This window comes from Molossus molossus, unplaced genomic scaffold (assembly GCF_014108415.1).
Source record: "Molossus molossus isolate mMolMol1 unplaced genomic scaffold, mMolMol1.p scaffold_m16_p_2, whole genome shotgun sequence".
Classification (NCBI taxonomy): domain Eukaryota; kingdom Metazoa; phylum Chordata; class Mammalia; order Chiroptera; family Molossidae; genus Molossus; species Molossus molossus.
Window position 1 is genome coordinate 50,161,050 of NW_023425355.1, and position 144,179 is coordinate 50,305,228.

The 144,179-nt window shown below is 40.6% G+C and overlaps 3 protein-coding genes and 1 non-coding gene across 6 annotated transcripts in view; 2 read left to right on the forward strand and 2 right to left on the reverse strand.

Moving 5' to 3' along the window:
- Positions 1-19,770: 19,770 nt before the first annotated feature.
- Positions 19,771-19,875, reverse strand: LOC118636864. The gene has a single exon (XR_004960829.1). It is a non-coding gene; the product is annotated as a small nucleolar RNA U13 (small nucleolar RNA).
- A 2,910-nt stretch (positions 19,876-22,785) lies between these two features.
- Positions 22,786-30,314, forward strand: ZBTB33 (zinc finger and BTB domain containing 33). The gene is made up of 2 exons (XM_036270663.1): positions 22,786-23,020; positions 25,392-30,314. Exon 2 carries the CDS (start codon positions 25,394-25,396, stop codon positions 27,410-27,412), a length of 2,019 nt encoding a protein of 672 aa, XP_036126556.1. The 5' UTR covers positions 22,786-23,020; positions 25,392-25,393; the 3' UTR covers positions 27,413-30,314.
- Positions 30,315-30,847: 533 nt separating this feature from the next.
- TMEM255A (transmembrane protein 255A) lies at positions 30,848-84,515 on the reverse strand. Of its 2 annotated transcripts, XM_036270664.1 has the most exons (10): positions 84,235-84,447; positions 77,694-77,836; positions 63,919-63,981; positions 61,689-61,778; positions 56,966-57,034; positions 55,473-55,544; positions 54,970-55,064; positions 46,134-46,296; positions 40,378-40,521; positions 30,848-33,203 (listed from the first exon to the last, which is right to left on the reverse strand). In XM_036270664.1, exons 1-10 carry the CDS (start codon positions 84,290-84,292, stop codon positions 33,045-33,047), a joined length of 1,056 nt encoding a protein of 351 aa, XP_036126557.1. In that variant the 5' UTR covers positions 84,293-84,447; the 3' UTR covers positions 30,848-33,044. The 2 variants fall into 2 exon arrangements, with proteins under 2 accessions (XP_036126557.1, XP_036126558.1); XM_036270665.1 differs by lacking the exon at positions 55,473-55,544 and having other exon boundaries at positions 84,235-84,515.
- A 44,998-nt stretch (positions 84,516-129,513) lies between these two features.
- Positions 129,514-144,179, forward strand: part of ATP1B4 (ATPase Na+/K+ transporting family member beta 4) — a 19,029-nt gene continuing 4,363 nt past the window's right edge. The window contains exons 1-4 of one of the 2 annotated variants that reach the window (XM_036271420.1): positions 129,514-129,603; positions 134,355-134,616; positions 141,256-141,384; positions 141,645-141,749. In XM_036271420.1, the coding sequence (XP_036127313.1) occupies positions 129,541-129,603; positions 134,355-134,616; positions 141,256-141,384; positions 141,645-141,749 (559 nt within the window). In that variant the 5' untranslated portion in view covers positions 129,514-129,540. The remainder of the gene's footprint in view (positions 129,604-134,354; positions 134,617-141,255; positions 141,385-141,644; positions 141,750-144,179) is intronic. The other variant, XM_036271421.1, reaches the window with a different exon arrangement.

Here is a 144,179-nt window from a genome sequence, read left to right on the forward strand (position 1 = left end):
CAGAATTTTTACTGATATAACACCTAAGGCAAGAGGAACCAAGGAAAAATTAATACATGGGATTGCATCAAACTAAAAAGCTTCCGCAAAGCAAAAGAAACAACCATCAAAATGGAAAGGGAACCCACTATTGGGGAGAGCATAATTGCCAGCAATACCTCAGATAAGGGGTTAATTTCCAAAATATATGGAGTACTCATACAATTCAACAAAAGGAAGACAATAAACCCAATTAAAAAATGGGCAGAGGACCTATGTAGACACCTCTCCAAACAGGACATACAAATGGCCAAGAGACAGATGAAAAAATGCTTAATGTCACTAATCATCAGAGAGATGTAAATTAAAATGACTATGAGGTATCACCTCACACCTGCCAGAATGGCTGCCTTCAACAAATCATCAAACAACAACTGTTACCGAGGATGTGGAGAAAAGGGGACTCTAGTCCACTTCTGGTGGGAATGCAGACTCGTACAGCCACTATGGAAAACAATATGGTGTTGCCTCAAAAACTTAAAAATTGAACTGCCATTTGGCCCAGTAATCCCACTTCTAGGAATATATCCTAAGAAGCCTAAAACACCAATCAGAAAGAATATATGTACCCCCATGTTCATAGCAGCACAATTTCCAATTGCTAAGATCTGGAACAGCCCAAGTGTCCATCAGTAGATGAGGGGATAAAAAAGCTGTGGTACATATATGCAATGAAACATTATGCAGGTGTAAGAAAGAAAGATGTCATATCGTTTGCGATGACATGCAGGGACCTGGAGAGTATTATGCTAAGTGAAATAAGCCAATCAGAGAAAGACAAATACCACGTGATCTCACTTATTTGTGGAATGTAATGAACAAAAAAAAAGCTGATGAACAAAACAGACCCAGAAACATAGAAAGGAGTATGGTTCAGACTGGCAAACCTCAGAGGAGAGGGGCAGGGTGGGGGGCAGGGATGAGATAAACCAAAGAACTTATGTGTAACCAATGGACATAGACAACAATGCTTTGGGGTGGGGGCGGGATTGGGAGGAGGATGTATGTGGGCAAAAAGGAGAAACACCTAACAAAAATAAATTAATAAAACAAACAAAAAACAGACACACAGCTCAGTGGAATAGGACTTGATATTCTGATGTCAAATGGTATAGACTACAGACAGCTTGAAAGGCTGGGACAGAAATGTAGCCTGGGAGCCTGTCAAGTGCATCCTTTCTGCCACACGCATGACAGCTCCCAATTGCTCATGTGAAAGAAACAGTTTTACATTGGGAAATAACATTTATAAAAGAAAAAAAGAAGTCTGTTTCAGTTTGGTTAAAACTTTAGTTTTCAGAAACCTAGGAATTAGTAAAGACAGTTTTCTAAAAACAAAAACAAAAAACGAAGCACTAGAAGTAGTAAAAAATAAACAGAGCTCTGAAAAGGAAAGTTGCATGTGAAAAAAAAACTGAATTCTATGCGATTCAGGGTTTCTTTCCTCTGTTTTTTTTTCCCTTTAGTTCCTTTATGTTTGCCATTTTTTGTCTTAATTTTTGTGGTAACTCAAACTGAAAACAAACAAACAACAGGGGCTTAATTCCCCAAGGTTTAGCTGTTTATGCCTCTGTTTGTTTTTTAAATATTCACAAAATAAATATATTTGGTTTCATTGTTTGAATAAATTTATTTTTTACTTCTTTATACAGGGGAAAGTGTACAGCTATGCACGGTTGGAACTCAGAGGTCTCCCACTTCAAGAAGCTGACAATCTCCTCGCTCCAGCCTCCATTGAGGAGCAGCCTCCCGCAGTCTGCTCTGCAAATGAGCTCCTTGGCTTAGCGCCCTCCTCCCTGCCACCTGTGATTTCAAATCACATCGACGCTAGCAAGGGGTCACCACCGAGGTTTCCACCAGCCCACAAGCAAGAGCATGGCAGCCATCCCCTCCAGCGGCTTGCTCATGGGTTTCACTTCCAGTAACAGCTCCTGTGGAAGTGTCAAGTACTCTGGGGAAGCCATCCGTCACCACCCTGGTCTCCCCAAGGCCTCCCCAGGGTCACTGGTAGGTGAGCTTCTATTCTGGGACATCCACTCTCCAGTTCATAGCCACAGTGTTGGAGTCCCCAGAGCACTTGGAATCTTCCCAGGCCTCCAGCAGCATGATCATCTGTGACGAGGCTTGGGAAGCCACAAGGAGGTAGCCTGGTAGCCAGCCTGCCAAAGCCAACGTGGGCCCTCATCCTGAGTGTTCACCACCAGCCACCCGACTTCCAACAGTGCTAGGTTCTTTTAAGCACCTCCCCCCCCTTCTCCTCTACTCCTTTCCCACCTCCCCACCCCACCCCACCCCACTCCACCACATAGACTAGGGCAGGCTGCAGCAAGCAGAAACAGTTGGGTTCTTTTATATCAAAACAGCAAAATACCAAAAAGGAGTTGAGAGAGCTCTGCTCTTTACTAGCGAAGTCACACTGGAACCTTACTGACACCCTGAGCCCAGCAACCAACCGCGAACCCAGCAACCATGTGCTGTGCACCAAGGGGAAAATAAAGGATGGGGAGGATACAGTCTAAAAGTAAACATACAAATAACAATTATTTTAATACAGTGATACCTCGGTTCTTGAACATAATGCGTTCCAGGAGGACGGTCGAGAACCGAATTGTTCGAGAACCGAAGCAATAGGAAAGCGTGACTCCACAAAGCGTGACTCTCTCTCTGCACTCACACTGATGACGCAAGCAAGGCGCGCTGGGCCGAATGAACGCCATTCGGCTCAACTCGGCTCATCTCGGAAGTTCGAGTTCCAAATATTTGTTTGGATTCCGAGACAAAAGTTTCTCGAATCTCCTGGTCGAATACCGATTTGGTCGAAAACCGAGGCGTTCGAGAACTGTAAAGACACAGTCCTTAAGTCCTTAACATTAAGGCCCACCACTATGTGTTTCTTAGAAATCTGGGGAAACCAGTAGGGCCTCCAATGGCCTAACTGCAAATTCCCCTCCCCACTCTGCTCCTGCAGATGAGGTCCTCTAGCCAAACAAGCCTCTTTATCTCAAAGGGACCAGGTACAGTTCCAGATAATCCCTGGGTAGTGAGTCTTAGTACACTGCCAGCCTGTGGATCTCATTTGTTCAATGTCAGGTGTCCTGGGTTCAGCTCCCCATAATCCTAGGGAGGACATCCCTTCCTCACCAACAGGGTTAGTAGGAGACTACTAAAATGGTCCCTGCTGCTAATTGGTTTCATCTGTACTCTTTTTTTTTAAATTAATTAATTAATTAATTAATTATTTTTATTTGTTTTATTTTTTTGGTATGTGCCCCTAGCGGGAACTGAACGCAGGACTCTCTGGTCCGCAGGCCAATGCTCTAACCGCTGAGCCAAATCGGCCAGGGCTATTTTTTTTAAATTTATTTATTTATTTTTTTTGTTACAGATGTTTCTCCTTTTTTACCCCATTGCCAACCCCACCCCACCCCACTCCTGCTCTGTCCCCTGCTTTGTTGTCCATGTCTATTGGTTATGTATACATGCATATAAGTTCTGTGGTTTATCTCTTCCCACCCCCACCCCCTTGTCAGTCTGTGCCCTACTTCCATGTTTTTGGGTCTACCGTATTTCTCAGCCTGTTATGTTCATTATATTCCATATATAAGTGAGGTCATGTGGTATTTGTCTTTTTCTGCTTGGCTTATTTCACTTAGGATAATACTTTCCAGGTCCCTCCATGTCGTCTCAAAGGATAAGAGATCTTTCTTTCTTATAGCTGCATAGTACTCCATTGTGAATATGTACCACTGCTTTTTTATCCATTCGTCTACGGATGGACACTTGGGCTGTTTCCAGATCTTAGCTATTGTAAATAGTGCTGCTACAAACATGGGGGTACATATATTCTTCCTGATTGGTGTTTCAGGCTTCTTAGGGTATATTCCTAGAAGCGGGATCACTGGGTCAAATGGAAGTTCAATTTTTAATTTTTTGAGGTAACACGATATTGTTTTCCATGGTGGCTGCACCAGTCTGCATTCCCACCAGCAGTGTATTAGAGTCCCCTTTTCTCCACACCCTCGCCAACAGTTGTTATTTGATGATTTGTTCATGGTGGCCATTCTGACAGGTGTGAGGTGATACCTCATTGTTGTTTTAATTTGCATCTCTCTGATGATTAGTGATGTTGAGCATTTCTTCATAAATCTCTTGGCCATTTGTATCTTCTGTTTGGAGAGGTGTCTATTCAGCTCTTCTCCCAATTTTTAATTGGGTTCTTTGTCTTCCTTTTGTTGAGTTGTATGAGCACTCTCTATATATTGGAAATTAACCCCTTATCTGATATATCATTGGCAATGATGTTCTCCCATACAGTGGGTTGCCTTTCCCTTTTGATTATTGTTTCTTTTGCTGTGCAGAAGCTTTTTAGTTTGATGTGGACCCATGTGTTCATTTTCTCCTTTGTTTCTGCTGCCTTAGGTGATGTATCAGTAAAAATTCTGCTCCGTATGATGTCCGAAATTTTGTAGCCTACATTTTCTACCAGAATTTTTATGGATTCATGGGTCACATTTAAATCTTTTATCCACTTTGAGTTTATTTTTGTGTATGGTGTAAGTTGATGGTCTAGTTTCATTTTTTTGCATGTAGCTGTCCAATTTTCCCAACACCATTTATTAAAGAGGCTGTCTTTACTCCACTGTATGCTCTTGCCCCCTTTGTCAAATATTAATTGAGCATATTGCCTTGGGTCCATTTCTGGGTTCTCTCTTCTGTTCCACTGGTCCATATGCCTGTTCTTGTGCCTGTACCAGGCTGTTTTGATTACAGTGGCTTTGTAGTATAACCTGATATCTGGTATTGTGATCCCACCTACTTTGACCTTCTTTTTCAAAATTGCTGTGGCTATTCGGGGACTTTTTTGGTTCCATATGTACTTTTGAATATTTGCTCTAGTTCTGTGAAATATGTTGTTGGTATTTTGATGGGGATTACATGAAATCTATAGATTGCTTTGGGTAGTATGGACATTTTAATGATGTTAATTCTTCCAATCCATGAACAAGGTATGTGCTTCTACTTTTTTATATCTTCCTCTATTTCTTTTTTCAATGTCCTGTAGTTTTCTGCAAATAGGTCCTTTACTTCTTTGGTTAAGTTTATTCCTAGGTATCTTAAGTTTTGTGCACGATGCTAAATGGGATTGCTTTTTCAGTTTCTCTTTCTGTGAGTTCATCATTGGTGTATAAGAATGCCATTGATTTCTTGACGTTAATTTTGTATCCTGCTACTTTTCCAAATTCATTTGTTAAGTCTAGTAGATTTTTGATGGAGTCTTTAGGGTTTTCTATGTATAATATGTCATCTGCAAATAATGACAGTTTCACTTTCTCCTTTCCAATTTGGACCCCTTTTATTTTTTCCTCATGTCTGATTGCTGTGGCTAAGACTTCTAGTACTATGTTAAATAAGAGTGGTGAAAGTGGGTATCCCTGTCTTGTTCCTGTTCTTAATGGAATTGTTTTAGTTTCTGCCCATTGAGTATGATGTTGGCTGTAGGTCTTTCATATATGACCTTTATTATGTCGAGATATGATCCCTCTATTCCCACGTTGCCGAGTGTTTTTATCAGAAAAGGGTGCTGGATATTGTCGAATACTTTTTCAGCATCTATTGATATGATCATGTGGTTTTTATTCTTCATTTTGTTTATGTGGTATTTCACATTTATTGATTTGCGAATATTGTACCAGCATTGCATCCCTGGAATGAATCCCACTTGGTCATGGTGAATAATTTTTTTGGTGTATTGCAGGATCCGATTTGATAGTATTTTGTTCAGGATTTTGGCGTCTATGTTCATCAGGGATATTGGCCTGTAGTTTTCTTTCCTTGTAGTGTGTTTTTCTGGTTTTGGAATTAGAATTACGCTGGCTTCATAGAACGTGTTTGGAAGTCTTCCTTCTTCTTGAATTTTTTGAAAGAGTTTGAGGAGAATGGGTGTTAGTTCTTCTTTGAATGTTCGATAAAACTCCCCCGTGAAGCCATCTGGGCCTGTGCTTTTGTTTTCTGGGAGAGTCTTGATTACATCCTCAATTTCTTCTGTTGTTATTGGTCTGTTCAAGTTTTCTTTCTCTTCCTGATCCAGTTTTGGGAGACTATGTGTTTCTAGAAATTTGTCCATTTTGCTTAGATTGTCGAATTTGTTGCCATATAATTGTTCATAGTAGCTGTTAATGATCTTTTGTATTTCCGTGGTGTCGGTTGTGACTTCTCCTCTTTCATTTCTTATTTTGTGTATTTGGGTTCTCTCTCTTTGTTTCTTGGTAAGTCTCGCTAAGGGTCCATCAATCTTGTTTATCTTTTCGAAAAAACAGCTCTTTGTTTCATTGATCCTTGAATAGTTTTTTTTTTTTTTTGTTCTCTATATCATTTATTTCTGCTCTGATCTTTAATATTTCCTTCCTTCTACTTGCTCTAGGGTTTTCTTTTTGTTTGCTTTCTAATTCTTTAAGTTGTGAGGTTAGACAGTCAATTAGAAATTTTTCTTGTTTTTTGAGCTAGGCCTGTAGTGCTATAAACTTCCCTCTCAGAAATGCTTTCACTGCGTCTCATAGATTTTGTGTCATTTTGTGTTAATTTTCACTGGTTTCCAGGAAGTTTTTAATTTCTTCCTTGATCTCATCGGTGACCCATTCATTGTTTAATAACATGCTATTTAGCCTCCATGTGTTGAAATGTCTTTGCATGTTCTTGTTGCAATTGATTTCTAGTTTCATGCCATTGTGATCTGAGAAGGTGCTTGATATGATTTTAATCTTCTTGAACTTGTAGAGATTTAGTTTGTGTCCTATCATGTGGTCTATCTTTGAGAATGTCCCATGTGCACTTGAGAAGAATGTGTATTCTGTAGTTTTGGGGTGTAATTCTCTGTAGATGTCTATTAAATCCAGTTGGTCTAGTGCTTCATTTAGAGTCTCTGTGTCTTTGCTAATTTTTGGTCTAGAGTATCTATCTAGTGGTATCAATGGGGTGTTGAAGTCCCCTGCTATGATTGTATTGCTGTCGATTACTCCGTGGAAATCCTCCAGAATATTTTTAATATATTTTGGTGCTCCTATATTGGGTGCATATATGTTTATCAAGGTTATATCTTCCTGTTGGATAGATGCTTTCAATATTATGTAGTGGCCTTCTTTGTCTCTAGTTATGGCCTTCATTTTGAAATCTATTTTATCAGATATGAGAATTGCTACCCCAGCTTTTTTTTGCTTTCCATTTGCCTGGAAAACTTTTTTCCATCCCTTCACTTTCAACCTATATGAGTCTTTTGTTGCGAGGTGGGTCTCTTTAAACAGCATGTAGATGAGTCATCCTTTCTTATCCATTCAGCTACTCTGTGTCTTTTTACGGGAGCATTCAATCCATTTACATTTAAGGTGATTATTGATATGTACTTATTTATTGCCATTTTTGTTTAGTGTGGTTCTATTTTTCTTCCCATTTCTCCTGCTAATTACAGAAGTTCGGCCAGGGCTATTAATTTATTTTTGTTACAGATGTTTCTCCTTTTCCCCCCACTGATTCCCCCCTCCCCCTCCCACCCCTGTCCCCACCTTTGTTGTCCATGTCCATTGTTCATACATACATGCATATAAGTTATGTGTTTTAGCTCCACCCACGCCCTCTTCAGGGTATTGTCAGTCTGTACCCCACTTCCAGATCTCTGCCCATTCCCCAGACTCTTATGTTCATTATAATCCACAAATAAGTGAGATCATGTGATATTTGTCTTTCTCTGCTTGGCAAGTTTCACTTAGCATAATACTCTCCAGGTCCCTCCATGTCGTCTCAAAGGATAAGAGATCTTTCTTTCTTACAGCTGTATCGTACTCCATTGTGTATATGTACCACCAATTTTTTATCCATTCGTCTACTGATGGACATTTGGACTGTTTCCAGATCTTAGCTATTGTAAATAGTGCTGCTATGACCATGGAGGTATATATATTGTTTCTAATTGGTGTTTTAGTCTTAGGTTATATTCCTAGAAGCGGGATCACTGGGTCAAATGGCAGTTTAATTTTTAATTTTTTGAGGTAACACGATATTGTTTTCCATAGTGGCTGCACCAGTCTGCATTCCCACCAGCAGTGTACTAGAGTCCCCTTTTCTGCACACCCTCGCCAAACTTGTTGTTTGATGATTTGTTGATGGCGGCCATTCTGACAGGTGTGAGGTGATACCTCATTGTTGTTTTAATTTGCATCTCTCTGATGAATAGTGATGTTGAGCACTTCTTCATATGTCTCTTAGCCATTTGTATCTTCTGTTTGGAGATGTGTCTATTTAGTTCATTTGCCCATTTTTTAATTGGGTTCTTTGTCTTCCTTTTGTTGAGTTGTATGAGCACTCTATATATATATTGGAAATTAACCCCTTATCTGATACATCATTGTCAATTATGCTCTCCTATACAGTGGGTTGCCTTTCCCTTTTGATGATTGTATCTTTTGCTGTGCAGAAGCTTTTGAGTTTGATGTAGTCCCATGTGTTCATTTTGTCCTTTGTTTCTATTACCTTAGGTGATGTATCAATGAAAAATTTTCTGCCTATAATGTCTGAAATTTCGTTGCCTACAGTTTCTTCTGGGGTTTTTAAGAATTCATGATTCACATTTAAGTCTTTTACTATTTTGAGTATATTTTTGTGTATGGTGTAAGTTGATGGTCTAGTTTCATTTTTTTTTTTTTTTTGCATGTAGCTGTCCAATTTTCCCAACACCATTTATTAAAGAGCCTGTCTTTACTCCACCATATGCTCTTGCCACCTTTGTCAAATATTAATTCAGCATATTACTTTGGGTCCATTTCTTGGTTCTCTGTTCTGTTCCACTTGTCTATATGTCTGTTCTTGTGCCAGTACCAGGTTCTTTTGATTACAGTGGTTTTGTAGTATAACCTGAAATCTGGTAATGTGATCCCTCCTACTTTGTTCTTCTTTTTCAAGATTGCTGTAGCTATTTGAGGTCTTTTTTGGTTTCATATAAACTTTTGAAGTATTTGTTCTAGTTATGTGAAGTACGTCATTGGTATTTTGATGGGGATTACATTGAATCTATAGATTGCTTTGGGTAGCATGGTCATTTTAATGATGTTAAGTCTTCCAATCCATGAACAAGGTATGTGCTTCCACTTTTTATATCTTCCTCTATTTCTTTTTTCAATGACCTGTAGTTTTCTGCGAATAGGTTCTTTATTGTTTTTGGATAAATTTATTCCTAGGTATCTTAATTTTTTTGCTGTGATAGTAAATGAGATTTTTTTTTAGTTTCTCTTTCTGTGAGTTCATCATTGGTGTATAAGAATGCCACTGATTTTGTGAAGTTAATTTTGTATTCTGCTACTTTTCCAAATTCATTTATTAAGTCTAGTAGATTTTTGATGGAGTCTTTGGGGTTTTCTAACTATAGTATCATGTCATCTGCGAATAATGACAGTTTCACTTCCTCCTTTCCAATTTGGATCCCTTTTATTTTCTCCTCTTGTGTGATTCCTGTGGCTAAGACTTCCAGTACTATATTAAATAAGAGTGGTGAAAGTGTGCATCCTTGCCTTGTTTCTGTTCTTAAGGAAAATGCTTTTAATTTTTGCCCATTGAGTATGATGTTGGCTGTAGGTCTTTCATATATGGCCTTACGTTGAGATATGATCCCTCTATTCCCAGATTGCCGAGCGTTTTTATCAGGAAAGGGTGCTGGATATTGTCGAATGCTTTTTCAGCATCTATTGATATCATCATATGATTTTTATCTTTCATTTTGGTTATGTGGTGTATCACATTTATTGATTTGCGAATATTGTACCAGTCTTGCATCCCTGGGAGGAATTCCACTTGGTCATGGTGAATAATATTTTTGATGTATTGCTGGATTTGATTTGCTAGTATTTTGTTCAGGATTTGGGTATCTATGTTCATCAGGGATATTGGTCTGTAGTTTTCTTTTTTTGTACTGTCTTTTTCAAGTTTTGGAATTAGAATTATGCTGGCCTCCTAAAACGAGTTTGGAGTCTTCCCTCTTCTTGAATTTTTTGAAATAATTTGAGGAGAATGGGTATTAGTTCTTCTTTAAATGTTCGGTAAAATTCCCCCATGAAGCTGTCCACGCCTGGGCTTTTTTTTGCTGGGAGAGTCTTGATTACATCTTTAATTTCTTCTGTTGTTATTGGTCTGTTCAAGTTTTCTTTCTCTTCCCGGTCCAGTTTTGGGAGAGTATGTGTTTCTAGAAATTTGTCCATTTCGCTTTGATTGTCAAATTAGTTGCCATATAATTGTTCATAATATTTGTTAACAATCTTTTGTATTTCTGTAGTGTCAGTTATTGTTTCTCTTCTTTCATTTCTGATTTGGTGTATTCGGGTTTTCTCTCTTTGTTTCTTGTTGAGTCTAGCTAAGGGTCCATCAATCTTGTTTATCATTTCAACGAACCAGCTCTTTGTTTCATTGATCCTTTGAATTGTTTTTTTGTTCTCTATGTCATTTATTTCTGCTCTGATCTTTACTATTTCCTTCTTTCTACTTGCTCTGGCGGGGGGGGGGGGGGGGGTTGGTTGCTTTTTGGTTCTTTAAGTTGTGAGGTTAGATAGTCTATTAGAAATTGTTCTTGTTTCTTTCTTTCTTTCTTTCTTTCTTTCTTTCTTTCTTTCTTTCTTTCTTTCTTTCTTTCTTTCTTTCTTTCTTTCTTTCTTTCTTTCTTTCTTTCTTTCTTTCTTTCTTTCTTTCTTTCTTATTTTTTATCCTCACCCGAGGACATTTTTCCATTTTTTGTTCAGGTAGAGTGGGAGGGAGAGAGAGGAACAGAGAGAGAGAGAGAAACATCGATGCGAAAGGAACACATCGAGTGGCTGCCACCCGCACGACCGACCAGGGCCGGGGACAAACTGCAACCGAGGTACATGCCCTTAGCGGGAACCGAACCCGTGTCTCTCAGGACCGCAGGCCGACGCTCTAACCGCTGAGCCAAACCGGCCAGGGCTGTTCTTGTTTCTTGAGGTAGGCCTGTAGTGCTATGAACTTCCCTCTCAGAACTCCTTTCACTACATCCCATAGATTTTGTGTTGTTGTGTGTTCATTTTCATTGGTTTCCATGAAGTTCTTAATTTATTCCTTGATCTCCATGGTAACCCATTCATTGTTCAATAACGTGCTATTTAACCTCCATGTTTTCAAATGTCTTTCATGTTCTTGTTGCAGTTGATTTCTAGTTTTAGGCTATTGTGATCTGAAAAGATGCTTGATATGATTTCAATTTTCTTGAACTTGTAGAGACTTAGTTTGTGTCCTAATATGAGATCTATCTTTGAGAATGTCCCATGTGCAGTTGAGAAGAATGTGAATTCTGCAGTTTTGGGGTGTAATTCTTTGTAGATATTTATTAAATTCATTTGATCTAGCGCTTCATTTAGAGTCTGTGTTTCCTCTCTAATTTTTTGTCTAGAAGATCTATCCAGTGATGTCGACGGTGTGTCGAAGTCCCCTACTATGATTGTATTGCTGTCTATTTCTCCTTTGTAGTCCTCCAGAAGATTTTTAACATATGTTGATGCTTCTAAATTGGGTGCATATATGTTTACCAAGGTTATATCTTCCTGTTGGATAGATCCTTTCAATATTATGTAGTGGCCTTCTTTCTCTCTAGTTATGGTCTTCATTTTGAAATCTACTTTATCAGATATGAGTATTGCTACCCCAGCTTTTTTTTTGCTTTCAGTTTGCTTGAAAGATTTTTTTCCATTCCTTCACTTTCAACCAATGTGAGTCTTTTGTTGTGAGGTGGGTCTCTTGTAAACAACATATATGTGAGTCATGCTTTCTCATCCAGTCAGCTACTCTGTGTCTTTTTATCGGAGCATTCAAAGCATTCACATTGAAGGTGATAATTGATATGTGCTTATTTATTGCCATTTTTGTTTAGTGTGGTTATATTTTTCTTTCTTTTTTTTTCCTACAAATTACAGCAGTCCTTTTAGCATATCTTGCAGTGCTGGTTTGGTGTTAATATATTCCCTTATCCTTTTTTTGTGTGTGGAAAGCTTTTTAGTAGACCTCCTATTTTGTATGATAGCCTTGCTGGGTAGAGTAGTCTTGGATTCAAATCCTTGTTTTTCATGACCTTGATTACTTCATGCCACTCTCTTCTGGCCTGTAGTGTTTCTGTTGAGAAGTCAGTTGAGTGCCTTATGGGGTTTCCTTTGTAGGTAACCAGTTGCTTAACTCTTGCTGCCTTTATGATTCTCTCTTTGTCTTTAATTTTTGTCATTTTGATTACTGTGTGTCTTGGTGTGGGCCTGTTTGGGTTATTGTTACTTGGGCCTCTCTGTGCTTCTTGAGCTTGAATGAGTTCTTTCTTCACCAAGTTAGGAAAGTGTTCTGTCACTATTTCTTCAAATATATTCTCTAACCCCTGCCCATTTTCTTCCTCTTCAGGGACTCCTATGATGTGAATGTTATTACATTTCCAGTTGTCCCACAGTTCTCTTAAGCTATCTTCCTGTTTTTTAATCATTTTTTCATTTTGGTTTTCTGATTGGTTGATTTTTTCTACCCTGTCTGCCAATTCACTGATCCGGTCCTCAGCTTTCTCTACTCTGTTGTTTAGTCCTTCCAATGTGTTCTTAATTTCTGCTATGTCATTCTTCATTTCACCTTGGTTGGTTTTCAGTGTTTCTATATCTTTATTCATGGTGCTGATGCCCTTCCTCATGCTGTTGAGCTTCCTCAAGATGATGGCTCTGAACTCTACCTCTGATAATTTGCTAGCTGCATTTCATGGATCTCATCTTCGATAGAGTTCTCTTGTTCTTTCATTTGGGATTTGTTTTTGTTTTTGTTTTTTTGTTTGTTTGTTTCACCATTTTGGCTATCTATGTGGGTTTTTGAGCCTACCAAATTTTCCCTGTGGGTGTTGGTGTTCTGCTGTTTGTGGCTCCTTCTACTGGGTTGGAATGAGCCTCGATGGCACACGTTAAACACCATTGTCCAGTCTTACTTTCCTGGGTCAATTTTCAAGCCCAGGAAAGATTCAATTACCTCTAGCTTTTTTCTAATGACTAGTAGTCTCAGTTACTCAGTGCCTTGGAATTTGTCCCTGGTGTTCTGCATAAGAGGATTTCCAGAGGGTAGGATAGATGCTAGTTGTTAATGAGCCTCAATTTTTATTTCGTTGCCTCACCTGGGAAAGGCTGCATCTCCGAGGGATGGGGGTGGCTGCTGCTTTTCCCCATAACTTGGGGAAGGAGCACACTGGCCACAGTCCTTTGTGGCTGCAACTCAGCAACAACTCTGAGTGCCCTCCAAATCTTGGGTGTCCCCACAGAGTTTCAGCCCAGTCTGGCCTTCCTCTGCTGTAGTCCCCAAGTGAGTGGCTTTGGCTATTTTAACGCTCTGTCTTGGCTCTCTGTGACATGGAGTGGGCTTGGTCTGTATTCCCATAGGGTGTTGCTCACAGTTAAGACTGCTTCTGTCTCTGGGCTCCCATCCCGCCACCCTCTCTTGCTTCCGCAGATCCTACCAGTGTCCCTGGTTATGTAGTCCTGTTCTGCTGCTTTTCTGTTGCTTTTTTTCTGAGGATTTGTCTTTATTTTAGTTGTAATTCTCATTTTGTCCTGGGAGATCATCTGTGTGCTTTCTATTCACTCCACCACCTTTTTCACATCCTCTAAACATATCTTGTGCACCGCTTGGTCGCACAGGCCTTTCTGGTGCCCCTGCACCCTGCAGGTCCCTTGGGTAACTCGATTGCAGAGTCCCTCTGGGGACCAGGCTGTATGCAAATGTTATGGGCTGCTGGGTTGCACAGGCCTCTCTGGTGCTTCAGCTCCCTGCAGGTCCCACGGGAAACTGATGGCACAGTCCCTGCTGGGTTGTACAGGCCTCTCTGGTGCTTCAGCACCCAGCAGGTCCCGAGGGTTATTGGATGGCACAGGTCTCTTTGGTGCTGCAGCACCCCACAGGACCCGCATGTAATTGGGTGGCACAGTCCCTGCTGGGTCACAGGGGCCTCTCTGGTGCTGCAGCATGCCACACGACCCGCATGTAATTGGGTGGCACAGTCCCTACTGGGTTGCAGGGGCCTCTCTGGTGCTTCAGCACCCCACAGGACCCGTGGGTAACTGGATGGCACAATCCCTGCTGGGTCACACAGGCCTCTCTGGTGCCCCTGCACCCTGCACTTCCTGTGGACAGTCAGCTGGATTGCACCAGTCTCTCTGGGGTTCCGGCTTCCCACTGCTCTTGTGAGCTACTGGACCGCACAGGCCTCTGTGGAGCCCCAGGTCCTGCTGCTGGTGGCTGGGGAGTGCTGCTGCCCCATGGGGCTCAACTCCTACTCAGCTTTTGCTGTAGATTTTGGGGATGGGTCTCATCTGCTGGTCTGTGCTTCTGTTGCCTGGGGATGGATGTCTGCTCCCAGCCTCTGTTGCTAAGGTATATCTTGACTCTGATCAGACTGCTACTGTGGGGGATGGTGTTGGGCTCCAGGCTGTCCATGGCTTCCGCGACTGGCACCTTGGGAACTCCACTGCTGTGCACAGGTCTGTGTTGACACAGTGTGTCCACTGGTTCAATGGTGCCAGGTGTGCTGGGCCCTAGCCGCTCCCACTGCCTCCTCCCAGGGAAGACCCAGGATCTCCCAAAATGGTGGAACCTCTCTGCAGTGCAGGGGGAAGTGCCCTGAAGGGCCGCTTACCATGGTAGCTGGCTGCTCAATCCACAGCACAGGAACCTTCTGCTCAGCGTCTCTGCACTGCTCGGGTTTGGTCATCCACCTTCGCATCCACTCACACACTCTCTCACACACTCACCCTCTCTCTGGTCCTGCCTGCTGCCATCTTCTATTTCTCATCTGTACTCTTAAGAGAAATTATCTTATACATTCACAAATGCAAATTTCATCCAAGATGTTCTTACATCTTTTGGTTCAGATTCTAAAATAAGAAGCTGTTGTGCCCTTGTGGGTTTGATCCCAGAGGTAACGTAGGGCAGGTAAGGGAGGCAACAGATCAATGTTTCTCTCACATCAATGTTTCTCTCTCTCCCCCACTTTCCCTCTATAAAAAAAGATTCAATAAGCATGTCCTTGGGTGAGAATTAAAAAAAAAAAAGAAGCTGTTTTTTGATTGACAGAATGGGGGCACCTTTCTGAAACATTTAACTTGGAGAGGTAGATCTCCACTGTAACTAGGACTGTTTTTACTATTTCTGCTCCCAGGCATGAAACCCTAATAGCTAACACAAATGTGTGTTATGTTCCAGGTACTAAATCATCACAACACTAAAAAAGTCAGTATTATTTTTATCCTCTTTTTATAGGTGAAGAAATAAAGCTTGCAAAGGTTAAGGAACTTACCCAACGTTTTGACTTTGTTAAATTAACACTTGTTAAGTGGATGGTGAGTCAAAGTTCAAGAACAGACCACAAGAGTAATTGAAATAGAGTAGTTTATTACTCACAGGTCTTGGAGGAAGGAAGTACACAGTATGCCTGGAGGGTTCACATGGGGAGATCAAGACAGAGTGCAGATAGAGGACTGGACCTGGGGCACATGCCTTTATTCAGGTCTCTCTGGATGAGTGCTTTGGGGTTCCCATGCTAGGACCAGAGCAGTCAATTTAAAGTAAAAGAGTGAGGATTTGCTAAGCCCCAGGGGGTCTTATCTAAAGAGCCCATACAGCACACAGGTGATAGGAGTCAGGGGAGAGTGTTGATCACAAGTCACACTTGCTTGTGACTCTGTGTGCTGCTGTCTAGGGCAAGTGTTTGCATGAGAGGCATAGTGTCAAATTAAGGTCCCTGCAAGCCACTTGGAACAAAATGGAAGCTGAAGCAGCAATACCATGGAATAACTTAGCTAAAGTCTCCACACCCAAGGTCACACAGGTATTAAGTGGCAAAGCAGGACTTCAAACTCAGGCAGTGACTATCATTCTTCTCACTATGCTTTATTACCTTTCACTGCTGGAAGCAAAAAAACAGCCATTGAGACATGTCCCAACTGTTGTAATTTCAACCTACTACTCAATGCCTGGAATGTTTTTAAATTTATCATTTTAAAAAACACATTCAAGGCACTTAGTATGCTACCTGACACATTCAATAAACATTATTAATGAATACTTACACGGATTATAACTCTTTTCCTTCTCCTTCTTAAACTATTTTTCCACTCCAATACTCTCTTTCATTAGAGGAAAACTGATCTCACCCTCCCCTCATTCCTCAAAGTCAAGATAGAGACCTTTCTCAAGGTAGCCTCCTCTGCAGTTTAGCACATCACCTTTCCCACATTCATCTAATTATGCCTTGGAGGAAGATTTTTGTACTTTCCTATATAAACCCTTAACTTCAATCCTTCCCAACTCCCTACAAAGAATTTCCACTTACACATCCTGTTATCATTTCCAACCAATCAATGTTCACTCAAGAAGCAATGATTGAACTCTTACTAAGCAATAAATACAGCGAATTCTGTGATGAATAACTCACAGAACTCCTCCTTTCCACTAAGTGTAGTGGAAAATAAAAACTTGTTCACAAATAACACAAAGTACATGCTATCCATAGGACAGTGAACCTTGGCTATGTATCATATAAGACCAGAGGTGGAAGGGGGTGAAAGGAGACCAGGGCACTGTCTGAAGGGACCCAAGGATGAGTGAGAATTAAGGGAGGAAAAGGCCGAATAAGGGGCTCCTGTGGATAGACTGAAGAAAAAAATGAAAATAGGAGCAAGGAAGGTAGAAGGAAGCGAAATGCAAAAGGTCAAAATAAAAATTGGGGTGAAAGATGAAGGGGATTCAGAAAGCAGGTGCGCTTCTCAGATCAAAGGCGCGTCCTCACCCACCCATTCCCTATCCTTGTCCAGGAGGCTAGGCCAAGGCTTGTGGCTCCTGCAGATACTGCAATATGCAATATGTAAGCCTGGAAGGCAAAAGCAAAGGAGGCGCTGCAGCACCGAGATCTGCTCGAGAATGATACCTCGATACCTCGAGTAGAGCAGTAGGGAGGGTTTCTGGTATCTTGGTGGAGGCCACCCAGCTGATGCCCTTGACCATTCTAGTTCTCTGACCAAGAGCTGGGTGGCTTCGCAGCTGCGCTCTAGGCTCTTGGACGAACTGCGACGCTTTCCTCTGGAGCCCAAGGCCTGCCTTCCGCTCCCCTACTGGGCAGCGTGCGCCAAGCACTGGCGCCATTGTTGTTGAGAAAATAGATAACATTTTCCTGAGCCTGGGAACTCACCTGACTCCCAAAACCCGAAGCTGCTCAACCTCCCAAAGCCTAGGAAACCGTTGAAACCTTCCAGGTACCTAGGCAAAACCCCTTCCCAGGCCTACATGGCCAGCAGCCAACGTGAAAGGAGTGTGGATAATTGTGTAAATGAGCCGCTGTTGCAATCGGTACCGGGCATCCTTCTGGTGTGTGTGTGTATAAATGTATGTATAAATAATTTTGTATGTACATATATACATATAGACAAAGGGTGGGGCAAAAGTAGGTTTACAGTTGTTTGGAAAATAATACAATCATTAATAAATAATAATATAAGAATAAACTCTGTGTTTCACATACTCACAACTGTAAACCTACTTTTGTCCCACCCTGTATATAGGATTGGCTTAAATCAAATTAGGTAGTTATAGGCAGATTTTGAACTGCCTGGGAGGTGGGTGCCCCCAACCCTCCCACACATTGTTCAAGGGTCAACTGTACATATTTATTTTTGTTAATCCTTACCTGAGGATATTTTTCCATAGATTCGATTCTTTCTAGATAGAGTGGGAGGGAGGGAGGAAGGGAAGGAGAGAGAGAGAGAAAGAGACAGAAAGAAACATGTAAGTGAGAGAGACACATTGACTGGTTGCCTTCTGTAGGACCCTGACAGGGGCCAGAGATTGAACCTGCAACTCAGGTACCCAGGTACATGCCCTGGACTGGGAATTGAACCTGAGACCCCTCGTTTCCAGGGCCGACACTCTAACTGCTGAGCCAAACCGGCCAGGGCTGTACATATTTTTTAAGTCTATCTTGAATTAAAAGAAAAATCTAAATGGGATAAGAAGAAAAGACACAAAATATTCAAAGTATTTCCTAAGCAGCTGATAGTGTGTTTTAGTGTCAGATTTAGCAAAAGGAAATACAGTCAGCCCACTTACATTGGAATTTCAGGTACACGACAAATAATGGTTTTTTGTTTGTTTGTTTGTTTTTATCCTCACCCAAGGACATTGTTCCATTTTTTGTTCAGGTAGAGTGGGAGGGAGAGAGAGGAACAGAGAGAGGGGGGGGGGAGAGAGAGAGAGAGAGAGAGAGAGAGAGAGAGAAACATCGACGTTAAAGGGACACATCCAGTGGCTGCCATCCTCACGACCAACCAGGGCCCCAGGGCTGGGGACAAACTGCAACCGAGGTACATGCCCTTAGCGGGAACTGAACCTGGGTCTCTCGGGACTGCAGGCCGATGCTCCAACCGCTGAGCCAAACTGGCCAGGGCCAAATAATGTTTTAGTATAAATATGTCCCATACAATAATAATGAAGCAAGATATTTGCATGGCTTTTCCCCTTAGTTCATTCTGTTCTCTGCTTATCGTTTTTTCAGAGAGGCAGTTCCAACCACACTATCTGCAATAGCACCTCATCATTCTCTATCCCTTTACACTGTTTATTTTTCTTCAAAACACTCAATACTATCTGATGTTATATGTTTAGGTAATATGTATACAATATGTTTATTGTATGTCTCTCCCCTTAGAATCTAAGTTTCATGAAGACTGAGACTTCATTTTGATGATGACTGTATCCACAGTGCCTAGGACATTGTCTGGCACAGAGTAGGTACTAAATGATATGTATTTAATGAAAAAACGAATTGGTTTTTATTGTGTCAGTGTTTATAGTAATTTCATTATGTCACATATTCATAATTAACCTTGCTGTTTGGTATTAGTCCTCCATTTAAATAGATTGGCTCACTGCAAAATGTCCATTCTTAATTCTTTATTTTGACTCATTTCTTATTTGCTTTAATATTATCAAGTAATTTTTTTTTTACAAAAGACTCATAGGTATTATAGTCCCTCATTTTTTTTTCATATTTGAAATATGAAACCTGGTGCTTGTTTGGATAGATTGTATTATTGTTAGCAATTATCTACTCCTTCTTTCCCAGAGGGTTATATATCTCTATCCAATTGACTTTGTAAAGTTTTAAGAAGAAAAGGAGAATACACAATATCAAGTCACTTAAAGACAAAATTGTTGGTATTAAGCAGAAAAGAGGATAGTGATGAAACACACACACACATTTAGCACTTGCTGGGTTCCAGACACTCATTCATTCAACATTAAGTAATCATATCTGTCTACCATTTATTGGGTCAAGACAGGCTTCACAAATAAGTTAGTACCTGAGTTGTGTCTGTCCGGAAGACCAGGCACTTGCCAAATAACAGGAGAGGTAAAGTGTGGATACAAAAGGAATGGTTATTCCAAGCTCAGGCTTCTAGGTACAGACATGGAAGGAGTAAATAGCATATCATATTTTAGAAACTGTAAGCCATTTGACACTATATATAGTTAATTTATTTAATCCTCAAAACAACTCTCTGGGAAAGTATTATTATCCTTATTTTACAGATAAAGAATCAGGCCCAAAGTTATACAGCTATTAAGTGGCAGTACCAGAATCCCAGCCCACTAACATCTGCTCCTCAAGTCTTTTTTTTTTTCCCACTGTATCCTACTGGGTAATGTACCAGTGTCATAACAAGGTTTGAAGGAGGCACATTTCACACAAGAGTGTGAATACCCAATCATCACACTTATGAACTATGAAAGGATCATGGTTTGTGTAGCGAGCTTACTAAATCTGTGAAGCTAAGCATAACTTATAGGAAGGGCTCTTGGACTGAATCAATGTCATTTTTTTCTTCTATTGTAATAAATTAATACATATTAAGTACCCATAGGATTCTTGGCATTTTAATATAGGAGAGGACAGGTGCTGCCCTCTTGGAATTCATAATCAAGTTCAAACAAGGCAAGCAAACACTGACCCATGATTATAAAACCGAACTGATTCCACTATTAGCCAATCAAAAACCTTTCTAGAATGTGAAACAATTGGTACCTCCAAATCCATTTGACATAAGTTCTTCTCTTTAAAATCTACTGAGTTTGAAGTAGGGTTAAGCCTGCAGATAGAAAGAAAGTAAAAGGTGAAATAATTTGTTGAGAAACAGAAAATTAATAAAACTTTCCAACGATCTTGTCCCAAAGGCAAATATTAAGGCCACTTAAGTTTCTTGGTCTGCTCGGCTTTCCTACAAAAAATTCATTTCCTAACCATTGGATCCACTTTAATTATAACTAACTTTTTAATTTTGGTTTAGTTTTTGCTGAGTTAGGGGGTGACAGACATGGACAGAAGGGAAGAGAAGATTTCTTGTGCTTTGAATTAATAGATTTTCATCATAACTCAGTTGAGGTTCCACACATTTAAAACCCTTTCATGAAAGGGACAAAAAAGCAAGACAATCCTGTGGGCAGCCTTGGTGCTGTTCATGCTGGTGCAAAATAAGTTGTATTTACTGAGAAGTAACCAACAAACATTTGATATCAAGCATGGCAGCTACTGCCACTGTGATCTGTATTTCAAAGTTGTCTCATTTTAGTTTTAGCTTAGCTACTAAAAGGTAAATAGATCCTAAACTTTCAAGATGTACTTTGTCCTGATACCACATGATTTCACTTATGTGTGGTATCTAAAGAACAAAATAAATGAACAACCAAAATTGAAACAGATTTATAGGCAGAGGGTTGCTAGAGTGGAGGTGGGTTGGGGGACTGGGTGAAAGAGGTGAAGGGATTAAGAAGTACAAATTGGCAGTTACAAAATAGTTATGGGGATATAAAATACAGCATAGGGGATATAGTCAATAATATTGCCATAACTATGTATGGTCCCAGGTGGGTCCTAGAAATATCAGGGGAACATTTTGTAAAGTATATGATTGTCAACCACTATGCTGTACACTTAAAACCAATACAAAATAACATTGACTGTAAACTGTAATTGAAAAAATAAAATTTAAAGTTCTTTTAGTGAATGGGATGATAAAGTTCTTTTAAAAAGATGTACTTTGGCCTATTTTCTAAATTTTTTTTGCTACTAAATTTTGTGGGAGAATGACTCAAAAAATGGTCATTAATCTGTTAACTGTTTTAGTTAAGTACTCAGTTGCCAGGAAAATACTACCATCTGCTTTAGTTGCTTTTACAACAGCATACTCCTATTTCCCATGAAATATATTTATATTAAACAATGAAACTTTCATAGTTTTACATCCTAATTAATAAAAAAAATCAGTGATATAATAATTCCCACATAGTTTGTTTTTCCACAATATAAAATCTTGGAGAAGAAACTAAGTAATGTGTGAATTTCTTATTTCAATGTGAAAATACAAGTGTATTACACTATTTTGATATTTTACAATGTGGCTTTACATTATTGAGGAGAATGTAGAATAGATTGGGGATGGATAGATGGTGATATCTTTGATTTCATGTTGAAGAAAATTAGATATAGTTAGATCTATTTTATCCAGATGGACATTTTCAGTGATGGTTTTTGTAGGAAAGAAGCACAGGGATTCCTACTGAAAGGAAAATAGGTTCAAATTCAAGTTTTGGAAAACAAATGCAATATTATCCTATACATATTTTTAAAAAGAAAATAATACCCATGAATCCTTCCATTGTCAAAGAAAAAAGCTACTATTTTGGTTCCTTAGTTGAATATGACCATTAACCAACCTAAAGGGAAATATTTTGCTCTCCAAACACCGATTCTGTTGCTTCATTTTTTTCATGGTACTCAGTTGGAAGTGTATTACCAGAAGATTTAAAAAAAATCACAACTCATTTATTCATTCATTAAACAATTATTGAACACCTACTATGCGTCTGACACTAAAGTCCTCTGAGGAGGAAATGCTATGTAAATAAAAATAATAAATTAATAATGCAATTGTTAATATTATCCATCATTCAAGATACTGCTCAAATGTTAACATTCAGTTTGCTACTCCCTTCTTTGTGTTCTATACCTTGTCCATGTTTGGGTGTCTATCTACAGAGCTCTTTGAAAAGGTAGAGACCTTGGCTTACTCAGAACCTAGCATAAGATTTGGTACAGATCAAACAAGGTGATCAGTAAACGACAGTTGAAAGAAGGAATTAACATAGTACTGGATCATTTAACAGTCAATTAAGAAGATAGTACTTGTCCAGTCACTAGATTTCTATCTTAAAAACAGTTACTATAATGTAGTTGTTATCCCAGAACTTGAATTATCATAAACTGATTAAATCTACTTTATTTTATTTATTCAGATTGTATTTCAAGGTGGCTTATCATCTAAGGGTAATAAAGCAGTTCCAGACTTGCAAAAGAAATGAAACCCGGATAGCCTCTTAAAGTTATGCCCTAGATGCTTACACTGAATTTAGATGAAAGCGTCTAGCTTCCCGTGCATCCCTACCACTTGTGAGTGCATTACCCGATCTTTCCCTTTCCTTTTTCCCACCCTTTTGCCCTCGGGAAAGGGCCGAATATTCCAAGAGCTGCCCACTCTTCCTCCTGTCTCCTTACGGAAAGAGCCGAAGGCTCAGTGAGGTGCCGAAGCAGACCCGTCTGGAGCTGGGGCCCTTCCGGAAAGACTCGAAGTGCGCTCGGAGGTGGAAGGCGCCTTCGACTTGAGCGCTTCGCCCACGCGCTGTGCCCTCTGTCGGCGGCGTGGGGCAGTGGTTGCGGCAGTGGCGGCGGTGGCGGCGGGAGGCGGCAGCCGCGTCGACGTCGCCCAAGACTGGAGCGACGTTTAAAGAAGGAGCTGAATCGCCGCGGAGTCCGGCCTCTTGTTGTTGGAGGACTCCCACCCTTCGGCGCGGCCTGACGAAGAGAAGCGGCGGCGCGGGAAAGCAGGTACGGCCCCGGCCCCGACCCGGGAGCGGCGGGGGGCGCGCTGCTTCCTCCGTCCCTGGGCCGCGCCTGCGTCTGCCTTCTCCTCACTTGAACCAGGAAGCGGCCGAGTTGGAGGCTTCGCCCCTCCGGCCCTTTCTTTGTGTGGGCCCGGGAGTGAAGGAGGGGGCCAACCGGGAAGGCCGCGGTGGAGTCCCCTTCGCCGTCAGGGGCCCCGGGACTGCCAGTGCCCTGGGTAGGCCCGGAGCGTGGGAAGCCCTCCACAGAGACCCACTTGGCTTTTTCCTTGCCCCTCTCCCTGCCTTTTTGTGTTTCTTTTTTCTCCTCCTCTTCCCTACTTTGATTTAGAGCCATTCTCCCAGGCCCATCCTCCCCTTTCGTCCCCATCCCGGGGCATAACAATGCCGCCTGCTCGACCCCATCCCCTCCCCTCCCAGCACCCCCACCCTCCTCTTCGCCACCTTCTACTTTCCCCAGCTGGCCTTATTAACCTCCGCCCTCACCGTGCTGCTACTACCTCCATCTGTGTTTGCAAGAAGCCGCCGTTTTGCGTGAAATGGGGTTAAAAACCTCGGCTGCAGCCGGCTGGGTGCAAATGTGGAAGAGAAGGTGGAGGAATGAAGATGGGGTTCAGCTGCCGCAGGGAGCCGCGTGTTGGTTTGTTTCACTCCCTCTCGGTTGGCGTTTCTCGCTTTTCCACCATCACCTGCCCCCCCAGTCAAGGATTTCTCTCCCAGTGATTCGGAATGGCTTTTCCAGAGTCAGGTCGCAAATCTTGGGGTGGGTTCAGACCGATTTGTGCAGTATCTGGGCCCACCCTAACGGGGAGAAGAAGGAAACCTAAACAAAATGAAACCAAGTCCAGTGCCACCGGGACACGTCCATTTAACGCATTCTTCTATTGGAAAAATCCTTTTGCAAATGACAAAAATTGTGGGCTCGTATTCAGAAAACCCATATATCCATTGAAAAGTGACTTCTTTCGAAATCCCCATATTTCAGAAGCCCTGGTTGCTGGCTCGCTGTCCAAAGGTCACCCTTTCAGATGAATGCCTTTATAGTAACCTAGAATTTCTTGGTACTGTTAATAAGCAATGCCGTATTACTGATGATGATTTAAGTCCTTGATCTGTAGACTTTTCACCTACTTTTTATTTTTAAGCTATAATTTTGAAATATTGAGAAGATATTTGAGGTGCCTTGCCTTCCACGTGTATATGACTTAAGCACTGTAACAGCGGTACTGTTTTGGTAACTCTAAAGGGAAAGAATATTAGCAATAAAAGCATTTCTTTACCAAAATCACTTGTCAGCTAATTCTTTAACAACTCAGATCACTGTTACTGGAAATATCTATTGAGAAGTGCAAAAAATGTTTGGGGGTGGTACATAGCAAGGCTGTTTACTGACATCACCCCTATTTTTTTCTAGACTAATGTCTGCACTGTTCCAGTAACTTTGTTTTCATTTTTATTAACTCGTTTGATGTGAAAAAAGTTCTCATATCAATGCAAATAATTCTTTACCAACAAAATGTTTTCATGCAAATAAGCATTAAGAAATGGTGAAGTTTCCTTTTCCTTTGTATTACTTTTTATAGTAGCATCTATTGACTTCATTGAACACTCTTTAACATTCCACCTCTGGAGATTGTAAGAGTAGAGAGGTGAGGGGAAGGAGAAAGAGAATGAAGAAAGAAGAGGAAAGAATGGTGTTTAATGCTTTATCCTGATGAGGCATTGCAATTTAAATAAAAAGAAAAATAATGGGAAGTTTAGAGGTAATAATTGTCAGTGCTTATAAATGTGGATTCAGTCTTTGGCTGGAGAGAGTAGCTTTTGAATATGTTCTTAAAGATAACTTAAAATTTAGGAAGAGTATATATTTCAGACTCAGTATCCCACACACCAAACTTTTCTGACATTTAAATCATTCATTTATAGGTGAAATAACTTTGATGTGTTCATGATGAAGATTCTTCTTTAAAAATTTTTAAGACAGCTAAAAATGAACTCTTAATGCTTCTTAAGGAGAAAACTCAAAATTGGAACTAAAAATTAATTCTAATTTAAAAAAATTGCTTAGTGGTGATGCATATATTTGAGATTCAAAGGAAGAGAATACTGTTCACATCTGTAGATCACTTTAAAACTTGCTTTTGTCTTCTCAGGGGGGAAGTCATGAGATTTGACGCATTGTCCAAAATCCAACCCATATGAACAATTTATGTAAAAGCCAAAGAGTTATGCCAAACTTCAGTTAAAACTTGAACAAACTATTCAATGATGTTGTAGCTAAAATTCTGAATGGTAAAGTACTTTTGTTTTTCTTTTCTAATCTTCTTTCATCCCCGTCTCCTCCCTTCCTCTAATAGGCATGGAGAGTAGAAAACTGATTTCTGCTACAGACATTCAATACTCTGGCAGCCTGCTGAACTCCTTGAATGAGCAACGTGGCCATGGACTCTTCTGTGATGTTACTGTTATTGTGGAAGACCGAAAATTCCGGGCCCACAGGAATATTCTTTCTGCTTCTAGTACTTACTTCCATCAGCTCTTCTCAGTTGCTGGGCAAGTTGTTGAACTAAGCTTTATAAGAGCAGAAATCTTTGCAGAAATTCTCAATTATATCTATAGTTCTAAAATTGTTCGTGTTAGATCAGATTTACTTGACGAGTTAATTAAATCAGGGCAGTTGTTAGGAGTTAAATTTATAGCAGAGCTTGGCGTTCCATTGTCACAGGTTAAAAGCATCTCAGGTACAGCTCAGGATGGTAATGCAGAAACCTTACCTCCTGGTTCTAGTGACAAGAACCTTGAAATACAAAAATCAAAAGATGAAACCCAAGATAATGGGGCCACTATAATGCCTATTATAACAGAGTCTTTTTCCTTATCTGCTGAAGATTATGAGACAAAAAAGATCATTGTTACTGATTCAGATGATGATGATGACGACGTTATTTTCTGTTCTGAGATTCTGCCTGCAAAGGAGACTTTGCCAAGTACCAGTGCAGTGGCACAAGTCCAGCCTACCACAGGCTCTGTTGCTATTTCAGATGTCGCACCTTGTGCTAGCAATAACTCTCCCCCTTTAACAAATATCACACCTACTCAGAAACTTTCTACTCCTGTGAATCAGGCAACTCTGAGCCAAACACAAGGAAGTGAAAAATTGCTGGTATCTTCAGCCCCAACACATCTGACTCCTAACATTATTTTGTTAAATCAGACATCACTTGCTACGCCACCAAATGTCAGTCCTTCACTTCCAAATCATAAGTCTCCTTCAATCAATTTACTTGTGCAGAATCAGCCGACACCGAACAGTGCTGTTTTAACAGGAAACAAGGCCAATGAAGAGGAGGAGGAGGAAATTATAGATGATGATGATGACACTATTAGCTCCAGTCCAGATTCGGCTGTCAGTAATACATCTTTGGTCCCACAGGCTGATATCCCCCAAAATACCACTTTTGATGGATCACTGATACAGAAGATGCAGATCCCTACACTTCTGCAAGAGCCACTTTCCAATTCTTTAAAAATTTCAGATATAATTACTAGAAATACTAATGATCCAGGTTTAGAATCAAAACATCTAATGGAGGGTCAGAAGATCATTACTTTAGATACAGCTACTGAAATCGAAGGCTTGTCAACTGGTTGCAAGGTTTATGCAAATATCGGTGAAGATACTTATGATATAGTGATCCCTGTCAAAGACGACCCTGACGAAGGGGAGGCCAGACTTGAGAATGAGATACCAAAAACGTCTAGCAGTGAGCCGGCAAACAAACGTATGAAAGTAAAACATGATGATCACTATGAGTTAATAGTAGATGGAAGGGTCTATTATATCTGTATTGTATGCAAAAGGTCATATGTCTGTCTGACAAGCTTGCGGAGACATTTTAACATTCATTCTTGGGAAAAGAAGTATCCTTGCCGTTACTGTGAGAAGGTATTTCCTCTTGCAGAATATCGCACAAAGCATGAAATTCATCACACAGGGGAACGAAGGTATCAGTGTTTGGCCTGTGGCAAATCTTTCATCAACTATCAGTTTATGTCTTCACACATAAAGTCAGTTCATAGTCAAGATCCATCTGGAGACTCGAAGCTTTATCGTTTACATCCATGCAGATCTTTACAGATCAGACAATATGCATACCTCTCTGATAGGTCAGGCACTGTGCCTGTAATGAAGGATGATGGTATTGGGTATAAGGTTGATGCTGGGAAAGAACCTCCAGTAGGGACCACATCTACTCCTCAGAACAAGCCAATGACCTGGGAAGATATTTTTATTCAGCAGGAAAATGATTCAATTTTTAAACAGAATGTAACAGATGGTAGTACTGAGTTTGAATTTATAATACCAGAATCTTATTGAACTGCTTTGAAATTTCAAAGTTTTGGTTTGGATTAGGGGCAGGGCTTTCAGAAGACCTATAAAACAAATTAAGGAATTTGATCTGCCATGTCATCTGAAGGTAGTTTAGTTGGATTATTTGTTGATAATTTTTAGAAGCAAATTATTCCGAAAGTGTGTAGAAATTGAGGAGTCCCATCCTCCAAGTATCTGTTTATATAGTTAGCTATCAGCTCATTTAAAAGAGGCAAAAAAAAACTTGGAGAGATAGTTTCCAGAATAGAATTTGAAGCAGTCTGAATGTTTTTTGAAAATAACTGGAGTTATTAGCATACCCTAGTATATCTTAAAATTTCCCCTTCTATGTTAGCACTTTACTGCTGAATTCTCAGTTTTCTTAATATTGAGACTATAAATGTGTGTTGTGTCTTGTATATGGCATACAAAGTAAACAAGAACTTCTAAAGTTGTTCTGGAAAATTTCAAAATAAGTCTTTACGTGGTTGTGTATTCTGCTAGTCCAAATGGATAGCAACCACCTGCCTCCCCCCATGAAAATGGGCTGCAGTCAAGTCTCATCTGAAGAATTTGTTTTAGCGAATTAGAATTAAATCTTGCTTTTATTGTCATGGTGTGGAAAAGACTTTGGTGGCTGGGACTAGTGTATATGTAGCTTTGCTATGTGGTCTCTGTGGTCAAAAATACGAATCTCCATAATGCAGAAGGAGGAGATGAAAAGTTCTGTTGCATTTTTGTGTGTGGAATTTTCGCTCTTATATGATAGAGACAGTGGAAGTGAATGGAGATTGCCTTTTTGCTCATTATGGTTAAAATAGTCCCATGAAAAATTTCAAATTTCAAATCTGTAAGCCACCACAATAAATCTTTATACACGATAGATTACAGAAATGAGACTCCTACATATTTTGAGTGGGAGGCTACTGGCACATATCTTTCAATGTTCATATTACTTAGAATCTCTAATAGGAAGTTTTCATTTGAAATAGTTGAATCAGTGTTCTAGTATTTTCCTTTCAGCAGGACCTTTTAGGTTTTTACCCCTTCTAAAATAAGTTCCATTCCATCTGCAAATTGCTGCAATATAATAGCAACCAGAAACTATATATGGAATGTAATATAGGCTTATTGATCCCCATTTATCTTGAGAACAGTAAATACCACTTTTCTTCCTTTGAAAATGACACATATTTAAACACTTAGAAAATAAAGTAAAAACTTATTGAAGTGCTAGAACTAAAAGGAAGCAGGTTGGAAAATATAGCCTAGCATTTATAACAAGATTAACTTGTCGAACTTCTGTAAATGACTTTGCAAAGGAAAAAATTTAATAGATACTGAAAAAGATTGTTGTGCATAGTTATTAGTCATGTGTAACTTTGCTTAAGTATTTCTTAATTCAACATAGATATTTTCTTTCTCCTTAACCATGTATTTTAAAAAAATAGTCTATTTCTTGACTTGGAACTTAAATAAAGCTTTAATCGTAATTTCTCATATACACATCATTCTGCTGATGGTAAGCTAGATTTGAAGATAATGGTTTCAGTGTTTCTTAAGTTGTTAGCTGCGGGCATCAGTATTTGATAATACAAGGAGAAAGAAAAAGTTATCCTTTGCTTACCGAGGACTAGAATGACATGCATCTGTTTTCTGTTCTGTGAGTCTAGACCTTCAAAAACCATTTTGTAAACTAATCCTTGGAAATTTTAAAATTACCTTATATCTTAAGACTCGGTGTTCTCTGGATTCACAATATCTATTTCCTTTATGTGTGGATATTGACAGCATTACTCTTTGGCTATAGGTACATTCTGAAATATTTTCAGTGGAAATTTGAGTTTCATTAATGCTATTTCACCAGTTAGACATCATTACTTCTACAAGTGTGAATGATACTAATGTGAGCAGAGCTTCCAGACCTTTCAGACTTAAGTGCTAGGTAAATTAGTTTGTCATCATAAAACTTGGTAATTTCTACAAGGCTGTTATGCCAAACCAGGAATTCTATAATGGAAAACTATCCATTCTGAGTAATATGGATATAATTTTTTACTGCTGCTGTACTTTATGTAAAGTCTGAGTATGAGATTTAAACTGTGCCTACTGAAGGTATCTTCTGGAGTTATTGGGGAGGAGGAAAATTAAATTGTATTTTTGCCAGAAGACTCTTACTTGCATGTATGTCAGGGTCTTCAGTTTTTCTAGAAGTTTATTCAACATTTGAAATTCATGTGGAATATTCCTTTGGGGCCAACATCCTTTACTCCCAGTATTTATTGGGTTGGAAGTCTGCAGCAAGACGCTGTTTAAAACTTATTGTGGGGTTTTCTTGTTTTATACTTAGTTTTCTGGCTATTGAACTTCACTTTTTCTTTCAAGTTGGCTTCAAATGTAGTTCTATGATGAATTACCTATACATATTCTGGATAGGAACTATTTGAAATAGCATTTTATTAAAAGAGATGACAGAAAGTGAAACTGCTTAAACTAAGCAAAGATGTTAAAATGCCATAGCAATTTAAAACTAGATTTTAAAGATTCCCTTTAAAATCTATTTTAAATGATCCTTATCATTTTGGTGGCAATTATTCTCCACATGCAACTACTATGAGAAATTGCTGCATTTTTCCTATTGTACCAAAAAGATAAAACAAGTGGTAAAAATGACCCGAGGCACTTTGTATGGTCAAGGCATGCATATTCTAAAGAATTAATTGCTATTCAACAGCACTGGCTTCCTCACCTCTGTCAGTCATATAAAACATTGTTCATTTCCACCTAATGCTGTAATATTCATACTTGTACAATCTTCCCTATCATGACTTTAAGTTCTACTTTTCATTAACTGTTACCTGATATTAGTTCGTAGAGATTCATATGGCAAAAATAAAATGTTTTAATTGTGATTTTTGAGTGCATTTTTTACAAGATTATCTTTCAGAAGTTGTATAGACCTTTATATTCTGTTCTTTTTCAATTTTTGTAGCAGGAGATTGGAACTGTATTTTTGATGACAGCATGATAAAATTCTCCATTAAGTTTTATATGTTGGTTATTTGCATGCCCAATGTATACTGAACCCCAATAGTCAAAAGTGAGTCAGCTGCTGTATGTCACTTTAGAGCAGTGATTTTCAACTGTTTTCATCTCATGGCACATATAAACTAATTACTAAAATTCTGCAGCACACCGAAAAAAATATTTTTTTACTGATCTTACAAAAAATAGGTATAATTTTTATTCACTCACACTGGACAGCTCTTGTTGTGTTGGCTGTTGTCATTTTTTTAATTTGACAGTCTAAGGGAAAAGAGGTCAGTGTTCCTGACTAAATAGTCAGGTATTTCATGTTTTAAAAATTCTTGTAGCACATGGGTTGAAAATCACTGCTTTACAACGTTTATGCCACTTTTGTAGATTCCATAAAGACGGATGTAAGTGGACAAGGAGGATCGTTTTATTAATTTGAAACATCACAAAAACAGTCTGAATTTCCAACATGGCAGTGATAAAGATTTTAAGCAACATCCAGCTTATAGATTCTGGGTTAATATTTTAACATTTCATGCCCAGTTCAATACTTTAAAGCAGAATTAGGAATAAAGCAGTAAATATTACAAAATACAGTCAAGGTACATATTGGAAATACAAATTCCTTACAGCAAATGTTCTGCAAAAGAGTAAAGCTGCATATATTAATTTTTTCTAAGGTAATGTGCACTTCATATAATTCAATGTAATAAAAAAAGCTGCTCAAATTAAGTGTTACAAAATCTGTACTGTTTCAAGTTATTTTGTAAAGTAAGAAAAATATATAGAAATGAGCTATAGAATCTTAACACTAAGAAATGTGATAAATGTAGGATATACTGTGTAATGGTGCTTTTAAAAAATTAAATACTCATATACATTCACTAAAGCAAAAGGTAAAGTGTAAACAGCAAAAAATTTCATTGAGTGTTATAAGTTGATATTTGAAGTGTAAGTCAATTGGTTGTTAGTCCCCTTTTGAAATCCAACAGAATTTTAATATGCTCAGAACTATAGAAAATAGTAATTTTATATAACACAAAAACAATTATAGTTTTTCAGATTTGAAATCTGGATGAGACAACATTCATGGTGCTGAAAGTTAAACTGAATGTCTTGTAAATGTACTTGTGCCTTGATAGTTCTTGATGACTGGGTGTCTGCAAGGTAGATTGCCTGCTACCTCTAATCCATCAAGTCGGGAGTTAGCTCAATTGGCTGGAAAATTTTCCTGTGTGTATTCTGTTTGCAGAACTGTCTAATTAGGTACTCTCCTATAGCCCCTGTGTTTTTACATGATACAAGTGTAGGATTATCAATCATTCTTTAAATCAATCTTTGGGTTAACAAAAGATTGCAATGAAAGTGTTTATTTTGAAGTGAAGGCATGAGTGCCAAAGTGTTAAATTCATCAGGTTGATGGTTTAAAGCTATGTCTAATGAAAAGAACTGTACAAATACCTACCACAATATGCCAGATGGATTTTTAATCTGCAGTAACACAGGAATTTGTCAAATTGGCTACATTTGAGATTTTACAGATTTAAAGCAGCATTATAACACTTTCATAATCTTGAACACTGTCATGATTTGTCTCAACAGAAAAAGGGACCAGTAAGAGCAGTGGCATTAAAACACAAATGATTCTTTTGGGGTAGGGTGCAGGATACGTGCAGTTTGCTGGGGTTGAAGCATAATATTTGAAGATTAAGTAGTCACAAAGATTAGTAACAATTCATGTCATGACCTAAGAACCTAATCTAGTATTTTAACTGAATTTTAACCATAAGATTTATATCTGTAGCAAATACATTTTGTAATACTGAAACATGTAGTAGAACCACTGTCTCCTAAGTTATCAGATGTATAACATATCTCTTTAAAACCTTTCACATGTTGCTCTCTATGTATTTCAGTGCTTCCAGAACAATCAACCCTATTACTCACTAGTCGGGTGAATATTGCACTTTTCCCTTTGGGAGGTACCAATAACAGAAGCTGAGCTGAATAATCACGGCAGCCATTTTCACAATACTCATAGAGAGGAAAGCGATGTGGGCAGATTTTTTCAATATCCAGACACAAGCAAACAAAATCCTAGTCAGAACTCTGCAATGGAACTGTGTAGCCCCATTGTGTGGGAAATTTCCCTTAGGAACTGACATTAGTGGTAGGGAAAGATAGGGCCTATAAGCCAGGTACTTCAGCTGAGGTACTAGGGTGGCAGTCTGCCAAGGGCCTGAGGACAACACTCCATTTAAACAAAATGAAACAGATGGCAACCACGCTTCTGCTGAATACAGAGGGAGAGCCATAGGGTAATGCAGGTCCAAACATGACAAGCTTCTTGTTGGGCTGGCTCCCCAGTCTTGCTTAGAGCATGTGTACTGCTCTTCATGGAAGTCCTGGGTTCAGACTAGCCACCCCTGCTCAGCACTGATAACAAATAAGCTTCTTTCCTATCTTTCCCTAGCCTGGCAGGCCGTTGTAAAACTTGAAACTATGCGTAAGAATCACACTTTAAATTGTGTACCCTCTATACTTCAATTAAAGCAGAAATACAAAAGCCACAATAATCCCAATAGCCAGCAGGCATTCCTCTTTAGGGGCTGTAAGGTGGTGGCTTTTCAAAAGGCGGGTAGTAGGGTGGAGAGTAACGGGGTGGTGCACTGGAGGACCACATGTAGCTAGGCGAAGGAGAGGCAGACTGGGGCTCATCAGAAACTCCAGAGGGAGGGGAGGATGGAAAGACACCAGAATGCTGTATAATGAAAATAAAACAACATCAGTTTGGGTGGCGAGGTTGAAATTCCCCAAAGTCAGTTATTATTTAAAAATGAATAATAGACCAAGTTTGTTTCTGTTTGAAACAAAGACCTCCTAAAAACCTCACAAAATTAAAGAGGGACATGAAACTGGGCTGGTCTCATTTTCTCTTAGTCACTCAGGCTGTGAAGCTCATGCACAGATATCTTGGTCTTCTCCTAATCCTCCCTTTGAACCCCTTTTCCACGTTTATAACTTAAACCTGCAATACCTCTCCCTGAGCTATGGCAATAGCATCCCAACTAGTAGTTTGGGCCTTAACATTTGAGGTTAAGTCACTAATACCTGGGAAAGTCTGTGCTACAAGAATATACACAGAGCCCATCTCATAAACAAAACAGAACAAAAAACTAAGGTCAGAAAGGTTAAGTGGATTTCTTGGATCTGGAGTCTTTTTTTAAAAATTGTCACCCAAGGATGTGTTTTATTGATTTTTAGAGAAAGATAAACATCAATATGAGAGAAAAATATAAATCGCTTGCCTCCTGACCAGGGATCAAACCCACAACCCAGGTATATACCTTGACTGACTGGGAATCGAACCTGCAACCTTTTGGTGCACAGGAAGACATTCAACCAACTGAGCCACACCGGCCAGGGCTGGATCTGGAATCTTAATCTAAGTCCAACAATTTCAATTTCATCTTAACTGTGGCCCACCACCCCAAAGGGCAGGGTAGGTTGGAGAGAAGAGAAGAACAAAGGCATGGCTAATAGGGAGGAGCAATCTGTTAAGTTGCAGACACAGAGGATTCAATTTTACTTTGTGTTCAACATTGGTGGTCTTTGAGAAGGGACAGGATTTAGATTTAAGAAATACCCAGTGAATTGGCGTGTTAAGAGTCATTTGCCACTTGTCTTTCCCTGAACCCTAATGGTTTTCCTTCTCTAGGAGAGTTGGCTTGTTTTGTTCATTGCTGTATCCCTCAGAGCTCAGAAGAGAGCTTGGCAAGTAGTGGGTACTCAATAAATGTTGAATAACTATAACTCCAGGAGTATATAAGATGAACTTGGCATGCTTTTATTTTTATTTTATTTATTATCTTTTTATTTAATTAATTTATTTTTATTACAGATGTTTCTCCTTCCCCCCTCCCCCCTCCCCACCCTGTCCCTCGCTCTGTTGTCCATGTCCATTGTTTAGAACTTGGCATGTTTTTAAAAAATGATATCTATTATCAAAGAATACAATCACACCTCGTGGAGACCATTGTCTTGCTCCAATGGTGGAGCAAGGTTGAGGCCTGAAGGCTGGAGGAAGCTACAAGGGATGACAAGAGGCCAGGGGCCAGTTTTAGGCTCTCCAGAAGAGCAAACCAGCCAACAAACAGGGCTGGAGAATGGTAATTTTCTGTTGTGTCGCAACTTTAGGAGGAACTGGTATATTAGGGGAAAAAATCCACTTACACCAGAATTTCTCAAGAGTTCAAGTACTGTTTCGGGGAGGTCATACCTTTACTTTGTTCTGCTGGCCAGAGTCTGAATCGATCATGTCTGTTTTCCATGCCAGGAGCTATCTAGAGTCAGCCTTGACATGAGGTTTCTGGAGCCTGAGACCACTTGGCTGATTCTCCTCATCCCCAGTTCTGACCACTGCCCAGGTTTGTAGGCCTTACTTGAGACACTGCAATATTTGTCCCTTACCACTTAATGTTAGGACTGAGAAGAGACTAGCTGCAATCTTCCTCCCTCCCCCACCCCCACCCATTATTTCATCTTGAATGAAAGAATGACATGGTCATACAACCTGCATAGCCATTCAAGGCAAAACAATTTGAGCCAGTGGACTCAAGCCAGATTGCTTTCTAAAATTTCAGTTTTTCCTCTCCCCCCCACGAAAATATGCATTCTTAAGACAGCAGTATTGTGATTCCCTAGTTTCTACTCGGTGCCCTGGAACCCTTTCTCCTTCTCTCCCTCTCTCTTCTGCTTTCTTCAACTAAGAACACTGTCCTCTTAACCAGAGTAGAGAGCAAAACCCCACCAGGGACCAGATCTCTGTGCTGGGGGTGTGGTACTCTGCCCTTTTAAATCCAGCTCCAGGATGGGGAAAGTCAGAAGATCATTTTTATCTGTTCCCAGCCACAAAAGGGAGGGGTGAATTTCCTACAGTGGAGCTAAAAGAAGTTCTGTCCTGAGAGGCATTTAAAGGCTTCTGTGGGCAGCAGCTGCTGTAGGTGGCAGTTGTACACTTTGATAATAAAAGGGGATGGTACATTAGCCTTTAGTTTTCACTTCTTACTTTCATGTTTGAGAAGTATTAGAGGGGGAAGGGATGGGATGATTCTTACTTCCTTTGAGGATGCTGGGAGTCTTAAAGATAAAATTTAAGGGCTCCTGGCAGAGCTACAAAGCTCGTTGTCTGCAGTCCACACACCCTTGGGGTTTGACTTGTTGGGTGGGAGAGGCCCACAGTACCAGTGCATAGTTTTCTAGCAACAGGCAGGCACTTTAGGGAAGATCTTGCTTTGTTGAGCTGGCCTGGTACATTTTGGTTCCTGCCTAAGAGTCAACTTTACTAATGGGACAGGCAGCTCAGAAGAACAAAGCTTTGAATCCTTGCATACTACAAAACATAAAAACATCTAAAGAGCCTACTGCTAGGCCTAGTCAGCTTGAGCCTCCTGAGCTGTTGCTCAGAGGCTGGGGTGCCTACAGGCTGATAGTTCTATAAGAGGAGCACCACCTTTTCAGGACACACACAGCTCTGCTATTCCATCTTAGCCTCCCCCTCTCTGCAAGATGGCTGACACACACTCTACAAGACCAATCTGCATTTCTGTCACAGTGGGCTCCTCTTTTCAGGAGTACTGGGAAGTAGTGACTCAGAAAATAGCCCTAGCACTGACCAGGTGATAAGGGTTACCAGCAAGAGATGCTGTGTCCCCAGGGGAAAATCCAGGAGCTCCTGGTCTTTATATTCCCCCCTGTTTCTGCCCCAGAAAGAAAAGCCAGAGTAGATGGAGAGAAGAGTGGCTAAAAGGAAGAGGAAGGAAAAGAAGGAGGAGGTCAGAAACCAGAGAAAGGAGGAGAATAAAGGAAAATTTTGTCAGGAGAGAGGAAATGAAAGAAAAAGTTGAGGGCAGCAACAACACCTTTTAAGGCTCTCAGCAACCTATGCTATATTCTGCCTCCCCCAGGACGAAAAGCAGGCCTTTCATTAAATGGGCCCAATTTACAATGGGTCATTTTTCATGGCTAAGATGAAAACTAGTGTGTACCCTCATGTGGTTGAATAAAGAACATAAACAGAAGTACTTGCATTTTTTATAGGCTTAGACTTTTGTTTTAAGCTAAACTTGGCAATCCACCAAATGAACAGGAAAGGGATCAGTCGATAGTTAGAATAAAGTAGGGGGGCTGGCCCAGCAGCTAGACTGGGAAGTATGGCTAGAATCTTTAAGGGGTTTACATAAAGCTACACTGGGTTGACTTTCCCAGCAGAGGTAGATACTGATGCTTTTGCCCTGAGAGACTTTGGACTACTTGGCTGAAGCTGAAGGACAAATAATGGGGAAACGAATGCAAGGGGCAAGAGAAGTGAGTGTTGGGAGATGAGCAGGGAGGCAAAGGTAGTCTCAGTTTATCTCCTTCCTGCCTCGGAGGATGGGAAGTTCATTAGAAGCAAGGACACCTTGGAGCCCAATGTTTGAGAGTCCTGTTTCTCCAAGCTCAGCACTCACACAGAATCCTCAGGGCCAGCTGACCAGACCCAAGTGCTTGCTCATGTCTGACCACAAGAAATGTTTCCCAAACTTTCTAATTGGACAGCTACCAGTAAGGACATGACTTTGAGGGGTTCAAACAAAACCCAAAGATCTCTTTCCTTTTCCTTCTATCAGCTTCGGGGTAAAAAGAAAGCAGAAGTCTTCAAACTTTAAGTCATAAGAATAGTCCTATTTGGAAATGAGAAGAATGGGGAAGTCATCCAGAAGAAAGTCTAGAAAGGTCAGTTTTTCTGATATAATTTGAGAAGAGCATAGGGAGCTCTGGCTTTTTAATTTTTTTTTTTGCGGGGGTTGGGGGAACAATCTGTGTTTCTGGTGGTTTTATTATTAGAGCTGGTGTACCTTTTGCTGACTGCTTTCGTTTTAAAAAAAAAACATTTTATTTATTAATTTTTAGAGAGAGAGACATAGATTTGTTGTTCCACTTATTTATGCATTCATTGGTTGATTCTTGTATGTACACTGACCTGGGATTGAATCCACAACCTTGGCATATTGGGACAACACTCTAACCAACTGAGCTACCCAGCTAAGGCCTGATTGCTTTCTATTTATCTGAGAACATAAGCAGATGTTTCCATATTCTCTTGACTTTCTTGAGTAAAGACTGGTATTTCCTCCTATGAAACTATAAGGGAATGGAATTTAATGAACAACAACAAAAAAAGCTCAACTCAAACACTAGAACAAAACACCATTTAAGTTCTAAAGGGAAACAAATCACTTAACATACCCCTTAAATCTCCACCATACAACTATAAAGTTTCCAAAAAGGAAATACAAAAGACAGCTTGAACCTAAGGAAAGAGCTGGGAGAGGTATGTGTCCCAGTAGCCCTTGCACTATTGAGCAATTTAATAATGTAATAAGAGACCCTTTCTGAGTCATGATTAGGAAGCCCATGATTTAAACAAGTAGAAATATAAATATCCTAAAATTAACTGGGGGAAAGATCTGTGCTGTGCTCAAATTTATAGCTTTTCCAAAGAACACTCAAGGCAATCTCTCAAATCAGACCTGGATACAAATCCTTGCTCCTCCACTTACTATCTCTGTGGAGAAGTCATTTTCCCTGTGACTTAGTCATCTCATCTTAAAAATTGCAATGACAAGGGTATTTTCATCAAAGGACTAAGCGAGATTATATATGTAAAACACTTCTTAGCACAGTGTTTGGTACAGCATAACTGTTCAACAAAGAGCAGCTGTTATTAAAAAATAGAGAGGCCTCCTCAAATCCCTGGAGGCTCTGCTATGAGCCCATGGGTTAGGTGGCTAGATTTAGATCCATTTGCTAGGTTAGATACTCTGTTTCTAGGTTCCATAACACTCTTGGTAATAGTTTATTTACTTTTTTTGTCCCCGCTGCTGTCTTCTACCACCTCCTCAAATCTAGGGATTGTGTCTCATTCATAATGCAGGGCCTATGCCTCATTCAATTTCTCTATCCATAGCTCCTAGTACAGTGCCTGGCACATGGGAACACAGAGTAAACATTAACTGAACCGAAACCAATAGCCTGAGTCACCACTGGCATTGTCAATCTTGTTTTCATCCCTGGAATAGTGTTTGATTGAGGAATGATGGAGAGAGAGATGGCTCCATACCCTAAAGTGGGGCTTCCTGTCTTAGAGTTTGCAGCAGCCACCACCAGGGACTCATTATAAAGTGAACATTCTTAAAATCAATATAATCAATATGGTTTATTTTGATATAAATAATGGAGGTGGCCTCTTTGGCTGAACCCATGTGTTGCCCCTCTATCTCAGGATGACTTTTTATTATAGGGGCGCCAAGAGAATGATGACCTTCCTTGTGTCAGTTTCAACATCCTTGCATTCTCTTAAAGGATTCTTTTCGTGCCTCTGTTACTACTGAAATTATCTATGCACTTTTTGAACATATCTATGTTTTCCAGTCTACATCATCTATTCAGGTAACAAGGTCCCTGAATTGTTTACCTGTGAATACGTAGGTTTTAAAACAAGTTCTAACATTATTATGTTTTCCAAGTTTTAATGGACACCTCCTTGATGTAGTATTATATTTTATAACAGTGAACAAATCCCTGTTCACACTATATGTACAGTTGTCACTTGATATCCATGAGGGATTGGTTCCAGAACCCCTCATGAATACTAAAATCTCTGGATGCTCAAACCCTTATGTAAAATGGCATAGGACAATGCAGACAGATGGCCCTCCATATCTGCAGATTCCCAACCACAGGTGGGAAATCCTGGGATATAGAGGGCTGACTGTGTATTTATTGAAAAAAAGTCCACGCATATGTGGACCTGTGCAGTTCAAATCTGAGTTGTTCAAGGGTCAACTGTATTACTATTGCAATGTAGAGTCCTAGACTTCCCCAAACAGTATCTAAACCAAACAAAAATACGCTTTATTCAACTATACGGGGTTTTCCAGTTTCAATTATTTTGTTAATCTGAAGCTGAAATTAACTTGCCCAAGGGTTTTGCATTTCTAAACTGGCTGTTTAACTGGAAGCACCCCCAAACACTCCTGCTTTTATGTCCTCTTGGAACATTTGTGGGCTCTTAGTCAACAGAACATTCATTATGAGCTTCCCTTCCTTCTGAGGTATTGCCTTTGGTTCCCAAATTTTGAATTAAGCAGATGTCAGTGTAATTCCACTTTTATGTGGCCAAGGGTTTACCACCAATAAAAATGCCTAAATGACCATTTCATTTGTTTTCCTGAAGTGCTCTGCACACAATGAATCCCTTTTAATTAAATGCCTTTTTTTAGTTCCGTTTTTCTGTGCTTAGTCTCTGCTCAAAAGGAAATAGGGAAAGTAAAAATTTGGTAACAACTATTCCTGACCTATTTGATAACAGGACAACAAAGGGGAGGGGACTGTTATAAAAAATATTTTTTCTATGTAGTCCTAGTTAGGAAGTCTGGAGAAATAGAGGGATTATTACATATTTGATTCAAACCCTGTGTGGCTCAGAATGTCCTTGTACTAAGGAGCAGGACTAGGCCTCTCCCTGTGGCAGAGAAATAGAAAAAGCCACTGTTGGACAGGGGTCCATGGTGAGGTACTAATGAGTACCATCTTCTCCTTGGTGTAGGTCAAGACAATTTGAGATACCTTGATCCTATTTCTTTCTCTCCTCTATTTTTCCATCTCTCTGTTTCTTCTCCTCTTGTGTCTTTCTCACCTTCTCATCTATCCTATCTTTGCATGCTTACATAGTCCCTATGTTAGTCAGGGTACCCACAAACTGCTAAAAGCCACCAGGGACAGAGAGCCCAGCTATCTCATAGATATTAGGGAGGTTCCATGATCAAGGAGAGAACAAGAGAGCATGAGTGAGAGTAAGGGTAATGGAGAGTTCTTTTTTTCTCAAAACATACCTGAAAGTCATAAGCAGAATATGGTGGCAGGTGAGGAGGGCTATGGTAGTAGGTATTGTAGGATGCCACTTGAGGACGAGCATAATAAGAAACAGTCGGATGAGCATTCTCAACAGAACAGTTGAGTGCTGGGAGAGTTGGGTTCTGTAGAAAAACCACACATTAGAAACAACATTAACGTTCATTACTAGGAAAAAGGTTAAACTGTGGTACATCCATACTACAGAATACCGTGAAGCTATTGATAAACAATTTAGTGACAGAAAAAGTTGTCCAAGATATATTGTTAAAAAAAAAAAAAAAAGCAAGCTACCGGTAAAACTATGGAGACAAAGATCAGTGGTTGCCAAGGGTTGAGGTTGGGGGGAGGGATTAGTAGGTAGAGCACAGAGGATTTTTAGGGTAGTAAAAATATTCTGTATGATGTTATAATGACAGATATGTCATTATATATTTATCCAAACTCTAAAATCTACAACACCAAGAGTGAACTATATGGTAAACTATGAACTTTGGGTGATTATGATGGGTCAGTGTAGATTTATTTTTGGTGACTAATGTACCACTGTGGGGATGTTGATAAAAGAAAAGCTATGCATGTGTGGGGGTAGGGAGTATATGGGAAATCTCTGTATCTTCCTCTCAATGTTGTTGAACACATAAAAGTGATCTAAAAATAAGTCTTTAAAAAAAGAAGCTACCACATCTAAGAAATCACTACATGGAAACATGAAAATATCTGAGAGCTTCACAATGGATTGACTCATAAAAAATAAAAAGGAAGCCACCATATTATATTAATATTGCATGATCCCAATTTATGTAAAAATAGAGACCCAAACTATTTTATTTATATATATGTATATGTATATGTATATATAGTATATAATATGTATATGTATATATAGTATATATGTGTGTGTGTGTGTGTGTGTGTATGTTTGTAAATGAAAAGAAATTAATCTGGAAAGATTCACAATAAACTTAACTGTGGTTATCTCTGGGGAGGAGAGCAGTATTAGGAGGTAAATGGGGACTCTTCACTTTCTGTTATACAGCCAAAGTTTTTACCACTAATATGTATTGTGTCATTTCCTCACAACTTATTTTGAAAAATTCAAACCTATGGAAAAGTTGAAATAGTTTATTTATGTGATTTTTTAAAACAAAAAAGAAAAAAAAAAAGACCCAAAATACACAATGTCAAATAAACAAGGCTGAACAGGCTACTGCTTTGCTGTGACAAAAATATGATGAATCACAAAGGGTTTGTAAAAGTTGTGAAGATTCTGGTATATTCCAACCCTGTGAAGGAGCTCCCATGCAGGCGTGAAGTGTATTTATTTCTCTTCAGCCCTGCAGGCTGGAGGAAAACCCCTAGCAGTGAACAGAAACCATGAAAGACCAAGTAGAATATATTGATTATTTTTTTTTTGTAAACAAAACAATGCAGAAATAATTGAATACAATTTTAACATGGTGGTGTGTGTAGTCCTTCAAGGGTTAAAGCTAATCTTGTCCAGGATGGGAGTCCTGCTCCCAACAGGACCAAAGCATTGCAAAAGGAAGTCACCACTGCTCAAAGAGGACTGTGATTCATATATTTTGAGTGCCACATGGGTCAAGGTGTGGAGCAAATTTTTTTCCATTTACCGTACCACTGATACCTTCTCCATTTGTATGGATAACTGAGAGCTGTTTGCAAAATCAGTCTTGTTTTTGGTACATATATACTCTACATTAACAGAGAGCAGAAGCTTACTCTTAAGTGATAAAAATGTGTGGGCATGCTTTGGCAGTGGTACAGGCAACCATGTTGGGGTGTTGGCAGGGGAAATTCCCTTATAGCAAGTTTCAACACAGTTCTGTTGCTCTCTTTCTTGGAGTGGGTTACTGTTTACATTTCTAGGAGGTTTTAAGAGCTACAAACCTCAGTCATGATACAGCTCACAGATAACCCAAGAAATGTTTCTCAGCCTCTCTCATTTGTGGGAGAGGGCTGAGATTTTGGCCATTCCAAGTGTTGGCTCGCTTTATAGAGGAAGAGTGCTCAGAAATACCCTTACCTTTCCACAAGCATTCTAAGAAGAAATTTCACCCCTGAGGAAGTCCCAGAAATCATGTTCCCTAGGTCTTCTGTCAATTAAATAAAAAAAACCCTCCATAATAAAAGGAGATATGACTAACCAAGGTGGGTTGGTTAGTCATTATACACCTTTATCAGAATAAGTCATTATCCACCTTATATTTGGTTGTTAATACTTTGGGTACAATAGTATGCTTTATCTGATACATCATAATGGATCAGTGGTTCATTGTGTACTTTCTCAGAACAACAAAAAAATACTTCCAAATATCTTTCCCAACTGTATAGCTAACATATGGCCAATTTTCATTCCTGATATAGTAATTAATTAATTAAACAAATAATGCATTAATTATTTGTATTGAGTTAATGAGGTAAGAAGATAAATAGTATTTCTATAACTTGTTAGCCAATTAGAGTATTTCTAGGTTCAATGCTTTATCATTGTCATTACTTTGTTTTCACAGATTTCTTTTCCTAAAAATGAAAGATCACCAATAAAATCTCAGTAATATCAATCAGTCAGTCAATCAATCAATCAATCAATAAATACATACCCTCCAGCTCTTGCAAAATGAAACCAGTTCTTCCATGCAAATAAATTAAGCCTAACCATGGAGAAACAATCATGCAAGGTAAACTCTATCTATAAAAGCTTTTTTGTATGTGTTCATCAAGTCTGGGAGGCCAGAATAATTTTGAATGGAAGTTGACTATTATAGAGAAAGAAACACAGAAGAAACATGAGAGGAAGACTGGGCACTGAAAAGCCAGAGAGAGAACAGAGTCAAGAGTAGTGGATATGGAGAAAATGGACAGGGCAACAAGGAGAGATTGAACAGAGGTGAAGCAAAGAATTGGGTGGGAAAGGGGCAAAAGAGATGGGCCCATATAATGGTCTGATTATGTTTTAAATTGATAATTCCTATTTTACAATAAATTTGGGCACTGTCTCCATTTGTATGTGCATACAGGAGTGTGTGTGTGTTTCTGTTAAAATTCTGGGTATAAGTTATGAGACCCCCATTACTGATCAGTAGCATTCTGAGCTCCAGTGAAACAAAGGTTACTTGGTAGCACAGGAAATGGTGAAAGCAATCTTTTCTGGACAAAACCGAGTCTGTTCTGAGACAATGATTGAGGACTTTGGAAAGAATGCCACTTCTATTGGAGACAACAATTAGGAGAAAATGACAAGATATAATCAGTTTTGAAAGATTCATCTCTAATCCTTATAGCTTTGATCAACAAATACTTCATCAAACATTTCTTGAAGATCCATTTTGCCAAGCATCTCTGGTCAGGAAGTGAAGATGTCCTTTTCAAGATCCCACAACTCTGGAAATGGTGGCTCCTTGCTGATCCTATTGAGGACTGCCAGCTCACAGCCCTTGGCTCCTGTCCTCACTTCCTAGCGGGGACAGCAACCCTGAGTCTCTGAAGACCCCAGGCCATTCTATGCAGAGGGGAGGTACACAACAAGTCATCAACCACATTTGAACCTAAGCTGAGGATTTTATTTAGGTTCACTTGGTTGATGTTCCAGGATTTTCTACACATGTCTCATTTTAACAAAGCAAGCTAAGTAGTTCCTCCATGGTGCCCCCATCTTACACTCCCACTAGTGTTCTCTTACCTCATGAATCAAATATCTTGCCCCCTGATCTTTGCTTTCATCTTTCATTTTCCCTACTGGTCCTTGCTTGAGTTCCTGGGCTTGGTTGGCATTGGATAATGATAAAAATTTCCCTTGCTCTCCTTTACTGTTAAAGAAGCTCCCGATAGTTGGAAACAACTCACTTTAATTTTTTGAAATTAAAGCAGCTAAACAAAGGACGTAATGTCTATTAAAACTCTTGTAGAACCAGAAAGAGCTGTCCAAATGCTAGCTAGGAGAAGCTGAGATGGAGTAGAAACAGTCAAGGCTTTGGCATATGAGAAACCTGGGCTTCAGTCCCAGCTCTGCTGTTTAACTCAGGGCAAGTTACTTGACCTCTGTTGACCCATTTTCTCATCTGTGAAATGGGGGCAGTAATACTTACTTACCTCCCAAGCTACTAGTAGTGGTGAGGAGCAGAGAAAGTAATTGTGCAAAAGCACTTTGTAGAGTAAAGGGCCATTACTGCCAACTATGAGGACAGACCATCAACAACCTCTTTTATCCCCCTAGAGAGCAAAGGTCACAGTGAAGTTACAAGTCTAGAAATAAGCCTAGACATCGATGGTCCATTACCTTTTGACAAGGGTCCTTGCTGGAACCCCATTTAATCTACCCAGTAGCTACCACCCACTCCATTTGTGCCTCAGGGTAGCTCAGCTGCTCAACTCTGAAAGCTCTAGGAATGATTCAGAGAACTCTTCACACCTGTCCTGATGTTCCATCTCTCAACTCGTCAACCCAGGTGCTTTTCCACCAGCCAGCCTCAGATTCTGTTTTCACTGGCACCTTGGGGAAACTCTCCAAAAACAAAGGACATTCTTTTCTCCAAAAAAGCCCCAAACCAGAAACAGCTTTTCATCTCTCTCACCCAAAGCTCCCCCAGGCCCAAACAGGAAATTCTTCTCCCTCCTCCTTCTCCCTCCAAGGGCTCCACCTTGTTGATGCTTCCCCCACTTCTCTGTGCTTGAGCTTTCCTGAGTGGGAGGAGGGGTAAGGGAAGGAGAAGTGCACATATGAAAGAGGGAGAGAAGGGAGGGGAGGGGAGGAGAGAGAGTCAAGAGAGGAAGAATTTCTCTTAGGGTCTAAAGTAGAAACACTCAGTACTTCCAGATCAGAGTCACCTGGGCTTCAATTCAGACCAATTAAATCAGAACCTCTGGAGGAGAGGCCCAGGAATCTTGTTTTTTAAAGCACGTCAAGTGACTCTATTCTCATAGGAAGCCAGGAGGATAACCATAGCTCTAAAGTTATTATTTCTATAATTTGAGATCAAGGTTTATTAAATAAGCAAATAAATGCTTAGAAATGCTTTGAAAACAAAAGAAGAAAGAAGCTCAACATTATGAAGCACCTACTGGGTGCTGAGTCCTGGTGTGCCTTTGCAGACACACACACAAAGATGGAAAGAGTTGAAAGAGAGGCTGGGGAACATGGGGAGGCTGAGATTGAGATTGAGGTTGAGGTTGAGGTTGCAGTTGAGAACAAGACCTGGCAAGCAGCTTAGCCCAGGGCTGGCTCTTCAAATGCAGGGAAAAAAAGAGAAAAGTCTATATGCTCATTTGGGAGAAACTCCAGGATGAAATTCCTGGGAGGGGGAAATTACCGTTACTCTTACCTGTAGCTAAAAAGCATCTTTCCTTCCATCTCTCCTCAAGTCTTTTAGTGGAAAACTACCCAAAATGTTCCTGCTAAAAGTGTGTTTGTGTGTGTGTATGTGTGTGTGTGTGTGTGTTGGGGGGGGGTTGAAAAGGCTATATTTACATAACCAGCATGAACCAGAGAATTGAGAACACCCTCCCTCCCCGACTCACCCCAGAATATACCACAAGAGCACAGGCAACTCATGTTAACAAGAAATATCTGGAGATGTTTGAAGGCAGTTACGTTCTTGAAGCAATTGCTTCTGATTCCTCCCTTCAAAACATGGGTCCCCATTGTTCCTAACTGCCCAGCTTGGTCCTGGCCCCCAACAGGGGCCTCTGTGGAATGGAAAGACACTTCCTTCCTTACCATGTCCTTAAAGCCTCCAAGGACAGCGGCAGTGATGATGCCCAGGAACAGGCCGACAATGTTCAGGATAGTAGCAGACCAGAGCAGGTGGTAGAGGTGGATGATGTCCTGGCAACTGCTGACATCGATGTATTCATAGTACCCACTGGTGATTTCAACCCGCCTAGACAGGGAGAAGCACGCTTCAGTCAGTCCCTGGGGAGTAGGTTGCCCCTCTCCCCCCAGGGCTTTGGCTACCACACAGCTCAACAAAAAACAGGTGAGCTATCTTAAGAGATATGGGGAGCATGTGATTGCTGTTTATTTAAAAAAACAAAAAACTACCACCTGCCAGTGAAACACTTGTTACCATCACCAACACTAATCCTAGATGACATTATTGACACTTGGCAATGCACCAGGCACAGTGCTAAGCATTTTACACATGTGAATTCATTAAACCTGTGCTAATATGGCAGTTACTAGTCACACATGGCTATATAAATTAATTAACATTAAGTAAAATTTTAAAAACTCAGTTCTTTAGTCTCACCAACCACATTTTTACATGTTCAATAGCCACAATTATAAGGAACACACTATTGGCTAGTTACTGTACTGGACAGAGCAGATTACAGAACATTTCTATAAGTTCTATTAGCACTGTACATTCTTACAATACTCTACAAGGTAGGTACTATCACTATTCCTTTTTTACCGATGAAGAAGCTGAAGCACAGATGGTTAGGAACTTGCTCAAGTTATAAGAGGTAGGGCTGGGATCTGAATTCAGGCTTCAAAAATTCCAGTAACAAAAAACAAAACATCAGCAAACAAAAAACAATGTTCCAATAAAAAACTATGGATGAACTTCTGCACAGCAAAATAAACCAACATCAAAATGAAAAGGGAACCCACTCTCTGGGAGAACATATTTGCCAATGGCACATCTGATAAAGGGTTAATTTCCAAAATATATAAAGTACTAATACAACTCAACAAAGGAAGACAAACAATCCAATTAAAAAATGGGCAAAGGACCTGAATAGACACTTCTCCAGCAAGGACATACAAATGACCAAGAGACAAATGAAAAAATGTTCTTTGTTACTAATCATCAGAGAGATGCAAATTAAAATGACAGTGAGGTATCACCTCACACCTGCCAGAATGGCTACCTCAACAAATTGATAAATGACAAACGCTGGCGAAGATATGGAGAAAAGGGGACTCTAGCACACTGCTGGTGGCAATGCAGACTGGTGCAGCCACTGTGGAAAACAGGGTGGAGTTTCCTCAAAAAAATAAAAATAGAACTGCCATTTGACCCAGTGATCTCACTGCTAGGAATATATCCTAAGAAGTCTGAAACACCAATCACAAAGAATATATGCACCCATATGTTCATAGCAGCGCTATTTACAGTAGCTAAGATCTGGAAACAGCCCAAGTGTCCATCAATAGATGAGTGGATAAAAACGATGTGGTATATTTACACAGTGGAACACTATGCAGGTATAAAAAAGAAGGATCTCTTACCATTTGAGACAGCATGGAGGGACCTGGAGAGTATTATGCTAAGCAAAATAAGCCAGTCAGAGAAAGACAAGTATCACACAATCTCATTTATATGTGGCATCTAATGAACAAAATAAACTGACAAACAAAATAGATCCAGAGACATGGAAGCAGGGAACAGACTGATGAATCTCAGAGGGAAGGGGAGAGAGGAAATAGGAAGAGATAAATCAAAGAACTTTTATGTATATATGCATAACCAATGGACACAGACAGTAGTGCAGGGAAGGCAGGAGGGGCATGGGAGCGGGGACAAGAGACTCAATGGGTGAAAAAGGAGGGACATCTGTAATACTTTCAACAATAAAGATAAATTTAAAAACAGAGCTACAGCTGAGTTGCTGGACAAAACCTATCATAGCCTTGAAGAGACCTTCCCTGAACACTCTGTTTAAAGACATCCCTCCACTCCAGTTCAGTCATTCTCTATCACGTAACTTGCTATGTACTGAATTGTGACCCCTCCAAAATCCATATGTGGAAGCCCTAACTCCCAATGTGACTGGATTTGGAGAAGGGCTTGTAGGAGGTAATTAAGGTTAAATGAGGTCATAAGAGTTGGGCCCTAATCCAGTAGGATTGATAGCTTTATAAAAAGAGTAAGATAGAGATCTCTCTCCATACACAGTCACCGAGGAAAGGCCATGTGAAGGAAGACACAGTGAGAATGATGCCATCTTCAAGCCAGGAAGAAAACTCTCATTGGAACTCTAGCATGCTTTGGACTTCTAGCCTCCAGAATAGTGAGAAAACAAATATATCTGTTGTTGAAACCATCCAGTTATGGCAGCCCAGGCTAAGACGTTTCCCTTCTCTAGTTCCTGTGTAGCACTCATTCCTCACTAATGTGTCTGCTTTTTTATTGTCTGTTTCCCTAACTCGAATATAAGCTCCATGATGACACAGACTTGATTCATTTGGTTCACTGCTGTGCCTGACATGTAGTTGGTGCTACATAAAATACCTGGTGAATGAATTAAATTAAAATTCCTGTCCTTCTGGATGTTTCAAAGTAATTTACAATTTGACCACTGGAAGCAATAATGAATCTAAACACTGTGATTCTTAAAATGGAGGTCACAACCAAATGTCCTGGGATCAAGATGGTTATTACATGTGACTCTCCTGCTATAAGAATGCTGAAAATGAAAAAGAAAATAAAATTAAAGGTTAACCTCCATAATGAATCATGGAGGGATCAGTTGCACAAGAAAAGACTTTTAAACTTGACAGATGAAATTATTTTAGGATTCGTTAAATTCAGTGTTTCTCGAAGAAATTGAAATCAGTGTGGTTACAGGACAGCCTGTGTCAGAATCATCTGTATGTATGTGTGTCGGCCTGTGTGTGTCAGTGCATTATTTGTGTGTACCTATGGGTGTCTGTGTGTATGTGTATGTGTCTTTGAGAAAGAGCTAGTCAACACTCAGATTCTTAGGCCTAGCCCCAGTCCTACTGAATCTGGCAGAATTTTTTGGGTGAGGCTCAGGAATCTGTGTTAACATGCTCATTGATGCTAGAGAACCACTGCTTTACATAGTAAGTTTCCATAGTGGAATTTTAAATGTGTTTCAATTCATCAGAATTTTAATTGGATTTCAGTGTTTTTCAGAACAGAGTTGAAGAGACCATTTATAAGCATACACTGAGTGTCTCCTGTTAGTTGGCACTGTACTCAGTCCTGGGGGTGGGGCAGGGAGGACACACAGATTAGTTAAGCTCAAAAAGGCACAACTGGATAAGGACTATCCCTTGGAAAGGGCAGGTCTGTGTGTCAGGGAAAGTGTGGGCTTGTAGGCACCTAGGAGAGGCTTGAGAGTCAGCTTCTGATTGCCCCCAAATTACCTTTGCCTATCTTCTAAGACACTGAGGGCAGGCTGGCAGTACATGTAGATAGGCAGTGTGGTATAGCAGACTCTGGAGTAGGACTGCATTTGAATACTGGCTCTGTTACTTATTTGAGGTCTTACCTGAGCAACTTTCTTGACCCCTCTGGGCCTAGGAGATTTAATTAGAGAATGCATGGAAGCAGTACTCCAGCACAAAATGAGCCCCCACCAAAATATGCAGCTATATTTTTTCCCTTCTAAGAGCCAGCCTCTGGCAACAATATTTAAACCTTTGAATCTTGTTCTTAAAGGCATTAACACTTTAAAGGCACAGGCTGTGACATAAGGACAGATCAGTAGTTCGTTTTAAAAAGTTCAATAATCGTAGAGAATATATGTTTGGTTTCTGTTTGAGCAAACTCAGTAGTTATTGAAGTATTTTTTACTGAACTGTGAAGCAAAAGACCATTAATACTTAGATCTGGTTTGGGATTTAGGAAATTAATGTGGTTTGTTTCTGTTTGAGATTCATGATTCCATTGGGTTTAGTCTCTGGGCAGAGCTTCCTCTGAAATTTCATCTTTTGCATTCTCAGCACTCCCACCCTCAAACCTCTGTAACTGCAGAACTCTCCTGTCAGACCCTACCACTACCTGATTCAGCTTCCTAAAACATTTAAAAAACGAAGTCATTCATTTAATCAAAACTCTTCCATGGCTCCCCATTACCTTTAGGAAAATATGTCAAAATTCCTCAGCCTCCCATAATCTGACTCCAAAATGGAGCCCACACTCTAGACAGGCTGGAGTCCTCAGAAGCCCCCAACTAGCCATGCTGGGCACTTATTCCAAAACTCTGCTCAGGTTTCTCCCCGTATGGAAGGTACCGTTTCTGTTTTCCACCTATCCTAATCTCTACCACTGCTCAAAGTTTTAATAGTTACCTCACTGGTGTCTTCTTCAAGAACTCCAATGCTCATTCATTAGCTTTCCCCCTTGCCTCTCATAGCCTCAGAGAGTCTGTTTTTCTAGTTTGGAACTTTGCATATGCAATAATTCGGTTATTTATTTAATCCAATGTTTATTGAGAGCCTACTCAGTACTGAGTACTATGCTGGGTACTGAAGCTACAACCAAGGTCAAGGTGGACATGATGTCTCTGTCTAGACTGTAACCTCTTGAGGGCAAAGGTCATCTTTTACCTACATTTGTGTCTCCCTCACTGCCTTTCACAGTGATAGAAATGTTATAGACCATCAATAGGTACTTGGTGAATGAATAACTGCGTTCAAAGACTGACCATTGCATTGATCATGTGACTGATTATTCAGTATGGGCTCTCATCCCCTTGCTCTCAACTTGCTGGGTGTGCCTGGAGAAACAGACAATCTCTTTGTGTTTCAGACCCCATTTAACAAAGTAAGAGGCAGCCGACTCTGGATAAGGCAGAAGGGCATACTTCTGCTCTTTGATAAGAACCTGGAACCATTTGTCAACTCTTGCTTGACAGGCTGTGACAAGGACAGCCTCTGTCCATCTCTCTCTCACTGCATGTATTCTAATCCCCCTTCTCACAATCTCTCTGGTAAATTGAGTTCCTTAAGAGAAAAATTATGTTTTATTGATAGGTATTCTTCTAGAATAGTCCCTGGCACATAGTAGGAGCTCAATAAAAGTTTGTCAAAGGAAGAAGTGAATAAAAATGAACTATCACCTTTCATTTTATTACCAGCTGAAGTAGTTCACAATCACCCGTTTCCTTTTCTTTAGATTATACACTGAAAACCAGTGATAATTGACTTGACCTCTCCAAAGCTGAGTAAAGTACTCTGAAAGGCTGCTGCTGAGGAGCTGTGTCCTAGAGAAAGCCACCTTTTTGCACAGGCTAAATAAAACAATCTATGTTTAGTATTAAAACCTCACTGCCCCTGACGTCAGAGAAGGTCTGTGGGTTTGAGGGGACAGTAGAAACTCTGTGTTTCCATAGCACTGTACAAATGACTGCCTGCTGTATTTGCTCCCACTGTTTTTTTTCCTGGCCTCCTTTCTAGGAAATGGACTGAAGGAGTTGGCAATTTATTTTAAAAAATAGGCTTTATGAGAGGAAAACAAATACTCATTTGGCAAAATTAAAACCTCGGAGCTTCAGAATGCTTGTGGCAAGCTATATCTAGGCCTGGAGTATAGGTCTCCTTGGCACTGGCTGAATAAAGCCTTGGATCAAGATAAAACTTTTTCCTCTATTGTAGGATCATCACCACTTAAGTCTCATGGCCTTGGTTTATGACCTAGTGGGATGGTTTCCAGATGAAAAACTTAGTAAGTGCTTTTCTAGTGGCCTTGCCCTTGGGATCCTAGCATGACAGACTTTGGAAAGGGCCTTGACTGCTGCCTGGAACTGGTCATCAAGCATCAGGTAGGTGAAGACCATTTCTAGGTTTGAAGATCTTTAAGAGCAATGTCCCTGTGATCCCTCTTATTTGCTTAGGCCCATATTTTATTTTCCTGGTGAAAAAGATGTTCCTCTTTTTGTTCCTTTTCAACAAATGTCACTCCCTTTTCATCAGGTCTTTACTCATGCCTGGTCCTATGCTGGGTGGGGCCTGGGGATCTAGATAACATGAAGTCATGTTCACTACCTTCATTGAGCCCAGAATTTAGCACAGCTCCTCAAAAAATTTCCTTTAGAGCCTTGAAGATACTACTATCATAACTTGCTTTAAGGAAGAAATTCAGTTATTATGAAGTTTAGGTCGACAGAAAAATAAACTGGGCTTGAGTCTCCACTTAAAAAAAAAAATCTCCAAAGGTCTCAACTAAATGGAATTTAAAGTAGGATTTAGTTTATTCAAACCTTTGTCAGAAATACAGCTAATTGCAAAAAGAAAGGTGTGTCTGCAAGGAATCACTTCTCAGCCTTCTCAGTGTTTCCTTCTGGGATCTCAGGCCCCATTCTAGTCAGCTCCCAACCCCACCCCAGGAGCCCATGAAGATAGAAAGGAGAGGAAAACAAAAAAGAGAAAGGAAGAGGCCATCAAGACGGGAGAGGAGGGAAAAAGAGAGGGAAGGGCAGAGCAGGGGAGGGAGGGATAAAGAGAGGCAATAGGAAAAAAAGCAAAAGAACCCCAATTTCCCTGGGACCTATTTTACATTCCTTTGATCATTTTTGGAAGGATGGGCTTAGGAAGTACAATTATAGCCAGCTCTCAATCACTGCTGCTAGGGAGGGAAGTCCTTTACAAGTGTTAGTTATTATTATAATATGAAGAATTGAATCTCCCAGGTAATCCCCAAACCTCATTTGAGTCTTTAAGTTTTCTTTCCTCTGCCAAACCTTTAAACAAAATGAGACTGGTGCTAGCAAAGAATTTAAAGAGCTGGTGTGAGTTCACCCATTCTCTACCCTGTCTCCAATCTGTTCTTCTGTCTGGTCTTAATCCACAATCTAGAGAAACTACCCCCTCCCTCAGTACAGAGAGTAGGGAATGTGAGTGAGGAGGGGGCTGCATCCATCTGACCTCTTGATCTAGCTCCATTTAGGCTCTTTCTGCCAACTCCCAACTCTCCCATTCTTCCCTCCCTCTCCTGGCACTCAGCACTTCTGCACTGAGGGTCTAGAGAAAATATATGCATGGGTAGGAATTGGCTGATACACCCCACAGGCAGGGTTATTCACTTATGCTCTGTCAATTGTCATTTCTGTCAATTCCACTTTCTAAATTGCTCTTGAAAGCATTCCTTGCTTTTATTGTCTCCAAATCAACTTAATCCAGGTTCTATTCTTTTTGGCCTAAACTCTTGCAGTGACCCCCTAGCTGCCTCCTTTTTAAGCACTCAAATCTATCTTCTATACTATACCCTTCAATGGCTCCCAATTGTTTAAGGGTCAAGTCCAAAGGCATTTCTATGGTCAAGGAGCCCTCCATGATTTGACCTGTGACTACAACTCTGCTCTTATCTCCTACCACTTTTTATAACTGTACAACTATCCCACCCCCACAATTCCTGGGAATACCTGCCCCACTTCCACCCACATTTGATTTGTTTCCTAACTCCCTACTTATATATTTTTTTCTTTATTGGTTTTTAGAGAGAGAGGAAGGGAGAGGGAGAGAGAGACAGAAATATCGATTAAAGAGAATATCAACTGACTGCCTCCTGCATGTCCCCCACTGGGGATCAGGCCCACAACTTGGGCATGTGCCCTGACTGGGAATCGAACTGGCAACCTCTTGGCGCATGGGTTGATGCTCAACCATTGAGCCACACCAGCTGGGCCCTACTTATCTTTTAAGTTTCAGTTCCCACATCAACTCCCCCTTGACACTGCCCACCCCCAGCAACTCTGACTTTCAGTCATTTGGGTTGCCAGTGTCCCAGTACATCCACCAATTCCCCACCACACTTATCACTCTATATTGCAAATAATTGTTCACATGTCTGTCTTCCCTACTAGTCAGTGAGCTCCACAGTAGTAGTCTCTGTAGTCCTAGCTCTTAAATATGTTTTGAAATAAGATAAATGATGTTTTCACAATTGGAGGACAGAGAACCAGAATGGTTGTAGCAGAAACAGCGCCAAGCCTGTTCCTGCCTCATGACCTTTGTACTTGCTGTTCCCACTGCTTGAAATACTCTTTTCCCCCAGTTATCTACTTGGGTTGCCCTCCCACATTACTCAGTTTTCTGCACAAATGTCACCTCCTCAATGAGGCCTTCCCTGGGTACTCCATCTAACACTGTGCACATATTCCCCTCCTGTCACTATCTATCTGCCTTTACTACTTCATATTTTTTCAGAGCTCTGATCAATACCTGGCATGATATATAGGGTGGGGCAAAAGTAGGGTTACAGTTGTGAGTACACAAAACATGAAGTTTATTCTTCTATTATTATTTATCAATTATTGTATTGTTTTCCATTCAAACAACTGTAAACTTACTTTGCCTCACCCTGTATATTCATGTTTATTGACTGTTTTCCCTAATAAAATATAAGCTCCAAGAGGGCAAAGATTATTGTTTTGTTTGCTGCTGAATCTCCAGTGTATAGAATAGGGTGAAGCAGAGAGAAAGTGCTCAATAATGACTATTCAGTATTGTTGAACTTGGACTTAGAACTGTGTTTGAACCCTATCTATCCCATTTTCAAGTTCTGTGTGACCTTGGGTTAGTTGTCTGTTTCCACTGAGCCTCACTCTCATCATCTGTATAATGGGGATAATAATTCTACAGACATCATAGACAAGAATAAATGAGATCAAATACTTAAAAGCATTTAACATGCTGCCTGGCACAGAGAAGGCAGGTAATGCATGTGAGCGGAAATCTATTGACCAACCAGTGTCTTCTACTTCTCTGATCCCTCTGGTGTACCTTTCCCCTATCCTAGGCCTTCTGTCATACACTGTGATCAAACCATTATTCCCATGCCTGGGGGCTCCGCTCTTACTTGCCACAGTTGTAGAGGTCACAGCAGAAGCAGGTGTTACCCCGGATGCGGATGTGAGGTGTGCAGACTTCATGACTGAGGTGAGGGCAGTTCACCTGAGGGCACACAACAGTGAGGAGATGAGCTGGCATTACATGGGAGGCAGGACCCTCTGGGGTTGGAAATGTGAGTTAGCGACTGATGGAGATGGTAAAGATGGCTGTGAGATTTCACACCAAAGTGTGAGAGGGATGGGGCAGGGCAGGGGACTGTCTGAATTGTGCATGAGGCAAGTTACTGTGCAGCTGGGCTCACATCCAGCTTCAGCCACAGCCCTCAGTGCCCCATCCCTGAAGAGTGAAGATGGAGAGGAGGAAGGAGAGGTGGAAGGACAGACAGAAGAACAAACGGACAGTAGGAAATGAGGATATGAGGGGAAAGCAAATCAGGGTATGGGAGGAAAGGGGACCAGATGAAACTGAAGACAGAGGGACTGTCACATGCACTCTGAAGTACACTGGTACCTCTCTAGCTGCCTGGGTAAGGTTCCTCATAACCCTCGTGGAAGGAGCATTTTTGGTTGAGGAACTTATGACCTTATATAGGAAAAATAGGGGGATTAGGGTTACTAGTGAACCTATGGAAGTCATTATTACATTTTCACAGTCACCAAATTGACACAAGGAAGCTATCATGACAAAATCAAGAGAAGAGCAATGACATTTTACACATCTTGAGTTGGCAAAAAGTTTTAAAGATTAATTTCCATTTACCATCTCATGTTGGTAAGAAATTTTTCAGGCTTTCTCTCCCATATGGATGCAATGAAGCGCTTGTAAATTTGTTTTGTTGTGTTATAGAGAATATTCGTAAATGAGCATTTTTTTCTATATTTGGTCTTTCATTCAAATGTTCACGGCCTTTCTGATAAGCACACACATTGCTATACCTCCCTTCTAACCTTAGGTTAGTTAGAAAAATGGTAAGGTTGTGATTGGGGAAAGAAAAAGAAGGCAAGTAGGTGGTGGGACCACAAAAAAAAGTATTTGTCTTGATGCCTTGGAAGCAGGGCTAACACTTTGCTTAAATCCAAGGGCACCATTCATATAATATTTTATGTAGAATGGCTTCCCCTGAAGTTGTGCAAAGCAGTGGCCATTTTATATCTACTTGCCTCTCTTTTCTCCCAATCACAAGTTTAAAATTTTCTATTTGGCAGAGGAGTGGGGCTTACTTTCAATTTGATGTTAACAGAGAACCAAATTGTCAAGGTTCCTAGAAACACATAATAGAGTTTCCTATGAAAGTGATCTCTGGGTTGCAGGGGACTATTGTGTACTGAAATGAAAGCTCCCTGAAAATGACCTGAAACCATGCTTCACCTCACTGCCTACCACCTCTAGTTCTACATGAAGGGACATGGAACACAAGGAGAGCTGTGTAGGTTAGGAGAGAGATACTCTCATGTACCCTTTCAAGCATTATCAGGCTGGCCCCATGGAAGGGGCCAGGCCAATAGTCTAGCCATCTCCAGAGCCTCCATGGGAACCAGGCCTCTCAATAACCCTTATTTGGCTTCCTGACCCCTTGTGTGTGTGGGGGACTCAGGCTCTGCCCCCCTAGTCTAGGCCTAGTGCTTTGGTGGGGCTCCTGCTTTTCTTCCAGCTTGGACACCTGAACCACAGGCAACTGAACCATTCTCCACAGAGATGGGGGAGGACCCTGCCCTGTGTCCTCTGTTCCTCTTGGGATCAAAGTCACAAACTGAGAGGGAGGCTGCCTGCAGGGTCAGAGGGGCAGCCTGTGGCCACAGAACAAAGTGAATCAGATTAGGCCTCATGAGGCTCCAATCTATGACCATGGCCTTATTAGCACTGTTCTCTGATTCACTGAGAAAATCAACTACTGATACCTAGCAGCCAGCCTTAGCCCCTGAAAATGAGTAAAAGAAAAAAGGTTTTAGGCAGGACAGGAGACTTTCCCGAAAGGTAAGACATATTGCCTCATTCTGGCTCACCTCCTCAGCTTCCTTCTGGGACGTCTTGGGGACATAGTGGCACCGGTTAGCGTAGAGTGGTTTCAGATCCTGGAAAGGGAAACACCAAACCAAAGGGGTTTTGGCTTTGGAAAATAAAGCAGCCAAGTGCTCTGATTGGTAATAAAAGACTTGAAAACACACACACACACACACACACACACACACACACACACACCCCACGCACACAGCAGGCAGTGGGTCAGGTTAATTTATGAAAGCTGCTCATCTTGGAAGCCCTAGAATGTGAGGATCAGATAAAAATGTTCTAATAACTGCTTTCCATTGGACCACTTAGTTAATAGGAAATTAGGAAATTGGTTGAGAAATGGGTTTCTGAAAATTTCCTCTCTGGTTTTCTTTTATTTCTAGTTTTTGTCTTCTTGCAAAGAGTCTCCAGGAAATAAGATTCAAAACTCTAGGTTATTGCAACATCATACTCCTAAATGGGGATGGGGGTTGGGGCAGGGGAGACAACGTAGCTCTAACAATGAGGTCTCATTATCACCTGAGGCCAGGACCAGGGCTGGCTGACATGTACTCCTTGCTGTCATGGCCACAGCTTTTCCAGAAGGAAGAACTCAGGAAGCAAGCCCCAAAGAGAGGGGCAGCTACTGAGACTTTAATTCAACTGAACTATGAGCAATTTTCACTCTATTACACAAATTAAACAAAGACAGTGAACTCCAAAAATACTGCTAAAGCCCAGAAAACTAACATAGGATTCAAGGACAGTTTATTTGACCCACTGGTCTGGCTAGCTTCCTGGTAAGGAAGCACTCAGGCACAGGGTGCAGGGGGGCAGGGGTTGGCATAGAACAGATAGATACAATCCAGTGCTGTCTGGATGCTTGTAGGTAGGGGATATTGTTAACTTTCAGGGTAACACTAAACATCCCCTGAGTGGGAGGGAGCTTGAGCCAAAAGACAAGGCAAGATGACATTAAAGGGCCTCAAAAACAGGAAAAGCTGGTTCTAACCCACCCAAGCAGTGCTAAGGTCAAAATGTGCCTTTAATTTAAACTGGCCAACAGATATCAGCATAGATTAATAAAGCCTCCTTTCTCAAAACTCTCTGGGTATCAGTGAGGACTGGCAGATGTCTTAGGACAGGTACACTGGAAACACAAAGGTTTTCTTGAAGATTCATACAGCCTTACCCCAACCCTCTGAGTCAAACGTGCTACTTCAGGCCATTAACTGTAGAAGGTACACAGGGCCTGGAGTCAGAGGCAGGTAGAGGTCATCAGAGGAAACTTCTAGTAAATATAATTTGGATTTTTCCCCATTGCCTTTGACTGAGGCCAATAATAATAATAAAAAAAAACAACAACCAGAAAACATTAAGAGTTTCAGGGAAATGCAAATCAAACCACAATCAGATACCACAACATACCCACTAACCCACTAGAATGGCTAGAATTGAAAAGTCAAATAATAATAAGAATTAACAAGAATGTGGAGAAACTGGAACACTCATACACTTCCAGTAGGAATGTAAAATGGCACAGCTACTTTGGAAAACTATCTGGTAATTCCTCAAAAGGTTAAACATAGTTACCATATGACTCAACAATTCCATTCATAGATATCTAGCCAAGGGAAATGGAAACGTATGCCCATACAGAAACATGTACATGAATGTTTACAGCAGCACTATTCATAATAGCCAAAAGGTAGAAACAAACTAAATGTCCATCAGCTGCACAAACAAAATGTGGTATATACACACAATGCAATATTATTAACTTGTAAAAAGAAATGAAGCACTGATACATGCTATAACATGGATGAACCTTGAAAATATACTAAGATAAAGAAGTCAGGTCACAAAAGACCACATATTGTATGATTACATTAATATGAGATATTAATTAATATAAGGAAATCTATAGAGAAAGAAAGTAGTTTTGTGGCTGCATAGGACTGGGGGACTAGGGGCATAGGGAGGTGACAGCTAAAGGGTATGGGGTTTCTTTGGGGGATGATGAAGATCTTCTAAAATTGATGTGGTGATAGTTTGTACTAACTGTGAAGATAAAAAAGCCAATGAATTGTATACTTTAAACGAGCGAACTATATAAGATGTGAACCATATCTCAATAAAGATGTTTAAAAAGTTATAGCGTGAAAGGAGGAGGAAAATGGAAGAAGCCATTTTAGCTCATGATACCATAAAAATCTACTGCAAGCTTCTTGGCCGCAAGGCATATGTTGCCATGGAGAGTGCCTCACAGTGAATACTGCTGGTCAAATGTAGATAATAATGCCTGCCCTACATACTTCATAGGATTGCCGTGGGTTTAAAATGAGATAATACATGTGAAGGCACAATGAAAAGCTAAATGCACTATGTAAAAACAAGGCATTGTTATCAAGATGGCTCCTGTTGAATATAAAATAGCATGCATACTATGATTGAGAGTAACCATGCTACAAAAATAGGTATGTGCCTGACCAGTGTGGCTCAATGGTTGAGCATCGACCGATGAACCAGGAGGTCGCCAGTTCAATTCCCGGTCAGGGCACATGCCCAGATTGTGGGCTCGATCCCCAATGGGGGGCATGCAAGAGGGAGCCAATTGATGTTCTTTCTCATCAATGTTTCTAACCTTCTCTCCCTCTCCCTTCCTCTCTCTCTAAAATCAATAAAGAAAAATAGGTATGTACTCTGAGGGTAATATGTAAAAATGATAAGAATTGGTATATTAGGGTAGTAGGATTATTGATAAGTTTCTGATGTGTCTTTTGCCTTTTTAAGAAGAAAAATATAAAGAATAAGATGGCTCTCACTAAAATCAGAAGGGATGGGTCTGATATAAGGACCTATATTTACATTCCTGGCCCTGAAAGAAAATTAGGCAAAAGGCCTCTCGCTCCCACCTTTTTCTTTGATCCCTTTGCAGAAATTATTTCCGGAGATGCCATTTCAGAGACTGCCTGGGTGGCAACATTGACCATATGAGTTCCTCTAATCTTGGCAAAGGAGAGACTAACTCTTATGTCTGGGAGGAGGATTCAAGAACAAGTTGAAATTGAAACAATAATGTTGCAAATCATCCTTTTCCATATCCATGACACTCCCTCAGGATGACCTTCACTATTAGCCAATGACTGAAAATGAATTAGTATCACTGATCACCCTGGCCGGTTTGGCTCAGCGGATAGAGCTTTGGCCTGCGGTCCTGAGAGACCGGGGTTCGGTTCCCGCTAAGGGCGCGTACCTGGTTGCAGTTTGTCCCCGGCCCTGGTCGGTTGTGCGGGTGGCAGCCACTCGATGTGTTCCTTTCACATCGATGTTTCTCTCTCTCTCTCTGTTCCTCTCTCTCCCTCCCACTCTACCTGAACAAAAAATGAAAAAATGTCCTCGGGTGAGGATTAAAAAAATAAATAAATAAATAAATAAATAAATAAATAAATAAATAAATAAATATCATTGATCCATGGAAGATCCTGATAATACAATTTTGCTCCAATTCAATTGTTTTAGAAAAACAAACAAACAAACAAACAAAAAGTCCAACTAGTTCATGAGTTGTTTTCATTTTCAATGTTGGTTCAGTTGGAATCAAATGAGTATTTGAGTTTATTTTGGGGGCTTAGTGATTTGCTGTGGGTTGATTTTTGTTTGTGAGACAGATCAGAACTACATTATGACTTCCCTGGGACTTAGGCACTTTTGCCTTTGTAAGCCCCTTCCTCCATTAAAAATATTGAAAATTATATATATTTATTTTAATTATATCTTTTTATTACATTGACATATATTTATATTATATGTGAAAACGTTCTTTTGACCTAAAAGTGCATAATTTTCTTCTGATTTGAAAAGAAATAATGATATTTTTATGGGCCCCTGAAAGTAGTGTGGATCATAGTCACTTGTGCCTATTGTGTCTAATGGGGAAGTCGGCCCTAGGCCAGATGTCTGGAATAGTATGTAATGGAAAGTGCTGAAAAGGGGGCAAGGGCTCCTACAGAGAGCCACATGGGAATGCCCTGAATCCTAGACTTCCCCAGAGAACAAGCACAGGTTTGGGTTTCAGGAGTAAAATGGCCTTTCTCAAGGCACAGACTCTAATGTTAGAAGCATTTGGCATCTTAACATCAGGACTGGGCTCTGAGTGAAGGCTTCTAGTTCTGGGGCTTCCAAAAGACCCCAATCACATCTCTACTCTCCAATCACTGCTGTAGGGACAGCAAAGTTCAGGCATCTGAGAAGAGGTGACTGTGTCCTCATGGTCTGCTCTTGTTGCTGTTGAAGGAAAGAGAGGCCATCTATTGAAAGCTTCAAGTTTCTTAGGAAGTCATATGGCTCCTTGCTCCTCTCTCCCTACCTTCTCTCTACCAACATCAGTTCCAAGCCATTCCCCCAGTCCCACTGCCCTTGTCTTTGCCTTTCCAAATGTCACCCAAGTACCAAAAATTTAGCTCGAGCCTCACCACTACTGGGAAGACTGCCCTAACCTCTGCAGTTCAAGATAAATCACTCTGGCACTTAAGGTGTACTCTCAGCTCAGATCCAGTTCTCTAGATGCCTGTGTGTCCATGGGTGTCCTGATCTTGACTGTCTGTTCCTTGATACAGGGATCCTGTCTTCTCTTTCTTCTGTTCCCCTCACAACATTCGGCACACATCCAGCACAGACTCAGTGAAGCCTTGCTGTAGTGCACACTTACTTTAAGCCAGGAATAAAAATACTCACAATGTGTCTGGCAGCAAAGACCCCGTCGACTATGGCACAGCAAAAGGCTGCAATCACACCAAAACTGATAAAGACAATAGAAGCCACCAACTGCAGAGGGAACAAACCAAAAGCATCTGTTAACTTTCCACTCTTGAGGCTTCTGGAGACTAAATGATCCCCAAGAGACTGCCAGCCAAAGCAGAATTCTGGCTTGCCATCCCCTGAGGATGCTCTTTGCAGTCATACAGGGTGAGTGGGAGCTGAGGAAGGAAGAGGCAGAGAAGGGGCCAATGAAGTACCTTTTACGTTTTCAGGGCAACAGAAATTCACAGTCTGTGAGCACCAAAGGAAGAGGAGGTTTGCTGTATCCAGCATGCTGTCCATGGTGGAATTTAAATATGTGACTCTTCTATTCTCAGACCCAAAAAAGTGTTGGAGCTTTGACATCATGTAGTCCAATCCTATTTTATTTATTGTGAAATTAGAAGCTCAGAGAGGGGAAGTGGTGTGTGTGTTCAGAATCACCATCTAGTCCACAGAAGAGTCTGGTGCCTACCAATTCCTAGTCCATTGTTCTTCCCAACCCTCATAGTGGGCACTGAGGAATACAGGAATGATTCTAAGGCCCCGAGTAACTTTACATGGCCTTTTGCATCATTGAGGAAAGAGAACATTCAACCTAAGACTTAAATGTCAAACACATTTTACAAAGGTCGAAGCCTCTGAAACTGATCAACCCTGTGCGGTGCATATGAAAAATTTCAAGTAAGAAACATGTTTGCTTGAACCAGACTGCCCTATTCTCTGACCATGTTAGATAACAGAAATATTCCTAATAATTTGTCTTCCATTACAAGGGTGATACTACAACCCAATATGGGAGTAGGTATTTCCAGGGGCATGTATAGGTGCTGCCTGGGCCCACCATCTGCCTGTGTTGACCCTCAGAACTAGATGGATTCAGTGTTTTTCTTCCTTGAGGTGTTTGTGGAAAAATGGAGGAAGTAGCATGGCATTAAGCAGCTCTCCATGAAGAAGGAGGAATCAAAGTCAAAGCCACCCTAAGTTTCTCCCACCTCAACAGGCTAAGAGGAAATGCTTATCTCCTTTGGGAGTTGTTGAGAAACCTCTCCCCATAAATCTCACTTCACAGCACTAAAGAGAGTTGGTAAATAATGGATGAACAATGTCATAAAATTGGCATTATTAGCTATGCTATGATCAGCTCTACAACTAAAACTCCCCTATTATTTTGAATAATTTAGGTCCAAAGTGCAAACACTACTGGCAGGGGGCAGGCCAGGTGAAATGGAAGACAAGAACTATTAGAACACCCCTGAGGGCGATTCCCCACATTGCTGAGGGAGAACATATAGTTAGAGTTCTCTGTCCCTGGAGCTATTACATTATCTGATTAAACTTGCCGTTAAATAGACCCCATTGTCAAAATCAAGATGCCACAGAGATTTATACTGGGGGAGCCTAACAGCCCACCATCTGTCCACTCACTAGGCACCTTGATTTACAAGTCTTATAAAACTGCAGTATGCTAGCAATTTGGTCTGTACCTTCTTCTCCTGCCTTCTAGGAAGCTTTCTCAAACTGAACCAGGAAAATGCAACAGATTGCCCTTGTGGGCCCCCATTAGGACATAGGGCTTTCTAAGCTTTATCTCCTGTTATATATGCTCGTTCTCCATTTTAAACGTACAACAGGCTTAACTTTGAACTATACGTAATGGAAATACTTTAGGGCTCCATAATTTTATTTTGTCTTCTATGTGCCCTAGGTATATTTGTTCTCTTAATCAAAGTACCCTAGATTATAATCTCCTAAAAAGTGGGAACCCTCTGTGAAAACTTTCTCAAAAAATTATGCATCAGAGAGGAAGATGGGAGAGTCACCAGTAATCCAGGACTGTGGCAAAGAAAATCACAGAAGCAAAGGCATTTTAGGCAAGGACAGTTGTCTGACTGGATAGGCTGGGTAGCCCTTTGGGAGTGAGGAGGAAAGCTAAGGACAAGATCCAAAATATTCTATCCCTGTGATTTAAGGAGACCAGCTAGACCACTGAGGGAGCATCAGACAAGATGAGAACAAGTCCCATACCACAGGGTCACTGAAAAGTAACCTGGAGGCTTAAGCAAAAAGGCAAAGTAGCAGTTTCTTTTGTGACCCAATTTGGGCAACCTTAAGAAATGTGTTACTTTCAGATTAAGAACTTGATTCCACAGTAATGAAAACTTACCATCTGCCGCTTATTTTCAACAAGGTTGGATCCAATGATTCCAAGGAATGATCCAAAGCCGAGCTGCAAAGCAACATGGCACACAATCATTCATCTCCTGGATATGATTCGGGGTAGCGGAAACTAACTAGGGTATAGATGCTAAAACCACATGCAGTTGTTATTTATACAAATAAAGTATGTGCAATAAAAGTATTTCCCCACCACTTGCCAATTTTTCCTTGTAGATATGAATCACGCCTAAAAAGAAATGCATGTGCCCCAAAACTAAAAGTCAAAATCAACCATAGCTTTTCAGAGCATACTTATTTCAATTTCATAATCCAGCCCTGGCCAGTTTGGCTCAGTGGTTGGAGCGTTGGCCTGCGGACCAGATAGTCCCAGGTTCGGTTCCCGCTAAGGGCACGTACAAAAAAAAAAAAAAAAAATCCATTACCTAGCTTGTGACTGGTGAATCAGTAAGAGACATATAATGGTAAAAAGCACACATTATATTCTGATCTTTATCCTTTTTTTAAAAAGTGAACTTCCATCTGATGCATGGATTACTAAATAAAGGTTTGAAATAGCAATTTTTGATGCATCTAGCACACTAATAAAACCCAGGAAGTACTTTAGAATTCAGCAAGCACCTTAACCTAAACTTAAAAAGAAAGAACAATTTTTTTGAAGCCTGTATTTGTGGTTGACCTGCTGCAATTTATGTTAGTACTTATTCACATCTTCTTCCATCTCTGCTTCATTTATGGACAGAAAGCATTCATTAAAGGGCAAACAGAAATGGCAGCGTAAAACCCTGAAAAACAATTTCCCTGTCTAAGTGGCTGGGATGTTGGCTCAGTGTAGCAGGTCCCACTTTCGTCTCAGTTTTGCCATTAGTGGACCAAGTCTGCCAGTCTCAGCTGAAAAACGATAACTAACAGATGGCTGTAGATGGGGATGAAAATGAAAAGTAAAAAGTGGTGAGAATGGACCAGTAAATCTTAACACAAGTTCAGCAATGTAGTTACATATCTCTTTAGCCTCACTAATGGTCTGGGTTTCCATCTGCAGCCTTACCTTGGCTCATGGGGGCATCTATTTCAATCTGAGGCTCCAAGTTTTACACCTAGGCTTGGAACGTGAATGGACCCATGGGCTGGGCAGGAGTTTGGTAGGGCTGTGTACAGGGATTGGGTGCTTGTGTCAGAAACCCCAGAATGAAAGAGAATGAAGGGAAGGGATGAATACAAAATTACAAAGACTCACACTGCAATGCCACTCAGCCAGAAAACCCTTTTGGAAAATAGAAGCTGAAATGCTTAGGGGTGTACAGATCTCATGCCATCCAAGACTCTACCGAGAACATCCTCACCCAACAGTGAAACTATACCTATGTCCCACCTGATCTTATTTTAAATGTAATTAAAATGTGTTGTCATAAAGCATACTGATTAAAACCTGGTTATAAAAAAAGATAAACAATAACAACTAAAACCTGATTATCAGACTACCTTGGCTTCTAACCCCAGATTATGTTCTACTTATGTTTGTGTGATCTTGAACAAGCTGATTGACCTCTCTAAACCTCAGTTGTAGGGCTTGTATAAGGATTAACTAGGATGATACATTCAAAGAACTTTGCATAGTGCCGGGCACACAGTAAGTACACAGTAAATATTAACTACTCTTCTAGTGATTATTATTACTATTTTTAAAGACATTTAACTTTTGAGCAGTTCTAACCTGATTTGAGCTAGAAACTCCTGTCATTATTTGCTTTGTTTCATAATAAACTTTCATGTTCTATCTTATCCACGGCTTTTATTTTTTAGGAAGAACTCCATGAATCGTCTGTGCTTATTGCACTCTGGACCACTGTGGAGATTGAGAGATAGTTGGAGGCATCTTCTTACATGGAAAATAAATCCTTTTACTGAGGAGTTCAGTTTCCACAGATATTCACAGAATATCTTCTGGATGCCAGCAGCAGTCTGCCTTAAGATGGGGAAAAAAGACTCTAGCTATTTCTGCACTCTCAAATGGCTCTCTAATGGCAGTGACCAGAAGAGGTGGGCTGAAGTCTCATGGAATTGACTGGCAAGACAAGGCACTTGGACTGGAAATCTCAGGCCAGCGAGTTACTTCATCCAGTTCCCTTGTGTTTCCTTCTATTTCATTCTGTTCCATTCCAACTCATTCAATTTTCTAACATTTACTGAGTACTTTTGTCAGATAAATAAGGAGACATGGCCCTGCCCTCCAGGAACTCATAATCTAGTGAAGGAGAGACAGACTGTGGGTTAAGGACTACAGGTTTAAACAAAGTGTTATAGGAGCAGAAATAATTCATTTTTTATGGTATCCCTGGCTTTGTTACTTATAAATTATGTGACCTTGGGCGAGTCCTTTAACCACTCTGTGCTTTGGTCTCCTCATCTAAAAAATGGAACTCATAATGTACCTATCATACATGGCTGCTATGAGGATTAAACGAAATAAGGTACAGGCATACTTTGGAGATATTGTGGGTTTGGTTCCAGGCCACCGCAATAAAGCAGGTATAGCAGTAAAGCAAGTTGTAATCTATTTGCTGGTGGAGAGCCTTGCCTTCAATTTGTAAAACACACAACATCTGTGAAATGCAATAAAGCAAAGTGCCATAAAACATGGTATGTCTGTATGTAGTGTGACTTGCATAAAGGAGACTGCTAAATACATGGTAGGTCTAAGATTTCACAGAGGAGGAAACATTTAAACATGAGCTTAAAGGAGAGGTAAAGTTCACCAGGCAGGAAACAAATGTCTATTGAATCCTGGCTGGAAGAATTCACTCACCTAGATGACAGGTTAATGAACTCACCAGTGTCGCTAAAACTACCTTACATTTGAAAAGCATTTTAATTTAGGGAAGTACTTGTCCTCCATTTTGATCACAGTAATGTTTTTGAGTTTGGTAGAGCTCATATCATTCCCATTGACAGAAAGGAAAATGGAGGCCTAGAGAATTGATGGACACGTCCCCTTTTACAGCAAGTTACTGGCGGGGCCAGGACTTGCCTTCAGGTCCCCTGACTAACAGCCAGGGTACCTTCAACCATTTTTTGCTGCATTTGTGGCCAGTGTTCGTAGCTGCCCCCCAGGGAAGAAGTTCTCTGTAGGGATGAAGTAAGAAGTCATATTTGAGGAAGAGCTAACGGGTTGAAAGTAAAGAAGAAAAAAAATCAACAGAATTTCCTGAAAATGGGCAGCTGCTTCTAATCAACTGTTTGCTTTCCTGAGGCCTCAGAAAGGTCATATCTAAAGGGATTACTCATGTACTGTTGGTGGGAATGCAGTATGGAGTTACCTCGAGAAATTACAAATGGAACTGCCTTATGACACAGCAATTCCACTTCTAGGAATATATCCGAAGAAACTTGAAACACTGATTTGAAAGAATAGATGCACCCCTATGTTCACTGCAGTGTTATTTACAATAGCCAAGATTTGGAAGCAGCCCAAGCGTTCATCAGTAGATGAGTGAATAAAAAAGTTGTGGAACATTTACACAGTAAAATACTACTCAGCCATAAAAAGAAAAGAAAAGAAAATCTTACCCTTTGCAACAGCATGGAAGAACCTGGAGAGTATTATGCTAAGTGAAATAAGCCAGTCAGAGAAAGACAAATACCATATGATTTGTGAAATCTAATTAACAAAATAAACTAACAAACAACATAGAAACAGACTCACAGATACAGAGAACAGATGGATAGCTGTCAGAGAGGAGGAAGTTTATGGGGCTGGGTGAAAAAGGTGAAGAGATTAAGCAAAAGAAACACACACACACACACACACACACACACACACACACCCCTCATAGACAGACAACAGTATGGTAATTACCAGAGGAAAAGGTGGTGGGGAGAGGTAGAAGAGGGTAAAGGGAAGATAAATGGTGACAGAAGGAGACTTGACTTGGGGTGATGAACACACAATACAATATACAGATGGTGTATTATAGAACTGTACACTTGAAACCTATACAATTTTATTAACCATTGTCACCAGAAAAAAAAAAAATTCAATAAAAAGAAAAAAACAAAATAGAAAAGTAATCTCTGTGGTCACTCCTCAAGAATTGCATGGATTCATGGAATGTTCAGAACTTTGAACTTCCAGCTTGATTCCCTTTTACCTGAACAAATAACCAGCTTGCTTTGTTTTGGCTACCCTCCATTTGTAAAAGAAAAAAGACAAATTATTAGAATTCAAAGTTAGAGTGTCAAAGGTTCTTTTAGGGCTGGGCCTTATAACCTATACCTATTTCCATCCACTGCCCCGAAAGACCCAGTGCTGAGGCTCAGAAGGATTAGTCATTCAGTACACATCAGTTGGACACTGTGTTGGATCTGTGATTTGGAGGCCAGGAGGTGGGGTGGGTATGATACCAAGACCAATAAAATTCAGCCTCAGGAACTATAATTAGGTAAATGGGTCCACAATCTCTTTCCATAATCCTGAAATCCACAAAATTCTTGAAATCAAAAGTTTTTTTGTTTTTTTTTGTAACTAATTTGGTGGCAAAACCAGACCTTGAATAGATATGAGGTTTTATTATTTAAAAAAAATTTTAACTGATTTTTAGAGAGAGAGGCATGGATAGAGAGAGGAAGAAACATCATTTCGAAATATCCTGCACCCCCGCCCCCACTGGGGAAGAAGCCCAAAACCCAGGCATGTGCCTTGACCAGGAATCAAACCGGCAATCCCCTAGTGCACTGAATGGTACCCAACCAACTGAGCCACACCAGCCAGGGCATGATGTAAGTTTTTTTTGTTTTTAATCATCTTATCGACTCAGTATAAAAAAGTCACAGTTTATTGTCGAAATATGAAGGTGCTCAATTATGAGGTGTTTCTCAAGACCCCACTGGGATGTTAGATAACATATAATATATACACTATATTGTTTTCTAAAATAAAAGAGTCTAAACTCTCAAACACATTTGGCCCAAAACAAGGGTTAAGATAAGAGATTGTGGACCTGTATAAACAAAGCTAAATGAGTATATAGTCCAACATCCCACAAAGCAGGATGTGACAATTTTCTAGGAATTATGAGTAGGAGAAATCTATGGTAAGGAGTTCAAAGACAGTAGACACCACTATGGACCCTAGTAGTTGAGAAACATTCCTGCTTTTTCTTTAATTTGGGATAGGACAGTTTTTAGATATACAGAAAGAGAAAGCAGGGTAGATATTCCAGGCCAGGAATAACAATGGAAGTGACAGCATCAAGGCAGAAAAGCCCAAGTCATGTTCAGGGTTGTGAATTGATAATTTTGGCAGAAGAGAGGTAATGGGAAACCAGGCCAAAGGCATCTTTGGAGAGCTTTGAATAACAATGCTAAAGAGGTAACAGGGTGTCAATGAAGATTAGAACCTTCTGATATCATAAGTTTTATCTAGCAAATCAAGCTTCATATCTCATCTTTAAATATTCTTACTAAAATAGAAACTTTAATTTAGAAAATCTTATATTTTAGAAACATTTTTAACAAAAGGTGGACAAAATGTTTGCTTAATTCATAATAAACCACCAAATCCCACTATCCAGAGCTCCTTGCATTTCATGAGCATTCAAGTTAGTCAAAATTCAGCTGCATTTTTCAAGATTCTTTACCTGTGAAGCTCAAGTTACACTGGTCTAAAGAAGGTTTCTGGGCTATTGATTATTTTGAATGATCCCTGTTGTCCCTTTTCCTGATACCTTTCAATTAACTAACCCTACATCATGCAGGGAAATGGGGCAGAAACTGCTAGTTTCTTTCCTGAAGGAAAACCCAGGCTGGTGTGGGCCCTATTGGTAAAACAGCTGGGGAGAGGGTTCAAGAATGAAAGGCTTTCTGCACTGATCAGGTGCCCCACTCCATCTTGTGGGTTGCTTGGGAAACATATTTAGAGGTCTCCTTTTTCTGGATCTAAAGTTAGAGAATTAACCAATAACAACTAAGGAAATTGAAGATGTAATCAATAAACTCCCAGCAAACTAAAGCTCGGTCCTGGACGGCTTCACAGGGGAGTTTTACCAAACATTCAAAGAAGAACTAACACCCATTCTTCTCAAACTATTCAAAAATAATTCAAGAGGAAGACTTCCAAATTCATTTTATGAGGCCAGCATAATCCTAATTCCAAAACCAGATAAAGACACTACAAAGAAAGAAAACTACAGGCCAATATCCCTGATGAACATAGATGCCAAAATCCTGAACAAAATATTAGCAAATCGGATCCAGCAATACATTAAAAAAATTATTCACTATGACCAAGTGGGATTCATCCTAGGGATGCAAGGCTGGTACAATATTCGCAAATCAATAAATGTGATATACCACATAAAAAAATGAAAGATAAAACCATATGATCATATCAATAGATGCCGAAAAGCACTTAACAAAATCCAGCACCCATTTCTGATAAAAAACACTCAGCAATGTGGGAATAGAGGGATCATATCTCAACATAATAAAGGCCATTTATGAAAAAACCTACAGCCAAAATCATACTCAGTAGGAAAAAACTAAAAGCATTTTCTTTAGGAACAGGAACAAGACAGAGACATCCACTTTCACCACTGTTATTTAACATAGAACTGGACGTCTTAGCCACAGCAATTAGGCAAGAAGAAAAAGTAGAAGGGATCCAAATTGAAAGGAGGAAGTGAAACTGTCATTATTCACCAATGACATGATATTGTACATAGAACATCCTAAAGACTCCATAAAAAATCTACTGGATTTCATGCATGTATTTGGCTAAGTGGCAGGATACAAAATTAACATCCAGAAATTGATGGCATTCTTATACACCAATAATGAACACTCAGAAAGGGAAACAAAACAAAAAACAATCCCATTTACCATTGCAACAACAACAAAAAATAAATTACCTAGGAATAAACTTAACCAAGGAGGTAAAAGGCCTGTTCTCAGAAAACTGCAGGACATTGAAAAAAAGAAATAAAGATATAAAAATGTGGAAACATATACCATGTTCATGGATCAGAAAAATCAACATTATTAAAATGTTTATACTATCCAAAGCAATCTACAGATTCAATGCAATCCCTATTAAAGTACCAATGGACCCTGGCCAGTTTGGCTCAGCGGTTAGAGTGTTGGCCTGCGGTCCAGAGAGACCCTGGTTCGGTTCCCGCTAAGGGCATGTACCTCAGTTGCAGTTTGTCCCCGGCCCTGGTTGGTCGTGCGGGTGGCAGCCACTCGATGTGTCCCTTTCACATTGATGTTTCTCTCTCTCTCTCTCTCTCTTCCTCTCTCTCCCTCCCACTCTATCTGTACAAAAAATAGAAAAATGTCCTCGGGTGAGGATAAAAAAATAAAGTACCAACGGCATATTTCACAGATCTACAACAAATATTCCAAAAGTTTATATGGAACCATAAGAGACCCCGAATAGCTACAGCAGCTTTGAAAAAGAACAAAGTGAGAGGGATCACAATACTAGATATCAAATTATACTACAAAGCCATCGTAATCAAAACAGCCAGGTACTAGCACAAGAACAGACATAGATAAAAGGAACAGAACAGAGAACCCAGATATTGACTCAAGACAATATGCACAACTAATATTTGCAAAGGAGGCAAGAGCATACAATGGAGAAAAGACAGTCTCTTAAAAAATGGTGCTGGGAAAATTGGACAGCTATATGCAAAAAAATAAAACTAGACCACCAACTTCCACCATACACAAGAATAAAATCAAAATGGATAAAAGACTTGAATGTAACCTGTGAAACCATAAAAATCCTAAAAGAACATGTAGGCAACAAAATCTCAGACATCATATGTAGTGAAATTTTCACTGATACATCACCTAGGGCAAGAAAAACAAAGGAAAAAATTGATAAATGGGACTACATCAAACTTAAAAGCTTCTACATGGCAAAAGAAACCAGCATCCAAATGAAAAGGGAACCTACTCTCAGGGAGAACATATTTGCCAACAATACACCAGATAAGGGGTTAATAACCAAAATATATAGAGTACTCATACAACTCAACAAAAGGAAGACAAAGAATCCAATTAAAAAATGGGTGGAGGACCTGAATAGACACGTCTCCAAACAGGACAGACAAATGGCCAGGAGACATATGAAAAAATGCTCATCTCTAATCATCAGAGAGATGCAAATTAAAATGACTATGAGATATCACCTCACACCTGCCAGAATGGCCGCCATCAACAAATCCTCAAACAGCAAATGCTGGCGAGTATGTGGAGAACAGGGTACTCTAGCACACTGCTGGTGGGAATGCAGACTGGCGCAGCCCCTATGGAAAACAATATGGTGTTTCCTAAAAAAATTAAAAGTGGAACTGCCATTTGACCCAGTGATCCCACTTCTTGGAATATATCCTAAGAAGCCTGAAGCACCAATCAGGAAAAATATATGCATCCCTATGTTCATAGCAGCACTATTTATAATAGCTAAGATCTGGAAACAGCCCAAGTGCTCATCAGTAGATGAGTGGATAAAAAAAGCTGTGGTACATTTGCACAAAAGAATACTATGCAGCTGTAGGAAAGAGAGATCTCTTACCTTTTGAGATGACATGGAGGGACCCGGAAAGTGTTATGCTAAGCAAAATGAGCCAGTCGGAGAAAGACAAGTACTACACAATCTCACTTATTGGTAGATTATAATGAACAAAATAAGCTGTCGATCAAAAGAGATCCAGAATCATGGAAGTAGGGAACAGACTGACAACCTTCAGAGGGACAGTAGGTGTGAAGAGATAAACCAAAGAACTTACATGTATATATGCACAACCAATTGATAGGGATACTAGGCTGGGGAAGGCAGGAGGGGAATGGGAGAGGAAAGGAGAGGGTCAATTGGGTAAAAAGGGGGGACTTCTGTAATACTTTCAACAATAAAAAATAGAATAAAATAAAGCACAAGCTTCCAACTGCTCTACAGAAAAAAATAATAATAAAGTTAGAGAATAATAGTGAAGGAGCACGTTTTCTCCCCTGCCTTTTCAGCTTCTTACAAACCAGGCTCGTTTTTTTTAGGCCTCCATAGTAGGAAGCTGAGCAGAACTGTTTTGAAGTAAAATATGTCTTAAATATTTGAAGACAGTGAAAATGCTAAATTGGTTTGTCTTCCTTTGGGAATTTTAATTTTTTAAAAAATTGTACAATTCAGCCTGTATAAATGAGCATATTTTTATTATTTTTTTGTTAATCCACTGATTTTTTTAAATAGAGTAGAAGGGAGGAAGGAAGAGAGAGAGAGAGAAACACAGATGTGAGAGAGACACATTAATTGGTAGCCTCCTGCATGACCCTGACTGGGGCCAGGGATTTAACTGGAAACCCAGGTAAGTGCCTGTGACCCTTCAGTCCACGGTCTGACACTCTAATTGTTGAGCCAAAATGGCCAGGGTGATGAACATATTTTTAAAGACACATGTGTACAGCCTTGGCCAGTGTAGGTCAGTAGTTAGAGCATTGGCTCACAGACCAAAGGGTGACTGGTTCAATTCCAAGTCAAAGGCACATACCTGGGTGATAGGTTTGATCCCCAGCCCTTGTCAGGGCATGCACTAGAGGCAACCAATCGATGTGTCTCTCTCATATCAATGTTTCTCTCCTTTCTCTCTCACTCCCCCTCCTGCTCCCTTCCATTCTCTCTAAAAATCAATGGAAAAAACATCCTCAGGTGAGGATAAAAATAAATAAATAAATAAAGATTCATGTGTATAGCCCTGGCCAGTTTGGCTCAGTGGTAGAGCGTCAGCCCTGGGACCAATGAGTCACGGGTTCGATTCCGGCAAAGGGCACGTACCTCGGTTGCAGTTTGTCCTTAGCCCTAGTCAGGGTCATGCGGGAGGTAACCAGTCGATGTGTCCCTCTCACATCAATGTTTCTCTCTCTCTCTTTCTCTCCCTCTCTTTCCCTCCCACTCTATCTGAAGATAAATAGGAAAAAAAAGATGCATGTGTACATGTGTGTCTTAGGGTAATGATACCACATTCTAGCTCAGGTAGAGTAGCTAACACTCTATTATAATGTGCCTCATTGTACAAGGGCACCTCTTTTTGCAAAATAAATATGCTCCAGAAAAGTTTCACATAACTTAGAGTTATACAAATACTATTATATTTTAAAATGCCTGAAATATCAATATTTAAATGAATTGTATGGTAAGTCTTCTTTTAATTTAATAATTGATACCTAATTTGTCTGTTTTTAAATTTAACTTCTCATATATTGTTAACACAGTTAACCAGAGTCCAAAATAGCAGGATTACAAATAACCTGAAATTTTTTCCAAGTTCTATGCAATGGTATTTTATACTCAAAATATAAAATACTGACCAATTTGACAGTGTGAAATCTTAAAATGTTACATTATGGTCATTCTGGTTTTATTGCTAAGCATACTTTATTGATTGTGTTTTAGTTCTCCAGGTGGTTGCTGGTCCACCTGAATTAGATTCCTGTGGGAATGTTTATTAAAATGCAGATTCAGCATGTCTTAGTTTTTCAATCAAAGGTTAGTTCAGGAAAGGAAAACTCGGGTCCTTGGGTCCCACCCAGACCTACTAAGTCAGAATCGCTGGGGGTAGGGAGTGGAGCTCCGTATTTTTTACATGTTCACCAGGTCATTCTTATGCATGCCTAGGTGGAGAAACTACTGGCCTGGAGTTTATATAGTACCTCTCTAATAACAAAACTATTCAATTAGTGAAAGTGTCCCATTCCTGGACAAATTTTGAATTTCAGGCATTTACTGTTTCAGAGGTATGAGTTGTAATTTGTTACAACATAATCTCACCTATAAACGCTAATAGATTTTTCTGCTTTTCAAACTATAATCTTCCCCTTTTACTTTCCATAATTAAGACCCCTTTTAAAAAATCAACAGGAACTATAAGAACAAATTTTTATAGGTTAAACTATAGGGCACACTGTCTGTTAAGGATGGCTCTCCTATTGACATTTCCAGATTAGCTTTTAGTGAAAAGCACACAGAGAGACACATGCCCCCACTATTTCAATTTGCAGCTCCAGCTGAACATCAGATACTCAAATAACAACAATTATGCACCTTTCTTCCTTTGTTAATGTATTCCCACCTGGCCACCCACAGTCAGCTAATCTACAGAGAAAGTTCATAGCTACCCTTCTTAAATAGGAGTTCCTACTCTTACGTTACATAGAAAATACCTTCGCTTCACCCATGGACAATCTGAATCTTGGCTTGAGCATTAATAGCTCATCAGTCTGAAATATTTCACTAAATGTAGATACATGAAGCACAAAAAGTCACACAGACCCTATATATTGCTTTTCCAAGCCATCAAAATACAAGCTCCCGACCCTTTCCTCTCTCCACCCCCTGGCTTGTGTTTAAAACTAAAATTCCATTCTTCTGGTGACTGGTTTTCTTGCCTCACCACAGAAAGTGGACTGGGTGAGTTCTCACATCACATGTTTAACAGAGGGCACCAAACTGTGTCTGTGGGACACCTGCCCTTGGCTGAGAGGGAGCCCTGCCAGCTTAAGAGCTGTAAAGGGACATCCCTAGGCAGCTTTCAGCTTGTGGGAATCCAGCCCACGTCATGCCCCAGCTTTGCCAGGGCTCTTAAGGAGGCCAACTATGGAATTTGTAACCTAGGCAACAGGTATGAGGCTTGGCCACCGCTGGCTTGTTGAGGCATCCATCTTTAATCCCTTTTCCTCTCTTTGCTTCTCTCTCCCTTCACCACCTCTCAAAATAAAAAGAGAAAAGAAAAAGAAACAAAAGAACAACAAATACATCTGACCTCTTTGCTACCCTAAAATATATATTTTAAAAAATGAACCATCCTAAATCTCCTTCCTACTTGCCAGCAATTACAACTGGGAAGTCATTTGATATTGAAAATATGATCCAACCTCTAGAGTTAGGTTTTGGGGTTTAACAGCAGTGTGTGTAGATCCAAATGAGGTTTTTGTTTGTTTTTCTTTTCTTTCCCCCCAGCTTTCTTGAGGTAGAATTGACAAATAAAACTGTATATATTTAAAGTGTACAATTTGATGATTTAATATAAAATGAGGTTTTTGTATGCAAAGAATGCAGCAGTTTCCAAAGTGGATTGCATACACTCTGGGAGTGTGTAAAACAATTCATCGAAATATGGAAAGAAACTATTTGAACTCTTGTTTCCTATTTATCGATTATCTAAAATAAGAAGAAGAAAGGAATTAATAATCACAAATATTCAATAAATAGACTGTCACTGGTGCCCTCCCTTGGTGTGAATGTCAGACAACAAGGTGAGCTATACTGAGGGAGAAGGGCAAGTTCCAAGCAACAAAGGCTTGATGGCGGGACATTTTATGTTAGACCAGATTGTCACCTAGTTTTAACTAAATTAGTCCCAACAAAATGGACAAGTAGTTTGGAAAGACTTCTGCTGAGAAACCACAAATTGAAGATGGCCCTAATAATGTAGCACAAGCCAGCAACAAGAAAACCGTCGAGTTGACACTTCTAACTCTCAGGTCGAGCTTTTGGTCAGCCACATGGTGAGATAGACATTAAAAAACAATGATGCCGATAGCAATCTATTGATATCTGATAAGAAGTCAGCCAAAAATACTCAAAATTATCTAGTGGGCTATTTGAAATAAGGATTTTTCAAGTACCACATGATCTCACTTATTTATGGAATACAATGAACAAAATAAGCTGTTGATCAAAATAGATCCAGAGACATGGAAGTAGGTAATACACTGACAAACCTCAGAGGGAAGGGGGTTGGGGAGGATGAGAAGAGATAAACCAAAGAACTTACATGCATATATGCATAACCAATGGACACAGATAATAGTTCAGGGAAGTCAGGAGGAGGGTGGGAGTGGGGAGGAGGAGGTTAATGAGGGAGAAAGAGGGGGGCATCTGTAATAAGTTCAACAATAAAGATGAAAAAAAGGTTAAAAAATGCCACCCAAATAAGTGTGTATATGATGGAGATTTTGTACTACAGAAGTCACCCTTTATATGCAGTTTTGCTTTCCATGGTTTCAGTTACGTGTGGTCAACTGTGGTACAAAAATATTAAATAAAAAATTCACAAAAAAATTTAAAAGTAAGGATTTATAGCCAATATTTTTACTGACAGACTTCATGTGATGTGCATATCATTCTTGAAATTTAGGGATAATATGAAGATATTAAAACTATTGTTGATTTCAATTTTATCTATTTTTTATTTTCCACTTTGTATGTTTTATAAACATGTACATAATTTATAAATGAATAAATATACATATTTTAGCAGTAAGTATTCCATATATTTTTCCTGATAGGAGTGCAAGATCACTTTGAAGATCAGTGCTGTTGGTCACAGAATGTCGCTACCAGAGTCCTCAGAGTTCAGGTAAAATCAGGAGATTTCCACTGTATATTGGAAAGCAAATGCCCAGAGAGAAAGGGATCTTAGCCTAAGGTTAAAACTGCTAGTTAGTAACATCTCCTGGACTAGAAAACCTAGGTTCTAAAGAGTGAGATGACTTGCTTAGGATCACACTGCTAGTTAGGGATGGGGATTCTTAGTCCAGTGCTCTTCTTAATGGGACCAGAGTTGTCTTTGTATATACATATAAAGATATATAAAGGAGGAAAACTGAGAAAACACTGGAAACTCAAACCAAATTGAAAACCATCAAAGTAGAACCCGAATGTCTGTAGCCAGCAAGCTACTGAGACCCACCCATGCCTTTCATACTTACGATAACTCCCGGGTAATAACCTCCAACAGTCACATTCTGGGTCCTGGTGGTTGCAGCAAGTCCCACCGTGAGAATTAACACGGACACAATAAGCAAAGTCACGGTGACATAGATGGAGTTTCTCTTCCTCCGATTGAAGGCTCCTGAAAATACACAGAGAAACAGAAGTTGCTCCTTTCAGCTGGGGAAGGGATGGACAGAAAGAAAATCACTAGGAAGATTTTCCTTTCCTATTCCAACTGGTAACTGGGGTTATCTCTGGGGAGTGGAATTAGGGGGATGAAATAGACCTTTAGTTTTTTGGCAGTCATCGGGTGCCACATTCACAATAAAAATATATATTTCTAGTTTGAAAATAAACAACAAAAGAAATCTTACCTGTTACATAAAAATAAAACAACAATTTTTTTGTGCTTTCAGCATGCTATGAAATGTGTCATACCCACTTAGTAGAGTGTTTTTTAGGCTAAATTATAAGGCATATGATGAATAGGAAGTGTACGTGTGGAGGTTTTAAATGAAAATATTTTAAGGCCAATGTGCAAGTAAGAAGGTCTTTTTTCATAAGCTGGAGATATGAAATTTCATTTTCAATGTAAATATCAGAACCAAACTAGGAACTGGGATTTTTTTTCCATTTATTTCTGACATTTGCCACCTCATGTATAAACTTTAAAATGATGTGTTGGCAAGAGTTGTCATATAACAGATGTGTATAATAAAGCAAGTGTGTGGAGGCCATTAGTCTGCAAAAATATGTATCAGAGGAGATAGATGAGGAGGATTATAACTTATACACATATAAGCTTATGTGAGGGTGACATAAATATAAATGATGACAAACCCATTCTCCTGCTCAGTGCTTATCAGACATGATACTGCAAACCAATATTTTTTTTCTAAAAACAGGTTTATTAAGTCAGATATAAAAATGATATCCAGACTCGCTTTTCAATTTAATTATTTTTAAAGGAATGGAGCACTGCTCCACACTATGCATGCTTATCTCTGGCCTGGGGAGGGGGCTCTCAACAGGAAATACCAGGGATGAGTTACCCTATGAGAATCTAGTTCACTAGTGAGGAAGATGAAGCAATGGGGAGCCTTCTGATGGGGTTGCCTACCTAGTGGCTTGACTGTCATTTGTGGGCCTAAAGAGGCCACTTGGATTTGTTCATTGGACCCCATCATTCAGGGAGGCCTCACTGCAGCCTCAGGAAGCAGCTGCCAGATTGAAGCCCCCCAGACTGCACCACTGGGAAGAAGGGGAGAGAAGGGATGAAGAAAGAGGGAGGAAGGGAGGGAGAAAACCAGTGGCCTGGTGGTGGTGAGAGGGAGGGGCAGTTGCTGACCTTGCAGCCCCCAGCAGACCCCCTTCTATAGGTAAGAAAATCATCTAGAGTGCCACTCTGGGTTAGCCCCACCATCATGTTGTCTTCCTCAGTGCTGTCCCTGCAAGGCTCCAAGGGAGGTGGGAGGGACTGGCGGTCTTCCCTGGTATCAGTCTAGAAAGTGAGGGGCTTGACTCATCAGGGTAATTTCTGATAGGATATTAGCCTAAGACTATTTTATATTGAAATGTAGAAGTGGAACTATCATTTATAGGCACCCACATACTGAATGTCCTATTGCATCTGGGGAAGAGAGGTAAGAAGAGTTGGGAAATGAGGCTCCCCTCCAGAGGGGCCTAAGTACAGCCTCCATGGGAAAACAGAACGGACCAGTAGAGACACCTATGACACCAGGGACCTTTGTGTGAGAGGGCTACTTGGGATGCAAATGGCAAGCTAAGTGGTAAAGAAGCCTGGGAGAAGCCAGGCTGCAAGTGATGGGGATGGGGGAGCAGGTCTTGTTTCATCTGTTTACCTTGATGGTTAGTTATCCTTTCTCTGGATTTTGAGGGAACCTAAATGCTTCTCTAAACCAAGGCCCCTGTCTATTTGATGATAGATAATTCTCAGTGAATCCTCTAGTTGGCTCCACAGAGGGGCTTTGACCTAAACTTACCAACATTACCTCCCATTCCTGCCTGCCTTTCTCCTTTGTCATTCATATCACCTCTTCCCCAAATTGGCAAAAGAGAGTGAGGGAACATCTGGATATACCAAGGGTATCTTTGTGTTTCATGAAAGTGTCTCAGCACCTCACATGTAACCTTAGAGACTTAATTGGGGAAATGTATGTGTGCATGGTCTTTCTGATTTTTTGTATCAATTGCCTGCTCCTTCCCCACCAATTGGCTTTTGATCCTATTCACATTATAGCTCTTGGGTCTCTTTTGCAAATATCACTCTAACTCTTAAAAGCACAGGAGCCAGGTCAGAAAAGTGACTCAGCAAACCACATGGTGTCATTTAGAAAAAAAAATTGTTTTTTCCTGCTTTAGGACCTGAATTGAAAATCCAGTCAACTGAGAAGATTCTAGAGCTCCACCTTGGCCTCGCCTCCAGTTAGTATTTGCTTCGGGTAAAATTTCTAAGAAAACTCTCCCATCACTAATTTTAATATCTATTCACTGTCCCCTCCTCTTCCCCCATGTCACACCTTATTTTACACGATAAGGACCACATTTGTATAAAATAAAATTATTTCTAGTTGCACTAGTGGAGTGGACCCTTTTAAGGAATTCTGGGGGTGAAGTCTTTTGAAAAGTGAAGAACCACCCTTCCATTTACCTTTAGTGTCAATTTGACTTAAAAGTCACATCTACTTAGAGCAAGACACACTGTTTTCTGAAGGTGTGGCTTGGGCTCCTAAAAGGCAACTTACTGTGTTTGCTTAAGACATTTTCCTGGTGGTTGTTTTATTTTGGAAAGAAGTAGAGCCCTATTCTTATTAGGGTATAATTTGGGACCTGCCTTAGATGTTCCTATAAATAGAAGATCATCTGATTTCGATTTTGTTTAGTAAATGAACATACAAACTTCAGACACCATGAGGTACTTAAATAAAGCAGCAGGTACTTGAAAACAGTGCCTCTCACCTATCGAGCAGTCAATACTGTTGAATAAACAAGAGGCAACATCTCAGAATTGCTTCCTTTCTATAAACAAAAGCCATGGGGGGATAGTGTGAATAAATATGGGTTACATTTATGGAATTGATTTTTTAAATAGGGTGCACCTGATGGCTCCCCAGAACTAAAAGCCTTCTCACCAACTAGTGTCACAACCCCAATGTCTCTCAACTTGGTGCCCAGCATTTTCTGTTTCAACAACCACCACCACCACCCCTGTAACCAACATCAATGGGAGAGTCTGAAATCCCATCATTGGCATTGCTATCCCCCCTCTGTCCCTGGTAACCTCCCTGCAGAACTACTGCAGCTCTCCCTCTCCTCAGTGCCCCACCTCCACCCCAGATTCCTAAGGACCAAGATGCTCAGCTCTAGAAGCGCCTAATTATTTGCTGTATCCACTTTTCCAAATACAGCCAACTTCTCCTTCCTCTGGGTTTCCCTCCCTGGTCATAGTACCCCCACGCCACCCCTACACTGCAGTTTCTGAACCTTGGTCTTTCCCTTCCTCTGAAAACTGTTCAAAACTCACCTCATCCTCCAAGTTTTTCTTGACTAAGCTCACTCTACTGAAATCACTGATTATTTCATGTTCTTATGTTATTAAGTTACCTAGGAACATAAGTGCTACAATTATAACTGCTACAATTATAATTGTAATTGTGGGTCTGGTGCACAACCTATCTGATGTCCCCCAGTTTCAGGATTATGTATCTGACAGGAACCAAGGTGTGGGTTGCCAGCAGATAGGATGATTGTCTCTGCCCACTTGTGTTTTACTTTGTACATGTTCTTCATTACCCTTTTGATTATGTGTGTAATCTGAGAGCAGCGAGGATGGGGGCCCAGCATCCTGTCTTGTGCACTATGTTATTGATGGCTAATTCTCGAGGCTGATATTTTGAACTGATTAGGAGTTGCTTACCTTAGTCAACTTTGGCATACAGGGAGGGTCCCAGGAAGTTCCAGCCTTGAGCATCCATGGAAACTGGTGGCTGCCCAAAGAAGAGCCACAAGGCTCTGCCAATCACCCAAACATTTTCTTAAAGCACTGAAATATGCCCCCTCTTTGGCAAATCTTTGACCAGAAACACCCAATGGTTAATCACAAATGTGTTATTTGGGAGGGAAGGAGTGCTCTGCTGTAGTAGAGGTGCCTTAGCGCCTGGGGGTGGTATTGCTAAAAGGGAGAAGGGGGTGGTAGAAGGGGATGAAGGGGCACTGGAGTCAAAGTACCATCTTTCTATTGCAGGTGCCTGCTCTGCTCCAAGCTTTGGACTAACCGCTTATCCCCAGGCAGTCAGCAAGCCTTATAGTGCAGGCACCTTGGTTCAGTGTAGCTGTGTATTTTAAATTTTATTGTTTTGGCTGCAGTTGCATCTTGCCTGTAGGGTGAATTCCCTCAGAAATGTTGCCCTTGGAGGCTGAAACACAGAACCACCCACCCCCTTTCCACTCCACGATGCAAAGGAAGGCGGCATTGCCAGAGCTGAGTCAAGTGGGAGTAGCTCCTAAGTAACCTAGACGCTGATTCAGGCCTGGGCTGCATGGGACCAGTGCCAGGGAAATCCGGGGAGACTTTCCGTTCAAAGTGTGAAAACCCAGGGTTACCACTCCACTCAGGATTTTTTCGCGCCCTGGGTCTTTGTACTTTCTAAAGAGGGATGCATAGAGCGGACTCCAGAGCCCACGATTCTTTTCCCGCAGTGTCTGGACGAAACCCACTCAACTTCTTGTTGTGCAGACCTTTCAGGAAACGCAAGCTTGGCTGAGGGCTGCTGGGAGCCCAAGAAAGAATCTCTTCATATTGTTCCCCAACCCACAGAGCAGTGTGCCAAATAGCAATGTTTTAAACCCTGGGCTACTAACCTGCCTACTCCTTCGCAGGCAGATGGCCCCGCGCCGGGGGGCCTGCTTTGCAGGTGGTTGTGGTGGCTGCGGGCAAGGTGCTGTGGAACCCTCACACTCTTCACCCTAGCCCTCTCGCGCAGCTGCCTGGTGTCTGGGAGCCAAGGTAGCGTTGGCGCCACAGCTGGCCAAGGTGAGAAGTGCATTGTGTGTGCATGTGTGCCTGTGCCTGTTAGGGAGAGAGAGCTGGGGGGAGTCTGGTACCGCCACCCGGGTCCTTGGCCTCATTTGTACCACGTTGTAAATAACCAGGCCCTTTTCAAAAAAGGAGCAAATTCTTATACCGAATATGCAAAACCAATAAAAATACAGATATTTCCACCACCTAGGGGACTATACTTTCTGAGGCCCTGCGAGTGAACTAATTCTGTTGAGACCCTCTTTTGCCAGCAATAGGGAGCTCACAGAGGGGCTACAACCCTCTCCGGCATCTCCCCTCGAGATGTTCCCGCAAATTCTTGGGAGAAGACCCTAGAGACTGGATGGCAGAAATTCAGGGAGGAGGGATTTTGAAGAATGCTAAGTATGTTAGAAAGAGAGAATTCGATTTGGTTAAAGTGTATCCGAGGCAAATTTTAAGATTAGGTGGGATCATGGTTTGAATATCCCCTCCCGCTCTCCTGGGCTCCAAATTAATTTCTCTGCCTAGTGAAATCATAAGGCTTGGGAAGTAGCCTAACAGCTGAGGAGGCCTGGATTCCTGTTTTGTTGGTAACTACCAGAAAGCAGCTTTAAGGGGCAGCCAAGTTGGTGCCTGGAAGTAGCTGTCCCTGAGTTTTGATGAAGAAAGGTGTTGAACTGAATCAGGCTAGTGGGTCCCCCCTCCCCCTCTCTTCCACCCAGAGAGGGAAAGCGGGACTTCCGGAAGATGCGCACTCTTTCTTGTGCTCCCCCCCCCCCCCCCCCCCCCCCCGCCCTTTCACACTCAAACGCAAAATAGATTTCGTGTATTTGGAGCAGAATAGGAATCAAATTCAAGGAATGTTGATTCTGCACTGTAGACAGGGCTGGGATGTCTTGAGTGATTCTTCAAGAATTCCCCTCCTGCAAGCCCCCCTCTTTTCTTCTCCCACCCACCCATCCCCCAGAGTTGCGCAAACCTCCCCATCAGCGAGGTGCAAGTCAGCCCCCCTCCCACTGCAGCTCTGAATTTCAGGGCAGCTTCGACAGAGTTGAGAGGGGGCGAGGACCTTACTTCTTCTAATTATCCTTAGCCTAGAGCTCTTAGAAGTGACACGGACTTTGCAAAGAGGGAGCTTCGAGTGGAAAGCGAAGGCGCAGGATGCAGGGGAGTGTTTTGATTCCCAGGCAGCTGGGATTTACCACCGGCTGCAAGTCTGTCTGTAAACATACTTACACAAACACGCTCACACCTGCACTCCCGGCAAGGAGATTCTGACGCTAGTTGGGCGCTCCAATCTCAGTCAATCGCCTCCTCCCCCGCTGGGCCACTCCCCTGGGGCTCTGGTCCGAGACCCGGAGGCTGAGGTGCATGGACCCCTTCCTTAGCCCCTCTTCCCACTCCCGGCTCTCTGGGCGGTCTGGGAACTCGTAACACTGAAGGCAGCACACTCATCCCTCCCAGCCGCCGCCCCCAGGAAGGGCGGCTAGACTTACCCATAGAATCAGGCAGGGACACGTCGCTGGACCGCTGCTGAGTCAGGGACTGATGCATGGTGAAAGCTGCCCTATTGCCCTGGCTAACGAAGCTGCTTCAGGCACCCCAGCTCAGGGCGCCCCACAGAGCATCTTACTCCGCTGCTGCAGCTCCCAGTCCCTCTCAGAGCTGAGAGAGACTGCCAGGGTTTGCGAGCAGCAGCCCAATGCCGCCACCTCCTCCCTTCCCCTTTTCTCCCTCCCTCCTCTTCTGCCTCCCTCTGGCACTGGAGGCAGCAGCAGTGGCAGTGAGAGCGAGCGGCTTGCGCTTGCGCAGGACCCCCTTCCCTCCCCTTCGACCCCCACCCCCATCCTAGTTATCCACCTCTCAGCCTCCCTAGCCAGACAGGGAGCCGTTTTAGCCCCTTGGGGCTAGGGCTGCGTAGAGAAAGAGGGGGAGGCTACAGCCTGAGGCCAACCGGCCTTCTCTGTAGTTTGGAGAGAGGGTCTTTGGCAAGCATCCTGTTCTAGGATTTATAATTGGGGAGCCGAGCCAGCAGAGTCAGAGGTTCAGAGCTGAGAAACACACACACACACACACACACACACACACACACACACACACACACTTGTGCAGATTTGGTCATAGTGCTTCCAGAATGACATAATGGAGCTGGAGATGGTCCAGAGAAGGGCCACTCTATAATCAAGGGGATAGAGGAGGGTGGAGGGGACTGCCATATGAAGATAGATTAAATAAATGCAAACACTTTAGTCTAGAAAGATGAAGGCTAGGAAGGAATGTGACCAGAGTGTATAAAATTATACAGAGAGAGAGAGAGAGGGAGAGAGAGAGAGAGAGAGAAAGAGAGAGAACACAGCCTTATTCACCAATTTGAGAATTCTAGAACCAACAGCAGCACCCAAGAGCCAGAAAGAGATTCAGCAAAAACAAATGTGACCTTGTATCAGCTCCGCAGTTTGTGCTCTTGTTGAAGGAGTTTTATATTAAATATCTCATTTTCCCATCTTAGCAGCCAGGCAAGGCAGAAAGAGGAGGTATCAAAAACCCCATTTTACAGATGAAGAACATGAGTCTCAGAGAAGAGATGAACATTTCCTGTAGTCACTCAGTTGGTAAGTGACAGAGGTGGGATTTGAACCCAGATCTGTTGGACTCCCAGATCAGTGTTCTTCCCATATGGCAGCTGAAAAGAAATATTACTCTATATGCCATATAGAAAATGTAAGCAATTCATTAGCCCCAAGAGTGGCAACAGGATGAAAACACAAGGAGCTTTGGAAAGAGTGAAAAAGTCATGGCTGAGACTGTGGATTACTAAAGGAAACTGGGGAGGAGGTGGGAATGTCCTTGATCTTGGAGAACAGCCAAGTCCTTCCGCAACCCGTCCTTTTGGACCCCATTAGGATATTGGGCTGGAAGCACTATGTTGTTAGCCCAGAAGTGTGGTTCTGATGTCCTCAAAACAGCTGCAGAGCAGGATGAGGCTTCGTTGAAGTGCCCCAAGACATCTACCTGGTGGCCAAGGGAAGTGGAAAGTGAGGAAAGGGATAACAGTGGGTGCCAGCTCTTTCTGGAAACTCAGCCCTGTGCATCCCAGAGAACCGACCTGTTTGAAGGCATTTATTCTGTTTCAGTGAGAGCTCCCAGGTTCCATTTGCCAGGTCTCCTTCCAACTACTTTCCCCTGATTATTGCTGCAGCCTTTTTTTCCATGACCCACCTGCCCCCACACTTCATAAAAAAGAAAATGCACCTCAGAACTGAGTATAAACATTTTTGAGAGTTGATGAAGAGTACTTGGTTTTTCCCATCTCTGGTTTGCTAATCTACTCTGAGGCTTTGTTTCCTTTTGCAGGAAATGGAACCAAGGGCCTTCACCATTTCCCATCTTCCAAAGGAAGAAAAGATGCCTCCTGAAAGGAAGCTCTTTGTAAAGAATTTGGGCACACCCCAGGGGCCAGGCTGAATGCTATGTCAGGTACTGTTAGCAGCCCAACACTATAGATGTGATTTAGAAATCTGTGATATAAGTCCTAGATAGAGACAAGATGCCCACTGTTGTAGAAGTGTGTGTCTTAAGCATGCTTGGCTTATGAGCTCCACAAAGGCAGAGAGAAATCCCATATTTACACTCTTAACATGTTTGTTTTCAGGTCTGTTTACTTATCTCTTCCTTCTCCCACTCTAAATAGCTCATATATTTAATGTAAAAAAATGACAATCAGCCCTGAATTCTCAGGAGTACTTCATAATTAACTGATTTTGTTTCTGTGAAAGTAGCCTGGAAGAAAAGAGGGTTTTATACAGGCTGGAGAAGACTGTTTTACACCTTCCTTAGAGATTTTTGGCTTCCTTATAGCAAGCATATAGCTAGAGATTCCTAAAGAAGACAAATAGAAACTTGTTACCCTGCTGGTTTCGAGGGAAAGGATGAGGCCTTTTCTAGAGAGAAGCACATTATTCATTAATTGACACAGAGAGCATATGTAATTTGACCTTTATAATCAAAGTCATATACTAATGAGGTGCCCTTAATGTGGGCGAGCCTTGCTTATGCTACATCTGTATTCCTGAATCCTGCATGAAGATTAAACAGTATTTTAGGGATTGCTATGGGAGCTGGCTATTTAAAAGAACTACGAAATGTATTATGTCCTTTGGACTGTCTCTTAAGGTACCTTATGGGACTTAGAACACAGCAGGCTCTCAGTCAAGTTAAAAATGACTTTGAGGTCCAGTAGCAATGACAATAGCAGCAGCTGTGGCATCTCAGAGGGTAGTAGCAGTCTTCTCCCCAGGGATGGTATGCTTGTTTGGATAGAGAAGCTGAGATAAGGGGAAGGACCAGAATAGGAACTCGGGTGGAAAAACTTACATTTCAACTAAGCCTGGCACAAAGACCCCCTTTCCTAACAACAACAACAACAAAAGTTTATTTTAACTCAGAATGAGCTGGACAATTTAAAAGCAGAGGCAAGTTTTTATGAGCTCCATTCTGACTTTATTCAAAACACATAATAGATTCATAGCAAAACTCATAGGCAAGCCACCTAGATGAAAGAACAGGTCTTTCATGCCAGTGAAGGCTACTATAAAACACACACACACACACACACACACACACACACACACACACACACACACATATCCCAGCCATTCTCTCTCTACCCTGATTATCACCACCCACCTCTCAACCCCAGACTTGAGTTGACCAAGGATGTAAAGGAAGCTTCAGAATAATGGAGAACCTCAAAGAATCTAAACACTCAAATTGAGGTTGGAGTTGTACCCACTGGACTACCTTAGGTTAATACCTGGCACCTGGTGCCCATACCACAAGCAGCTGAATCTTAACTGGGGAGACTGAGGAGAACCATGGTTCATGGTGTGATTTCAGCCATGAAACTTGACTGGTTCCTAATGTTAGCTGGGCACTTTCTTTGGGGACCAGGAAAATCACCATAGCATCAGGGAGCAAAACTGCTACTTGTCTTTACTTTGTTATTGTTTTCTTTCTATTCTGTGACCTGCTTCAGTTACCAAACACTTTATCATAAGTGTTTTCCAATACCAATAAGAAATTGATGACATGATTTTAAATGGATGGAGCATCACTTATTTATCATTCTCTATTATTGAATATTTTAAAGGTTTTTAATTTTTTAACATTACAAATAACGTAATGAACTAAATTTTTGTATCTTTATTACCATAGGATACAATATTATGGTGGAATATTAGTTCAAAAATTCCAAATATATTTTTCTAATTAAAACATTTTTTTTCAACATGTATGTAGTGAAGTGTCTTAAGTGTACATATCAATGATGTTTTTTTACATATAAACACACTTTTAACCATCCAGATCAAATGCTGAACAGCCCTGGTCGGGTTTCTCAGTGGTTAGAGCGTCAGCCTGCAGACCAGAGAGTCCCGGGTTTGGTTCCTGCTAAGGGCACATATCTTGGTTGCAGTTTGTCTCCAGCCCCGGTTGGAGTCATGTGGGTGGTAACCACTCAATGTGTCTCTCTCACATCAATGTTTCTCTCTCTCTTCCTTCCTCTCTCCCTCCTACTCTATCTGAAGATAAATGCGGTGAGGATAAAAAAAAAAGGTGTTGAACATTTTCAACATCCCAGATGGCTCCTTTGAGCCCCCTTCTCAGGCAATAACCCTCCTGGAGATAACCACTATTGTGATTTTTATCATCACAATATATATATATATATATATATTTTTTTTTTAATCCTCACCCGAGGACATTTTCCCATTTTTTTGTTCAGGTAGAGTGGGAGGGAGAGAGAGGAACAGAGAGAGAGAGAGAAACATCAATGTGAAAGGAACACATCGAGTGGCTGCCACCCGCATGACCGACCAGGGCCGGGGACAAACTGCAACCGAGGTACGCGCCCTTAGCGGGAACCGAACCTGGGTCTCTCAGGACCGCAGGTCGACGCTCTAACCGCTGAGCCAAACCGGCCAGGGCTATCATCACAATATTTTAAGGCTTTTAATACATATTGGCAAATTGTCCTTCAAAATGTTTATAGCAAAGTACACTCCCATCATCAACAAGTGAAAGTGCCTGGTCCTTATACTCTTTTGGCTTTACCTGGCAAAGGAGATGTGTTAGCACTTAAGACACACCTAGTTACTTAAGTCAGCAATAGGCAGGTCAGTCAAGAAACCACACTGGAGTTCAGCTGGGCACTAGGCAGCCAGTGGGAACCACAGATCTAGGAGCCAGAGGCTGAGTGCAGTCTCAGTTAGTAGGCAACACTATCATAGTCCACAAGTACCTTAGAGACCTGCAACTTCTCAGTTGTTTAATCCTATTCATTATTGTTCTCTGTTGCACATACCCCAAATCTTTTTATGTAGCTATCAATTTCTCTAATGATCACTTAGTTATGCCTGGTACATAGTAGGCACTTAAAATACGTAGTAAATATGTGGCACGTTTACTCTATTGCTTTTTTCCTGCTTACTAGAATAAAACATGACACTGTAAAAATTTCTCAAACTGCAGAGGTACACAGTGCAGCTAATTACCCTCTCCCACAATTCTCCTCCCTGGAGATATCAATGATTTTTCAGTTTGGAATGTATGTTTTTTTATTTCTTTCTCCATATATACTTTTACTTCTGTTTATTTGTTTTGGGAGTTAAATACTCACTTCTTTTAAAAAGTAAACATATTCATCCTGGCTGGTTTGGCTTAGCGGTTAGAGTGTTGGCCTGTGGACCAAAGTGTCATGGGTTTCAGGTTTGATCCCTGGCCCTGGTCAGGGTTGTGCAGGAGACAACCAATCGATGTGTCTGATGTGTCTCTCTCACATGGATGTTTTTCTCTCTCTCCCTCCCTCCCTCCCTTCCACTCTATCTAAAAATCAATGGAAAAATATTCTCCAGTGAGAATTTAAATTAATTAATTAATTAAATAAGGCCTTATTTCCAGGTCTGACTCCTTCTTTAAAAAAAAGTAAACTTTTTCACTAATAAAATATATTTTTGTTAAGCATTGTAAGTTGCATTTAATAGCTTTCAAATACACCATATCAAAGTCCACCTTGAATCAGTCAAACTCAACAGTAGTTCATTCTTGTACAATAAAACTCCCTTCAACTTATATTACGATACCTACCTAGCTCTTATGGGCAGGGGATGAAAATTGCATCTTGTTTCTAATCATTAATGCATGATGAAGAGCACCAGGAGAACTATATGAAAATGAATATAAAGAAATTATTCTGATTGTAAAGTGCATTGTTTGGAAACATTAACAAAAACATCAAAATGATACAGGTATATATACTTCTAGTGAACTCTTGATAGGTAAGTTCAGAAGAACAATCTGTTTCTTATGACACAAAGGAGGTAGTTTCTTTTTAAGATCAAAGTCTTTTTATTATTTTCACAGAATTTCACATTTTCTTAATTTGAAGCCATAAAACAACAACAGAGAACAATAATGCAATCAGCAATGAATACACTAGAGAAACCTTGGTATTCAAAAAGGCTAGATAATGCTTCTTGGAATTTTAGAATAAATGCAACAGAAGTTAATCACAAATGTTAAGGTTAGAGTGAGGTCAGTCAATGCATAAACATAATTAACATATTTTATATAGTAAATTATATATTGAAGCAAAAATCGATACAGAAAGATTCACTATATGTATTACTTTTTAATTATGATAAAAAGGTAGATGAGGGGAATGGCCTTAAGCCCACAGGAATGGGTTGGGAGATCACTAAGGGGTCTCACAGTTTGGATGGCTTGGTTTACTTGTCAGAGATGGCAGTTGGTGATGATAGGATTCAGATAAGCTGTAACTGCCCTGTTTCCTTCCTCTAATTATAGAGCTCAGTATATCCTTTTCTTTTATCCCCAGCAAAAACATTCATTAAACACTTAATTAGATGTGGCATTGTCCCAGGCAGGGTGTGTGTGTATGTCCAACTGCTTGGTTCAGGTTTGGATTAGAAAGGATTTCTGTGTTCAGTAGTTTCTGGGAATCAATAGATTTGCTCCCAGTTCAAATTGCTCCTATAAAGAGCCTATAAAGATGTTTACACTCTGTGACCCAGTAATTTTACTTCTGGGGATCTGTACTGAGGAAAGAGAAATCTGGACTAAAATTTATGTGCAAGGATGTCCATGGCCACATTATGTATAATAAGGATAAAAATTGGAAAAATACCCTGAAATGCCCCCAAATTAGGGGACTGATTAACTAGATGACACAATAGCCATAAGATGCATATATTATATACAGCTATTACAATTGTGTTTTCAAGGGGTAAGGACATAGAAATATCCGTAATAATAATTTAAATAGCAGGCTAAGGACTGCATGTATAGTTTGATTCCAATTTTGTTTAAAATAGCATATATATGCAGAGAAAAATGACTAGAAGGAAAGTCATGAAAATATTCACTGTAGTTATCTCTGAGAAGTGGACTTACAAGTGACTACATTCTTCTTTATACTTTTCGGTATCTTTCAAATATATTCAATGAGCATGTGTTATAATTAAAACTAGCAAAAAAAATTCCATTTTATAAATAAAGGCATGAATGTTTCATTAATTACACTCTGTTCTCCCTGAAGGCTGCTCTTGATCCATCTCTCTCTCTCTCTCTCTCTCTCTCTCTCTCTCTCTCTCACACACACACACACACACACACACACACACACACACACACACACACACCTCTGCTTTCAGTCTTCTTCTCTCAAGGGAATTTATACTCTTCCATTGTGTGATTAAAGTTTGTTGGCGCTGGCAGGTGGGCAAGTACTTTTTTTGGTCCAGCTCTTTCTATGTCCCTGGAATTTCACCGATAGGGGGCTGTCTACTCTGTGGATTGCCTGAAGGGAACAGATTTCTAGGAAACTGACCTGTCTGGGAAGATGGAGGAACTCTGCCTGGGGTGGGATGGTGGGAATTTGAGGGAAAGACAGAATAGAGAAAGTGATAAAATGAGCAACTGTGTTTATTAGAGAGAATTCCTTTGGTAAGGTTGTATTTTAGTGTCTTGCAATTTAAAAGAAATACCTGCATTGCAGTTCAATGGGACCTGTAAGAAATTCTATTGAAGGTGACATGCATCCAATTCCATGTCTGCCCCTCAGCTCTGCCCAGGAACCCAGAATTCCTCTATACCAAGGAGGGGGCTGTTCAATAAAGGCAGCTATCCTTTAACAAGCAACAAAAAAATTACAAAAGTAAAATATGTACCTAAATTTTAAACAATGTAGAAGCATATAAATTAAAAAGTGAAAGTATTTTCCTTCCTAATCTCACTCCTCAGAGGTAACAAATGTCTGGTGTATATTTTCCCACTTTTCTTATGCACATACAACAAATATGCGCATACACACAGTTACATATATAGATATTGAAGAAAAATGGAACAAAACTATAAATGTTATCTTGTAACTTACCAATACTATTTCATGGGGGATATTTTCATATCCTTAGATATAGATTTACTTCATTATTTTAGTAGCTGCATAACATTTCATCATGTAATGTGTAAATGTTTCAGATTTATTTAACCAAGTCCCCATGATTGGACATTTAATTTAGTTCGTTTTTCATAGTTACAAGCTATACTGCAATAAACATCCCTGTATATATACCATGGAATCAATTTAAAGGGTAATGTTTCCATCAGCTGTGCATTACCTAACCATTTGCAATTAGTTTCCTGGGCTCTCAAAAACAGTTCTTACTGGCTATGCCAAATGTTCTGTAACATCCCAAATGGTCTAAGGCATCCTTTCCAATTAAGTTGCAGTCTACTACACACTGAATTTTAAATGACATTATGCTTTGAGGACAGGGCACTGCCTTACATTAATGACACAGTGTTATAATGCTCTTATCTTTATTCTAATGCTCTGGACTTGAATGTATGCCACCTGAAGAGAGTGGGCTGCCAGAAGCTTTTGGTACACATCAAGGGCAGCCCAACCCAGGGGAACACAAATATGTGATTTTCCTGCCTCCACTTACATCCAGAATCTCTCCACCACTTCTGGCAAGAAGACTCAACTAGAGATAAGGCACTTTATTTGCCGCTTGCCAGCTTGGGGGAAAGAAATAGGGGAGCACTAATACTAACATCTGAATTAAAGGAGACCGGGTTGCTTTCCTCTCCTCTCACCTTCGCATCTTCCCCCCTTTACCTAGGTGCTCATTGTCTCCACCAAACCTCCTTGTAGTTTGCAGGCCCTTTCTATAATACCCTATTTGGAGGTGACTTCAGTCATTGCCTACACTCCCATTAAAACACATCTCTTTTTAGAATTCTCAGTTACCAGAATTCATTTGTGTGTGACAGAGAGCACAGCAGGCTTGGCATCAGGAGACCAATTTCTAGCCCTAGATCTCTGATCAAATGAATTAATCTTTCTGAGCCTCCATTTTGACATCTGCAAAATGGGAAAAATAATACCTTCTTCACAGGGTTGATATAAAAGGGAAGTGAGATAGCATACGGAAAAATACATTGAAAGCAAGGAAAAGTGCTCTGTGATGTAAAGTTCCATTATTATTTATGGATTCTCTCTTCCAGATAAATCTGTTTTATTTTATTTTGTTTAAACAAGGGATTTCTGGAGACTACAATATTTTAACTAGGAGGAGCACTTATTACAGTGAAAATGTCAGGCAGTGGAGCAGGCCAGTGGGGAAACTATTTTGAAATGGGGAAACCCTTCTACACCTTCAAATCCAGATATGTAGGAGGTTGCTGGCACCACCAAGACAGAAGGCTGGCCAGAGTCCCCCAGGCAAAAATGTCAGGTTTCTGTTACTATTTCTATCTCTAGGGAAGAGGAAGATCGGCTGGAAGAGGCGAGGACAGTATAGATTTCTGTGGGCTGGCCCGAGGACCTGTCCTCCCTAAGGAGATGTATTCTAACAACTGTTTGGTGTATTTTTAAAGGTCAGAGAGGCTTTGGCTCTATAGGATGAAGTGGCTGTGACACCTGATTAATGTCTGTGCAGTATTTTCCAGAACGAAATTTAATCAGCAGAATGATTGCAGCAAGCAGCTGCCTGGAGGAAAATGATCCTGTTCTACTGGTGGCTTGTTTGATGTGTTGGCATTGTAGTAGGGCACGTACATTATTAGTCCAGCCCAGGGGGCCCTAGTTAGGATGCTTGATCAACTAGTAATGAAATGCAGCAAACACCAGCAGCCCCTCTGTGGCTCCATGTAGGGTCGTCGCTGTCAGATTGTCAGTTTTTCCTCATTCCAAGGACCTTCACTGTCTGCCCTCAGGGTTTTCCCTGTCAGTTCCTTTGACCACCTCCTATCATTATTATCTATTCCCTGAGACCCCTCAGATCTATCATGCTTAGTCCCCCATTCCCAGCTTTCAGGACTTCATTGAGAGCTTCCTCCAGTACACTTACACATACATTCAAGCATACATCTCCCTTCTCCTCACAGGTGTTCTCAAGGCTTAAGTGATATGAAAAATGCCCTCTCCTCACAAAATGACTAGAGTTTCCTGGTCTAATGAACCCTTCTTGGCCTATTTTTCCATTAGAAATAAAGGGTTATTATACTGACTTCCAGAAATTCTGTGGTCAGTATTATACTCCCTAACAGGTAGAACATACAGCAGAGACCTAGGTGACTGTCCTGTCCCATTCCTTAAGTGGCATGGTGTCCTTTATAGTTAAGCTGAGTATGCTGGGCTTTCCTCACCAGGATTTGTGGTTTGAGATATTTCCCAGTAGTGGAGATAGGTTGAATGAGCTAGTCACACTTTCTTGCTGAGTTTTGTTTCCCTTGTATGAAAAATTTCTACCTAAGCCTGCCAGAGTATACCTCAGAATCACCACAAGGATCTGACCCAGGATGATGGCAGTGCTTGGAATTATTAAGGCCCAATTTACAGTGGAAAGGGTAGCCTTTGAAGACCAAAAGGACTAAAATAAGTAGGGCTGAAACAACTCTCTCTAAATTCAAAGAAAGAGCTCAGCAGTTTCTTCTCTATGGTCAGTTGAAAATACTTCAAGACTCCTAGGTTTTGCCTGAGGCACCACCCAACAGCCTTATGTATGAAATAAATTTGAAATCCAGGAAGAACAAAAAACTGACTAGTATTCCTGGCCACATTAAGATGTGTATGTGTGTGAGAGGCTCTAGAGGTGGAATTGAACCATAGAGGGTAGAGATAGTATTCAAAGTTAGAAAACACCTTGAGTAGTATAGAACAAACTATTATTGAACACTTGCTATGTGCCAGGTCCTAGAAATAAATAAGATTCAGATCCTGCTTCCAAGGATTTTACAGTTCATTGGGAGAGAGAGATTTATAAAAAAGATAATTTCAGCACAGAAAACTAAATACTGAGACAAAACTAAGGAGTTCCTAATTAACCCAGACAGAAGAAATAGAAGGAAGTGGTGCCTGATTTAAGTATTAAAAGATTTACTCATTCAGCTCAGCTGGTGTGGTTCAGTGGATTGAGTGTCATCTTATGGACTAGAGGTCTCTGTTTGATTTCTGGTCAAAACACATGCCTTGGTTGTGGACTTGATCCCCAACAGGGAGTGTGCAGGAGGCAGTCAATCAATGTTTCTTTCTCACATTGGAGTTTCTTTCTTTCCCTTCCTCTCTCTCTAAAAAAAAAAAAAAAAAAATCAATAAAAATATATTTTTTTAAATTTACTCATTCACTAAAGATATAAGTTCTATGAGGTCAGGGACTGGTTTTGTTCACTGTTGTAGGTCTAATGCCTTAGAACAATACATGGGATATGGTAAGAGCTCAATATTTATTGACTAAATGATTACATGCCCACTATGCGCCTGTGCTAAGCACTTCAGATACTTCAGATACTTACTTGGGATACATGAGGAAAGGGTGATGGAAAGAAGAAAGATTTCTCTAAGGTTTCTGGCTTGAACCCAAGGATCTATGTTCATTCTTTAAGTGCTTGGTAGAATTCACCAGTTAAGCTCTCTAGTCCTGGGCTTTAAAAAAAAATCCTCACACAAAGATAATTTTCCATTTATCTTCATATAGAGTGGGAGGGAGGGAGGGAGGGAGAGAGAGAAAGAGAAACATTGATGTGAGAGAAACACATCAACTGGTTGCCTCCTACACGACCCCAACCAGGGCAAGGGACCAGACTGCAACTGAGGTATGTGCCCTTGATGGAAATCAAACTAGAGACTGTTTGGTCTGAGGGCCAACGCTCTAAACACTGAGTCAAACTGGCCAGGGCAGTCCTGGACTTTTCTTTCTTTTCACACTCTCTCTCTCTTTTGGTAGGAATATTTGATTACTGACTCAATCATTTAACTTGTACAGGTCTGTTCAGACTTTCTATATCTCCTTGAGTCAGTTTTGGTAAGTTGTGTCTTTCTAGAAGTATCCATTTCATCTAGGTTGTCTAATTTTTTACTTACAATTGTTCATAGTATTCCTTTAAATTTTTTCTTTTGTAAAATTGTTAGTAATGACCTCAACTATTATCATGTATATGGGGGAGGGGTGTCTGTTTTCTGCTGTGTATATATTTATAACTGTATATCTCCTTCCCTGACTTATTGACCCCATTAACATGATAAAAATGTCCTTCCTCATTTCTAGTAACAATTTTTATCTTAAAGTTCATTTTGTCTGATATGAGTATATCCACTCTAACTCTTTTTTAAAAAATTTTTTATTTATTTTTTTGTTACAAATGTTTCTCCTTTTTTACCCCATTGGCACCCCCCACCCCACCCTCGCCCGTCCCCGGCTTTGTTGTCCATGTCTATTGGTTATGCATACATGCATATAAGTTCTGTGGTTTATCTCTTTCCACCCACCACCACCCCCTCTTCTCAGGGATGTCAGTCTGTGCCCTATTTCCATGTTTTTGGGTCTACCATATTCCTCAGACTGTTATGTTCATTATATTCCGTATATAAGTGAGATCATGTGGTATTTGTCTTTTTCTGCTTGGCTTATTTCACTTAGGATAATACTTTCCAGGTCCATCCATGTTGTCTCAAAGGATAAGAGATCTTTCTTTCTTACCGCGCTGCATAGTACTCCATTGTGTATATGTACCACTGCTTTTTTATCCATTCGTCTACTGATGGACACTTGGGCTGTTTCCAGATCTTAGCTATTGTAAATCGTGCTGCTATAAACATGGGGGTACATATATTCTTCCTGATTGGTGTTTCAGGCTTCTTAGAGTATATTCCTAGAAGCAGGATGACTGGGTCAAATGGAAGTTCAATTTTTAATTTTTTGAGGAAACACGATATTGTTTTCCATAGTGGCTGCACCAGTCTGCATTCCCACCAGCAGTGTACTAGAGTCCCCTTTTCTCCACACCCTCGCCAACAGTTGTTGTTTGATGATTTGTTGATGGCGGCCATTCTGGCAGGTGTGAGGTGATGCCTCATTGTTGTTTTAATTTGCATCTCTCTGATGATTAGTGATGTTGAACATTTCTTCATATGTCTCTTGGCCATTTGTATGTCCTGTTTGGAGAGGTGTCTATTCAGCTCCTCTACCCATTTTTTAATTGGGTTCTTGGTCTTCCCTTTGTTGAGTTGTATGAGCACTTTATATATATTGGAAATAAACCCCTTATCTGATATATCATTGGCAATGATGTTCTCCCATACAGTGGGTTGCCTTTCCATTTTGATGATTGTTTCTTTTGCTGTGCAGAAGCTTTTGAGTTTGATGTAGTCCCATGTGTTCATTTTTTCCTTTGTTTCTGTTGCCTTAGGTGACGTATCAGTAAAAATTCTGCTCCGTATGATGTCCAAAATTTTGTTGCCTACATTTTCTTCTAGAATTTTTATGGATTCACGGGTCACATTTAAGTCTTTTATCCATTTTGAGTTTATTTTTGTGTATGGTGTAAGTTGAGGGTCTAGTTTTATTTTTGCATGTAGTAGTCCAATTTTCCTAACACCATTTATTAAAGAGGCTGTCCTTACTCCACTGTATGCTCTTGCCACCTTTGTCAAATATTAATTGAGCGTATTGCCTTGGGTCCATTTCTGGGTTTTCAGTTCTGTTCCACTGGTCTATGTGCCTGTTCTTGTGCCAGTACCAGGCTGTTTTGATTATAGTCGCTTTGTAGTATAACCTGATATAGGGTATTGTGATCCCACCTACTTTGTCCTTCTTTGTGAAAATTGCTGTGGCTATTCGAGGCCTTTTTTGGTTCCATATGAACTTTTGAAGTATTTGTCCTAGTTCTGTGAAAAATGTCGTTGGGATTTTGATGGGGATTGCGTTGAATCTATAGATTGTTTGGGTAGTATGGACATTTTAATGATGTTAATTCTTCCAATACATGAACAAGGTATGTGCTTCCACTTTTTTATATCTTCCTCTATTTCTTCTTTCAATGTCCTGTAGTTTTCTGCAAATAGGTCCTTCACGTCTTTGGTTAAGTTTATTCCTAGGTATCTTAAGTTTTTTTGCTGCGATGGTAAATGGGATTGTTTTTTCAGTTTCTCTTTCTGTGAGTTCATCATTGGTGTATAAGAATGCCGTCGATTTCGTGACATTAATTTTGTATCCTGCTACTTTGCCAAATTCATTTATTAAGTCTAGTAGATTTTTGATGGAGTCTTTAGGGTTTTCTATGTACAATATCATGTCATCTGAAAATAATGACAGTTTCACTTCCTCCTTTCCGATTTGGATCCCTTTTATTTTTTCTTCATGTCTCATTGCTGTGGCTAAGACTTTCAGTACTATGTTAAATAAGAGTGGCGAAAGTGGACATCCCTGTCTTGTTCCTGTTCTTAATGGAAATGTTCTTAGTTTCTGCCCATTGAGTATGATGTTGGTTGTAGGTCTTTCAAATATGGCCTTTATTATGTCGAGATATGATCCCTCTATTCTCACATTGCTGAGTGTTTTTTTTTTATCAGAAATGGATGCTGGATTTTGTCAAATGCTTTTTCAGCATCTATTGATATGATCATGTGGTTTTTATTTTTCATTTTGTTTATGTGGTGTATCACATTTATTGATTTGCAAATATTGTACCAGCCTTGCATCCCTGGAATGAATCACACTTGGTCATGGTGAATAATTTTTTTTTGATGAATTGCTCAATCCGATTTGCTAGTATTTTGTTCAGGATTTTGGCGTCTATGTTCATCAGGGATATTGGCCTGTAGTGTTCTTTCTTTGTAGTGTCTTTTTCTGGTTTTGGAATTAATATTATGCTGGCCTCATAGAACAAGTTTGGAAGTCTTCCTTTTTCTTGAATTTTTTGAAATAGTTTGAGGAGAATGGGTGTTAGTTCTTTTATGAATGTTCGGTAAAACTCCCCCATGAAGCCATCTGGGCCTGGGCTTTTGGTTGCTGGGAGAGTCTTGATTACCTCTTCAATTTTCTTAGTTGTTATTGGTCTGTTCAAGTTTTCTATCACTTTCCTGTCCAGTTTTGGGAGACTGTGTGTTTCTAAAAATATGTCTATTTTGCTTAGATTGTCAAATTTGTTGCCATATAGTTGTTCCTAGTAGCTGTTAACGATCTTTTGTATTTCTGTGGTGTCAGTTGTTACTTCTCCTCTTTCATTTCTGATCTTGTGTATTTGGGTTCTCTCTCTTTGTTTCTTGGTGAGTCTAGCTAAGGGTCCATCAATCTTGTTTATCTTTTCGAAAAACCAGGTCTTTGTTTCATTGATCCTTTGAATTGTTTTTTTTGGTCTCTATCTCATTTATTTCTGCTCTGATCTTTACTATTTCCTTCCTTCTACTTGCTCTGGGGTTTTCTTTTTGTTTGCTTTCTAATTCTTTAAGTTGTGAGGTTAGATAGTCCATTAGAGATTTTTCTTGTTTCTTGAGGTAGGCCTGTAGTGCTATGAACTTCCCTCCCAGAACTGCTTTCACTGCATCCCATAGATTTTTGTTGTTGTGTCTTCATTTTCATTGGTTTCCAGGAAGTTTCTGATTTCTTCCTTGATCTAGTTGGTGACCCATTCATTGTTTAATAACATGCTATTTAGCTTCCATGTGTTCAAATGTCTTTGTATGTTCTTTTTGCAATTGATTTCTAGTTTCATGCCATTGTGATCTGAGAAGATGCTTGATATGATTTCAGTCTTCTTGAACTTGTAGAAACTTAGTTTGTGCCCTAACATGTGGTCTATCTTTGAGAATGTCCCATGTGCACTTGAGAAGAATGTGAATTCTGTAGTTTTGGACTGTAATTCTCTGTAGATATCTATTAAATCCATTTGATCCAATGCTTCATTTAGAGTCTTTGTTTCCTTGCTAATTTTTTGTCTAGAGGATCTATCCAGTGATGTCAGTGGGGTGTTGAAGTTCCCTGCGATGATTGTATTGCTATCGATTTCTCCTTTGAAGTCTTCCAGAAGATTTTTAATATATTTTAGTGCTCCTATATTGGGTGCATATATGTTTATCAAGGTTATATCTTCCTGTGGATAGATCCTTTCAATATTATATAGTGGCCTTCTTTGTCTCTAGTTATGGCCTTCAGTTTGAAGTCTATTTTATCAGATATGAGTATTGCTACCCCGGCTTTTTTTTTCCTTTCCGTTTGCTTGGATGATTTTTTTCCATCCCTTCACTTTCAATCTATGTGAGTCTTTTGTTGTGAGGTGGGTCTCTTGTAAACAACATATAGATGTGTCATGCTTTCTTATCCAATGAGCTACTCGGTGTCTTTTTATGGGAGCATTCAATCCATTTACATTTAAAGTGATTATTGATATGTACTTACTTATTGCCATTTTTGTTTAGTGTGGTTCTATTTTTCTTTCCATGTCTCCTGCTAATTACAGCAGTCCTTTAACATTTCTTGCAGTGCTGGTTTGGTGCTATTGTATTCCCTTAGCCTTTGTGTGTGTGTGTGTGTGTGTGTGTGTGTGTGTGTGTGTCTGGGAAGCTCTTCATTTGACCTTCTATTTTGAATGATAGCCTTGCTGGGTAGAGTAGTGTTGGATTCAGATCCTTGTTTTTCATGACCTTCATTACTTCATGCCATTCCCTTCTTGCCTGTAGTGTTTCTTGTGAAAAGTCAGGTGAGAGCCTTATGGGGTTACCTTTGTAGGTAACCTGTTGCTTATCTCTTGCTGCTTTTAGGATTCTCTCTTTGTCTTTAATTTTTGGCAGTTTGATTACCATGTGTCTTGGTGTGGGCCTGTTTGGGTCCTTCTTACTTGGGGCTCTCTGTGCTTCTTGAACTTGAATGCCTTCTTCCCGCACCAAATTAGGAAAGTTTTCTGTCACTATTTCTTTGAGTATATTCTCTAACCCTTGCTCATTTTCTTCTTCTTCGGGGACCCCTATGATGCGAATATTATTACGTTTCCAGTTGTCCCATAGTTCTCTTAAGCTGTCTTCCTGTTTTTTAATTGCTTTTTCCTTTTGGTTTTCTCATTGGTTGATTTTTTCTACCTTGTCTTCGAATTCACTGATCTGGTCCTCAGCTTTCTCTACTCTGCTTTTTAGACCTTCCAATGTGTTTTTCATTTCTGATATGTCGTTTTTCATTTCCAGCTGGTTGATTTTCAACATTTCTATGTCTTTACTCATGGTGCTCATATCCTTACACATGCTGTTGAGCTTCCTCAAGATCATGGCTCTGCATTCTAGTTCTGTTAACTTGCTTAACTGCACCTCATTTATCTCATCTTCGGTAGAGGTCTCTTGTTCTTTCATTTGGCTTTTGTTTCTGTTTTTCACCACTTTGGCTATCACAGTGGACTTTGGAGTCTGCCAAATTTTCCCTGTGGGTGTTGGTGTTCTGCTGTTTGTGGCTCCCTCTCCTGGGTTTGGATGAGGCAGGGAGGACCCACTTTAACCACCACTGTCAAGTCTTAACTTTCCTCTAGCTTTTTTTTGCCTGGAGGCTATTACTAGAGGTCACCTGAAGAACCTTGGTTTCTGAGTTGCATGAAAAATTCCCTCAGGTACTCAGTGTAAGAGGATTTCCTGAGGGTGGGGCAGCTGCTGGTTGTTAATGGGCCTCAATTAGCATTTCAATGGCCACCAGGTGGGGTTGAATCTCTGAGGGAGGGGCCGCTGCCTCTCCCCAGGGCCCTGGGATGGAGTAAGATGACCACAGTCCTGCGTGGCTGCACTCAGCAAAAGCTCTGAGCACCCTCCAAATTTAGAGTATCCCCACACAGTTCTAGTCCAGTCTGCCTTCCCTCTGCTGGAGCCCAAGGTGAGTGTCTGCTGCCAATTTAGCCTCTGTCCAGACTCTGTGTCATGGAGCCGCCTGGGACTTTTAACCCAATGGCACTGCTCTCAGCTAAGGGCAGCCAAGTCTGCGGCACCAGCCCAGGGCGTAGCACTCAGCCGAGTTTGCAGGACTTAGCCGAGGTCGCAGCCGAGGTGGCAGCAGCTTTCCACCAAGCCCCCTGGTCTCAGCCGAGTACGCTGGTCCCAGCCCAGTCTGCTGTGGACCGTGGGCTCCTGGCCCCCTCTCGCGTCCTCGCAAGCCTACCAGTATTGAGTCAGTGTCCCTGGTTATGTGGTCCTCCAGGCTGCCTTTCGGTTGCTCCTTCCTGACAATTTGTCTTTATTTTCGTTGTAAATCCAGTTTGGACCTGGGAGATGGTCTGTGTAGCTCCATTCACTCTGCCACCATTTTTTTTCTGTCTCCACTCTAACTCTTTTTTTTTTTTTTTTTTAATCCTCATCCGAGGACATTTTTCCATTTTTTGTACAGCTAGTCCACTCTAACTCTTTTGGTTACTGTTTTTTGTGATGCATTAACCCTTGAACAACATGGGTTTGAACTGCATGGGTCCACTTATATGCAGATATTTTCAATAAATACTGCAAATGTAGTTTCTTTTTCTTATGATTTTCTTAATAACATTTTTGCTCTAGCTTACTTTATTGTAATATATATATAACATACAAAATATACGTTAATTGACTGTTATTGGTAAGGCTGTTGGTTAACAGTAGATTCTTAGTATTTACAATTTTGGAGAGTAAAAAGTGGATTTTCAAACCCCATGTTGTTCAAGGGTCAACTGTACATCTCTTTCTTCCCTCCCTCCCTCCCTTCTTTCTTTTCTTTCTTTTCTTTCTTTCTTTCTTTCTTTCTTTCTTTCTTTCTTTCTTTCTTTCTTTCTTTCTTTCTTTCTTCTTTCTTTCTCTTTTTGTTAATCCTCACCTGAGGATATTTTTCCATTGATCTTTAGACAGAGTGGAAGGAAGGGAGGGAGGGGGAGAGAGAGAGAGAGAAAGAAAAACATTGATGTGAGAGAGATACATTGACTGGTGAAACCCAGGTATTGCCCTCGACTGGGAATCAAACCCACAACTCTTTGGTCCGCAGGCCAACGCTCTAACCACCAAGTCAAACCAGCCAGAGCCATTTCTTTTACTTTCAACTTAATTGTGTCTTTGAAGCCAACGCATATAATTGGACAGTGACTCTTTTTTTTTTTTTTTTTTGAACCCTCACCCGAGGACATTTTTTCATCTTTTGTTCAGGTAGAGTGGGAGGGAGAGAGAGGAACAGAGAGAGAGAGAGAAACATCAACGTGAAAGGAACACATTGAGTGGCTGCCACCCGCACGACCGACCAGGGCCGGGGACAAACTGCAACCGAGGTACGTGCCCTTAGCGGGAACCGAACCCAGGCCTCTCAGGACCGCAGGCCGACGCTCTAACCGCTGAGCCAAACCGGCCAGGGCTGGACAGTGACTTTTAATATACTCTTCCAATAAATTTAATGTAATTACAAAAATGATAGGACTTATGTCTGCTAGTTTACTTTTTTATATTTCATGTCTTTTTTGTTCATTAATTCTCTATTACTGCCTTCTTTTGTGTTAAATCGATTATTTTCTAGTTTACCCTTTTAATTACCTTGTTGTTTCTTCTTTTACTGTATTTTCAGTTATCTTCTTTCTTTTTTTTAGAAAGAATGTTTTTATTATTTTTTTTACTGTTTTTATTGATTTTTTAGATAGAGGAAGGTAGAGGGAGAGAGCGAGAAAAAAATCGTTTGGCTGCCTTCTGCATGCCTCCTACTGGGAATCGAGCCTGTAACCCAGGCATGTGCCCTAACCTGGAATCTAACCAGTGATACATAGGTTGGCGCTCAACCATTGAGCCACACTGGCTGGGCTCAGTTATTTTCTTTAGTGGCTTCCTTGGGGATTGCAATTAATATATTAATTTATAAAAACCTAATTAAGCCCTGGCTGGTTTGGCTCAGTGGTTGGAGTGTCGGCCTTGGGACCAATGAGCCGCAGGTTTGATTCCGGTCAAGGTCACGTGCCTTGGTTGTGGTTCGTCCCTGGCCCTGGTCAGGTCGTGCAGAAGGCAACCAGTTGACGTGCCTCTCTCACATTGATGTTTTTCTCTCTCTCCCTTCCACTCTATCTGTTGATAAATGAAAAAATATCCTCAGGTGAGGATAAAAAAAAAAAAAAACAACTAGTTAAAATTAATATCACATTAATTTCAGTATTATTCAAGAATTCTGCTCCAACATAGTTCCATTCTCTCCTCCCTCCTTTGTCTTGTTATTGTCATACAAATCACACCTTTATACATTGTATGCCCATCAACACAGATTTTTCATGATGGCTTTAAGCAGTTGTCTTTTAAATCAGAAAGGGGGGGTGGAGAATAAGGTATACAGCTTAAAATTAATATTATGTGTTGCTTTTACATCTGGTAAAATTGGGAGTGCCTCAAATGGCCTAACTGCAAATTCCCCTCTCCACTCTGCTTCCATATATAAGGTCCTCTAGACAAACAACATTTCTTATCATGGAGATCAAGTACAGTGTCTGTTTATCCCTGAGTAGTAGGCTTCAGTTCTCTGCCAGCCCATAGAATTATTTAAATAAGCCAATCGCATCCTCCCAAGAGAACCAGGGGTCTCCCCATCCTCTTGATGCTACAAAGTCTGCCTCCTACAACCCCTGGTTGTTCACTCTATTTTCAAGTGCAAACCTGTTGTGAGTCTTTGTGACTTGCAGTGTCCTCATCCTTCAGGGCTGTGAGTACATGTGACTAATAAACTGCTGTCAGCCCTGGCTGAATAGCTCAGTTGTTTAGAGTGTAGTCCACATACACCAAGGTTGCAGGTTTGATTCCCAGTCAGGGCACATACAAGAATCAACCAATGAATGCATAAATTGCAAATGGAACATCTCTCTCTCTCTCTCTTTCTCTCTCTCAAATCAATAAAATAGTGCTGCCAATATCATCTGTCCAGTGTTTGGTGTTTAGTGATCCCAATAAGCCTAGGGCAAGATCGCTCCCTCACCAGTGGAGTGAAGAAGAGGTGATTGAAAACAATTGGCATCATGAACTGGATGAACTAACCATGACCAAGGACATCTGGTCAGCATTAATTAATTGCTCACGGCTAATTAACTGGGTCCATGATACAGCAAATGCTGTCTAGGAGAGAACTGCCAATTGCTGGTGGTCTTGCACTTCGGTTTTCATGGTACTGTGTTGTTTTGCCCAGGTATTGTCATCTCTTTCCACTCTAAATGCTCTAATCCTCAAACTAAGAATTGCTGCTAAATGACTATATTATGTCATGATGCCATTGGGTTTTACTTGCTTGAGGCTCTGGCCTATGAAGGCAGTGTACACAGCATCTTAACCAGTTGGCACTTGAGTCCCAGTTAGTAAGGATGGGTTATACCTCTCTGGGCACTGTGTCTAGCTTGGGCAACCATGCAAACCTTGTTGGTGATTGTGCATTTCCAAGACAGCCCCGGGGACACCTCTTTGTGACGTTTGTGGAAAAGAAGGTGACAACTATCATGGCACCCAAATTGCCTAATAGTCATTTTTGTTCAGGGAAGGGCAGCATCCTTGCTTCTTTCCTGTGATGCGGCTTCCCTTGCTGCTATGATGTATGCTCTATTGACTCCCAAAGATATTAATGTGCACATCTATGGTATCCCATGGCCAAGGTACTGATGATTTAAAAGAAATGGGAAGGAGTATTTCATACTTATTTACTCTTTCAATGCATAACCCCTAGTCAAGGCATCTGTGCTTTGCCTAGAGCTGCTGCTTACCAGCACACCAAAGTGCTAATCTTGTGATCATGGAGCTTGATAGATCCCTATCCAGGCCATAGACAAAATGATCATATTGGATGTAGACATCAAACTTGGGAAGATTGACTGGAATCTCCTGGAGGAGGATGCAGCCACTTATGAGCCACCGAACCTTGTTCAATAACTGCCAGAAGGTCCAAATCATAGGTGACTGGGCAGAGTCAGAACCTGAAAGCAATGGCTTTTGGTGACTAGAAATCTAAATTATTATGAAGAAATTTATAGAGAAAGAAAAAAGGGGGAAAAAGAGAAGCCCCTGTTGGGGAAATAGTGGGGCCATAGCACAATTGTGGATCCAAATGCTCTGCTATGCTACTCTGCTGCTTATGCTTCCATGGCAACAAAAAGTTTGATTTTCAATGTTGCATGAAAAAAAGATCAAATTGAAAGAAAGGTCCACAATTTGACACAATTGAAAATACAAAATTTACTAAAGTAATTTATACAGCAAAAAGACAAAAGGGCACGTTTGCACCTCTACAATATAGGTTCTGAGTGAATTTAAACATTTGCTGAAATGTACCAATTGCCAAACCTTCATGGACTTAATCAATACTGGGGCTCAAATTACAATTATACCGGGGGACCCTTTAAATTTAAACAAGGTACTCTCTATAATCTTAAGAGACTTACTGAATATAAAATAGAAGACAAATAGACATGTCTCACCTTAACCTTCATAATTATTATTTTGACTAAATTTCCCATAGTCATAGCACCCATTACCATAAAATATCCTGTAGTGGGCATGAACACTCTGACCAATGAGTAATACATTACAATTAAATAAAGTCTTTAGGACTTACAAATTCACTAGACTGAATGAGAGGCCATAGATTCTTCCCAGTTAAAATCTTACAGACTGACAAAGCTCGGAGGGAAGAGGGGTGGGGAAGCGGGAGGAGATAAACTGAAGAATTTATATGCATATATGCATAAACAGTGGACACAGACAACAGGGAGGTGAAGGCAGGGGTGGGGGGATGGAGGGGAGTGGGAGTGGGGAGGAGGGTGTCAATGGGGGAAAAAGGAGGGACATCTGTAATAGTTTCAACAATAAATATAAAAATTTTAAAAATCTTTATATATAGTATAGGTCACAATTTTTTTAAGAAGAGGAAATGTCTAGAGAGAAGTGATTATAGTTATAGTATTCTAAGTTTCTCATTTTATAGAAGGTACATTAATATATTAACTTTAGACTTTAGTATGCTGGGCTGTCAAAGTCCAAAGTCTATGCTTTTCCATTATACTGTCCTTCCTCTTTAGAACCAAGTTTGGAATTATTAACTACCCAAGTTCTCCTAGGTTCTGTCCTGATAAGAGAACAGCCATATTTGGTGCCTGGGCTCAGTTTTTCAGTTGTTTTAGCTTCTTTCTCTTCTTATTGGTGGGGGTCTCCTTGCTGTCACATCTGAAAGTTCCTTTCAATATCATTCTCTCCAAAGAGTTGTATCCACTCCTTGATCTCCAAGTTACAATAGAGGAAATGACCTCCTTTCTCATGCTCTCCCCTGAAGTTAATCACCCTTTACCCCCTGCTCCAGGGAGGAACAGTGACAGTAGCCTTGGCATACCACTTGGAAAGAGTGATGATCAAGGGCATTAGACTAAGAAAGAGGCCAAACTAATGATTAAAGAGACAGTTAGGGATAATTTATCTTTTTTTCTATTCGTAGCACTATTTCTATTACTAGTATGGGATTGGTCAAATTAACACCTGATTTTCTATCTGTGGAACTAGGGAGACCAATCTATTAAGGCTCACAAAATACTTGGAAAATGTTTTTGTTGATACTATAAGAGTGACTGACCAGAGAAGTCTGGGAATTTTTATAAATAAGATAACCATGAAACAGCTTGTAAACACCATGCCATTCCACAGCATTATTTCTTTTTGTTTTTTTAGCTAGTTTTTATTTATTTATTTATTTATTTAAAAGATTGTGTCACTGAACATATGCAGGCTTTGCTAGGAAGGAAAGGAGTGAGAGTAGGTTATAAGAGATGTGTAAGGTACAGGTCTTGCCTTCAAGGTTCTTACAATCCTATTGGAGAGAAAAAATATGTGGGAGGAAGAAGGGTGATAGCAACACAGTAAAATATCGTACTGGTTTGGAGTGCATCATCATTGCTTTATAAGCCAGAAGTGAGGCTGACCTTGGAAGAAAGAGAGGAAGGTTTGTGTAGCTAATTAATCGTGAAAAATTAGGGCACTCCATAGGTTCCTTAATAATAAAGGCCACAATCCTAGAAGAGACTGCAGGCAACAAAATTTCAGACATCATACGCAGCAAAATTTTTACTGACACATCACCTAAGGCAATAGAAACAAAGGACAAAATGAACACATGGGACTACATCAAACTCAAAAGCTTCTGCACAGCGAAAGATACAATCATCAAAACGGAAAGGCTACCCACTGTATGGGAGAGCATAATTGCCAATGATATATCAGATAAGGGGTTAATATCTAATACATATAGAGTGCTCATACAACTCCACAAAAGGAAGACAAAGAATCCAATTAAAAAATGGGCAGAGGGACTAAATAGATACCTCTCCAAACAGGACACACAAATGGCTAAGAAACATATGAAGAAATGCTCATCATCAGTAATCATCAGAGAGATGCAAATTAAAACAACAATGAGGTATCACCTCACACCTGTCAGAATGGCCGCCATCAACAAATCATCAAACAACAAGTGTTGGCGAGGGTGTGGAGAAAAGGGGACTCTAGTGCACTGCTGGTGGGAATGCAGACTGGTGCAACCACTATGGAAAACAATATGGTGTTACCTCAAAAAATTAAAAATTGAACTTCCATTTGACCCAGTGATCCCACTTCTAGGAATATACCCTAAGAAGCCTAAAACACCAATTTGAAAGAATATATGTACCCCCATGTTTGTAGCAGCACTATTTACAATAGCTAAGATCTGGAAACAGCCCAAGTATCCATCAGTAGACGAATGGATAAAAAAGCTGTGGTATATATACACAATGGAGTACTATGCAGCTGTAGGAAAGAAAGATCTCTTATCCTTTGAGACTACATGGAGGGACCTTGAAAGTATCATCCTAAGTGAAACAAGCCAAACAGAGAAAGACAAGTTTCATATGATCTCACTTATTTGTGGAATATAATGAACATAACAGTCTGAGGAATGGGGTAGTCCCAGAGACGTGGAAGTGGGGTACAGACTGACAATCCCCTAAAGAGGGGGGTGGTGGGGGAAAGATAAACCACAGAACTTATATGCATGTATGCATGAACAGTGGACATGGACAACAAATTGGGGTCAGGGCGGGGAGGGAGGGGGATGGGGGAATCAGTGGGGGAAAAAGGAGAAACATCTGTAACAAAAATTAATTAGTAATAATTAAAAAAAAGAATAAAGGCCAAAGAAAAAAATTTACTTTCAAACACTTCTTTGGAAGTTATGTTTTCTCTTAAAGAATCACTCCGTTAATGTCAACTGGGATCTGTTCTTTCAAGTCCTCAGAAGATTCTAGAAGCCCTATTTTCCTGATTCTCCCTTTTATCACAATGCTGCTGGCTGTCTTAGAAAGTAATAGGACTCCACTCCTTGGACAGTGTTCTACATTCTAGCTGGTCCACAAGTTTAGACTGACCTTTTACCTAGTTAGGGCCCAGAAGTAAAGTTTGACTCCATCAAGGAAAAGTAGTAAGAGATATGATCCTTCGTGGACAGTGTCTCTCAGTGAGCAATGCAGATCAAATAAGGGAAATGGGAATAATCTCTTTCATATGTTATGCTTTCCTGATAACCAATAATTTTGATTTATTTGTTTAATGTCTATCTTCCTAACTAAAGGGCACACACTGGGAGGATGATGACCATGTCTTTTTCATTCTCTGCTATTTCCCCAATACTTAGCACAGTATCTGACACATAGTAATTGTCCTACAAATATTTGTTAAATGAATGAAAAATTAATTAATTAAGTGGGAATTAATTTTTTTACAGATTAAAAAAAAACAAGACTCAAAGAGGTTAGATAACTTGCTTATATCACTATTGTGAGATAATTTACTGTGGATCTCGTGTTTCTGCTCATCTTCTGACCAGAGACACTGACTGACACTGTTCCGGACTACTTTTTCAATGATATTTGTATAGTGAACAGCTTTGGGAGATACAGTGTCTCCCTTTGGAGCCAGGAAAAGCATACTTACTGCCCATATTAAAGATTCATTCAGCTCAATTAAATTAAGCTCAATGTTACTTTCCTGTAACACAATCCATAGCACGTGCAAGAGTCACCAGGCCCTTTTTGAGTAGCTCCTATGAGATTTGAGGACAATGAGAACTGGCAGAAAAAAAATGCTATATAGTCTGGCTATTATTATTGTTGTGAGAAATAAGTTCCCCTTTCTCTGATCTAGGAGTCTCATGTCTTCTGCCAGCATTCATGAAAATATGGCAAGCTAACTTCTTAGCTTGCAAGTACATATATATAATGGAATATTACTCAGTCATTAAAAAGATGAAATTTTGCCATTTGAAACAACATGGGTGGATGTGTTAAGTGAAATAGACAGAGAAAAACAAATACTGTATGATTTTACCTATATGTAGACTCTAAAAACAAAACAAAATGTAAACAAACTTAGATACAGAGAACAAACTGATGGTTGCCAGGTGGGACAGGGTCAGGGGATGGGTGAAAAAGGTGAAGGAGATTAAGAAGTACAACCTGTCAGTTATAAAAACAGTCACGAGGATATAAAGTATAGCATAGGGAATATAGTCAATAATGTTGTGACAACTATGTATGGTGTTGGATGGGTACTACACTTACCAGGGTGACGATTTCATAAGTTATATAAATGTCTAATCACTGTGTTGTACACCTGAAACTAATATGATATGTCAACTGTAACTGGACTTTTTTATTTTAAAAATATATTACAATAACTATGTATAGTGCCAGGTGGGTAACGACTTATTGTAGTGATTACTTCATAAGGTATATACATGTACAATCACTATGTTATACACCTGAAATTAATACATTGTATGTGAACTATAATTAAGAAATACAATTTAAGATGAGTGGATAAAACAGCTATGGTACATTTACACAATGAAATACTACTTGACTGTAAAAAGGAAGAAAATTTTACCCTTTGTGACAGCATGGATGTACCTGGAGAACATCATGCTAAGTGAAATAAGCCAGTAAAAAAAAAAGACAAATACCATGTGATTTCACTCATATGTAGAATTTAATGAACAAACTGAACTAGCAAGCAAAACAAAGACAGATTCATAGATAGAGTTCAGGCAGATAACTCTGTTGGGGGGGGGGCGTGTTGGGGGAAGGTGGAGGGATTGAGCATAAAAGAAAAAGGAAAGAGGAGATTCCAAAATGGTGGCAGAGTGAATGGAAGCTACACAGACCATATCCCAGGACCAAACTGGAATTACAACTAAAATAAAGACAAATCGTCAGGAAAAAGCAATAGAAATGCAGCTTGTGAGGGCCATATAACCACCGACACTGAACTGATCCTGGTAGGATTGCAGAGGCGCCAGAGGGGGGCTGGGAGCCCATGGATAGCAGCAGCCTTAGCTGTGAACAGCATCCTAGGGGTTAAACTCCCAAGCGGCTCCACAGCGCAGAGCCTGGACAGACACTAAAATAGCTACAGCCACTCACCTTGAGCTCCAGCAGAGAAAGGGCAGACTGGACTAGAATTGTGTGGGGACACTCGGGATTTGGAGGATGCTCAGAGCTTTTGCTGAGTTGTGGCCACGCAAGATGGTGACCCTGAGACACTCCTTCTCAGGGCTCTGGGGAGAGGCAGCGGCCCCTCCCTCAGAGATTCAACCCCACCCTGTGGGCCATTGAAATGCAAAGTGAGGCTCATTAACAACCAGCATATGCCCCACCCTAAAGAAATCCCCTTACACCAAACACCTGAGGGAGTTTTTCATTCAACTGAGAAGCCAAGGCTCTTCAAGTAACCTCTACTGATAGGCTCCAGGCAAAAAGCTAGAGGGTCACTGTACCATCCCTGGGCTAGCAACTCTAACCAGGAGAGTAAGACTTGACAGTGGTGTTTAACGTGGGTCCACCCACGCTCTTACAAACCCAGGAATAGGAGACACAAACAGCAGAACACCAACACCCACAGGGAAAATTTGGCAGGCTCCAAAGGCCACTGAGATAGCCAAAATGGTGAAACAAAGAAACAAATGCCAAATGAAAAAACAAAAGACCTCTACCGAAGATGAGATAAATTAGGTGCAGTTAAGAAAGTTAACAGAGCTAGATTTCAGAGCCATGATCTTAAGGAAGCCCAACAGCATGTTTAAGGACATCAGCACCATGAGTAAAGACATAGAAATGTTGAAAATCAACCAATTGAAAATCAAAAACCACCAAGAAGAAATGAAGAATGACATAACAGAAATAAAGAACACATTGGAAGGTCTAAACAGCAGAGTAGAGGAAGTTGAGGACCGGATCAGTGAATTAGAGGACAGGGTAGAAAAAAAATCAACCAATCAGAAAACCAAAAGGAAAATAACAATTAAAAAACAAGAAGACAGCTTTGGCCGGTTTGGCTCAGTGGTTAGAGCATCCGCCTGCAGTCCAAAGAGACCAGGGTTTGTTTCCAGCTAAGGGCACGTAACTCAGTTGCAGTTTGTCCCTGGCACTGGTTGGGTTGTGCGGGTCGAAACCACTCGATGTGTCCCTTTCACGTCACTGTTTCTCTCTCTCTCTCTCTCTCTCTCCCACTCTATCTCAACAAAATATGGAAAAATGTCTTCGGGTGAGATTAAAAAAACAAACAAACAAAAAATTAAAAAACAGGAAGACAGTTTAAGAGAACTGTGGGACATCTGGAAACGTAATAATATTCGCATCATAGGAGACCCCGAAAAAGAAAATGGGCAAGGGTTAGAGAATATATTTTAAGAAATAGTGACAGAAAACTTCCCTAATTTGGTGGAGGAAGAAAGCATTCAAGTTCAAGAAGCACAGAGAGACCCAAGTAAGAAGAACCCAAACAGGCTCACACCAAGACACATAATAATTAAAATGCCAAAAATTAAAGACAAACAGCGAATTCTAATGGCAGCAAGAGATAAGCAACAGATTACCTACAAAGGTACCTCCATAAGGCTCTCAGCTGACTTCTCAACAGAAACTCTACAGGCCAGAAGGGAGTGGCATGAAGTAAACAAGGTCATGAAAAACAAAGATCTGAATCCAAGACTACTCTACCTAGCAAGGCTATCATTCAAAATAGAATGTCAAATAAAGAGCATTCCAGACCAAAAAAAGGCTAAGGGAATACATTAGCACCAAACCAGCACTGCAAGAAAATTTAAAAGGCTTGCTGTAATTAGTGGAAGGAATAGGAAGAAAAATATAACCAAACTAAACAAAAATGGCAATAAATAAGTACATATCAATAATCACCTTAAATGTAAATAACTGATTATTCCAATAAAAAGACAGAGTAGCTGACTGGATAAGAAAGCATGACTCATCTATATGTTGTTTACAAGAGACCCACCTCACAACAAAAGACTCACATAGGTTGAAAGTGAAGAGATGGAAAAAAATCTTCGTAAAAAACGTAAATGAAAAAAAAAAATCTGGGGTAGCAGTAATCATATCTGATAAAATAGATTTCAAAATCAAGGCCATAACTAGAGACAAAGAAGGCCACTACATAATATTAAAAGGATCTATCCAACAGGAATATATAACCTTGATAAACATATATGCACCCAATATAGGAGCACCAAATTATATCAAAAATCTTCTAGAGGGCTGCAAAGGAGAAACCAACAGCAATACAATCATAGCAGGGGAAATCAATACCCCGCTGACATCACTGGATAGATCCTCCAGACACAAAATTAGCAAGAAAACAGAGACTCTAAATGAAGCACTGGATCAAATGGATTTAATAGCTATCTACAGAGAATTACATCCCAAAACTACAGAATTCACATTTTTCTCAAGTGCACATGGGACATTCTCAAAGACAGACCACATGTTAGGGCACAAACTAAGTCTCTACAAGTTCAAGAAGATTGAAATCATATCAAACATCTTCTGAGAAACCAACAGCAATACAATCATAGCAGGGGAAATCAATACCCCGCTGACATCACTGGATAGATCCTCCAGACACAAAATTAGCAAGAAAACAGAGACTCTAAATGAAGCACTGGATCAAATGGATTTAATAGCTATCTACAGAGAATTACATCCCAAAACTACAGAATTCACATTTTTCTCAAGTGCACATGGGACATTCTCAAAGACAGACCACATGTTAGGGCACAAACTAAGTCTCTACAAGTTCAAGAAGATTGAAATCATATCAAACATCTTCTGAGAAACCAACAGCAATACAATCATAGCAGGGGAAATCAATACCCCGCTGACATCACTGGATAGATCCTCCAGACACAAAATTAGCAAGAAAACAGAGACTCTAAATGAAGCACTGGATCAAATGGATTTAATAGCTGTCTACAGAGAATTACATCCCAAAACTACAGAATTCACATTTTTCTCAAGTGCACATGGGACATTCTCAAAGACAGACCACATGTTAGGGCACAAACTAAGTCTCTACAAGTTCAAGAAGATTGAAATCATATCAAACATCTTCTCAGATCACAATGGCATGAAACTAGAAATCAATTGCAACAAGAACATGCAAAGACACTTCAACACATGGAGGCTAAATAGTATGTTATTAAACAATGAATGGGTTACCAAGGAGATCAAGGAAGAAATTAAAAACTTCCTGGAAACCAATGAAGATGAACACACAACACAAAATCTATGGGATGCAGCAAAAGCAGTTCTGAGAGGGAAGTTCATAGCACTAGAGGCCTACCTCAAGAAGCAAAAAAATTCTAATAAAATATCTCACCTCACAACTTAAAGAACTAGAAAGCAAACTAAAAGAAAACCCAGAGCAAGTAGAAGGAAGGAAATACTAAAGATCAGAGCAGAAATAAATGACATGGAGACCAAAAAACAATTCAAAGGATCAAGGAAACAAAGAGCTGGTTTTTTGAAAAGATAAACAAGATTGATGGACACTTAGCTAGACTCACCAAGAAACAAAGAGAGAGAACCCAAATACACAAAATCAGAAATGAAAGAGGAGAGGTAACAACTGACACCACAGAAATACAAAAGATTGTTAACAAATATTATGAACAATTATACGGAAATAAATTCGACAATCTAAGTGAAATAAACAAATTTCTAGAAACACATAATCTCCCAAAAGTAGACTAGGAAGAGATGAAAAACTTGAACAGACCAATAACAACTAAGAAAATTGAAGAGCTAATCAAGACTCGACCAGCAAACTAAAGTCCAGCACTGGATGGCCTCATGGGGGAGTTTTACTGAACATTCAAAGAAGAACTAACACCCATTCTCCTCAAACTATTTCAAAAAATTCAAGAAGAAGGAAAACCTCCAAAATCGTTTTATGAGGCCAGCATAATTCTAATTCCAAAACCAGAAAGAGACACTACAAAGAAAGAAAACTACAGGCCAGCCCTGGCTGGTTTGACATAGCGGTTAGAGCTTTGGCCTGTGGTCTGGAGAGACCCGAGTTCAGTTCCTACTAGGGGCATGTACCTCGGTTGCAGTTTGTCCCTTACCCTGGTTGGGTCATGTGGGTGGCAAACACTTGATGTGTCCCTTTCATGTAGATGTTTCTCTCTCTCTCTCTCTCTCTCTCTCTCTCTCTCTCCCTCCCTCCCTCCCTCCCTCCCACTCTATCTGAACAAAATATCAAAAAATGTCCTCGGGTGAGGATAAAGAAAAGTAAACTACAGGCCAATATCCCTGATGAATATAGATGCCAAAATCCTGTACAAAATACTAGCAAATCAGATCCAGCAATACATCAAAAAAAATTATACACCATGACCAAGTGGGATTCATCCCAGGGATGCAAGACTGGTACAATATTCACAAATCAATAAATGTGATACACCACATAAACAAAATGAAAGATAAAAATCATACGATCATATGCATAGATGCTGAAAAAGCATTCGATAAAATCCAGCATCCATTTCTGATAAAAACACTCAGCAATCTGGGAACAGAAGGATCATATCTCAACATAATAAAGTCTGTATATGAAAGACCTACAGCCAACATCATACTCAATGGGGAGAAACTAAAAGCATTTCCATTAAGAACAGGAACAAGACAGGGACGCCCACTTTCGCCACTCTTATTTAACATAGTACTGGAAGTCTTAACCACAGTAATCAGGAAGAAAAAATAAAAGGGATCCAAATTGGAAAGGAGGAAGTGAAACTGTCATTATTTGCAGATGACATGATATTGTACATAGAAAACCCTAAAGACTCCATCAAAAATCTACTAGACTTAATAAATGAATTTGGCAAAGTAGCAGGATACAAAATTAACATCAAGAAATAGACGGCATTCTTATTCACCAATGATGGACTCACAGAAAGAGAAACCAAAATAACAATCCCATTTACCGTTGTGGCAAAAAACATTAAGATACCTCGGAATAAACTTAACCAAAGAAGTAAAAGTCCTAGTCGCAGAGAACTACAGGACATTGAAAAAAGAAATAGAGGAAGATATAAAAAAGTGGAAGCACATACCTTGTTCATGGATTGGAAGAATTAACATCATTAAAATGTCCATACTACCCAAAGCAATCTATAGATTCAATGCAATCCCCATCAAAATACCAAAGACATATTTCACAGAAGTAGAACAAATACTTTGAAAGTTCATATGCAACAAAAAATACCCTGAGTGGCCACAGCAATCTTGAAAAAGAAGAACAAAGTAGATGGGATCACAATAACAGATGTCAGGTTATACTACAAAGCACTGTAATCAAAACAGCCTGGTACTGGCACAAGAACAGGCATATAGACCAGTGAAACATAACAGAGAACCCAGAAATGGACCCAAGACATTATGCTCAATTAATATTTGACAAAGGAGGCAAGAGCATACAATGGAGTAAAGACAGCGTCTTTAATAAGTGGTGTAGGGAAAATTGGACAGCTATGTGCAAGAAAATGAAACTAGACCATCAACTTACACCATACACAAAAATAAACTCAAAATGGATAAAAGACTTAAATGTGACCCTTGAATCTATAAAAATTCTAGAAGTAAATGTAGGCAACAAAATTTTGGATATCATTCGCAGCAGAATTTTCACTGGTACAACACCTAAGGCAACAGAAACAAAGGGAAAAAATGAACACATGGGACTACATCAAACTCAAAACCTTCTGCACAGCAAAAGAAACAACTATTAAAATGGAAAGGCAACCCACTGTATGGGAGAGCATCATTGCCAATGATACAACAGATAAGGGGTTAATTTCCAAAATATATAGAGCACTCATACAACTCCACAAAAGGAAGACAAAGAATCCAATTAAAAAATGGGCAGAGGAACTAAATAGACACCTCTCCAAACAGGACATACAAATGGCCTAGAGAAATATAAAAAAATGCTCAACATCACTAATCATCAGAGAGATGCAAATTAAAACAACAATGAGGCATCACCTCACACCTGTCAGAATGGCCGCCATCAACAAATCATCAAACAACAAGTGTTGGCGAGGGTCTGGAGAAAAGGGTACTCTAATACACTGCTAGTGGGAATGAAGACTGGTGCAGCCACTATGGAAAACACTATGGTGTTACCTCAAAAAATTAAAAATTGAACTTCCATTTGACCCAGTTTTTCTACTTCTAGGAATATACCTTAAGAAGCCGGAAACACCAATCAGAAAGAATATATGTAACTTCATGTTCATAGAAGCACTATTTACAATAGCTAAGATCTGGAAACAGTCCAAATGTTCATCAGTAGACGAATGGATAACAAAGCTGTGGTACATATACACAATGGAGTACTATGCAGCTGTAAGAAAGAAAGATCTCTTATCCTTTGAGACGATATGGAGGGACCTGGAAAGTATTATCCTCAGTGAAAGAAGTCATGCAGAGAAAGACAAATATCACATGATCTCACTTATTTGTGGAATATAATGAACTTAACAGTCTGAGGAATAGGGTAGACCCAGAGACGTGGAAGTAGGGTACAGACTGACAACCCTCGGAAGAGTGGATGGTGGAGTGAGGGAAGAGATAATCCACAGAATTTATATGCATGTACACATAACCAATGGACATGGACAATGAAGCTGGGGATGAGGTGGGGGGATGGGGAGGAGGGTGTCAATGGGGTAAAAAAGGAGAAACATCTGTAAAAAAACAATAAAAGAAAATAAAAGAAAAAACTCTTGGACATGGACAACGGTGTGGTGATGGCAGGGGGAGAGTTGTGGATGTAGGTGGAAGAGGGTATAGGGGGGATAATTGGTGATGAAGAACAAATAAAATAAAGAAAACATATAAAAATAAAAACCTCAGAACCTTCACAAATCTTGACAGTCACACAGGTGAAAAGTATCAGAACTAGGAATTGTACCCATATCTGTTTGACTCTGGAACCCACGTTTTCCCCAGGATGGTGTTGCTTCTCAAGTTGCTCTCAGGGGTAGTTACTGCATCATATGATGTCATTCCTCCCTACCCTTTCCCCATAACTATGTTACAAGACCCACCCTTACTTCTCAAGCTGGATGACATTAAGGAGATAAGTTTAAAGTATCTAATTGTCTCCTAGGTTAATGAAAGTCCTTAGTCTATCATCTTATCCTCTTAGACATGCAATTTTCCCAGGGCTGTGGCTCTTGCAATAGTCAGGCTTTTGTCTGGCAGATTCATATTGATGGATAGAAATTCTCTGAGGAAACAACATCTGGAGCACCTTTGATCCCTCATAAATAACCAGGTAGGCTTAGTTTTTTGGGGATATTTGTCAAACTCTACATCAAAAGGCACCTAGCTTCATGGGGTATATAAAGATCACATTTTCCAAATATTTTTAAACATCAAATTAATTGTTTAAATTTATTTGAGTAGAGATTTCTAATCTCAGGAGTTCCAAGTATCCCTTTTGTTCATATTACCCTCATTATATATAAAATCGTTTTATCTTCAACAATGTAGGGATGTTAGACAACCATTCTTTCTGTTCACTGAAGCTGGAGCAACAGCTACCAGCATAGGGTTGGGGAATGGAGAAATAAGAGGCTGTGGAGGAGTGAAGCGATTCCCACTTATCATGTCTCTAGACAACTGTTCGACCAGAAGGCCTGATGATTTGTCTAGCACATTCACCAAAGTGATTACATGCTCTCCTCACAACAGCCATTTGAGGAAACTGAGGTCCATAGACTTGAAGTGACTAGTCCAACATCACACTGTGCATTTAGAGCAGATCTGGAGTTAGAATTCTTCTCCCTACCCTGTATATTTAGTGAGTTCACGGAAGAGTGACTTGGTTTCAAGGAGGTACAAAGTGGAAACTTTAGGATGAAGAGTCTTCCTTTTAATAGCTTCTGGTCATCCTGGCCAGAAGACAGAATCCCAGGAGGCAAAGAGCAGGGCAAAGTCAGTGTCAAACCATATCATGTTTCCTTCCACAAAGGTAGAGTGGAAGGGTGGTGTAAGTACTGATGTACTGAAAATAACTGGGAACTGGGGGTCCCCAAGTCTGACTGGACAACAAATTTATCTTTCACCTCCCTGTATAAAAAATCTACCATATGTAGGTGTCTTTGGATCTGAGATGATAGTCTTTCTCCTGCTGGAGTCCAGCCATATGGCTGGTCCCCTGGCCAAATGGCCCACTGGAAAAGTTTTGTGCAATGGAAACAACCTCCCACAGTCTTCAGCTATCTCCTCCCTGACCCCCTCCAGAAAGTGTTACTTTTGTCTGAACAGAGAAAGATCGACTCACTTCTTGACTTCTGGTCATGGATTTACCAAGTGGGTTTCTGCTTGCGTTGGAGTCAGAGGTGGTGGGAATAAAATAGTTTAGGAAAGGACTGTACAAGCTGGGGTTTCCGTCATCCTGAACCAGGCAAGGAGGATTGGAGACAGGAAAGGGAAGCATTTGGGACACACACATCTATAAGATAGGAAGGGTCTTGAGAATGAGGGCTCAAGGTTTCTTTTCTTGACTTGTATGTCTGCTTGAAGAAGCAAGAGACAAGAAAAAATTAGCTTATTTCTGTCCTGCCAGCTCCTCAGGTGAGCAGCAACATGTGGTAGGGACATTTTTGTGTGTGTGTGTGTGGGGGGGGCATTAGGATTTCCCTAAGAATTTGGAACCTCATAGAGGGGACATTAATTTAATTCTTTTATTATAGATAACGGAGGTCTATTTAGGATACCTCGAGAAAAGAAAGATTATGGTGAAGACATCCTGGGAAAACTACGAGACTCCAAAGCAGCTTTGGTTATCAATGTATTTTTCTCTTCCTTTTGTATAATGTCCCTGCTTCCCTTTGTAAGTCTGCTCTATTCTTCTCTTGCCACTATCTGGAAAATTCCCTCCATGGTCTATAGGAAGAATTTTACATGGTGCTCGTTGGATCACCTCAGTTTGTTACTATCAATTCTGTTGGGCAGAGCTCTTTGTGCCTGGCTACTTTATCTGTCACCAAATTGTTGAGGCCATTTCTGATACAGTCAAGGTCACCTCTAGGCCACAACTAGCTGAATTTGCTTTTCTAAGCAGGAGACAGTGAGCAGAGTATTGGACATGGCAGACACCATGACTAACAGGTCTAGTACAGAGAACTTCCCTGTAAAAAGTTTATGTCAGCCTTGGTGACAATTCATGTATGAGAAATTTAGCTGAACAAGATAGAGTCAGGGCTACTTCTCTGTGCATACAATAGGTAACTGTCTATGCCAGTGTCCTTAATTTATGGTCTTTGAACCCCTGCATCAGATTTATCTTACTGCCTTTTAAACCTTCAAATTTCTGGGTCCTACTTCAGACATATAGGATCAGAATTTGGGAGTTAGGATCAGGGAATCTGCATAGTTAACGAGCTCCTCACATACTTGGTACACACTAAAGTTGAGAACCTCTGTTTTATATTCTTCAAGTTTCACTTAAGTTGTTTTTCCTTTCTGGAAAGTTCTTTCCATATTATCTCTGCTTGGCAAAATCCTGTCCCATCCCTGGAGGCTAAGCTCAGGTGTAGATGCTTTCATGAAGCTTTCTATGATTTCATGTCTTCTTTTTTTTTTTTTTTTTTTTTTTATCCTCACCTGAGGACATTTTTCCATTTTTTGTACAGATAGAATGGGAGGGAGAGAGAGGAAGGGAGAGAGAGTGAGAAACATCGACGTGAAGGGACACATCGAGTGGCTGCCACCCTCACGACCAACCAGGGTCGGGGACAAACTGCAACCGAAGTACGTGCCCTTAGCGGGAACCGAACCCGGGTCTCTCCGGACCGCAGGCCGATGCTCTAACCGCTGAGCCAAACCGGCCAGGGCTGATTTCATGTCTTCTTAACTCCACCTAGCTCCAGTTGCTATGGGATAGGGGATATTAAGTGTATAAGAGCTGGAGTGCAGGGAAGTATTGGGGATATGAGAAAGTACATCTGTGATAAAGCTGTAGGAAAGGATTTGTGTTTTATACCTAACTTTTTATTTAGAAACATTTTAAAGTAAGCTATGATGAATACCAGTATACCCTTCACCTAGAAGTTGTTAGTTAACATTTTAGAATTGCACACATGCTCTCTCTCCATATACACATACACCCATATGTAATACAAATATGTATGTATTTGGCTACAACATTTGAAATTAAATTGTGGTATCATATCATTTTGCACCTAAATATTTTAGTATGTATCTCCTAAGAACAAGAGCATTCATTCATTCTCTTGCATAAGTACAATACCATCATCACATTCAAGAAATGTAACATTGATAGAATAATAGTATCCAATATCAGTTCCATATAAAAAATTTTCAAATTATCTCCAAAACACCCTAGATGTTTATATTGATACAGGAGTCAATCAAGAATCATGGATTTTATTTGATTGTTTTTCCTCTTTTGTCTCTTTTAACCTAGATTCTAGAATGGTACTTTTGGCTTTTTTCTTAATGATACTGATATTTTTGAAGAGTTCAGGTCAATTGTTTTGTTTGAACTCTGGATTTGTCTGATTGTTTCCTCATGATTTGATTCATATTAAACATCCTTGGCAATAACACTACAGACGTAATGTTGTTTACTTCCCATTGCATCACACTAGGAGGTCCATATGTCTTTGCCCTGTTATTGGTGATGCTAAATTTCATCACTTATTTAAGGTGGTGTCTTCTAGAAATTTCCATTATAAAAGTACATTTTCTTCTTTGAAATTAATAAATAATCTGTGAAGTAATCAGAAATACACATATTTAACAAGCTCTTATGGTGATTCTCGAGTTCACTGAAGTCTGAACACTGTTTTACACAGTGTGATGTGAATGAGGGTCCTCAAAGGCTTTACCTAGCTTCAAGATCCTGACTCACTTCAAGCTTAGCATGTCTGCCTTCACCATTTGCCTCTCACTTCACCTCCAAATACCCTTACCTCTTGCCTGGCCCCAAATCCCTAGCATGAGAGACATTAGTAGGCCAAATGGGGTTATTGCCTCCAACCTGAGGGAGCTTGCTCCCTTTACCACTCAGGTTATTGGCCTTGTGATGAAGAGCCCTTGAAAAAGAACAATGTATTTTTGTTTGTCTGGTTTGTTTGTATTGTTATCAATAATAATAATTAGTAGTATTGAGTGAACTAAGCCAAGCACTGTATATAAATCACATCATTTGATCCTTATTCTAATGCAGTGATTTTACAGATGGGAAAATTGAGGCTCAGAGAGGTAATGTAACTCCCCCAAGGTTACAAAACTATTAATCATTGGAACTGGATTCAAAGACATGTCCAATTATAGAGCCTATGCTTTTAAGCACTACACCATACTCCCTCATGAACAATAATTCCACCTGACTTCAGAGTTCTCTGGCCATTTTCTTCTGAAACGTTTTAGGCCCACAGCATTCCTAAGAACGAAGAAGCAGGAACACTGGACTTATTCTCTTTCAAGGAGAAGAGAATGTGCAACAGAGAAATCAATTGGCATCCCTGTGATTTTATAGGAAATGAGTAATTGAGCAGGACTGTTGATGGAGAGACCTTAAGCTCTTGCTTACGAATTTGATTTTGATTTAAGATGTAGCTGAGAGCCACTGCGATTTATGGCTGGTGCTCACTGAATCCAGAGTGGGTTCAGGTTGGATTAATGTCATTGTCTGTCATTGGAGAAATGCTGCTGCTTGATAATAGAAAGGTTTGCAGGGTTTGGTGGAAAAGAACAGTGTTGCCTAATAACCCCTCTGTGCTTGGCACACTTGATTGGCTGTCTTTCAGTTTACAGATCTCTGTCCAGCCTATCACAGGGAAAAATACCACCTCTTAGATTCTAGTTAGCTCAAAAAAAATTTCACCCCCCACCCCCTACCCTCCATTCCCAACAAACAGAAAAAACTCATGTAAAGGTGCTCCAAATTTGTGTAGCCTACAGTTTTCTCTAGTCTATCAATTCTCCCATGAGAATGCCAGTCAATCACTGCAGTGAAACAAAGTAAATCACAAAACGAGGACGCTCATTCACATCACATCAGGTAAAATCAAGACTCTGTCCTGCTAGCAAGAGACATTTGTAATTTCAGGGGAGGGGGGGAGTTGTTGCACAATTTATTGTTAGTATCAGGTTGCCCACTTCTTAGCAACAGAGGTGTCAGGCAAATATCTCTGCACCTGTTGCAAAGTTTCATCTATGGCTAAAGACAGACGCAGACAAATACATATAGAGTATCATCCCAGTTTTAGCATATGTGCTGCTGGAGCAAGCTAATGTACATATAAAGTATCATCCAAGTTTAGCATATGTCCTGATAAATGAAACAGCACTGTATACAGACACAGAGGATTTCAAAGTTGGAAGAGTTCCAAGAGACCATCTAGCAAAGCCTTCCATCTTAGTCCTTACTCCCTAGCCGTGAATGTTTAGAACATCTCTATACTGAGATATACTAAACTTTGGGAAGCTCCAGTAAAAAGTTCATTACCAACTTTTAGAAGCAGCTGGTTTCTGTGACTAGCTTTTTTTTTTTTTTTTTTTAAAAGTATTTTATAAAATAGGGTGAAATCCATTCTCCCAGTACCTTCTAGTCTTTGGGGGCTACTTCCTTCCTCTGGAGTCACTCAGAACAAGGGATTTCCTTTTCTACACAGGCCCTACCCCCTGACCCTAGAGGGACTGAAAATTCTAGCATCACAGTTCCCAATAACTCTTCTCCTTGTCTGACTGCTCCCTTTTAATGGCAGGTGTGTCTAAGGTTCATTCTTGCAGTGTGTGCTGCCCCACCTATATTTCTCTGCTCCTCCCTGCCCACCAAGCAAGTACAAGACTTGTGGGTGACTGGGCCTCTGTGGGCCCACTGCAGTGCCATCACTCTGCTTGCCAAAAGTCATCTGATGCAGCAGGTAAGAAAGCAGTTAGAGAGGTACATTGGGCTTCTGAGAGGCACCAGTCTAGCTAAGACAGAAATAGGCTCTAACTTAATAATTTTGCTCACTACACACAGTAAGAGACACCCTGACTTATTCAAAGACATCGTGGGTGGTGCAGAGGATGAATAAGCATGATTCACTGCCACCCTGGCACCCAGGGCATGAAAAATAATAAAACCCAAAGAATTGTAGCAGCCTGAGTAGTAAATTAAGAGATCCCGGGGCTCAGCTAGACTCTAGACATCAATGTTACCATGGCAATAAAGGGCCCTAGAGTTCAGCAGCTATTACAGAGCAGGCATCTAATAGGCTAGTCTATGTCACAGCCAAAGCTCAAGGGGCTGGCAACAAAGACCAATTAGCATACGCATTCATTAGGGGCTGCTGCACACTTCTCTGAATTCCAGTTAGTTGTTTGTTTGAACCAACGCATCTTGCTTGCATTATACTCATTAGTGCCTTTTAGCCACTGGAAATGTGAATCTCCACAAAGACTTCATAATTTCCCAAGCCTTCATTTTTTTTTTTTCTCTAGAGGACTAGGTTTATACAGTCACAAGCCCATGGTCCCCAGTCCCTCAAAATAAAAGCATCTTTCACTGTACAACTCTACTTGACAGATGGAAACTCTGTTCAGGAATGTGATGCGTATCGCTTCTCGGCCTTTTGGCTAAGATCAAGTGTAGGAATGTGATGCGTTAAGGGTTCTTCCTGGAACCAACTAAATAGGGATCTGGGGCCATTATCTAGACCATTCAGGTCAAGAAAACTGGTCTAAGCCAGTGATCCAGCTGGCCATGCCTGCTGGCTACTATTCATAGGCTAGCTGTTTGGGAGGGGGAACTTTGGGCAGTGGGGACCATACTGGCATCATCAAAGTTGGACAGTAGCTGTTCCAGCTTGAAGGACAGCCCTTCAAGGTCCAGCCCAAACCCTGCCTATTCCAGGAAGCCTTCCCTGATCTTTGCAGTCCCAAATGAGTTCCCCCTCCTCTGTGTACTTTTAAGATGACACCCTATGCTGGGAAACATTCATGGGTAGCCTAAGGCCCCAGGTCAGCCTGTAGTTTCCTCACCCATGACTTCAGAGTCCACAAGTTCATGAATGCTGGAGGGGATTGGGGTTCTAGAGAGCACTCAACAATGCCTGGGTGACTGATGGCAAACAGATCTTAAACTCCACTGCACATGATCTCCCAGAGACTCCTTGAAGATTTAGCCAATCCCTTAGTAAAGAAAGTAGAAAACTGCTCTTTGATGGCTCTGGGACACATCTCCCCCCTCCCTCTACACACACACACACACACACCTCCCACAATTGTGGAAATAACTCACAAAAACAGATGCCATAAACTAACTCATCTCATGGTAGAGGCAAAGATTCTCAGAAGAGTGCTACTATGTCTTTCTTCCTTTGGGAACAGGAAGACCCAGTCCATAAGATTGTTTCTGTTCCCCTTCGGCAACGATTTGGTTTTTACCGGAGCAGGCAACCAGAAAAAGGGGCTTACAGAAGCAGCTGCTAACACTTGTGCCCAAGGACTGGGCATATAGTTTTAGAGACTTGAATTATTTGCACTTACTGTCACATTCAAAACCTCTCCTTTCTTCCTCCTATCTTGCCTCTGTAGCCACTACTAAATTTAAAGTCCCATTGACCACTTCTGGCTCCAGTCTGCTGCACTGTCAATTAGATTGCTTTTTTTCCAAAATTGGAGGAATTGTTTTCCCCTTTAACTAGAGTTTTTTGACTGTGGACTCATACAGGTGTCTGTCTTTGAGATCCTATGAGATATTGTTATTTTACCCCACCCAACAATTGGCATCCCAAAAGGTCGCCTGGACTGAGGTCAAAATACATTGTAAATAGCCCTGTCTGGTGTTACTCAGTGGTTAGAGTGTTGGCCCACACACGAAAGGGTTACAGGTTCAATTTCCTATCAAGGTCATGTGCCTGGGTTGCAGGTTCAATCCCCACCCTAGCCGGGTCCCATGCAGGAGGCGACCGATCAATGCGTCTCTCTCACATTGATGTTTCTCTCTCTCTCTCTCTCTCTCTTTCTCTCTCTCTCTCTCTCCTCCCTTCATTTCAATCCCTCTAAAAATTAATGGGTGAGGATTAACAAAAAAAATACATTGCAAATATATTAAGTATCTAGCATACCTCAAATTACCCAGAATGTTAGGGAATAAGATTCTAGAGAATGGAATATTTTGTTACCTGAGATCACATTATTCCAAATCCCCTTTTATCCTTCTACCCTTCTTTTTCTTTCCAGCTTTATTGAGATATAATGGACATATAACATTGTGTAAGTTTAAGGTGTACCATGTGATTTGATACACTAATAATAATAATTATTATTATTATCCTCACCTGAGGACATTTTTGCATTTATCTTCAGATAGAGTGGGAGGGAGGAGAGGGAGAGAGAGATACATCAATATGAGAGAGACACACCGAGTGGTTGACACCCACACGACCCCAACCAGGGCCAGGGACAAACTGCAGCCAAGGTACATGCCCTTAGTGAACTGAACCCAGGACTCTCCAGTCCGCAGGCCGACACTCTCATCGCTGAGTCAAACTGGCCAGGGTGATTGTTACTATTTTTAATCCTCACCCGAGGATATGTTTTTATTGACTTTAGAGAGAGAGGAAGGGAGAGGGAGAGGGAGGGGGAGGGGGAGAGGGAGAGGGAGAGGGAGAGGGAGAGAGAGAGAGAGAGAGAGAGAGAGAGAGAAACATTGATGTGAGAGAGAAACATCAATCAGTTGCCTCTTTTATACACCCAGGATCGAGCCTGACTGGGAATCAAACCTGTGACCTTTCTGTGTATGGGACCATACTCCAACCAACTGAGCCATATCGGCCAGGGCAGATTTGATACACTTAAGCACTGTAAACCACACAGTGTTAGGTAACATCTCCACTATGTCACATAATGACCATTTATACTTATGGTGAGAATATCTAAGATCTACTCTCTTGGCTCTTACCAACTTTTAAGTATATAATATAGTATTATTAACTATAATCACAGTGCTGTACATTAGATCCTCAGAACTTATTCATCTTACAACTGAAAGTTTGTACCTTTTTTTATTCTCACTTGAAGATATGTTTTTATTGATTTTAGAGAGAAAGGAAAGAAGAGAGAGAAACATCAATAGGTTGTCTCCCATACATGCCCTGACCAGGGATTGAACCTGTGACCTGGGCATATGCCCTGATTGGGAATCAAATCCACAATACCTTTTTGGTGTACAGGATGATGGTCCAACTTACTGAGCCACACGGCCAGGGCGAAAGTTTGTGCCTTTTGACCAACACATCCCCATTTCTCCTACTCCCAGCCCCTGGTAACCACTATTCTACGCTGTTTCTATTAGTTCAGCTTTTAGAGTTCCACATATAAATAAGGTCATACAGTATTTGTCTTTCTCTGTCTGACTTATTTCACTTACCATAATGCCCTCAAGTTCCATCCATGTTGTCACCAATGGCAAGATTTTCTTCTTTCTCATGACGGGATAATATTCCATTATATATATATGCCACATCTTCTTTATCCACTCATCTGTTGACAGGCACTTAGGTTGTTTCCATATCTTCACTGTTGTAAATAGTGCTGCCTCCCACTCTTGATTTTTGAAATCTTACTAATATGACTGCACTCTTTTTTTTTTTGCCTTAGTAAAACTGGCCTCTGTTTGTTTTTGGGGGGGCTTCCAAGGGCTTCAGGATTCTCATGTTTAACAGAATCACACAACAGGCTCGAGTGGAGAAAGTGTAAGGGATAGAACTTGATATCTACTAAGATCAAGTTATCCCTTGGAATATATTTCACTTTTATTAAAATCCCAAAAGAGGAATGAATTTTTTTTTTTTTTTTGTCAATGGCCTTTCTCTTCAAATAAGGGTATAGGAGGAGATTCTGCTAAGGAAGAGTCCCAATTAGTAACAATCTAGTAAATGGAGTCTTTATTTTAAATTAACCACTATCGAAACTATCTGTATCAGAATAGCCTAGAGTTGGAATTATGAATAGGTAGATAAATCTATCTAACCTATTGTGCTATTTTTGTTGATTATGAATTTTCCCAGAATCTCAGTATCTGCAGTATTCTCAGTTATCTGGGTGTATAAAGGAGAGGAGGGTAAATTTGTGAAGGAAGAATTACAAACTCTACCCAAGCCTTTTAGCCACCCAGGCTCCAGTGGGGTGGATCAAAAATGCTATACAATGTTCTTGGCGGTTTATACTAATTTTTCTCTTTTTGGATCCCACATTGGCTTCAGGAGTTATATATGTCTGGGAAACTGACACTGCAAAGTTCTGGCTTGTTCCCTGCCCTGATGCTAAGGGATAAATATAGATCTCAACCACTACAGAAATTTGGCCAAGATTCCAAGGGATGTGTGTGTGAGGGGGCAGCAACTGATGGGACCATTCTGACATGTGGGCTAGAAAAAGACTTCTTTATGTCCAAGATCCTCTTTGGGGGTGGGGAGGGGTAAAACAAAAGCCTTGTGTCTAAAATCAAGACTCATAATACACCTTTTCAGGAGCTCCTGGGTTGACACAAATAAGGAATATTGTAGGTGGCTTGGTGTGTGGGGGGAGTGGGGAGAGCAAAGGGAATCTTTCCTGACACCCTAGATCCTTTTGCATGAGATCAGCCTTATGAAAAAAGAAAGTTATTCTTGGCCATTCCCCCTCATCCTCAACTCCCACCCACACCCCACCCCCTGCACACACTGATATCCAACTCTTAATTGAGAAGGACATGACTTAAGATTTCCATTGGGCCCATAGTATCTCAGGCGCTAGAGAAGGGCAGGGGGTGGGAAGAAACATGAATTGGGGGGGCGGTGAATTACTCACCCTTGTGACCCAGAATATCTCCCCCTCCTTGTAATGATGAGCTTGCTTTTCCATAAGGCTTTCCTTTGATTTGGGGAAGGGGCCAACCAATGAGAGAGGGACATGTTAGATTATTTTGAGGAATGGCTCATACCAGGAGGGTTCACTTTTACTAGGCGCCAAGTGGCCCCAGCAACCAGTGTCTCCTGTACCAGCGGAAGCTCCAGAACTCTCACCCATTTGCCTGTTTCTGCCTCGTCTTTGCCTACTGAACAGCCATGAGAAGGCAGCTCCGGTCCAGAAGGGCTCCGGCCTTTCTTCACAGTTATCGCTACAGACTTGTGAGTCCTAGGGAACAGAATACTTTACTGCTTCTTTTTAGTGGGGTGGGTTGGGGTTGTGTAAGTCTTGGCTTGTGGCTGCTTCTCCTTGGGATGGGCAGGAATAGTAAAGTTTAAGGAAGCATATAATTTCAAGAGCAAGTAGTGACACCCAGCACCCCATTTCACTCTAAATTTCTGGGTTGAAAGAGGAAGCCTCTCTTCCTATGGAAGAAAGATAAGAAAAGAGGAAAATGCCAGAAAATGAGAGAAAATTTTTGTTGGGAGCCTAGAATTAGAACAGTCCTTTTGGATTCTTGGAGTAAAAGTTTCATTATGATAGCAGGAAATTTAACCAAGAGAGAGGCAAGGGGAAGAGGATATGAAAGTCACCACCTACCCAGCTGTCTCCGTCCCTTTGGGTTGTAGTTTCTTAGGAACCCAGCTGTTATTTTTCTAAAACAGAAATTCTAACCTATAGCTAAAATTATAGAATCCTAGATAGAAGCTGGGAGCAATCCTAGACATCATCTCTCCAGAACCCCTCATTATGTAAAGGAAGCTGCTGGGGCTCAGAGCACAGAAGTGACTTGCAAATTACTGGAAGAGCCAAAGTGAGAATGCAAGTTTTCTCACTTCTAATCTTGTGCTCTTTCCATTATATTTGTAGTATGCAACTCCCCAACCCTCTGACCCTCCACCATCCATTGCCATCCTGCTGTCACCCACCCTGATCATCACACACACACACACACACACACACACACACACACACACCCTTGATGTCACCATTTATCTCCAGGGTGCATTACAAATTTCTTTGAATCCAAAGTTTCTTTGCATTTACTTTACTGTAATTCATTAATGTATGTCTCACTCAGTACTTTTTTGAAGGGAGGTATATTTTGAAATCTCCCCCAAAGAGGATTGCGATCTGAGCCCCAGGAGGAAACAAAGCTTAACCAATTTTTCTTTGGGAATGGCCACTTATATAAGCAGGGAGTTAGGTGAAGACTGTCAACAGCCAGCAGAGGAAAACATGAATTATTCTAACCTCATATCCACCTACAAAGGGCTTCCCTTAACTTTCCAGCTACAATTTATAGAATCTTTCTTTTGACATCTCAAAGTTCCTTCCAGCTCTTAGAACAATCACATTCTGTAGGGCATATATAAATGTTCCTTACTTGAACTTGACTCCTTTTCTATGTAATATTGTTAAAGTGCTATATACAATTTCAATGATTTGTCAACTGGTTTGGATTTTCTTTTTTTTTTTAATTTTATTTTTATTTTTCAATTACAGTTTACATTCAATATTATTCTGTATTAGTTTCAGAAGTACAACACAGTACTTTACAGAGTAGTTCCCCAATATTTTAGGTAATTACCTGGTCCCATACATCGTTATTATGATATTATTGACTTTATTTCCTATGCTATAATTTACATCTCTGTGACTATTCTGTAACTTCCAATTGGTACTTCTTAATCTCAATACCTTCACCTCTTTTACCCAGTCCCCCAACACCCCTCCCCACTGTGAAGTGTCAGTCTGTTCTCTGTTATTTATGAGTCTGTTTCTATTTTGTTCTGGTTTGGATTTTCAATGCATCAGGGGATCTTGCTCTTTATAAAGAATACTTGATCAAATTGAGAACAAAATTTTTTGATGTAGTGAATAATCACGTGCTAATTTCTCTTTTTAAATTAACCAATCATTTAAAATTTATTATTTTATTTTTTTATCCTCACCTGAGGACATTTTTCTATTTTTTGTTCAGATAGAGTGGGAGGGAGAGAGAGGAAGACAGAGAGAGAGAAACATCAATGTAAAAGGGACACATCAGTGACTGCCACCCTCATGACCAACCAGGGCCGGGGATAAACTGCAACCGAGGTACATGCCCTTAGTGGGAACCGAACCTGGGTCTCTCTGGACCGCAGGCCGACGCTCTAACCGCTGAGCCAAACTGGCCAGGGCTAAATTTTTTTTTTATTCTTGACAGTATTACAGATGTCCCCCATTTTCCTTCCTTTGCCCAACTCCACCCAGCCCCTGTCCCACCCCAGGCCTTCACCACACTATTGTCTGTGTCCATGGGCTATCATTCAAATGTTTACAGGGCATTACTCAATGCAGGGCACAAATTTATCCTTTGGGTCATACTGTTTGTTTATATATTTGATTATATATTTAGAGTGCTAAAATTGAGCCACCCTCTGTCCTTTAGACTCTTCCCTTTTAGGGCAACATGATGGCCCCAGCACACACCCACTATTATATCCCAGAACACTCACACTATCACATGAGGGCAGAGCCACTTTAGGAAACTGACAAAAACAGACCTTCTCATTACCAAAGGATTCCCTACTAGATTCCATTAAATAGTTGCGTAAAAGTGCCTGTTTTGTACATTGTGAGTTTCTCTATACCTGGAAGCAGGGGAGAGGGAAAATATGTTTGAGGTTCTTAATACTGAGGTATCATGAGAGCTGTGGGGAAATCAGCTCTAAGAAGGTTAATTTTTCCCTCGAGGGTAAAGCTTTAATGACAGGCCATCTTTAATAGGATTATCACGAGAGCTCATATCTACAAATAAAATCAGGCTGAGGCCAAGGCCAGCTGCCTCCTCTGTGGAGCAGAGGTGGAGGGCAGGCATATAGGCAACACGGAGAGAAAAGGAAGTTGTTTAGAAAATATAAAGGGAATATAAATTCTTCCACATTGAAAGGTTACACTTCAAATTCTCTGAGATTTTCAGTTGCAGTAGATTCTCTGGGGGAGATGATGACTACCCACTGCAGTCCACATGACTGCTGAGGTTAGAGCGACAAGCTCTGTGAGCACATTTACCCAGAGTCAGGCGGTTAGCATCAACATTTATTCAGTACTCACTGGTTACCCAGCTGTGGGCTGCACACTGTGGTGGGCCATCAAGGAGTTAGAAAACATGGACCCTGACCCCTGGGTGCTCAGAATGTACTTTGGGAGGTCAAATGTGTACATATGTTCACATTCAAGTGAGATTTGAGGACACTTATTAATCCATTCAACATTGATAATGAAGTTTATTTTCCTAAGCCTTACACTGTGAGTCCATTTCAGAGTCAGAAATCCTCAATTATAAAGATCTGCTATATTTTGGGAACAGAGAAGCTAACATATTTTATTCTCAATAAATCTGCTAAATCACCTTTAGGCACTTGAGCTCAATGTGACAGAGAAGAAACATTATTTTCCAGTGTGTCAAGAGACAAAACTTCTAGGACTGACAACTCTATCATAAACTTGCTGTGCGGCTTCATTTAGATTCTGTTCCTTCTCTGATACTCAGATGGACCAGTGAATCTCAAGGTCACTGTCAGTTATAATATGGTGTGTGATATAAAATTGCACATTTGAACAAATTAGAGAGTAATTCAAGAGTGCTTACAATCACTCTTGAGCAGACTGAATGCTGAGAGTAGAGCCTTATCATTCTATATCATTTTTACTGATTCTGAACAATCCAATTTTCTGAGGCTCCTCCTCACTAATGGCAGAATTTTTAGTTGAGTGTCCTCTAAATGGCCTTTAAGAAATCAGTCAGGGAGGGGGCAGCAGCGAGCCCCTGGCCTCTATCATTCAACACATCCAACCCCAACAGGTGCACAGGCCCCGCCACTCTTCAGATTTGGACAGCAGAGAAAAGGGAGGGCGACCTCATTTTCTGCTGCTTCAGTGAGCCTTGGCAGACCCACAAAGAGCAAAGATCCAAGTCTCTGGCCTGAGGTTGGGCGGCATTTGAAATACCATTTGGTGAAGTCTGGTTGTTGTTTCTTTTTCTCTTAGAACGACTCAAAGAAGATTACAGTTTCAGATCTCAAGTAATGGCTGCAATCAGTCAATCAACAAATATGTGCTGAGCACTTACTACGTGTCCAGGTTTTTGCCTAGAGTATGGGGTTTGGGATGGGCAGAGATGAAAGAAGTATCAGTTGGAGTCCAAGCCCTCAAGTGGTCTGTTCAACCAGCTTAAGGCAGAAAGAGGTTCCAGACTAGGCAACAGTCAGAGAAGCAGCAAATAGCCCTGCCCCATCACTTTTTTCTGTTGGGAGTTGGGAAGGCAGTCTAAGTTTTGAGAAGGGGTACAGCAGTTGGCCTCTCTACCTAATGTCAATCCAAGACTATTTTTAGCCACAACTTGGGATTGTGAGGTAGAGCAGCTGAAAGTCTACAGGGTGTTAGGATAAAGCTGGTTTGGACTGAGAATTTACCATCATAGACACACATGTTTAAAGCTACTCTATCCTCCAGTGCTGAACTCAGCTCTGTCCTGACAAGCCAGACAAAGTGAAGTAGGAGACCAAGCCCCCAGGACACAAGCAGTCCCAAATGCCTAAAGCTGAGAATAAAACTTATACCTTTATGGAAAGGATGTTGGATCATAGGGTCATAGGATATTTCTTCCAAAAGAGCAGAGAGAAATAAAATATCTCTTGTAAGAACCAGTATGTTTATGGGGAAGTGGAAATTTGAAACATCTCCAAATATGGATATATAATTTTTCTTTACATCGATGAGACAGAACATCGATTGGCCACCTCTTGCATGCCCTGACTGGGAATCGAACTGGTGACCTCTTCGTGCATGGGTCGATGCTCATCACTGAGCCACACCAGCCGGGCAGCATCTCCAAATATTAAGTCATTTTCCATTTATAATTGGCTGGTGGGATGTGCCATTGGAAATTTTTTTCAAAGGGGAATTGTGTTTGTCACTCTTCCAGGATGATCAGGATGAGGTAAACCAGAACTACTTAGCTGATGAAGAGGAAGAAGCAGAAGAAGAGGCTCGGGTGATGTTGGTACCCAATTCGGAGGAGGAGGAGGTGGAGGAAGAGGAGAGGAAAGAAGAGGAGGAAAAGGACGAGGAAGAGGGTCAGGGTCAGCCAACAGGCAACACCTGGTGGCGGAAATTGCAGATCATGAACGAATACCTGTGGGATCCGGAGAAAAGGATGTCTCTGGCCCAAATAGGTCAGAGTTGGAGTAAGTCCCAGTTGTCCCAATGCCCCTGTAGGGTGCCCTTTCCTTTTGGCTTGGTGTCCAGGATTCCTTTACTATAAGTTGGATGGGCTTGTCTGCAAACTTCTCTTAGATATCATGTAAAAGGATCAATACTTAGGGAAATGCCTGGACTATGGACAGATCCCATCAGAACAAACTCCAAGTGGGTGAACAAACTTAATTGTGTAGCTGAAATTCACTGGGCTAAAAATTGGTCGCAATGCAAAGAGACAGTAAGAATAAGTTAGAAAGCACAGAAACGTTTTTGAAGTCTCAGCCCTGTTACCTTCCATCTGTGTAGCCTTGGGCTTATCATTTACCCTCACTGAGCCTCAGTTTCCTCACCAATAAAATGTAGGAAACAATCTCTGACTTGCCTCTTTCACAGGATCAGCCTGAGGCTCCAACAGGGTGTTGTAACTGTAAAGCTGAAAGTACTCTGAAAACTATTTTTATGATATGAGACTGAAATCCTTGCTAACATGACCAAGGATTTATAAAGCCATCATTTCACCTGGAAATGTCAGAGAAGGAGAATCAGGAGGCTTGCCCCTGGACCCAGCTTGTTGGTGCTTTATACTCCCATGATATACACAGAGAAATTAGGTTTAGAAGGACCATTTCTAGAGATTAAGGCTAAGCCCCCACATCACTTGATCAATAGTGGAATCATATTCCTTAGTATGTCCTCTTTTTACTACATGCTGCCACCACTTTCACTTCACAGCTTCCCCAGCACTCCTCTCCCAGGGTCCTATTCACCTCTTGAACCATTAGTGCTGAACCTTCTCCGAAGGAGATTTTGCCTGTGTCAAATTCACACTTGCTACACTGCGCAGCCCAGAAAAAGAGCAGCTGCTTGTTTTGAGAAGAAAATATAGAGGATGCCATGAATAAAATAAGAGTTCCCTAGTGCCAAGGGTCTAGGTTGCTGAAGTTGATAGTCACTCCTTCTAGAGGCCTCTTTGGCTGAGAATTCTCTCCCTCATCATTTATGTTTCTAATTCAGCTCACTTAGGGTAAAACAACCAGCCCTGCTTCCTGGTATTAGGAATAGCAAGTGTGGGACTCTGAACAATGTCCACTTCCCTTCACCCTTCCTCGTTTTTCAGCCCCACCCCTGCCCATCCCTTGAACACTCAACTGGAACAAATGTATCATTCAGGGAACATTCTGACATTCTGGAAGCTGCAGACAAATGCTAGACACTCATTGGAAATCCAAAGGGGGCACAGCTGTTTCTCCCTTGCCTAAAGAGGCCTGGAAAAACAGGCCTTGTGAAATGCAATTGTGATTCTGGGAGAGGGTGCCCTGTATTAACCCCCAAGTAGCCAGCAATTGGAATTTTAGCAGATGAGGTTATTTGAAGTGTTCCTGTGAAGAACAAGCAATAGGCCAGTAAGTAGGGATGAGGTGCCCAGGGAAGATATGGCAGTGGGGACACTGCACGGTAGGCTCTACTCATGCCTCTAGGTAGCAAGTCTTAGGACAGTCCAGGAATTCTGGCTTCTGTTCAGCTACCCTTGGGCAAAGGGAAAACAGTGATCCTAATGTCTAGACTTCCAAGTGTATGCCTTGCTGCCCTCTTGCTTGAGAACTAGGTGCCCATTTGAGCTTGCACAGCAATATAACCAACATATTCACCTGCTTATTATTATATTATGAGCTTTTTTTTTTTTTTTTTTTTTTTTGGTAGCTGGGCAACCTCTATTCTTATAAACTATATGTTATTTTATTGGATACTGAAAAGAATCCATATGAGGTAGTAATATTATTATCCCCATTTTACAGATGCAGAAACTGAGGCTTAGAGAGGGTAAGTAACTTGTCTAAAGTCACATAGTTAATAAGTGGCAGTACTGGGAGTCAAACTCAGATTGGATGAACGCTGGAGTTCATTCTCTTGCCAGAGCACTACACCGTCTTCGTGAACTGTAGCAATGAGCAAGGCCCTGATAAGTAGGGCCTCAGGAGCTGATGAGGGTGTTTTGGTGGGAGGAGTTAAGAATTGTGATCATAGGTACCTAGTCTATCCAAGTTATCAAGGCCTACCCATACTTAGGTAGGCATTCAGGAGAACATTGGATTACCTAGAGGAGTGGTCAGTTAAAACTTGGACATCCAGAGCAGAAAGGGTTGGTGGGGTTAATAAGTTTATTTTCTTTTATTATTTTTCTTTTTTTAAATCTTTATTGTTGAATGTATTACATGTGTTCCTCATTTTTCCCCCATTGACCCCCTCCTCTCCACTCCCGCCCCCCTCCTGCCTTTTCCCACACTGTTGTCTGTGTCCATTGGTTATGCATATAAGTTCTTTGGTTTATTTCTTCCCACCCCAACCCCTCTTCCCTTTGAGGTTTGTCAGTCTAGCAACAAATTTGTACTTCTTAATCCCTTCACCTTTTTCACCCATTCCCCCAACACCCCTCCCATCTGGCAACTAACAAAAGGGTCTCTGTATCTATGAGAATGTTTCTGTTCTGCTTGTTCATTTTGTTTGTAGATTCAATTGTTGATAGATATGTATTCATTGTCATTTTGTTTGTTTATATTTTTTATCTTTTTCTTCAAGAAGACCCTTCACCATTTTATATAATAATATTTTGGTGGTGATGAACTCCTTTAGCTTTTACTTGTCTGGGAAACTCTTTATATGGCCATCAATTCTAAGTGACAGCTTTGCAGGATAGAGTAATCTTGGTTGTAGGTTCTTGCTTTTCATCATTCTTAATATTTCTTGCCACTCCCTTCTGGCCTGCAAAGTTTCTTTTGAGAAATCAGTTGACAGTCTAATGGGAACTCCCTTGTAAGTAACTAACTGCTTTTAAGATTTTCTCTTGCTGCTTTGTCTTGAACCTTTTGCATTTTGATGATGGTGTGTCTTGGTGTGGGCCTCTTGGGTTCATCTTGTTTGGGACTCTCTGTGCTTCCTGGATGTGTATGTCTGTTTCCTTCACCAAGTTAGGGAAGTTTTCTGCCATTATTGTTTCAAATAGGTTTTCGATTTCTTGTTCTCTCTCTTCTCCTTCTGGCACCCCCAAGATGCGAATGTTGGTATGCTTGCAGTTGTCCTAGAGGCTCCTTACACTATCCTCATTTTTTTGGATTTTTTTTTTTTTTCGCTTCTGATTGGGTGCTTTTTGCTTCCTTATATTCCAAATCAATGGTTTGTTTCTTGGCTTTACCTACTCTACTATTGAATCTGTGTAAATTATTCTTTATTTCAGTTAGTGCCTCCTTCATTTCTGACTGTGCATCCTTCATTTCTGACTGGTTCTTTTTTATGCTCTTGAAGCCCTCACTAAGTTCACTGAGGTTCTCACTAAGTTCATTGAGCATCCCTAGAAGCAGTGTTTTGAACTCAGCATCTGTTAGGTTGCTTATCTCCATTTCGCTTAGTTCTTTCCCTGGGGTTTTGTTCTTTCATTTGGGACCTGTTTCTTTGTCTCCTCATTTGGCTGCCTCCCTGTGTTTGTGTCTATGTATTACTTAACGAAAGGTATGGGGCTAGCTGAGGCCAGATGCTGCTTGTTTGAAAGCACTTAGGAAAACCTGAAGCAGGATCCAAGACAGGCCAATCCTATAGTTAACCAACTGGCACCAGCTCAGGTGGGCCTGAAAGTTGGGTGGGGCAGGGCCTCAGGGAATCACTAGGGCGGGGCAACCAGTGTGAGCCAGGTTGCTGGAGTCCCAGATATGGCAGCTGTCTGCCACCCCAGGGAAGGACTCACCAAAGGAACAAAGGCCTCAGACAGCACATCTATCCCTGAGAAAGCCCCCTCTCCAGCCCTCGCTCCAATGCCAAACAGCTCAGTACTTCCCTGTATGTCTCTGGCGCCCCTTGAGCTGCCTCTCCTCCAAACTTAGAGGGAGAAAATCCAAGTAAATCAGTGTGTGGGCCCTTTAAGAGGAGCTGCCTGGGACTCCAGCTGCCTCAGCCTCCCTGAGCCTAAGTTCCCGCTGGTTTTTCCAGCCAGAAGTTATGGGGACTTCTCTTCTTGGCACTGGAACCTTGAACTGGGTGTCTGGTGTGGGACGGGGACCCCTCAGTCCTCAGGGAGGACCTTCCCAGCTGAAGACCTTCCCAGCTGAGGTATCCTTCTAATTTTTATCCGCCACATGTGTGTGTCAGACTAGCCTGTCACGCCTCCACCAGTCTCTATCCAGCTGCTTCTTTAAATCGTAGTTGTAGGACTTCCATTCAGCTTGATTTCAGGTGGTTTTGAATGATGGTTGTCCTGTAGTTTAGTTGTAACTTGAATGTGGTTGTGGGAGAACACGATAGGCATTTACCTACATCACCATCTTGACCGGAAGTCTCCGGGGTCAATAAGCTTAGATGGGTATGGTACTTGGTTTTGCCTGGGTGGGGTGGGGAGGGTGGCTGAGACTCCAGGGTACAGACTCCTGGGTAAGGCTGACAGGACTCATTGCTAGTGCCATTCTCCCATCTACAGCTTCCTGGGCAAGAAGGAAGATGTTCCCAAGGGAGTTAATCTGTATTCTATTGCTTGTCTTTCATCCATGCTACTGAGTCTCCCAGTCTCCCAGCATGGCTTCAGCTGTTGATCCACTCCTAGGATGGGGATAAGAGTAAGAGAATGGAGGATAGGGCACAAGGCACAAGGCACATCCCATTAGGACAGCCACTGGGCAGTAGTCAAGTATCATAGGCACACAGGTGCTGCTATTTCTTCTCCAGGGACTCCAGCTGAATAAATGTGTTCATGTTCCAGTTCTACTTTAGTTTATCTTATAAAACATACATGTTCCATTTCCTGTTGGATTTCTAAACATTTTTTTCTCCTCCAATCATTTTTTGGTTAATATTATTTGGCTCATTGTTCAATTTAAAAATTAATATTTGGAATTGGTTTTGGGTACAGCAAAGTTATGTGGTTTGTTCCAGTTTCTTAACCATGATTCAGTTCAAATGTGTAATTCTAACATCATGTCACTGTTGTGAGTGGAGCCAGATATTATTGGCTGAGAGAGCCCCAAAGAGCACTTGAAAAGAGCATCTCAGCAACAATCTCACTCTTATTTACCTCATTCTGTACTGCCTAATCCTGGGCCAAGCCAATTCTAATATAGCCCACAGAGGAGGAATCCACCCAATTATGCTTCTGGTCCTGTATGAAGACTGCCATTTATAGAGTACTTGGTATCTGCTGGGCTGTGCTATGCTATTTATATACATTATTCAAGTACTGTTATTGTCCTCATTTTACAGATGAGGAAATTGAGGTCCAGAGAGGTAAAGAGCATATCTAAGATTAAACAGTTAGGAAGTGGTAAGGTCAGGATAGAATATAAGGAAAGATTGACCTTCAGATACAGTAGTCCCCGCCTTATCCACAGGGGATAAATTCCAAGACCCCCCACGGATGCTTGAATTCTATATATACAATGTTTTTTCCTATACATACATACCTATGCTAAATTTTAATTTATAAATTAAGCACAGTAAGAGTAACAATAAGAACTAATAATAAAATAAATCAATTATAATACTATACTATAATAAAAGTTATGTGAATGTGGCATTATTAAGTAAAATAAGGGTTACTTGAACATAAGCACTGTGATACTGTGACAGATGATCTGATAACCAACATGGCTACTAAGTGACTAATGAATGGGTAGCATACACAGCCTGGATACCCTGAACATAGGGATGATTCATGTCCTGGGCAGGATGGAATGGGATGGTGTGAGAGTTTACCAACTTACTCAGAATGGTGCACAATTTAAAACTTATGAATTGTTTATTTTGGGAATTGTCTAATATTTTTGGACCACGATGGTGGCCTTGGGTAACTGAAACCACAGAAAGCAAAATTGTGGATAAGTGGGGACTACTGTACTGTTACAGATGTATAGAAGGATATGAGGTAAGTGCTAAACTTATTCCAATTTTACCAATCTGGGGTGCAGAGAGGTTCTGTGACTTGCCCAAGCTTACAGGTAGAGCTCACAGGTAGCAAGTGCCATAATTTAAGTATAGTTTTCTACTCTTCTCTTTCCTGTCCTGTGTCAATGTTCTTTTTGAAAAGCAGAGCCACTTAAACTTTTGCTGAAGATGAATAAGCTACAAAATAAGTAGGGTGAAACCTCACTTTGCCTTGATTAGAGGAAAGTCCTGTGGAAATTAACCAAAAGTTTGAAATGTAGGCTATGTGAAAAGGAATACTGTTTCCATCCCTTGCAAACACATATAATCACTGGAACCAAGCTGCTAGGACTCTCCAGGGCACCTGCTTTGGTGAATAGTGAAGAACGATTTGTACTTAGGAGATCAACTGTTGCCCAGAGGGCTCCCAAGCAATTTATCCTCTACAGTACTTTAAACTGTACTCCCCTGTAATCTTGTTCAAGGTCATCATTTACTCAGCAAGCCCTTCCATCAGAGATGCTGTAAAGGTAAACTGCGATCAGACCTCTGACACAATTCTCACTCATTCCAAATTGGTGAAATCTGAGCAAGGAAGGATATACTGAATATGGGGAACTAAAAATAAAAAGCCATCTCATGTATTTGGGTTGGTTCTGGTTCATAAGTTCAAGTGACAAGGCAGAGCTTGTTGACAAGCACTGACCACTTTCATCTCTGTTCTGCAGGCCTGATTTTAGTCATTTACTTCTTCTTCTATGCCTCCCTGGCTGCTGTGATTACTCTGTGCATGTACACGCTATTTCTGACCATCGGTCCTTACATGCCAACCTTTACTGAGAGAGTGAAGCCTCCTGGTGAGTATCCAAATGCCATGTGTTATCAGAACTTGCTGGACATAAATCTGCTTGCACAGCATGTTCAGCCTCAATTAACTTTGGCTCTTCCCAGTAATGACTTAGGGATTCAATTATTAAGAATAAAAGTAAAATGGTACTTGGCAAATTATGATCCTTTTCATTTTGATTGCCTGGGGGGAAATGGTTTCATGGGAATCAATACCAAAAAATTATCCCAAGAATGGGTTAATATATCCAAGACCTGTTTTTATTGCCAGGAGTTATGATCAGACCCTTCGCCCATAGCCTTAACTTCAACTTCAACGTTTCTGAACCCGACACTTGGCAGCATTACGTGATTAGCCTAAATGGCTTTCTCCAGGGTAAGTAAGTTCCTCAGAATGGTGCAAATCTCTTTGGAAAGGTGATGGGTGGGAATTCAAAATTCACCTGACCCACTCTTTCTAACCCCAACCCATCCTGGTCTTTCCTTACCTTGCATCTCCCTCAGAACTCATAGATACAATAAAAACTGCTCTAATTTATGGTTGTATGTTGCCTTGAAAGCATTATAAGCCAACTCTCCAGCAATATGATAAGTCCATTGGGGGAAGACGACTTGTCTTCTTTTCTTGAACACCCTACATCACCTAGTTATGTACTGGGCACATCCAGATGGTTCAATAATGATCAATTTTAAAAAATAATTCTGGGGGGTGGTAGTGGTGATAAAAGAAGAGTGTTCTCTAGGACAGGAAGATCACTGTCTCCTATACTTTCTCAAGGTAAGAGAATTCATTTCTTGAAGATGGACCATCTTGAAGTAAGAGAACAAGGGCTTTAATTTAACAGCCTTCCAGAAGGGAGTTAGAGGAAGAATCTCTGGGTGGCAGTCACTCCTGCATTTTGATTGGAAATGTTTTCAAGATGCCTATGTCTATAGTGTCATCATATACATTTTCAGTAACTAATGAATGGCTTTTTGAAAAGCCCTTCCACAGGGTGAAAATTGATGTTGCAGCTTGGTTAGAGTTAAACACAGAGCACACAGCCTCTGTATTTATCCAGCTATCAAAGAGGAGCACCAGAGACATTGCATTACTGACCTATTATTTGTGGGAGGAAAGCCAGTTAGACTAATTTGGTTGGCCTGGCCTGGCTGAAGGAGGGGTGGGGTGGGAGTGAGGTGGGAGTGGCCAGTAGATTGTGCCCTGAATTAAGAAGAAAACAATTTCCTATGTGATGGGCAGTGTTATTTAATTGAATAAATTTTGTGATTTAATTTTAACCCTGCATAGCAGAGTCTACTGTCCCATTTTACAAATGGGGAAACTGAGACTCGGAAACAGGAAGTAACATGATCAAGGTCTTCCAGCAGAACCAGTGTTTAAATCCACGTCCATGTTCTTGACACCCTTGCTACTCAAGGCATGGTCCAGGGACCAGCTGCATCAGCATCACCTGGAAGTTTGTTAGAAAGGCAGAATCTCAGGTCCCATCCCAGACCTGCTGAATCAGGATCTGTCTTTTAATAAGATCCACAGGTGTCTTGCATAACCTCTGAAGCTTGAGAAGTACTGCTTTTCATAATTCTTTGCTGCTAGCATATGGCCAGGAATTAGAAGCTCAGCTTTGTATCAGTAATATAGGTGTTATTTTGGGTAAGTCTACATTTCTGATGCCTCACCTGAAACGTAAGGAGGGGCTGGGTTCTTTCTGGGTCCATGTATTTCCATTTTTGGCCCACAAAATGTCTTGGATATCATAGCCAGCACAATACCTTCTTTACTTTCCCAGAATATCAATTTCATTCCCATGAGGACTGGGATTTTGCAATAAGATAGGGGTCATGCCCATGTCACATTATTTTTGATGGAACTACCTCAAAAGAAACCATGAGCACATGATTAAAGCTTCTAGTCAGAAAGTTATTATTTGAACATAGTTCTTGCGCTAAAAAAATGATTAAAACAAAACCTTAAATCAAATGTAGCTTTGTCTGAGGAATAATAAAGGCTTTGTCATAACTGGAATAGATTTCAAATTCCCAGTTGCTTTCTAATAATAGCAAACCCAGCTCACAACCTGTCTAGATGAGGATCCAGCAGTACATTTGGAGTTGTACATCTAGTAGATCATAGGTACACAATTTCCTCTGAAAAACAGTGCTACTTGGAACATGAATGCATGGAGGCTGGATCTAACAGGACTATCTGACCCTATTATTTAGGACCAAATTAGAAATAATGCAGTAACTTCCAAAGCCTAGATCTATGACATCTAGTAGCCCAAAGAGTCTACTCACAGATAGCCCCTTTCAGCTCTCTCCCTGATAAGTGTACCTTGGACACATGTTACATTCCAGTCAAAGTAAAGGAACACTTAACTCTGAGTGCTTCAGGTCCCAGTAGACAAGATCTCACCTCCTCACCCTCTCAGTTGAGATGCTATGGTTGTCATTTTTGTCTTTCACTCTAAGCTTTTATTTTGCAGTACTAACTTCCCTTTGTAAAGAATGAAAAACTGGTTAACTTTCTCCTCTTCCTCCTCCTCTTCTTCCTCCCTCTTCACCTGTTTCACAACACACACTTCTCACTCTCTTGCATCAGGTGTCTCTCATTGACCTCAAAAGGATATGTTTCCTATGCTGAACTTAGAGATATAACCCAGAAGCTTTGCCACCTTATATATGCCATGGCTTAACATGATCCAGTCTCTCTTCCAAAATTTGCCTACTATATTCCTACTCCTCTCCCAGAAGTAGAAGAGGTGGTACTCCATCCACATTTACAATTTACTGTAACTGAAAAGAA

Bases quoted from the DNA above. Each gene is read 5' to 3' on its own strand.
- TMEM255A (XM_036270664.1), bottom strand. From the start codon at position 84,292: ATGCATCAGTCCCTGACTCAGCAGCGGTCCAGCGACGTGTCCCTGCCT. The intron at 77,837-84,234 runs GTAAGTCTAGCC...GTGTATTTTCAG, and splicing joins GTCCCTGCCTGATTCTATGG to GAGCCTTCAATCGGAGGAAG. The intron at 63,982-77,693 runs GTAAGTATGAAA...GTTGCTTTGCAG, and splicing joins GTTATTACCCGGGAGTTATC to CTCGGCTTTGGATCATTCCT.
- ZBTB33 (XM_036270663.1), top strand. From the start codon at position 25,394: ATGGAGAGTAGAAAACTGATTTCTGCTACAGACATTCAATACTCTGGC.